The sequence below is a fragment of the Neopsephotus bourkii genome, unplaced genomic scaffold, assembly GCF_033783945.1.
Source record: "Neopsephotus bourkii isolate Nb327-2 ecotype Australia unplaced genomic scaffold, CSIRO-AGI_Nbou_v1 NB_846, whole genome shotgun sequence".
NCBI lineage: Eukaryota > Metazoa > Chordata > Aves > Psittaciformes > Psittacidae > Neopsephotus > Neopsephotus bourkii.
Genome location: NW_026901342.1, coordinates 3041072 through 3177961, shown reverse-complemented (window position 1 = coordinate 3177961; position 136890 = coordinate 3041072). Strand labels below are relative to the sequence as shown.

The window sequence follows — 136890 nt, the reverse complement described above, 5'->3', positions numbered from 1 at the left end:
CTTGCAATGTACAAAAGCTAGAGAGGCACTTCTCCTTTTAGGCTGTTTTTCCACTCTCCTCAGGAAAGCTGTGTTCTCTAAGAAGTTGGCTCTGGAGTACGTATGACTCAAGTATTGTTAGATTATTGTTGCCTGTTCTAAAAATGACTCATGGAAACAAACAAAATGAGCTGAGCGCTGAGGGAGACCCAGCTGGCAAACACAACCCCTTTTTTCTTTTCTTTCCCCCCTCCCTCCAAATGAGGCATTTTTAAGAATGAATTTTTAATGCTGATGCTGAGATTGTTTCAGCCCTCATAATGCAGCATAAGTGGTATTTGTACACAGGTATAAGCTATGTTACAGCAGGGCCCAATCTCAGCTGTGTATTTTGAGGACAACTTTTAGAGCTTTTAAGGATAGTTTCCCACCTGCCATCTCTAGCAGCACAGTGGCTAATGCTGCTAGGGATTCTACAGGGAAAATCTGTCTCAGATTCCTGCCTTTATTGAGGGAGACCTGACCCTTAATTTCCACTTCTTGGTAATTGCTTTAATCAGGGTTAGTGGCTCAGTTCTCCTGATGAGGTTATTTTTCCTGGATCTTACAAGGTGGAATATTCACCCAGCTGGGAAGAGGGCAGTGCTGTGGCCCCTGAACAGCAAAGGGAGGGGGAAACCTGAGTTCTGGTCTCTGCTCCAGTGAATACTTAGATAAAACATCATTAAAGCAGCAACTGGAAGGGACTGAAGCACACACTGAAGCCTGCTGAAGGTTTGCTCCATACAGAACAGCCCAGCTTCAGAGAAGGAAGCAAAGCCCTGCTCCAGGGCACCCAGAACCCACTGATGGAGCATTTACATCTTCAGTGAGAATCTGCAGCAGAACAAGAAAATACATGCACTGAAAGGAACATTTCACACTGGGCTAATGATTTGACCGCCATAACCAAGAGCATCCACAAGCTCAAATAGGCAGCATCTGTTAACTGAGAAAGCCTTAAAAAAACCCAAACAATCCTGCAGGTGGGAGCTGGAAGGCAGGTATGCTGCCTGGTTATAAATCATGGTGCTGCCTTTTAGATCAGCTTTGTAGGTACCTCTGTGTTGCAGTTCACGAGGACTGCAAGACTCCAAGACAAAACAGTATCTGTTGTGCCAGGTGCTTCCCCTCTTGACATTGAAATGGGAAGACAAACTGAACAATGCCAGTACCAAAACAAGGGGAGTCCCCAAGAAAGCGTCACATGTGAGAGAGATAGAGGTAGATAGGTAAATGCCCATTGCCAGGTCTCTAGCAGCAAAACATCTTAAGACACACCAGTATGCTGACAAGCCTAAGAGGCTCTGCGCTGGCCAAAAGTGTCTCCTACAGCAGCCATAGGGAAATGCAACAATGCCAAAGATAGAACGGCCATCTCCCCAGCTCAGTTTGGAGAAAAGCAGGAAAGCCAAATGTGTAAAAAACCTACCTCATTATTTTAATTTGCTGTTAACACTTCAGACACAGCAGAAACATTTCCATACTGACCGTGCCAAGCAATGGGGGTTTTCTGTGATATCCCATCATGTATCTTTTTGGAGCACACCAGGTTACCTGCAGCAGCTTTGTGCAGTTCTGCTGAGAGACTCTAGCCAGCGCAGTGAGGCCAATCAGCCAGCTGAGTGAAGTTTTAAGTACTCAAGGAAATAGAGTGAGCTGTAAGTGGAAAGCACGGGAAGGCAACTTGAAACAAAATGCACATCACCATCCAAGGCGGCTTTAAAATGCACTTGGAATGCGTGGAAAAGGGCTCCCTGGCTGCAGCCAGGAGCTTCAAATCAGGATTGAACCATCTCCCGAGGATACATTGTGCATTTGGAAGTGAGTTTTAGCTGCTGAATAAATAAATCAGGCTTTATGTTATGGCCCAGTAGTGGATATGGATCAATTTCACCAAACCTACAAATGCAGTTAACCACCTTGGCTTGAGTTGGAAGGACTGTGCTCCTCTGAGACTTGAGGAGCAGAAACAAACTGCCAGTTGCTCCCAGGTAACAGCATAGAATTTCAATAGTCAGGTTACCAGGAATACCTGGGGGCTGTGTCCGCTGTCATCACAAGACAGACTTGTGCTGGAGCCAGCACTAATCCTCCTGTGACTGACCCTGCAGACGAGACAAGATGTGGAACAAGAGCTCTGCAGATTCCTTGTATGCAGGAGACTTCAAAGAACATCTTGTAACATGTTACTACATAGATAGGCAGGTTTTGGTATTTATCCATTTTGCTATCTGGATTGTGAAAAAAAAAGGGAATATTAATTTTTCAGCAAAAAAGAATAGTGCATTTGAGAGTATGCTTTATATGTGCATGTGTATACATATATTCATGTATATGTAAGAGAGAATATCCAGGAACATGAAAGAAAATGGTGTGATGGAAAACTGCAGATATGTCCAAATAAAGACTGCCTCTTCTGTGATGTGTTGATGCTCTTTTTTTGCTTTCCAGTGAACACAGCAGCACTGTAAGCCAAAATTTTTGCTCTCCACCACCTTTAAAACTTCAGTTTCACAGTCAAGCTGGCTTCTGTCTAGCTTGCAAGTGTATTTTAAGTGTTTATTGAGTCTCAAGCACTGTTACTTAGGCTTTGTGGTACACACAAGTTCTGTCAACACAGTTCTTGCCCATTTTAGTTGCTCATTTGGTGCCCTGGTTCCCGACATATAGATTGTTTCAGTTGGAAGGGCCCTACAATGATGATCTAGTAAAACTTCCTGACGACCTCAGGGCTGACCACAAGTTAAAGCAAGCTGTTAAAGGGTGTTGTCCTGATGTCTCTTAAACACTGACAGGTTTGGACACGGACCACCTCTCCGTTTGATCCACCCTCTACATAAAGAAATGCTTCCCAGTGTCCAGTCTAAACCTTCCCTGGTGCAGCTTTGAACCATTCCTACATATCCTGTCACTGGGACAAGTGAGAGGCTTTATTAAAGAGGGAGGGATCAGCACCTCCTCTCCACTTCCCCTCCTCAAGAACCCGTTAGAGAACAGTGAGATCTCCCTCAGCCTCCTTTTCCCCAAGCTGGACAAGCCCAAAGTCCTCAGCCACTCCTCACAGGACATTCCCTCCAGCCCTTTCACCAGTTCTGTTGTCCTCCTCAGGACACATCTGGGACCTTCACATCCTTAAACTGTGGGGCCCAGCACTGCACACAGCAGTCGAGGTGAGGCCCCACCAGCACTGAGTGCGGTGGCAGTCACCTCTTCTGACTGGCTGGTGATGCTGTTGGTTCTGCTGTACCCCAGGGTGCAGTTTGCCCTCTAGGCTGCCAGGGCTCACTGCTGACTCCTATTGATCCTGCTGCCAACCAGCACCCCAAGGTCCCTTTCTGCAGGGCAGCTGCCCAGCCATTCCTCTCCCCATCTATACTTATACCCAGTGTAATTCTGTACCAGGCACAGAAACCAGCATTTGGATTTGTTAAATATCCCATTAATCACTGCCCAATGCTCCAATCTATCTAGATTTCTCTGCGAGACCTCCCGTCCCTCAAGAGAGTCAACTGTACCTCCTAGTTTGGTATCGTCACTGAACTTGCTAATGGTGCATTCAACTCCTGCATCCAGGTCACTGGTTAAAATAGTGACCAGAGCTGGCCCCAGGATTGAGCCCTGAGGAACACCACTGCTGCCTGCTCACCAGCCAGGTGTAGCCCCGTTCACCACAACCCTTTGAGTTCTGCCCCTCTGAACAGCTTGGACCATGTTGCTTATTCTGACCAGAACACGTACACATGAAGTACCATCAGAAGTGGGTAACAAGATTACAGAACAGCAACCTAGGAAACAGAAGGAAAAGACAGCAGGGGAAGACTGAAGCAGAAGAAATTACTAGGAAGGAAGCACCATGTATCCCAGGTCTCAGTGCTAGGGTTGAGACTGGTAACCACTCAGTTGTTAAAGCTGAATTCAGATTAATTCAGTCTAAATGTGAATGTTTAGCCAAAACTACCTATCTGGCATGCTTCCTTACAAGCCAAAGGCTTCTTGTAGCACTCCCAAGGCAGTGGCTTACCATCGCTTGTAATTCTCTCAATGCACAGTTAATTGTGCCCTGTTCAAACACTATACACAAAAGCCATTAATGCAAGCCCTCAGTCTCATGTAGTTCAACATCTGTTCTCCCACTGAGCCCAGCTGCTGTCACAGCCATTTGGCAACCACTTCAGCCGTGAAGAAAAACACCACACAGGGTTACAGCGCTGGAGTCTTCGCGCTGTTCCTTGCTCAATCCCCCTGTGAGGGGTCTTGGGCATCTCTGGTGCGGGGCAGAAACATCAATGTGCTTCTGATTGACTTCTGTAAGGTGAGGGGAGAGGAGGAAAAGCAATGAGTACAACACATTGCACAGAAGCAGCCCCCTGCCAGAAGACCTCGACAAGCTCTTGCTCTGCCCAGCCATGAAACCTTCATAGGCTCTGAATTGTTCAGGTCCCTTCCCCTGTGTGGCACCCACGGCTTCTGCTGAGCAGCCAGCAACCCACTGCCCCACTCAGCACTGGCCTCAGGGCTTGGCTGGCAACTACAGGAAGTGTGAGTGCGCATATACCAAACCAAAATGGCTTCCCAAACACAAAGGCACGGGGCTGCACATGCGGCCCTCCTGGGGCCCTTGCTGTACTGACTGCATGGCACGACTGCAGAAATACCACCCTGCACACACAGAGCGCCTGTTCTTGGAAACACTGGTTCTGTCTTTGTGCATTTAAGACTGGTGCTCCACGGCAGAAAATCCATCCACCAAGAACGCCACTGGACTAAGACAGAAACAACACCCACAAAGAAACCTTTCTGCAACAGACCTGAACACTTGGCACACATAGGACACGCCACCCTTGTATTGTGTGCACCCACAGTTTCTCACTGCATGTGACAAGCAAGTATGGAGACCCAGGAGTGAAAGATGAAGTGGCAGTGAAGAGAGCACAGTGTGAGGAATGAAGTGCCCTGGGTGTGAAGAAAAGGGCACAGAACCACAGGGGAAACCAAACAAAATTCAGATGGTGAAACCCCAGCAGTAAGCTGTGCCTGGGTACAAAATGAGTGAGTGAATGGGTGCTGGGGGCAGCAACACAAGTCACTCAGGCAGATCTGTCACACCTCTCTCCAAACCAGGGTAGACTTACAAGGGCTTGAACTATGCAGTTGCAGTATTTTCCTCAAGGCAGCCTGTGCATTCCTGTCATGTATCTGTTACCCGATACTATATTAATAATGCATGTTTGCTTTTTGTCATAACCCAATATTGGTACTAGCATACAATGCAAGTTTGATGACAGCAATTATTTATCAGTTGTATAAATACTCTGAGAAAAGTAAACAGTATGAGAGAGCACAAATGTATCATAAAGAAAAACTTGAATTCCATGTGAAATCTGAGCACAATTTAAATAACCCTACATTTACTAAATTAGCAGTACAAGAATGGAATTCCCAAGTACAAAGAGAAGAAAAGTTGTAGTTTAAGTTTGTTTATTGTGATAACATTGTTCTGAACATCAATAAACATTGCACTGAAGTGTGGGTTACTGTACCCAAGATAGTCCAGTCTTAATGAAAAATCACTGTATTGGTATGATCACAGATTTGACAATTTTAAACACATGACTTTATTAGTGATTGGGTTGCTTAACAATCAGGTATTCCACATCTTCAACATAAAAATGAAACAAATGGTTCAAGAGTTTTCCCACTCTCAAACCAACATTTTAACTTTCATCTGGAAGTAATTAACACTGTAAAAAAATCCAAACCAATTCCGTTCTATTCAACAGATTTTAACTTTGGAAATGAAAACTTCTTCAGGCAAAAGTGACTCTTTAAAGGCATCTCAGTTTAACTCTGTATTTCTGATGTTGCATTATGAATGTGTCTTTACCATAAACAGACTCAGGAGTTTGCTTCAGAAGTTCCGTAACGGAGTTGACACAAGTGTTAAAACTTCTCCAGTTGAAAAAAAAAAACAACAACAACACAACAACCCCAAAAAGTTTTTGGAGGAGTATACTGGTGATGGGAAGCTAAGGATACACAAGCCAGGACTGCACATGCAATTGTATACTGTTGGGGGTGAGTGCACAACCTTTGAAGTACAGACATGCTTGGTGCAGTAAAAAAATCCCAACAAAATTCCCAGAAATGTGTACCACTTGAATTCCTGATCTTTAAATCATTATAGAAATGGGTAATGTCCAAGTCACTAACAAGTTTTGAATTGCAATGTTCTTTGTTTACTCCCAGATAGGTATCACTGACTCCGCCTCTGACAGGGTGCCAATGCTGAGAGGATCTGCATCTTCAACAACACAGTCTTAACAGGGGGGTGCATGGGCCCACAGACACATGCATGTAGAAGTTCCTCTTTCATAGAAAGAATGATTTTGCTTGTGCTAATTCTAAGTAAGTATCGCACAACTTGCTCTCAAACATTAGTTTCAGGCCATTTCTCTCAACTAAGGTAACAAAGGACAGGCTACTGCATAACTCCTATTTACTCCATATTAATATTGCAGCACAAGCCTACAGTTTGATAGCAATGAGATGTCTTTTATAGAGTCAGTAAAGTGCCCAGCAGTCCAAATTACACAGGTAAGCAGTGACAGGTACAGTGTCCCATATTCTGCCCCTAAACTGGGTTAACAAGCTATCTGAAAAGCTTCAAATACAAGCCAGACTTAGAAAAAGAAAACAAAACAGCCACTCTGCCCTACTCGTATCAGAAATACTCAAGAACACTTTTACATTTTATCAAAAAACAAATATCAAAACTGTAGCTGTTACAGAGCAAAAATATCAAAATCTTTAACTAAGCATTTTTTGGACATCCCTATAATGCAAAAGATCAGGTTAGCAGAATAAGGAGCTCTCTACAACCACACAACCCCCATATTCAGATCAGCTGAAATTATATGCATTTGGAGATACATCTGATACTATTTTTCCTCATACTCATTTACTCATTTTTTTCATTACATTCATTTAACTCAAATGAATATAACCCACTTTAAAATCCACAGCTCATCTTTATGACAATTTCAAAGGATGAATGGGACTGAAGAGAAAAAAGACCAAGTAATAGGAAAAAAAAAAAAAACAAACTAAGAAAGATATGGCCGAAGTTTGGCAACAATCTGTCCTGTTTGGAAACCCATCCCAGTTTCAATAAGCGCTCTTATTTTTCAAAAAGCCATGTAAAAACAGGGCCACTAAGAATAAGCTAAGCATGGTAAAGAAAATTTTGACATCCGCACAGGAGTGTTTCAGGAAAAGCAGCTTCACTCCCTTTATGTAAAATAGAATCTTCAGATAGAATATTTCATCTTGTAATTAAAATACTTTATTATGTTGGACTCTATTTAAAGTATTTAAGTGACTTAAAAGCTCAAATTCCATTGATATTCAAAGCACTTGGTGAGCATGAAAAATTCAGTTTCTAATGAAATCTATTGAATAAAAGGTAAGAAAAACAAGATGAATACATGGGAATGATGTTTGTAAGCTTCTGACAGTAAAAACCCCAACCAAACAAACAAAACAACCCAGTATGAGCAAAATATCCTTTGAGTTGAATCCTGTGAAATCCACTTAAGCACAGAGTAGACTGGTGACAGGACTAAGAGTTTGCTGAAAGAGTCATAGAAAGTCTTGTTCTCGCTGTACAAGAACAAGGATGCCTTTCAGTTCACTGACATGCATGGCACACCATGATGGATAGGTGTGTTTTTTTTTCCACTCTCATACTCCTGCTTTGAAAGAGGGGTTCTCTGTTGATTTTCTTGCCTCCACTCTTCAGTTAATGTTTTATAAGCACAAGAATACACCAGAGTTTTAAAACAGGGGGTTAAAAAAAAAAGTAATTTCATTTACATAGTGGTCTAAAAATGCTACTCCCAAGCAGTTCACCAGCTGTCTAGCTGGTGTTACATCAGAACTGTGCGTTAAGACTACTCAGCCTGATAAAGAAAATATTCCTGGGGGGAGTATGTGTGTGAAACACTCTAAGTGTACTCTTCTGCAAGTAGCGAAACCAAGAGAGCTCCTTTCCCTGCTCCCACTGGTTCTGTGTTGCGCGAGAGCTCACCCCAGAGCCTGGTGAAATTAAGGATGTTGCCACTGAAAGAGTATTTAATGCGAGGCCACAGTAACTCACATAAGGAATGACAGAAAAGACTGTGCCCAGAAAGCCCAGGAATGATGTATCAATGACTTTAGTCCTTAAGCCCTTTGAGCTAGCAGAATGATACATTCTCACCACAGACTTGTCTGAAGGAGGTTAAATGCACTAACTCAGCTTAAAAAGCAGAACTACTTTCGCCTTCAAGTACATTTTGAGAGAAATACTAGCTGCTTTTACAGCTGATAAACACTGGACTTGGAATGCAATTTGTTCACAGGCTCTGACGTGAACCTGAGGAATGACCAGCATGATGTTGATGAATAACCCAAAACGTAAAGGAAAAAAAATACCAACAAAACCAAACCAAAACCAAACCAAACCAAAACAACAACAAAAAAAAAGAAAACAAGACCAAAAAGGTTTTATTCTGCTCTGCAGTATTTAACCATTCTCATACCTGGAATCTCATTGAGCTGCATTTCCTTCCAGCCCCTGAAAACCTGCAATACAGGATTCTGGAAAGATCTGCAGTAGACAATTAAAAAATTAAATAGTTTTTTCAGTATTACAATTCCCTGAATATAATCTGTACATACTTTTACTGGCCTACACAGCAAACACACACGCGTGCATCATCTCTGTGTTGAAAAAGGAAATTAAAATGACAGCTCCCCAACTCTTACAGAAACGTTCAAGATTTTTCTTGATGGAACCCGAACGTGACAAAGTGCAGCCTGAAAACAATAAAAGCCATACAAATATCTGAAGACAACTTTCGTTTTAACAAGCTCATGGAATAGTTGAAACATTGCATATAAAGTAAATCGTAAGCAGAGTTAGTCTGAGTGTGAATTGTACAAGCACAGCCTTGTACATGTGACAAAAGGCATATTTACATTTAAAGAGGAATTTTATGTCTTCAGAGCCTGTCAGGCTAGTAATGCCTACACATTTTCTGTATTTTAGCTGAGAAAGAGCACACAATGGTCTTAGGTTCCGGCTCCTTTCAAAAATTGCCTAATTACCCACCTGAACACTAGACCATGTTTTTTATTAGTAGGTCTGACATTCTATTTGGCAGTTTCCATATGCTTTTTGGCTTCATTTTAGAAGATATACTATTAAGACTAATTAAAAAAAAAAAAAAGAATCTATGTTTACAACAAGGTCTGTATTGATGAAAATGCAAAGTCACAGTTTACCTCAGCTTTAGTCACCCTGAAGCACTTGGGTACCATGAACATCAATGACAGGCCAACTTCAAGTGCCTTAGAACAGGTATATAAAGAGAAGCAATAAAGAAACAAACAAACCTTAGGAAAAAAGAAAGACAGTAGCTTTGCATTTTCTTTGTTTTAAACCAACGGAGTTAAAGTGATTTCTTTAGTAAGACTTATGGTACCAGTATATCAATTAGCATCTTTGTTAAGAAAGTTCTTCACATTTAAACTGAAGTTGAGTAGCTGAATATGAAATTCCATCTCTAGGTGAGAACTGTTTTTCAGGCCAAGTCGTCCATGTTAAGGTCAGGAAGAGGCTCTCTCCAATAGCAAAAGGAGCTGAATTCTGGGCATGGAAATGCAGAACTCTGCTCTTTATTAAGCAGTGGGAACACATATTCCACAAGTTCACTTAGTCTGTAATACCTATATTAAGAAAGAAGAAAGACCATTATTTAACAGTCTAGTCACTGTTCAGCTGTTGCCAAAAAAGAGCTTAAGAAGTCTAGACCATAAAGCTATAGTCAAATATAGTCAAATAAGGCACCACTTCTGCCAGTTTACTGCTCTTGAAAAGTTTCAGTTAAGTATCCAAAGCTGCAAGATTTTCACGTCACATGTAACAGGAGATTGAATCATCATGGTGACAAATGCTCTCATTTCAAAATTCTTTAGCTGAAATAACAAAAGTGATCTTACGAAGATTTGTTTCCCTTAGTCCGTTCTTGGATCAGTTCACCCTTTGGATTCACAGTAAATATTCTGCAGTCTGGAACTCCCACTTGCATGTAGGCATATACATCCTGCAAAAAGCACGAACAAACGCACATGCTTCGGTATTCCCTTATTGAATGTGATGTAACAAACAAACAAAAAAAGCTGATCCTAAAAGCTTACAGTAAAACTATTCCCTTAACAAAATACCCCCTGAACAACAGCCAAAACCCCCAAACCAAACAAAAACACATCAAACATACACACACCAGAACAAAATATTCCTTCTGCACCAAAATGCTTGATTCCCATTCCCAAGCCTGGGACCACAAACATACACAAAACCTGTACCACACAATACCATTTCTTGCGACAACATTTTTCTTACAATACCCTCTCTCTCTAGCTTTAGCAATTACAATAGCATTGAGCTGCACAGAAAATACAGGAACTGTAGGACAGGAAAAAGGATTCAAGACTGAGGAGCACTGAATTAATCTCCTTAGGTTAGAAAGCTGTCAAAACTGTCAAAAAGAATGTGGAAAGGTATCATATATTTAATAAAATTTTAAGAGTACAAACACACCTTTGTAACCTTTCTCATACAAGCAGTTCTAGCAGCATCTAAGGTATCTGCATGTGGGCTTTCCTGATCAGACCCATAAAAGCACCAGTGTCCCATTTCCTTGTTAAAATTTAAATAGACACAAAAAGAAAAGCCCTTTTCTTTTGCTTCCCAAGTACTTCATGCATTTTAACCCTTCAATTAGAAAGGGGCAGACTTACATTGGGCCTGTTTCCAAAAGCAGCATAGAAAGGCTGTTTACTGGGAGCAAACAAATTCTTGATATCATTCAAACATTCGATTTTGAACTTTTCAGGCTTCTTTTCTATCACTTCCCTAAAACAAAATTTCAACAGTCAAATTCTAAATCATGATTTGATAGAGGATATCCTCCTTCCCCCACTTATCTGGTATTTATATTCCCATTACTTCCTGTTGCTAACATTGGTAGTTATACAGACATTGGTCAGTAGTTTTTAAAGAATGATACAAGAAACATAGAACATTCGCTGTTTTCCAACATCCATAGTAAAAAATAGGTAAATAGCCTGTGCTTAGGCTAAGTAAATGGGATGAAATTCCCGTCTGTGAACGAAGTCTGTGAACTGCTTTTGCTGTAGATGACTATCTGAATCAGAGGACCTAATCAAGTACACATAAGCTTGTTACAAGTGCTGTCTCTGACAACAGACTGCAGAAGCCTGTCAGTGGACCCAATGGAAGTTGCTGTCATTGCTAGCCATGAATCAGGTGTTGTTACTAAAAAAACAAAACAAAACACAAAAGCAAAGCCAAAGAGATCTTTCCACTATCAGCTCTTCCCATCAAGAACAGGTAGCCTATGGCTGGTTCAAAAGAGCAACCAAGCTGAACCACAGCTAAACTCCATATTGCTTTTTAACTAGTCATATATGAAGCACTCCCAATATCACAAGATCATTTAGCGTGACAGCCTATATTCCCCACCTTTTCTTCCCTCTATCCAGTGCAGTAGCACTGCATTACAATCTTTGTAGCTGTACTTGAAAAGACAAAATTTTACGTATAGAAACAGAAACTAACATTAATCAGTTATGGACTAGAGGAATGAAGAAAAGGCAAAGTGAGCTGCTGACATTGTGTGTTTCATAGCCAATTCTAACATGCCCACAGAAACAGTAGTATATACTAAAACTGAAATTCAGGCAAAATACATTGTTTAGAAATGATCGCTAGAGGGGCATCAAGTCTCCGCAGTCAATCTAGCATAGAGTGTTAAGTTTGGTTCCAGCTGTAATTGTTAGCATTCCGGATTTTTTTAATCTGTTTCTGAGGTTGGGAGGAATGGATGTATGAAATCCCACATACTTACCGATGAAAGGCAGAAAACAAACTGCTGGGGGACAACATTAGAGGGCCCCTGGGGAGAATTGTTCCTTTGTCATTCACCCAATGTAGGTATCCTCTGGTCATATCTGCCATCCCAATGGCACGGGCAGAACAGTACAGAAACTTGTAGCCATTTCTAGAAAAGAATTATCAATTAGTTAGTTAGGCTATTTGCAGAACTTGTAGCACAGAGTGAAGGATGGATAACAAAGTATTCATCAAGCCCCTTCATTTTTCCTGTAGACTTTGCCACTTCATTTGTTACACTGATTTGTACATAGTTACTGCACACACAAAAGGCTTGATTCAATTTGGCAAGTAATTCCAGCTCCTCTGTTATACACAAAGAAAAAAGTTCAGATATCTCCCAGGGACTGCACGGTGTCACAGACAAAATTTAGCCACAGAATGAAGGCCACAAGAACGAAGGTCAATAATAGATTCTAAACCCCAAATATTTTTGTGGAAAGAAACACTACTACACTTTTAAATGGATCACGAAGTGTTTAACAGTTGATCATCCTGTGATCCCCCTCAATAAGCAAGTATTATTTCTGGCATCACTATACTTTTGGAAAAAAGTTTGCTAAACAAAGGACCAAATCTGAAACGGGAAGAAATATGTAGGTTTACGTTACTGGACATAAATATTGTGAGGCTATATGCCTCTTCGATGAACATTACATTTATATAAGGATGGAGCTCGTAACACTTCTGAACCGAGCAAACACCTCACCACTGCTGCAAGAGGGAAGGTACATGGGCTGCTTCTGTAGGTTCTTGCACATCACAAGGTAAGCCCATTCCGTTGACTAACCCAGAAATGTAAGGAGAAATTAACATTTTGCTGAATTACTTTTCTATTGAATTGAATCAGCTTATGTCAGAAGCAGAGAGTGACAGAAAACAAACCAGGCTACCAACCTTCCCACTGTGGCAGTGGCAAGTTGTTAATTATGCTTATGTCAGAACAAGATCTGTCCTAAGGAGCATTCACTTGAATTTGGTAGCAAACGTGTTAAAACACAAAATATTTATGCGCTGGAAGGACATAGTTTAAGTTTGAATTTATACTGTATCATGTTTGTAATAGACTTTGTGATCAACTCAAGTTGGTGGAAACACACATACGCATGAGTGACTGAATTAATTGTTATTATTGTTCTCTTTTGTAGCCAAAATATTACAGTTTTTACAAACTAAAATGCATAATCAAACATTTGTGAAAGGAACTAGTAAAAGTTGCGGCTTCCATTCCTGTAAAAATATACATCTGGGGAAAGAACTTAGTTTTGATTGTGAATGACAGAAGTAGTTCACTTCCCAACATTCAGACCAACAAACTGTAATAAACTGCATAATTATTAACAACAATCCAATTACCTGCCCATTAATTCCTGAATTCCAGAAAACCCTGATTGTTTCATAGATTACATACTTACTCATTTATGGAATGATAGAGTTTTGCAATGCCCTGATGCGTCCAGTCCTTGCCAAGATGAGGGAGTATATGTCCTAAAGCATCAGACCTAAAAGTGAAATCAGATGGCTGATGCTAAGTATCTGAGTTTTGTTAAAGACAACTACTGATGAATATCATAATGAGTATTTACAGAAATACCTCTACAGAAAGTCCTAATGATTTTAAAAGAGAATTAGTAACTACTCCAGACAGAGCAACTAGGTGCAATACAGCACAAGTCGGTTCCCAAGTTAACCTAGAGCTGATAAATCCGGAGAAGTCTAACTGAAAGGGCAGCAGTCACATGGTAAACATTATCACCTTTTAAAAAACACTTTCTAGTCTGGTGTAAAAGCAAGTACAAATTCAAATCAAAGCAACAAGTTTGGGGTTGTTTTTTCCATTACTGTTAATAAACATTTAAGTCTTCTTAAGTGAAGTTTCTTTATTTTATTTTGAAGAGCAGAATACGATCAATAAAGCAAGATTTAAAAAAAAAAAACAACAAACAAACTGCCCCCCCGTAATAATAATAAAAGATACTTACTTGGTAATTGTTCCATCAATGTCTGATATGATGATTTTATCATTCCAGTTCCAGAGATATATTGTTCCTGCACAGCGGCAAGTCCCTTGATATTGGGTTGTAATACTAAATACAACATCATTAGGGCCATCTCTGAGTTTCAATTTTGCCTTTACAATAAAACAAAATAATTGAAAATGTAACTAACTTGCTCTCTCTATAAGATTTTTAGAATCATAAATGAGCTACAGAAAATGGCTAATATGCTATTCCTCATCTATTTTTATTAACTCATCAAAAAGTGAACCATGATTTAACGCTGACACAGTTTTGCTGACAAGGTCTGTTTTGTAGTCTGGACACATGTATTTGTCCATAGCTCCTATATCTGCTTACAGCAGCAGATATTTAAATCTCTGCTACTGTAATTCTTGGTATTACAGGTGACTTACAGGACTATCGAATGGAACTCCCAGTTTGCTATAGTATGCAACAGTATTTTCTACTTAGTGGATGCTTCCCTCAAAATTCTTCCCTGATAAAGATCATACATATAGACAGTAACAGAACTAACTTGTAAATTAAACTGCAATGAATAAACTGCATACCAATTTAAATGTACATTATTCGACTGTTTAGATCCCAGGATATCCAAATTGCAGAAACCAACAATGTCACCTTTTTTAAACATGTTTATACAGAAGTCTGATTATAGAACTTTGGATTAAAAAAAAAAAAAAAAAAAGAAGAATTTCTTACAAGCACAGATTCTTAAAAACCACAACAGAAAAAAAATATCAAAAATTCCCCACAGCTGCACACACGAGCACAGGAAAACACTTTAAATTTCTTTTCGAATTTTAAATTTATCCATTCCTTTCTGCTACTGCTAGAAAAGCAGGAGAAAGCCCAACTCTTACAATCAGAGTGGAATGTTGAAGCATTCTATGTACTATAAAGGCATGCTACTCACAATTTGGTCCGAAGACAGTCTAAGTGACTTCTTGTAAGATGTAATGCTCCCATGGGTTGGATGCTCTGCTGGGGAAGAATCTATTTTCAGGGATTCCTTCAACTCCTGTGATGCTTCATCACTAGAAGAATCATCTTCTGGAGGTCTAACACAACATCAAACAGAATAAATGTAAGCTACAGAAAATCCTTCTTTAATTGTGTAAGATTCCTTTTCAAGACTAATTTCTGTTTATGATGAGGATTTGCAGCTAGCCTAATAGCACAGATTAACAAAGTCCATGGTTTAGTGAATGCCCAGATAAAGCTAGCATATGCCAATAAGCAAGTGAGACTTGTAAGGCATGCTAGTATTGGTGGAGATCTAATGTCACTATTACTAGCTGGCTCCACACATGATGGGTTTAGTAAAGGCAAAGTGTCAAATGGCCACTAATACTGTGTGGATGAATTAGGTAAACTGCAGGTGAAAAGGGATACGGAATGAGTAACACTGTTTTTGTTCTTTAAAAAAGCTGCCACAGTTACTACATAGTTTAAACTGTGGGTGATAAGTTAGTGGAGTATCTCACCTTTTAAGGCTATTCACAGACTTATCTTTTCTGCTAATTAGAGATTTCAAGATTAAAAGCAGCATTTAATTTCTCTGACGCATTAAATCACAACCTATTTAAGTTTTTTTAAAAAAAAACATTCACTGGTATCTTCATAAAATCATGGGAGAATATACACAATAAATTACCTAGACTGGGACAATTTTGTGCAAAATACCGTTAGTTTTCCACCACAATCTTGAGCAACTTGTGCACTGTAATTAATACTATTTTATTGTTCCAATTATTTTATGTTACAAAAAGTTGCACATGGTTTATATTATTCACAAAGTGTTACGCTTTTACAAGAAAAAAAAAGACAAACAGCATGTCAGAAATAATACCACTGTATTTCAAGAGTAGTGGCTCATTGCTAAGGGTTACCATATATGTCTTTGTTGCTCTGTCAGTTATGTTACTATTTAAGAAGTAAACACAATAGGATTTGAGAAATAATTGTAGTGTATTTGTAGTTCCTACAATGTTTGCCGCCACATTATTTTGCTGAATTGTTTGCTAAACACATCTGGCTCCTCTTCAGTAGTTTAGAGGAAAATGTTTCTTCCCACAGTAAATTCCTAATGAATTCTTCCTTGAAAAAAGATTTAAAAAAAGTCACTATTCAGTCCACTAAATGAGTCTTCAGGCAGGAACACACCTGCTATTAACTTGCTCTTTTATAGTTGCTGGCAGCTCGTTTGCTCTTTGCACCTCAGTTTTCCCCTCTTTTGTCTCTGGTATCTAAAGCAACAGGATAATAAAAAGCATATTGACATTTTAAGTATTTTAAACTGATCCAAGTGAATTCACAGTTCACATTTAAGCAAATAGCTATCAGTATAGTACATAAATTTCATTAAGTCTTAGAATTGCTCATTCCTTATTTAACAAAAGGATGCTTATGAAGAAATGATCCATTATAGCCTTTTTTTTTTTTAATTTCAGGAAACAAAGCTCTGCATGCCAGAAGTTGAAATGTCTAGTTTAACACATTAAAGGAGCTGTCAACCTCCAAGCTTGTAAAATTCACTTGGGGGTGGGGAGGGGAGTAAATTTAAGGTTTAGAAAGCTTAAGTCTAAAATGGGGTGTCTCAGCATAACATTTATTATGCAGTACAGCACCTACAATTTATTTGCATGTACATTCCTAAAACATACTGCAGTGACTGAAGAGTAGCTCTAACAATTACTTATACCTTAGAAGAAAGAATTTGAAGTGTATTGTGCAACAGCTGAACACAAGAAATTCTGCTGAAGCAACTGGTAATCACAAATAAAGATGCGGCACTTAAGACTATACCGAAGCAGCTACAGCCACTGTAATACTGAGTAACTTTCAGCTGGCTATCACCAACACAGGGCTATATGAGCATCATTCTGAGGCACTTTTAACAAATCAGTCTTTTAAGTTAAGAAGAAAAAAAAAATTAAATCCAGATAGGTCTCAGTTACCTGTTTAGTCATGCTTTCTCTCTTGCGCCAGAACCACCACCTTCCAGACTTCTTTGGCATCTTTTCTTTGACCCAAGACTCAACAGTAGCCTAAAAAATCAGGCATGTTCTTCATTTGTATAGAAAAACAAACCAAAGAGATAATCATGTGTAACTACATATAGAGTCTTGAAAAAATTTTACCTGTATCTACTTACCTTAGGCAAGCTCTTCTGAAACACCTGCAAACTCAGGATCATTGGAGCAGCCAATGCCCAGTTATAATACCTGTTTTAAAACATGTTATTGGTAAGATATTACAAAACTACCCTTTTTCGATAAAAATATGCATTTATTGCCAACAACTAATATTAAAGCTCTCTGCAAGCAGAGTTGTTTTAAAATATACAACTCAATACCAGTAGCAGTTGCTGAAAAAAACCTGACTTCAGAGTTAAAGCTAAATTTAATGCAAATATTTAGTTTAGTCTGAGAAACAGATCCATCAAAACCAGAAACTGCAGTGGAAGCTGAGACTTCTACTCACTTTAATGGGTAGATTTTAAATGAGATCTTCTATGACCTAATTACATGACACAGAGAATTTACCTGTTATAAATCCTTATTACCAAATTAGGATTGTCTATGAGTCCAGGGTTTTCAGCAAATTCATGATAAGTAATAATATGTTCCATGAATTTTTCTGCAATAGAAGCAGATTTTAATTAAAAATTAGAATATTAAAATCCCAAGATGTCCAACTCGTTTGTATCTAGAAAATTCTTCCTGTCATTTCAGAGTCTTTGCTGACCTTGCAATATCACTCTCATACGTTAACATGGTCTTCCTGTCAAGAATCTTGTGACTGACTGCTTCCTTAGTTAAGAGGGAAAGGCCTCATAACACTTCAACAGTCATAGTAATAAGAATTACAAAATTAGAAGAGGCAGGATGATGAGGAGGTAGCAAATTAACTTTGAACTTTGGGTTCAAAATTAAACAGGGGAAGTTTAGGTTAAATATAACTTCTTTACTGTGAGGGTGGTGAGGCATTGGAATGGGTTGCCCAAGGAAGTTGTAAAGTCTCCATCCCTGGCAGTGATCAAGGCCAGGCTGGAGGGAGTCCTGGGTGACATGGTTTAGTGCGAGGTGTCCCTGCCCATGGCAGAGGGTTGGAACTAGATGATCTTAAGGTCCTTTCCAACCATAACTATTCTATGATTCTATATATAACTTATTCAACTCACAGCCTGGAAAGAAAGCCATGCTTGCTTTAAAAATTATTATGGCAGGTAGAGGGCCTACATGCTACACTAAAAGAGAAGGGGGAAGGATGTTGTCAGCTTTTCAGGTTTGTTTAATCACTGAATTCTAATAGCATTGTCATGACTACTGACTATGCAAATTTGTAGAAATTCATGATTTAGTTTAAGACTCCTACAAGGAAGACATACTTTTTTTCAAGGAAATCCAATACTACTACCACATTACCAAAAAAGCTGTTCTGAGCTTTTATTAATAAGCATGTAATTTTCACTTGATGCATTAGAGACTGGGTGACCCTAAAAATAGTAATACTAAAAATGTTGCATACGTGTTCATGAACACAATGCATACAACTTCAGCATTAAAATTAACCAGATCATTAAAAAGCATCAGCTGTAAAAAAACCTAAAGGTTAACAAATATTTAGGATAGAAAAATAATAGCGTACAACAGGCTTTTAAAATTGCTTTAAAAAAAAAAAAAGAGGAAAAATTATCAATTAACAAGAATATGAATTAAGAAATTATACAGGACTCAGGAAGTAACTGCACCCAGAAACAAGAACTGTTGGTCAGATATGCAGTATGCAGTGCAAAAAAGGAGCCAAAAAGCTTCTTGAGACATCAAGTGCTCTTGATTGAGGTTAAATTCTGCTACCTCCTCCTGGGAATTTTAGAAAATGAAAGATCATTCATTCCATTTCTGCAACATGAGCATAATACAAAGCCAAAGCTTTGCAAGGTTGAATTGAAGCACTGAATCACAGAATCCTAAGTGTTGGAAGGGACCTCCAAAGATCATCTAGTCCAACCCCCCTGCAAGAGCAGGGTAACCTACAGTACGTCACAAATGAACTTGTCCAGGCGGGCCTTGAATATCTCCAATGCAGGAGACTCCACAACCCCCCTGGGCAACCTGTTCCAGTGCTGTCCTTCTCACGGTAAAGAAGTTTTTCCTGATGTTCACATGGAACCTCCTATGCTCCAGTTTACACCCACTGCCCCTTGTCCTATCACTAGACATCACTGAAAAAAACCTAGCTCCATCATCCTGACACTCACCCTTTACATATTTGTAAACATTGATAAGGTCACCCCTCAGTCTCCTCTTCTCCAAGCTAAAGAGAGCCAGCTCCCTCAGCCTCTCCTCATAAAGGAGATGCTCCACTCCCTTAATCATCTTTGCGGCTCTGCGCTGGACTCTTTCAAGCAATTCCCTGTCCTTCTTGAACTGAGGGGCCCAGAACTGGGCACAATATTCCAGATGCGGCCTCACCAAGGCAGAATAGAGGGGGAGGAGAACCTCTCTTGACCTACTAACCACACCCTTTCTAATACACCCTAGGATGCCATTGGCTTTCTTGGCCACAAAGGCACATTGCTGCTCATGGTCATCCTCCTATCCACCAGGACCCCCAGGTCCCTTTCCCCTTCACTACTTTCCACCAGGTCAGTCCCCAATCTGTACTGGTACATGGGGTTGTTCTTCCCCATATGCAAGACTCTACACTTGCCCTTGTTGAATTTCATCAGGTTTCTCCCCGCCCAACTTTCCAGCCTGTCCAGGTCTTGCTGAATGGCAACACAGCCTTCTGGTGTGTCAGCCACTCCTGCCAATTTAGTATCATCAGCAAATTAATTGAAGCTAATTAATTTGTTGAGCTTTATTACTAGTTATGTTTTACTCTTTCACATACCTTTAGAAATCTCTCCATTTTCATTGAGACCTCCACAAAGTGAAAGTGTAACATCAGGCAAGTCCATAGCAGAGTCAGACATGCACTCTGTACCGCTGTCAGCAGCAGCACTTCCTACTGACTGGGGTGACTGCGAACCGGAAAGGGTATCTGACTCTGTCCACTGTCTGAAGCCTGGATCAGAATCACTAAAAAACAAACACAGAAGTCCACATTTTCCTTAAACATTTCACTTAAAAGCAGAGATTTTCAGTTACAGAATACAGTATAGGACTGCTCAAAAAAATAAAAAATAAAAAAATCTTGCTGCTGCATTCCTTTTGGGCGCTACACCATTTTGCAACATAAATTTAAAACCAACCAAACAAAAACCAGATACAAGCACACCTCCCCAAACCTTTATAATACTGGCAGAGTGACATTTTCCAGTTCTCCTAACATTCCCTTAAACTGGGAAATAATTATGTTTCTCTTGCCTGAAACAAAACTGAATTTAAATGACAAAAAGCTCCTTTACATTCTGTGCTCCTCAATCTTTACCAGAAAGCTACAGAATAAAAGGAAAAAGAACATTGCTTGATGTTTTAGAACACTCTGTTTCGAAGACGTACAACAGAAAAGACAAGTGGCCTTTTAAATTAAAAAAAAAAAAAAATCAGTCATCTAAGATTAGTTATTAGTTTAATCTCAAGTAATGCAGTAAGTGCTGAAAAACTTACAATTGTAGTTTTAATAAACCAATAGACACTCCTTCCTTATTAAGTTGCATTTACACAAAGGTCTGCCTTTGTAAAAAGTTACTTGTAAAAGTTATTCTTTTTAAGAGTATTTTAGCAGTATAAAATGCTTTGATTTTATTATAAAAACCCAAACAAAACAAGAGTGAATTTTGAGACTGAGTTGCCTTGCATGAACATTTTGTGGAATTTCTCATGTTGTGACATTTTTCATATTAAAAAAGTTAGAAGGGATGTACAGGGAATGCAAAAAATAAATTGATGTGTGCTTATCCAGAGCTATCAACGTAGCAAAAGAGAGTACTGCTGCAAATGAAATGTGCACTTTAAACTTACTCCCCCTCTATGCTTGCAGAACACACAAATTCCACAAAGATGAAAGCTCTCAGTAATGACTTCATACATGATCTTTAAATGTGTTTTTTGTCAAATCAGAAAGAAATTTTCACAATGAGAAATAAATACCTACCTAAATGATACCTAAATAACACCTAAATAACAGTAAATCACATTGTGCAACTGCAATATAACCCCAGAGCCATAGGACCTTAATTCAAAATTACCTTTTGGGAAAGTAGAGTGCTGCAACTTCAGGTTCCAAAGCCTTTAGGTCCTCCAAGTAAATATCGTCAGGCCCCTGATGATGACTTCGTTTGTGCACCCCTATTAATTTCAACAATTAAGATTACTCAGATGAAGCTACCATTACAGACACATTAAATACAATCATAATTGTGGATGATTCAGACTTACTTGTAGCATTTATAAATCCAAGAGTTTAATTATATTTTTAATCAGATAAGAGTTTAAATAGGAAAAATTGAAAAGGCACATTTGTATTTTTCCCACTATGGCCTTAAATTTAGTAGATCACACTGAAGGAAAGAATCAACAACTTTATTATATACCTTTCTTTTTTGAAGGAGAGTCAGTTTTTGCTGTTGGCTTTGTTTCTGGTAAAGGGTCCACCAACAGTCTGGAATGATGATCAGCATCTAATGGAAATGGGTCTTGTGGTTCTGTGATTGCAGAAGCAAGAGAATCTTTAACATCCATCTGCTTAAGCAGAGGATGAGTTCTTGGCTCAGGTTTCAGTACTGTACAGACAGAATCTTTCACATCATCATCATCTTCAACTTCATCAGAGCTGAGGATGACCCTAAAATGAGTCTTCTCTGATGGAGTAATGGTAGCGGTTCTGGGATGATCCAGTTTCTCTTTCTTGCTTATCTGAAAAACAAAACTCTAGTCAAATCCTCTCACATAGAATCAGAATAGTTAGGGCTGGAAAGGACCTTAAGATCATCAAGTTCCAACCCCCCTGCTATGGGCAGGGAGGGACACCTCCCACTAAACCATGCCACCCAAGGCTCTGTCCAACTTGGCCTTGAACACAGCCAGGGATGGAGCATTCACAATTCTGATCTAAACATTAAACTTGTACTCCTGGTACAAGTCCTGGTGACAAGAATTTAAACATGTTTTAGCAACATAAACCACGCCTCACCTAATTAGCAAAGTTCCCTGCAACAGAAGCTTCATACTAGGTTATTGACAAGTTAAGTAAAGAAACAGGCATAGGGGAAGTGCTGACTTGATCAAACCACAGCAAAAAAAAAAAAAAAAAAACGAAAAAAAAAGGAAAAAAAAAAAACTGAAAAAAAAGCATCAATTTAGACATACCACGGCTACTGTCACCAGCTGTTAGATAAAAATTTACTGTATCAAGGCAACAATTCCTCTGGAACAAACTGTAAAATAGCCTAAACCAAAGGACTTTAAATCTGTAAAGTTGCTTTCTGCTGTTTCTCACTAAAAATTCAAAACTGTCGGATTTTTACCCTAGGTTTTCTGGAATTTGCTGACCAGCTTTCAAACTCCACATATTCGACTATGTGCCAGCCACAGGGGGGTGCTACTTTCCTGCTTCAGCTGAATTATTCCAAACAGCGTCAGGGAATTCCCAAACCTCTCTTTGGACACAATTTTAGATATGCCCAAACTCAGTTCACAAAGAGAGAAACAACACATAAATTTACCTTGGTCGATTCTGGGAATCCTCCCCATGTCCATTCCATGTGAGATTCAGATCGGAGCAAGCTCTCAGCAGGTTTAACTTCTAGTTCTGAATCACTTTTCGGGCAGACTGGCTCAGAGAAAGGGCTAGCAAATCAACAAGAACAAGAAAAAAAAAAAAGCACTACAGTGTTTAAAATGCATTTGTTGTGCAGCTACTGTTGGTAGAGTTTTCTACAGCTTAACAGAGCCCCAATTATTCGGCAACATGGCAAGAAGCCCAGCAGGGTTTTCAGACAGTAAGAAAATAGGTTAAAACCAAAATCACATTAAACGACTTAGCTATCATCCTAAAACAGATTCCTCCACTACATATATGCAGTGTAGGTGTAGCTCTCCCCTCAGCCCATGTTCCATTTTCCAAACGAAACAGAATAAAATAAAAAAGTTTATCTAAAAGTAAGACAAAAATTAGCTCTAAGTTTCTTTCCTCTGTAAAAATACAGCATTTAAGCTTTGCATGCCAAAACTTGATTAATAAAAATCCTGTAAATTTAACGCACAAATGCATACAACACCACCAATTCCTGATGCAGGAAAAACATTAACAAGGTAACTCGGGAGAGGGAAGGGAGATTACTTGAAAATTTCCTTCAGATATATTAGGACTACGCAACCTTTTAAACTCTACCCTATTCTTCCTACAGTGGTGATTAGCCATAAAACAGAAACAGACGTCTGAAACTTACTTTTCCCAAGACTTCTTTTAAGCCAAAAGAACTCACTCTACAAAATGCTAGAAAGGTGTGATTTTGAAATCATTTTGCTCTTATGATCTTAGGGAGAAAAGGAAACACAAGAGGTTGGTTGTTTTGAAGTAGCATTTCAGGTTGAGACAGCTCTGAGTCTATCCTTTAACAGGGAAATTACACTGCATATTACAAAAATGCCACTCTTTTTACACTTTGACACTCATAGCATATTCTGGGTTGTTTAGGGTTTGCTTATTTTGTTTTGGTTTAAATGTCTATATAAATCTCAGTATTTAAATTAAATTGTAGGGACTAGAACTGGACACAGCACTCCACATGTGGTTTAACCAACACTGAGTAGAGTGGGACGATCACATCTCCATCTCTGCTACTAACAGTCCTGCAGATGCAGTGCAGGATCCCATCTGCTTTTGTTGCTGCAGCAGCACTCTGCTGACTCATATTCAGTAACCCCTGCAGATACCTAATTTATGGATTATTTTTTTTTTTATTTCTCTTCAAAATTCCTACAGGAATTAGCTAATACAGTACCATATCTGAAACTTCCTGGAGGCTTGAAGAGACAGGGCTTTTGCAGTATCCTACGAGACTAAACTGATCACAATTCAGACATTAAGAATCCCTCCTATTATTGAGGGACACCAAAACTTCAAAGATAGCAAGAGATTTAAGCATTTCTACAGTGGTGATTCATCATCTCACTGTCAACTTCCAGCATTCATCACCCATGGAAACAAAAAGGAAGTGATTTAGAGATTTATCCTCCTCAGTTTTCTTTTAACAATTTCCTACAGACATTACTTTTTCTGTACTGTTAGAAGGGCTTAAAGAAACACACTGATGAAAATACATGTATTTATTTTTCAGACAGAATACGAACTCCTTTTCCCTACGTGCCAAATAATTTATTCTGCCTATATCACAAGTCAACTGGAAGCCATGCAGAAATATTAACCTGTTTCTAAGCCTAATTCTTAATATTCAGCAGTACCTGCAAAAGTTTGAATACAAAACCTGCCTGTTCCACTTCCCGCAAAGCATTATCATTCTCAAGGAGAAGTCTTCAGTCAAAAGGTCCATACTTGTGATAATGACCTAGTCATGCTAACACTGCTTGTTAAAACAGGAAGAACACTGATGTTATCAGGTATCAAATAACTGATAGTTATGCTTTTGACTTGGGTAGGACAAACAGAAGTGTTCTCATTGAAAAGACTTAGTCTATTTTCTTTCCCGTAGCTCCCTGCAAGGGTTCTGAAGAGCAAGACAACCAACCTCAACTACAAGTCAGTTAGCTTTTCCAGATCTCCAAAAAAGAGGTTATTAGAAACTCCCATTTCTCTTTCCCTGCATAATGGCTACATTGCACAATCTTTCTTTGGTAGCTTAGGAGAAATAATTTCATATAAAACTTCTCCTAGATGGCTCATATAAGAGACAATCCCACACCCAACCACCCTCCCTGAAGAGGGAAAGGAAAACTGCCAAGTTCTCTGTGGTACTGCAATCTGTACCATATAGTTCTTGCTAAAACAAACAAACAAAACCCCCACAAATCTCTAACTATAAAGAGCAGAGGTATCTCGCATGATGCGCAAGTTGTTAGGACAGACTATCCCCTAAATATGTAAACAAGAAGAGAGACATGAATCATATCTCCCAGATAACAGCCTGCTAGACTGTAGTAGCTAGAGTTTTATAAACTAAAAAGGAGTATCAGCCTCTAAGGTACAGTTATCTAGGTGATATAATCCATACAACATCATGTCAATCCCCAGGGTCAAGCACTGTTGACTGCTTTTCAGTCACAAACCACAAACCTTTGGGGAACATTTGAAGACTACATCTCATCAAGTACAATTGAGGATGTGGTTGTTAACCCAAAAACATACTCAAGAACAATAATGGGATTTCCTGTCCAACTGCTTCTGCTCATTAACAAGTTATGCACTGGGGCAATTAGCAGGCACCAAGCATGGTATGGTACATTCAGACTCTACTGAGAACAATGTCTCAGAAACACTCAAAGCAGAGAGAATATATGCTCTTTAAAAAGTATTTTCTGAAGCTTCATCTCTTCTATTCTGCACTACCATCTACTGATACAAGAGGACAGGTACCTGTGCACTGAGTAGCTAACTGCAGCAATGGCTATCACACAAGGCTGAGCAGTAACCCTCACTGGCACTGTGAATGAATCTGCTACGAGGCAGATTCCTCAGTCAAACTGAAATGCAGTAAAACTAAACACTCACTAAAGAGTTAAGATGAATCAAGATAATGCTCATCATGTTATGTGCTGTACGTATGTTCTTCCCTTTGCCCAAGGTTAAGGAAAAGTACAAAATTTATCTCAAGTACTACTGCATATGGACAGGATGCTTCCTTATGCAAATAGAGATTGATGTTAACGTGGTGAAATCCAAAGGGTAAGCCTTAAAAAAATCTAGAAACTGACAAGAGGAATATAATAAAATGAACACCAGAAACTAAAGAGCTTGAATGTATAACAAGAAATGCTATAGTCACTGTAACTGAAAACTGACTGGTGAGCTGTATTATGTCATTTGTAGAAATCCACAATCAACTAATCTGATTTATCAGAACAGTACAGAACTCCAGTAAGTAGCAAATCCCCTGTTCTGAAGTGGAATATGATTCAAGTTAGCACCTAGCTTTACCTCAAGTAATCTGCATTACTTCACCTGGCAAAAATCTTACATACTCAACACTTCTCCTTTATGGCACACCAAGTGTTGCTTATGCTAGGGTGAAGGGTGAATCATAGGGAACACAGTAATTTTTCATACACTTCTCAACCTAAGGAAATCTTATTAACTCTATTTTCTTTCTTTAATAATGAATTTTAACATGAACAGCTTTTGTTACCTTTTCTTCATTTGAGTGAAAAAACAAAAGGCAAATATTTTTTAATACATACAGTAGAGCAAAAGTTCCCAAAGTTCAGAGTAAATATCAGATGCTGAACTTGACATCACAAGAGTTAGGCATATTTGATAGTTTTACAGATCGGGGTGGAATTACATACAAGGCACACTGTTTTTTTTTATAATTATTCACCATTACACCATGATGACATTACAAAGTGACTTACTTCTCCCGAGGGGACCAGTCTCCATCAGATAAGGGGTAATGATCCTTCGAGTGGTAAATCAAAGATTCTTTTTGTTCTTCACCCTTTGGTGATGAATTTGAGGACCCTCTGTGAAGATACACAAGATATTAAGTCAGCTGTAAGAAATCTGCATTACTAATTCAGTTAAAAAAGTTACTTGCATGTTATTAAAAATCCGAGAGAAAAAAAAAGTATAGCTTCAAGAATTGTTTGCAACACATCTTTATATAACATGTTTATAGAAACTATTATTAATACTTGAATTGCTGCAACTTCAAAAAACTATTACTCTTGACACACAGTAATTTAGTATCAAAGAAGTCAAAATAGCATAAATGATATTACACTATATAGGAAGCTAATATTACTAAAAGCCAAAGAGGAACATACAGATTTACACATAACTTTTCTAGTGCCTCTTTTGAGGTACTAGCCTCAGAATTTACACAAGAATTTACAAATTAACATGAACTACAGGTATCTAGAAGCACTGCACTTTTCTGAACAGTGGGGTTTATTTTGCACTGGGAAGTCTACTCAATATCTGTAACAGAAGAAAACCCAAAACCAAACCAATGAACAGCAAAACCCACTGAGCAGGCATGCACTCTATTTTACAAAGAAGTCCCTTTTGAATATTACCATCATAAGTACACTTCAGATCTTTTTACAGCTTTCTGGATCTAATTCAGTAAATGGCTATTCTCAGGATACAACTTGTTTTGAGGTTAGATCAAGGGCATCATACATATACAGTGGATAGAATACAAGGAAGATAAGCCTGGAATTTGAGTATAAAATGCAATACACGTTATTTTAAGCCATTCAGAAGGAAAAAAGTATTTTGCATTAACAACAGTTGCACTGGACTTGTTTTGGAATGATAACACTAATTTCTCTCATGGATGGAGAAAAGGTTTTAACATTATCTATTGTTGTGGCTTAACCCCAGCTGGCAACTAAGTACTATGCAGCTGCTCACTCACTTCGCCCTCCTCAGGCCTCTCTCAGTGGGATGGGGAGCAGAACTGAAAAAAGGTAAAACTCAGAGGTTAAGAACAGTTTAATAATTGAAATAAAAGTAAACTACTACAATCATAGAATCAACTAGGTTGGAAAAGAACTCTAAGATCATCAAGTCCAACCTTTTCCCCAGGACTGCCAAGACCACCACTAAACAATGTCACTAAGGGACTCATCTACACATTGTTTGACTACCAGGGAGTGATTCCACCACTTCCCTGGGCAGCCACTTCCAAAGCCTAAGCACCCTCTCTCTGTGAAGAAATTTTTCCTAATATCCAATCTCAACCTCCCCTGGCACAGCTTGAGGCTGTAACCTGTTGTCCTATGGCTTGTTACCTGGGAAAAGAGACCAGCCAGCTCCTCTCTCTAACCTCCTTTCAGGTAGCTGTAGAGTGATAAGGTCCCCCCTGAGTCTTCTCTTCTCCAGACTAAACAAACTCAGTTCTCTCAGACATTCCTCATCAGACTTATTCTCCAGAACATTCACCAGCTTTGTTGTCCTCTGGACCCACTCTAGCACCTCAGTACCTCTCTTGTAGTTAGGAGCCCAGAATTGAACACAGGATTCAAGGTGCGGCCTCACCAGTGCCGAGTACAGGGGGATGATCACTGCCCTGGCCCTGCTGGCCATACTATTACTGATACAGGCTGATGGCCTTCTTGGCCACTTGGGCACACTCTTGGCTTATGTTCAGCCACCGTCCATCAGCACCCCCACATCCTTTTCTGCCAAGCAGCTTTCCAGCCACTCTTTCCCAGACAAATAATAATGGGAAAAAGAGAGAGAGGAATAAATCCCCAAAAAGACAAACGATGCACAGTACTATTGCTCACCGACTGCTGACCAATACCGGCACCTTGGAGCCAACTTCCCCCAATTTATATATACTGCGCATGATGTTCTATGGTATAGAAATACCCTTTGGCCAGTTCAGGTCAGCTGTCCTGGCTGTGCTCCCTCATGGCTTCTTGTGCCCCTCCTTACTGGGCAGAGCATGGAAATCTGAAAAGTCCTTGACTAAGTACTGCTTAGTAACAACTAACATACTGGTGTGTTGTCAACATTATTCTTACAATATATGCAAAATACAGCACTGTACCAACTACTAGGAAGAAAACTGACTACGTAAACATTTAGAATTTGCATGCTTACTCAGTACAGCCCAGTAGACCCCAAGCAGTTAAAGGAGCACCTCATCTGCACAAATCTTTCATTTGCAAGACACTTTAGACTGTATTAAATACTGAACTCTAAAAATGTCTTAATAGCTTCTTTGTCAGTAGTAGTATTCTTATGAAATTTGGGGATGACATCTTGACTTGTGATGTGAGCTGCAGAGACTGCATGTCCTTTGTATCTGTAAACCAAGCTATGACAAAAATACTTCATACTATGTTTGTCTGTACGCAGTGCTATCTCCAAAAGAAAGCAGTATTAGTGAACAATTAAATAAACACATAAAAAAATTTTACAGAGAGATTCTCAATACTACCACTACAGGGAAAAGCAAGATGACACACAGGTAGTACTGAAGAGATTTTGTTCACATGTGAACTAAATGAGCTCACATGAAGCATCAAAACCAGCAAATTTCATCCATAAGTGAATGAATCTGAAGGTTAAAAAATCCAAATGCAGTCAAAGAATATTGACAATAAGAACAGAAAATCAGTATGCATCAACTTACAACTTCGAGTCCCATTATCAATTCTATTTGGCAACATTTATAAACAGCACTATCACTTCTCATGTTTACCCATTTTATACATGGTCTAAATAAGTATGTAAAATTTTAGAGACAGATCACTACTTTAACAGTCTTAGCACTGGAGAAATAATACCCTCAGTTTCTGAGTTGTACACTCTGCAATCTCAGCAGTCCTGGTAAGTCAAGCACCACTAACATGCCTAAATCATAGCTAGGAACTACAAAGGACATGTTTTTTAAAAAGCTGAATAGACGCTTAGAAAGGGATTTTCCGAAGAAACAGGAAACAGCTTGTTTTCTACTTTATGAGAACAGAACTAATAAGACATTTTATGCTGGTACCTGTAGATGAATTTTTGACCTTCCACTAGAACATCAGCATCGATTTACCAGACACCCTTTGAAATCTGAAGCTACATCTAGTAACGTCACACTTCCATATTCTCTTTTTTCTTTTTCAGAGTCATACATTTACAGCTAAGAGAAAACCTAAACCCAAACAAACCTGCTATTATCACCTTACATCCCCCCAGGATGCAAAAATAAACCTTTGGAAAAAAGTGTACTCCTATTGCAAGGAGTCTTATTTCTTGCCTTGGTACCCAATGTTTTGGCTGTATACGGACTCCACCAACAGATAGATAGCCACAAACGTACTGTCCCTGGGCTTCCATCACTACAATGTGTTTTTTTAACTTCTTGCTATTGACAAAAAAAAAAACAACATTCTTTTACAAAAAGGGTCTTCCTTTCAAATCACAACACTCTTCTCTGACTGAGAATGCATTTCTACTGCTGTTTCTGTATATATATATATACATGCAAAAAAAAAAACACGTGGGTTACAAAAAGCCTTTTCAATCTTTAATTCTAAAGGGCACAAAATATAAAACCAGAGTAACCCTTACGGAAACACCATGTCTGTTCAGCTATGACTAAACATTTGACATTTCAATCAAACCTACAATTTTTATTCATCTCTAGTCAAATTAAGATAATTGCTAGAACAGTAGTTTGCATTCTAAACACTGGATGAAAACAGCCATTATTAGGGTGACACTCCTGAATTCTTCATGCATTTGTAATAATTTATTAAAGAATAAACAATTCATGGGTTATATTTTCTTTCTTCCTGTACTTGATGGTTATTTTTATTTCTGACATTTCACTATGACAAGCTATTGTTAATACTCTTAACACTGAAGGCTGAACAAAGACCATGCTTTTCTTAAACAGAAAAAAGGAAAAATCTCAAACTAAGCAAAATTCCCAGTCCCAGACTTACACAGAGCAGTGAATATCTAAGTGACAATTCGTTGACATTAAAATGACAATAAAAAAATAAGGCAAATGAACTAAAAAGCCATAAGACATATGAAAAAACACTTTAAAATCCAAATTTTCTCTGTTGTGTTTTACTGGTCACAGATGTGGTAACACTCTGATTCAATGTTTTTGTTGCACTAATGTATTTGGTACTTATTAAATTTAAGAATTCCTTGAAAACCCATACTGAAGGAGAGAAAACACTTCTCTACCAGAATGGGGTTAACTGGATTTCATATCCGTAACAAAATGACAAAACTTGAAGGATTCTGAAAGATATGGAAGATAATAATCTGGAGTTTTGTTTGTTTGAGCCCATTGAAACATGCATTACTCGCATAGAGGAAAAGTACAAGTCACATTCTAAATGTTCAGTGGTAACAGAAAGCAGTCAGCAAGTATCTGATAGTTTACCTTATGGGTTGAACACTTTTTTCATCATCAGAGCTTATTTCCATTTCAAAAATCTCTTCTGTCCCAGCAGAAGATATCTGATCTTCCTTCCTGCTATCCTGTTTGTATTTCTTTCTTCTTCTTTTTTTCTTTTTCACAGAACCTGGGGTGAATACTATCTCTGTTTCCACAGAGTGTGGGATTTCAGAGTTTGCACATGTCCTCTCATTTTCCCCTGATTTCAAATGATTGTCAGTGTCTTTAAAAAACTGGTCTTCAGTGGGTATTGGAGACGTTGCCAAATACGCAGGAACTTTTTCCTAAAGAAATAAAGAAAATAAGTTTTGTTTGTGGTTTTTAATTTTTTTTGTTTGTTTTGTGCATACCAGACAGTTGTCAGCTACATATTAATTCTTGCATCTATATTTAGACACCAAACCACACAACAAGCCCAGTGGTATGAAGCTGATATCCAGAAAGGAACCAAGTTCACTAGATGAATTACAAAAAAAATCAGAAAAATATTAGTATTCTTACAGTTTCAGACATAAACAATTGATTTTATTAGCAAAAAAAATACCCAGTCAGTGGAATGTTTCTGAAATTATCTGCTCTTGAGCACACCAGTCCTATCCATGCTCAGTAAAGGTGTTAATAAAAATAGGCTAATTAAATCCACTGCTATTTAATTTGAAACAGATTCATAGAAAGGTATAGGTTGAGAGGGACATCTGAAGCATATCTGGTCCAGTCTTTAGCTGAAAGTACGGCCACAGATTAGGTTATTCAGGGCGTCAAGCCAAAGGTTGAGTATTTCTAGTACAGGAGAGTCCACCACTTCCCTAGGCAACCTATTCCTGTCTTGTCCTTACAGTGAAGGATTTTTCTTACATGTAGCTGGAATTCCCCACTTTTGTCCCTTATCACCAGGCAATCTTGTGAGAGAGTGCCTGTCTGCCCTGTAACTACCTTGTAGGCATTGCAAGACTGGTTAGATCTTCCCTAGGCTGAAGACAGCCAAGTTCATCAGCTTTTCTTCCTGTATCAACTTCTCCAACACTCTGATAATCTTCATGGCTCGCCACTGAACTCCCTCCAATTTTCCGTGTCTTTCCTGAACTGGGGAGACCAGATCTTGTTAGATCAGAGCTGTGTTCCAGGTTTGGCCCAACATATTCCAGGGTGAGTGGAACAATCCCATATCCCTCCATCTGCTGGTTGTACCCCTGATAATGCAGCCTAGGACACATTTGCCTCATTGTTGCCACAGTGACAGCCTTCACAGCAGAGATGCATTTCATCCAGTCAAACCCCAACCTGTACTGCTGTGTGGGATTCCTCCAAATCAGATGCAAGACTTCACATGTATCTTGGTTAAACCTTGCATGAATCTTGTTAGTCTAGTCTTCCAGCCTGCCAAGTTGGCCCTATGCAATGGCCCTTTCTGACCTGTCTAACTCTTCTCCTAGTTCAATGTTACCCACAAAATTGGTGAAGGTGCAGTTAGCCTTGTCATCCATGTCAGACACTATCTACGTAAAGCATCTTTCAAAAATAAAAACTCGACTATAACTTACCTTAAAATCAACAAATAACCTTCAGTTATCTGAAGGGCCAATTCAAATGAAGGAAAAGCTTTACCACTGGACTGCCCACTGTTTATTTACATCAAAACAAGAAACTAAGATACTGACACCTAACTGAAAGAAACACACGGAGAAGAGACAAAGTGGAACAAAAGTAGAAGAGAATGGAATTTACATAGCGAGGAAAAAGAAAAAAGTTTATGGAGCTCGATTTCACAGTAAGAATAGAACTGATTACAAGATGCCTGTTATTTTACAGGACTGTTTTGCAGATTATTCAGGAACTACACAGTGATCAGAAACAGCCAAAGCACTGACCCTACTTTTAATGCGTTCAAAATCTTAACTGCTTTTATTTAATATTAAATTAAATTTTTCCACTGAGTTGAGTTACACACAAGTTTTTTTCCAACTGGTGGTAGAGAGAAGTGGAGAAAGGAGAGCAAAATACAGCCTTATGCAGCACCAATGACACAGAGAGATTTTGCACTGTGAAAAACCTCCAAATAAAATGATAGCACATAAAGTTAGTATTATACACAATTAGTGACAAATAAGCCAGAATAACAAGAGAAAATCTAAAAATGTCACAGAAAAGTTAAAAGAAAGCTTGCAAAAAAAAAAAAAAAAAGATGCCTGAAAGTACATTGTAATAGTCCCAATTTGCATGAATTGGGGCATGTGGTGTTCTGAATGTTGGCAAGATGTGAAAACCGCAAAGACTGACCACTTGAAAGCACTTTTCTGAAGCAGTTAGGAACTAGTGACAGCTTTAACATTTATACCTTAAGCAGAGCTTCAAGAGGTGACCATGAGGACACACAGATCAGTACCAGAAATACTGAGGGAAAAAAAAATGTCTAGAAGCACCAAATACAACTCAGTCCTCTACTTTGTAGCTAACTAGTTTTGGCATGAACTACAAGATCTCCAGATAACATTATACACTCTTGTTACGAATTAAAATACACTAAGCAAGTGCAATAGTTCCTTTAAAACATCACACTGGGGACAAAGGTGTTTATCACTCTTCTTTCTGAAAGTCTTAAGACTCAATGGCTGACACTGCTTTCAGTTTTGATTTTAATCATGATGTATGCTAAAACAGAACCCAATCTTCCTTTCTCTTAAATGTTATGAATCCTTATCCTAAGTTATCATTTAGAGTCTTAATGCTTATTTTCACCTTCCACCTTAAATTATATTTAACTCCTTTCAACGTGAGCTTCCACCAATCCTTCACAGTAAACAAGTAGCACCCTCAACTAAAAAGTGGATCGAGTTCATTTTCTTGAAGGACTCCGATTCCTAGTAACAACAGGAAGCTGGCACTTCATCTTTTACTTCACTGAGACAAAGTTTTTTCTTCTTTCCTCTAACTGACTGTTTTCATTAAACTGTTTGTAACTCTGTATTTAGTATTTCTTTCCTTCTGTCTTGCTGAACTATGTCAATAGATAAAAAAGTTGTTAAAACCAAAGCTCAGAACCAACAAATATTGTGATTTCATAGGTCCCATACCCTTAAGAAATCAGAGTGAAAATGAACTGTTATTTCTGTTTTTCAGGGGCCTCCAGCTGCAATAGGTTCTTGGGAATTTAATTGCTGTACTATAATACAAGAAGAATTTTCAAATTGAAGAAGGTATTGAAGAAGATTTCATATATAAAATTTTTGGAAACTGTGCTAAAAATAAGACAAATTAAAAATATGCCAAAATAGACAACTTTTATTAGTACAGCAATCAGTAGCACAAGCTATAAGAACCTAAGGCAAATACTATTATAAGGCACTGCAATCTGTACAATCGCAGTCAATGAGAACAAATTTACTACAAAGTAAAAAATAAAATTCAACAGATCTTTCAAAAAAAGCTCTTAAAAAAATAAAAATAGTTACTTTGTTACCATTGGTAGCAGAATTGTACAAGGCACCAAGCATCTTGCAGCATATGAAAGTGATGTTAAGAGTCAGTCACAGAAAATCTAGTTTTCATAAAAGTTACAATATTAGCAACACTATATTAATAATTAATACATTCCTCTGTTCATATTGCATTGTAGCCATCATGAAGCACAAAGCACTTACATTTTCTTCCTCAGTTTCTTGTACAAAGAAAGCTTCTCCATTGTCACCCAGTTTCATATGAAGATCAACAGCATCACCATTAATTTCTATGTCAATCTGTGGAAGAAGACAATTTAATGCAAATAATTCATCATAAGGGAAAGCACTGACCTTATGGCCCACTTATCTCAGAATAAACTTTTTCCACTGTATAATCATGCCTCTTTCTCCTTCCTCTGATTTTTGAAAGAAGTCTGTTATCATAATTGTCTTTATTTTCTTAATCTGCAAAATACATCATGCCCCTAAGCAGACAGCTTAACTCCTGTAAGAAAAAATAAATCTGAAGACTGAATCCTGTTCAACTAATCTGGAGAGCTAAAACACAAATAATAATCATTCATCTAGTCTTTATTTCTGGGAAGAATGACTGAGACTGTTCGTGTTCACATACTTAAAGCTCAACCTGAACTGAGGCCTGGTATGAATATGAATACTGAATACCAAAAGTTTAAGATGAGAAACCAGAATTCTGCTGGAGGCAGGGTTTGTTTCGAGGGGAGAGATTTGCCACAATTATTTCTGCAACTCAGTTAACCCAGTTATCTTCCTGCTGGTAAATTTAGGGGGATACACCATAGGACCACAACCCTTCAGCAACCATACCTTTTTCACCAGAGGAAGAAGGTTTTTATTCTCATGAAGAAGTACTTAAACTGTTATCAGCATGCTCATTAAGAAAAACACTAGCAAGTGGGAAGTCAAAATTAAAAAAAACAAAACAAACCCAAAACTGCTGCTAGCCTGTGTTATTATGACAAACTTAAAAGTTTAGCGCATGTAGCTCTCAGTATGGACCGTAAACAAAAGCAGGCTCTGACATAACCACTCTTTTAGTTGCACTTTAGTCTCCTTTTACAACCGAGATATAAAGATGGGGGTAGTTTCCTGAAGTGTCCTGTCACTTCTGTGAAAAGCCACATATAATCCTGAGGATTTATTACCTGTTTAAATCAATCCATCTTTGGGTAGCACACCCACAGGCAATACTGTCATGTACAGTACTCCCTACTGACAGTAACATAAAGTCGCCTCCCCACAATAGGTCCGTTTTTCTGTCATATTTACAATCCAATCCAACTCACTCCCTAAGCATGATTACTAAAGCCTATGGAAAGGGGATGGCGGGACAACCTGGTCAGGTAGTGCTCCAGTCTCAGACTGACTGGACAGGGATATGTACCAGGTTCGCTTTCAAACATGCCCACACAGGAATGCTTGTGGATATTAATAGCTGCATTTTCTACTGCATATCAGCCTTGAGCAGAGCTGGAAAGGAGCAATGTTTATGATAGGTCACCAACCCTTAAGATATGCTCTAGTTGTCCTCCAGACATTCCAAAGAGTTGCTTGCAACATCAGGGATCAGTTAATTGGCACTAAGCATTTCTTTCCCAACATACTTAAATAAATAGCAATGTAAACATTTTAAGACAGTGAAGTCTCTATGTTTGTACTATGCTTTTTGCATAGCTCAAGAGTTGTCAAAGCTTTTCTTTCACAGTATTTTTTTTGCAGAGTCCTTAGATTACCACAGGAAGTTCTGTTTTATATTCCAAAACTATCACTATATACATCATGTATGAGAAACTGCTCTGTACTAAATTAGCCTGCTAACTGGGTATGGGGGGGCTGGGGAAAGAAGGAAAGGGGGGGCGGAAATAAAGGAATGCATTGGTATCCAAAACTTTGGCTTGGCTCGCTTTCTGAACTTACCACTTTTTCTTTAGAACGCAGTACACCAAGCTTCCCAAATCGGACATGAAAAGGAGAACACTGGAATGTACCATCCTGTTGCCGGACCACAATGACATCAATGCATCCTGAAAGGGTGGCCTGATTAATACCTTTGTACAGCTCCTTCACAGTAACCAGCACTTGTCCTGCAAGTTGTCCTACGTAGTTCATAGTCTGAGACTAAGAGAGAAGAAGGGGACAAAAAAGTAAATAAACTTAATAAAAGCTTTTAAAATCAATTTTATGTCAAGTTTACACACTCATGCAACACATTATTTTAAGCGTAAAGAATTCTCTTACCCACCACCCACTTTCTATAGGTTTCTCAAAGTTTCAATCAAGAGAAAACAAATCTTTTTACAGTTTTTTTTTGTGGTTGTTCATACTCCAGACATCAGAAAATTGAAAAATAACATGTAGTCTAGGTGAAGTGATCTTACTAGATGGGAGGAAGGAGCTGAGAACAGAATACAAGGAAAGGAAGATGTATGCAGGAAGAAGATTATGCTATAGTCAAACAAAAACCCCCACAGAATCGCTTATCAAACATTCTGCCTACTCCATTAAAAATACTTAATTGAACAAATGAATTTTGAATGACTGCAAATCTTTCAGACTAAGAATACAACATGAAATATGACTGCCAATAACCAATGAAGTCCAAAGATTTCTCAGAACATCTAAGCTTTAATAGAAAGAGGGGAGGAAACTGTTCTAATGGAAACCTAAGTGCAATCCCTTCTCATTCTGCTGTCTCCTGCCTCCCATCCAAAAGACTGCTACAAGCTCATTTCAAATATATCCACGCAATTACTTGCCTCTGTAGCTAAGGGTATTATTTGGAAGATCAAAGAGCCACTTCAAAAAAGCAACACATAACAGGGCTCAAACTGTAGAAATTCTAGTTGGGGATAATATTCCTAAAAGTAAAAAAAAAAAAAAAAAAAAAGTGCAGTGAGTTTCTTTGTCTATTTCCTAATCTAATTTTATTAGCCCCTGAACAAGGTTTAGAGTTCTTAATACCTCTAAACAAAACAATATTGCACTACAAGAGCTTTTCCTCCTGACACTGCTTTCATTATCTAGATCATTAATTACTTCTGTTCTGAGACTTCAGAGCCTTCTTTACTGTAACACAGGGTATACTGCATTCATTCAAAAGGAAGCTACTTTTGTAGCATCTAACAGTACCAATATAGTTTTAAGCATGCAGGAGATTCAAAACTGCTTCCACAGACTTAAGAGCAGCTATGGAAGTTATTTTTCTTCATCTCAGGCTTCTGAGGCCTAACTTACAGTACCTAATCATATTTAGATTTTTTGAAAGAAAAAAGAAAAAATAATCCTTTCTCTTTAGAAGACTCAAAAAAGAAGATGGGAGTTTTCCAATAGAGATGTAAAACTGTTTGGAAATTACCCACAGAATTACTATGTTAGGTAACATGGTAGAGAATTTTCTTCTGCGGCTTTTGTACAACATGGCTGATGAAGACAGAACAGCCTGTCACTGAGTGACTAGTAAGATTAGCAGAATGGAGTCCCTAACAATGTTAGTGATTAATAAAATTCAGTTTCATCTCTAGTAGTTTCATGGATAACTATAAAATTGATTGCTTGCTAATAAAATAATAGCACACCCTTGAGTGAATAAGATACATAGCTGGGTGAATAAGGGGAAGTCTCACTTCAACCTTTCCTCACCTGACCCTCTTAATGAGCTGATTTTAGCTCCCTGGCAAAAGTCTACCTATTTGTTATTGTTATTTCGGTGGGTTAGTAACTTAGATTAGCTCAGAGAAGAACATGACAAACATCAGTCACGAGGCACATGGCAGCACCAGAAAGCTAGGGAAAAAAAAGGCTGGAGTAGGGAACCAAGCATCTTTCCTTTTGACAAGTGAGGCATTCGCTGCATCTCATGGAACTGTAACCCAAGACAGAAAGCTAGTAACGTCTCTGCTGTACTGTTTAAGCAATTAGTCTTCTCCTGCAGTGACAATCATCTTTAGTTCCAATCCTAAGACAAATTCTCTAACACAGGCATTATCATTCATGGCTATACCTTGGCTGCTTCCAAGAGGAGTCTATGGTATTGGCTTACTAAGAAAAGTTGATTTCACGTCACCAAGGAGACTGAATTGGTTAAAAAGAAATGCTTTCATAATCAGTAATACAGTCCTTAATAGAGTGTCTATTCATAGATTTCATTTTAGGACTTGAGAAGTGGACATTAGCAAGGAATTCAATTAAAATAAGAATTTAATTAAAAATCAGAATTTTACAACTGCTAATTGAGTTCATCTGATGAATAATCTACTTTTCCCTCACATACATACTAACAGACCCTATCTTGGGCACAGACAAATCACAAAAAAACCTTACAAGACTGAAACATTCACCTATTTTTCATATATTCTTGCTTTTGTGTAGCAAAAGTTCTCTTACAGATCTCAGTTACATTTCTGTAGCTCACCAGACGGCCACAAAACATACATAAACAGAATAACCTCTTTTGTGTGAAAAAGTTATGAATGATTGAACCTACTATTAAAAACACTGTCTATAAGGAAAGTAGCTTTTTATGACCCAAGTCTTAATACAAACACTGTTTTGTATATTGTAAGCAAACAAAATTGTAGATCAGAAAGTAGTGTACATTATTGCTTATCAGGTTGTAGTTCAACTTTTAACATAAGGGTTCAGTTTGAAAGATAAACATGTTATTTAAGAAGGGTCAAACTGTGGTAAGCAAATGATCTAATAGAAATGAAGTGTCACTACATACCTGAAAAACATGAGATGTTGAATTTATCTCAAATGTCAATAGAATTGCAGCTAGGAGATTTTAAAATGGGGGAGAGAGGAACTGCTCTAAGTTTTATTGTACACTGTTGGAAAACTTCTGGTGAGCAATAGTGAACCTGATTATAAAGCTATAGAGAGGACAGAGTAAAATGTTATTGTGTTAATTCTCACAAATACAACAGACATAGCCTGATCACAGAATAACCAGTAAGACCAAATATTTCCTCAATAACACTATTTCATGCTTAGTAAGCATTCATTAAATAACACTGTCCTGAAAGCAGAGAAAAAGAGCAGTATGCCCTTACAACCTACTAGAAGAACCTAAAAGGCATGCCAATTTCCAGTTCTGAAACTCAAGTGATGGACAAGACAAGTTAAGAAAGGACAATGCATCAATATTTCACAATACCATTTAGCTTTAGGTTTACTTTAGGTTTTATTTATTTTGCTATCCAAAGTATATATATTACTTGAAGCAGTCAAATTCCAGAACTCTGCTAAAGCTAATATAGCTCACTACTATTCTTCTAGGATAGCAAATTAAGAGCCTATCAATACCTAATATACTAGCTAGTTTGCAAAAATTCTTATAGCTGAATATGTTAATACTGCCAAGGTAATTGGAATGGGGGGAAGAATCTCTCTGTCCTATATCACAAAAAAAAGATTTTTTTCTGGCAAGAAGCCATTACACTGCAGAAGTCAGAAACTGAAACTGCCTCTTTTCTTTCCTTTTGAGAGAGAGCATAAAAGTAAATACAAAATAAGAAAATAAAATATCTACGGCAGAAGTTTAAGAACTAAACATAAAATAATGTGCCTTTATCTATAAAATACTCAAATCAGTTAAACAAAATTTAAGCCTGCATATGCTGGTTGACTTCCTCATGTTACAGCAATGACTAATAGAATGGCCCTCAGAAATAACAATCAAATAGTAATATAACTCAGATTAAGCATCTAACATGTTCTACATGATAGCCAAATTTTCAAAGCTTATCACCAGGAAATGTTTACGTTAACATAACCTGAGCAGGACGTTTTGTCAACAGGACTTATATCTATGTACTATTAACAAACATGTTATTTTGGCTGCTACAAACCCAACACATTTTCTTGAATGATTTTTTATGTTATTCAGTAATATCCATATGCAAGATATAACCAAAGTCTGTCCACAAATTTGTGTTTTCTGTGCATTTAGAGTACTGCTTTAGTAACAGTAAGCTACAGTTTTTGTTCTTAAAACTAACACCTTTTGTACAGGTGGACCCCTATGAACACGAACATTATAAATACCCAATACAACAACAGAAAAACAGTGCAGGTTACTCAAAGACAAGCTGTCAGATTGCTCTGAAGGCACACACCTTCAGATAGCACGAATTTTAACTATCACTGCAAGAAAAAGTTATTTAAAGGTAGATCTTAGCTTGTAAGAGGGTAGATGTTCATCCCATTTATTTTGACATACATTTAGAAGATTAAAAGATAGTCTAATACCACATGATGTAAACAGTAAATACATTGCATTTATTTCAAGGGATTACATGGAATAAAAAAAAGCATGCATAGCAATGGTTTCCCTCAATTTATCTCATCTTGCCTATATTTGCATTTATATATGTATTTACGAGTGGGGAGCTTTCCTTAACCAGTGAAAATCTTTAGCAAGCATTTTACTAGTCTATATTTCATACCCTAAAAAGGTGGAGGAGTGGAATAACTATGTGAAACAGGACAACTATACCATCAGGTCTACTTGGCAAAAACAGGAAAAAAAACCTTTGCTCCTAAGTAAAGATTTTAATTTGGGTTTAGGATTGCTCCTGGTACTGCACAGAGCACTTAGAGAACAAAAACGGGAAACAAAGTAAGTCTTTTGAATGCCTAATTAAAGTCTTGCACACGCTATTTGATATAGACTGTCAATTTTTACGCATTTTAACTATGCGATAGCGAATTATATAACCGTACTTAACAATAAATCTGTCAAACTCACCAAGATTCCAGAAGGAACTCTTTCATGGGCAGCAACAACTCTTCTACTAAAGTCATCTTCAAAAACATCCTTTTCTGAGAAATGCATCTCAGAAGAAGGGAAACTAACTTTCCACAGTACAGATAAATACAAATCTTACAGCCATAACAAAACGCTGTACCAGTATTTCTTCTCTTTCCATTGAAGCAGAAGAATTATGTAAATCTTCTAGTCTCAGAGAAAAGTGTTTGGTATATTTTCCCATGCAGTATTAAGATTAAAAAGGAAGCACTTCTTTAAGAAAGCTCACACAGAAACTCCCTCACCAATAGGCTTTGCTTGAAATGTCACAGCCCCCTTGCACTCTTGGAGATAAGCAATAATACGGCCACACTTGCCATATGTTTGCACTGATAGGTAATGATCTTGTTTTACACCAAGTCACGTGACTTTAGCTAGAGCTCCCATGGAAAGAAACAGGGATTTAGTTAATGATTCTTAAGCAAAGTCTACATTAGCTCACTTGGAGACTTTTTGCCCACTGTTGCAACTCTAGCACCTGTAGCAGCATTCAAAGTCCTAGTTCAGCCTGCAGCACCCCTAATTGAAGAATGCTTGCTGGCACTCCATGTGCCTGCTCCCTCCTCTAATCGCTTCACTGGGCTAGCTATTCACACTTTATGGGACAAATTTGATGACGTTTCAGGGTCTAGTATTTATGGGCTATTTTTCCCCCTTTCTGAAATTGCATTACAACAGTAAAGAGAAAACTGACCTGGTGCCAAGCTTACATTAAACCACACAAAACTATTTTTTCCTGAGTTTTCCTGCTTTCTTTAAACTGAATTGATAAAGCAGTAGAATTCGGATGTGTGGACAACCCATACATGCTTATTGTGTACCTAGCTCCATGACTGAGAACAAGAATCAATTTTCAATCTGAGGAATTCTGGTATGTCGTTACTTTTCAAAATAGTATTGTGAATAGCTGCAATAACTGAGGGAGTGCAGGAGTGTAAGGAAACAAGTCTACCCTGAATGTGAAAAAAGACCATTAATATTCCCTCAATGTAGACACATTCTCATTACCTTAAACCCAAGCATCTCCTCCCCACCCTTAAGGTGTTACTTTATGTCTGGTACAGAAGATGCTGGAGGAATGCTGCTTGAATTCCAACCTAAAAAATAATTTAGGATCCTACTACTACATTTATACTATTCTCCTCTAAGTTTTGTACATTTATGTATTAGGCTCTGATGCAAAGACGAGGAAACACATTACTGGCTGCAGCCAAATGTAGGTTTCCAAAATAACTAAAGAACTACACTCAAGACCAAAACTAAACCAGTCTTGAGGACACACTCCTAAATTGAGTGTTGGGACTGCTACACCTGCAAGTAAGGCTGCACAAGCTGCTACCACCTCTGGGTCCTTTTCTATACAATGAATGTTCAATGTAGCTCTTCACAAGAAAAATTACTGGCTTTGTAAGCAGACATGACAGGTATTTTCAAAGAGTATTAAGAATTAATAGACATACTCTCTGCTTGTTCATCATTACTTTATCATGAGTGTTCCGTTAATATATGGTAAAAACCACACAGGTATGAGCAGAATGGAAGCCAGCTTTGCAAGACAGTGCTTCTTTTTGAACACTTTTTACTTAGCTTTATATTCACTGGTTTGTGTGTTGGGTTTTTTGTGTACAATGTTTTATATATTCTATTTTAGTATTTCAGATTGATATTATTTTCTTCAAAGCTTCTTAAAGCATTTCAGAAGACAGACTTTCTATAATACAGATAAAACTGCAGTCACTGCAGTAAGGTAAAATTAAGCCAGGTAATAAGCTTTGCACATTTACTAAGCCTCCTTGTCTTTTATTTCTCAAAATTAGTAAAGTAAATAAAACATAATTCCATCTGAATAAGTTTCAGTTCTACATAATTTGCTTACAATTTACACAAGAAAATTAGCTTTAGTTTTGAAAAGCAAGTGGCCGAATATGGAAATATTAGAAGCAATGTTTTTCATGCAACCTTAATCAGGTCTTTGGTGTGAGTAAATTTTAGTGTGGTTTAGCCTTAGAAAGCACATACGAGTTTTTTCACTAGCTTCATGCAAGTTAACACTGCTAAGAAAGATCAGTCAGCATCCTAGGTTCTTTTTTTCTCTCTGCTCTTTGCGGATCTACACATCTTATAGCATTGCTCAGTCAAAATCCCTGGTGAGAAGTATGATACCATTTTAAGTGCTACTTCTCTATAGTAACCTTCATAATGTATTTGATTGCAATCATTCAGTTTTACAGCATCCCAGAGATACAGTATTCCTTTTTTCAGCCATGCAATGGAAAACTCAGGCTAGGGGATTAGAATGAATAAGACAAACCCTTCTCTAATTAACATATATCATAGATTCAGCAAGTATGGGGCAACATTTGTTCATGTCCCCTATGTTTCCTTCACCCCAGCCTGCCCCAAATGATTTTACTCATCAGCTATGACTTAAGCACCACAGTTCTCAGTCTCCCACCCCAGCCTAACATTAGAAAAGGTCTCTTCTCCCCAGGCCTCAACTCCTGATTCCTAAATTCCATCACAGTTTCATGCACTTTTTTTACACTTTTCCTATTGGGTGCAAACAAAGCGGAAAAATTACTAATTCTCCTATAGAAATTATGAAAATCAGACTAGGACTGAAAACACCTTCCTGTGCCCAAGTTCTCTATCCTAGCCCTGGTCTGAAGCATCTGCTTACAGAAACTGGAAATGAAGCTCTGCTGGTTCCAGCTTGTGGTAAAATACAGTCAATACAGCACCTGTTACTTCTAACTGCAAAAGTCCATCCATTCTCAATATAGACTTTTAAACCTGATCCAAAGGCTAGTAACTTTGCCAAAATAGAATAAATTCAGACATAAATGATGGAAGCCATACTGAATTAAAATCATTTGGGCCTCAGATCCCTTCTGAAAGGAGCACAAGAATTCTCCTATGAGAAAATAGCTAGAGCTTTTCCTCTAATAGAGTGGAAACATACCACCAAGCTTTGCTTCCAACAAAAAAAAAACAAAACAGTTAATATACTTGCTAAAATTTTCCATATAAAGGCTGAAGGTAGCTTGGATGAAACTGGAATGAAAATTTCCATTTCAGTAAAGTTCTGTGCAACTAAAAATCAAGTTCTGCTCAAAAATGCTGAAAAAGACTAAAAGGCAGTTACCTGCTTTTACCTGCAACTCCAGGCTGTCAAAACCCTAAAAACAATTAAAAAACTCTATCACAAGTACAAGAATCCAAGGAGTTAATAGATGCTAGAGTACACCAGTGATACAAAAACAGTTCATTGCCCACTAAACTTATGGTGCAAAAAGTATAAAATCAGATGTCTAGTTCTCCACCTACAATGCAAGATGGTGTATTCAATGCTTTCAAGATCTCCTATCAGATGGGAGTCAGAAGCCCTTCAAATTAGGATATTTTTTCAGGGCAGCTCAAGTAGGTTTTTTAATCTCCAAGGGTGGGGGTAGAAGAGATAGCAAGACAAGACATTCGCAGTTTATTTGGACTTGGCCCTTTTGTAATGGGTCAACAGTTACATGGTTTCCGATGACTCATCTGATTCTGGTATTATGGCATCTTTCCTTCTATTAATCTAAGCTTTTCTTTTTTTTTTTTAATACATGTATTTTTAAGTCATCTTTTTTTTTTTTTCTGATTGCAATGGAACTTCAGCAAGAACAAAGAATACTTTAAGAGTCCATAAAGTGAATTTTACTGTTAAAATGACCAGTTCGATCAAAAAGTTTGGTTACATGCACGCAAAATTCCATGTGTATTAAGACCTTAACTTCTTTCAAGGCACTTAAACGAAGTAACTGGCTAATCCAAAAGCCCAGCACTTTGGAATCTGCATGGGCATATCCCACACAAGTGCCTGACACACTTCACATATCTATTTCCAGGCAGACAGACTTTTCTACTGCCACACAACATCCTTGGTTGAATTTATTTCTAGACACATACCACAGAAACCACAGCTTCTGAATAGACATTCCATCTATCTCATTTTTACACAAGATAAGAGAAAGTAGATGAAGTTTTTCCTGTATGTTTCTAGAAAGCACTAAGCATTTCCCTAATAAGCAATTCCTTTTCTTTCTATTTTCTCCATTTAAAAAGTTTTATTCCAGGCACTGATCTGCCCCAGGTGTATTTATATTTTCTGATAACTATCCACGATTTAGAAGTCAAAGAAAAGGAACACAGTAATGTATTTAACCATGAAATGCATCTTGGATCTCCTACTGGTGTATAATTTGGTTATTTTTAGAATGTAGACATGAATATAAGAATATATGATCTGAAACTAGTTCGTATCTTCAGGTTGACAAGAACAGAAATATAGTTATTCTGAGAAATAGATACATGGAATATCCCCTAAGTTCTAAATATAGTGTATATCAAGAAGAAACCTTCTGTTACTTTGTAGACTGTCCTTACTGTCGAACTGATAAACATATACCAAGGTAGAAGAACATCCGTAAATTTAACTTGCGTATAAGACTTGGCCTTTTTATTAGAAAATTGGGTACAAGTGCCAGTCTTACAGAATTCCCACACAAAGGTATTTATAGCATGAGATGCTGGGAAAGGGAAAATTAGATATAGCTGAGCAAAGCAGCATATGCTTACTCATTCACCAAACACAAATCTACCTGCATTATTGAGTTTTAATGAACATGGAGAACACATCTGTCTGAAGGATCTATTTGTTCAACCCCAGCACACCATAGCACATCTGTACTACCTATATGTGACATGACAAACCTGTAAAGTAGCCCCGCAAATTTCTTGTTTGTGTTAATATGCACACTTTTGCTTTGTGGAATGAGCAGCTCTAAGTCACCATCACGTAATTTCTACTTGTTTTAATCGCTGTATTTCAGTTCACGTCACAAACTAAATGTTATTGTCAGCCACGCAACAGACAGCTACTTTGATTTCTAATGGAATCTCAGGTACAGTTCATTATTAGAAGCACTTCTTTGAAAGAATCTTGCAAAGAATCCTTTAAATATTTCCTTTAAAGGGCCCTTCATAACCATCAAACCAGAAGTAGTACATTTCCTGAGGAGACAGTTGTTCAGTCTAAAAAAAGGCAAGTAAACCTAAAGCCATGGCCTAAGACTGGCTTAGCATGTGCTGCCTTCAGCCATGCAGACCAACACAAAAACATCACCTGGCACACTGGAGGCTTTTACATTATTACTCTGCATATTTATGTTTTTGATACAGAACTTAAGCACTTTGGATAAAGAAATGGACCAGTTCCTACACTAAAAGTCCTGTCTTTTCACTCAGTACAGAAAGCAGAATGAGGAAGTGTTCCCTAATTTGGGGGAAAAGAGTGACTCAGGACAAATTCTGGTGGTTAATATCAAATTACAGGACTGCAAAGCTGAAAGAAACTGGTAACAATTAAATCCTTAACTGGGAAGGGGAAGCTAGCATCCTTTACTTGGAAATGCCCTTGAAATAGAGACAAGAAAAAAAATTCTATAAAAAAAAAAAAAATCCCCCAAGAATGTGCTTAAGCTCTGTCCTCAGAGTCTGGCTTGACTTGTCATGACAGTTTCATATTAAATCAGCCTGCCTGCACAAACTGAAATGTAAACACTACTGTTACTACATAACAGAGTCTGTAGTAAGATTGAGATAGCAGCTATGCAGAATAAAATGCTCATTTTTAAGCGAAACATTCTTTGCAAAAGCAGCAATATTTTTATTGCACTTGAAGTGGATAATTTTATTTACAATTAAAAAATTAAAATCTCTGCTTACCTATATAACAGTGAGGTATCTACAGAGCTGACATTTTTGGGTTACTGTAGAACCTTAAAATGCAACTTCAGTAAGATCAAAGGTTCATAAAGAAAATACTCGCATCAGCACTGCCAGATGGAAAAATCATTGGGATACAGTATGCTACTATGTTATGTTCTCAGTATTTGTGCAGTATGGGATGAAGACATCTAATGCATATACCTTAGACTTGAATTTGATCACAAACATATCACTCACTGTTTTGTATGAGCCTGAAAGTTTTTTCACTGTGGATATATGTAACATGCAGCACTGAATCTCATACCCGAAGGTGTCCTTTCATACCATTTCAGCCATGTACATACAACTTACTTGCAATTCATTAAATAAACAATGATGAATAAGTACTTTATACACAAGGCAAAGCTATTAAAAAAAAAAAAAAGTAGCTTTCTATTTCAGCACAGATACTCTATGATTACACACAAACTTTGAAGAACTGGGTTTTCCTGTATTTTGTGACCTTGCACTTAAGATGCAAGACTGAGAAAGGAAAAAGCTGTGAGTATCAGCCAAGTGAACAGTTACTTCCAGGAAGAGAGAAACAAATGTGCCTGATTTAACATCTAGCTTTGACAGAAGCTCCCAGTGTGGCTGTGAACAAAATTCTTTCAGCTTTACCTGATCTAGATTGCAAGTTCTCTGGGGCAGAGACCAAGGCATGAAACATGCTGTGCAAAAAACAGCTATTCTGGACCTCCAGATATATAAGGAGTTTATAGTCAAGTGAGTTTGTATTTCCCCATAACTGATCAAGACTTTACATGCTGGAAGTAGGGAGAAAAGGACAAAAAGTTCTCTGAACTGTGGAACTGGCACATTTCACACATACGTCTTCCGAGTTATAATAATGAAGAACTAAACTTAGTTTTGTAATGAGGCAAAATATTACATACGGTTCATATACCACCTCTTTTACAGGCCATTAAAAATCCCCAAAATTTTTATATGCTTAACTGAAGTTATGCTATAAGCTTAAAAGTAAACACTGTAATTGCTTATGAAAGCATTGCAACACTATCTAGTTATTCCTACTGTAAATAACAGTATCAGATAATAAAGCATATAACTCAAAGTTCCTGAATCCTGAGTTCATTGAGAATTTTTTTAACTTTAGCTCGTCAGTTTAATATTCTACCATATAATAGCAATATGTTTTTAGAAAGCACCTCACAGTCATTCTCTTACTCTATTCAAATAAAGAGATTTTCCTTGTTTTCTGTAAGGGATGAAGTTGTTTACATTTCTGTATGTTCTGGGATGCAAAGAAACTAGAGTTAGGAGAGAAGGCACAACTCATGGTCCTGGCTGGAGCTAGTGGCCTAGCATGGTTAGGTACCTACTGAGTGACAAGCCTGCAGTAATACAAAGAAAGCAATCTGTGACTTGCAGTTTTTCATTGTGACTAATGAATATCTGTATATCCTTACAATGTGCATAATGCTACACATTTTCCTTTTTTCAATATTTTGCAAACGTTGAGAACTCAGTATCCAAAATTGTCCTGAGAAATGCTATTATAAAGTATAAAACCTCCAAACCAACCAACCAAAGAAAACCAACAACCAAACAACTGAGTTCTGTAGGATCATCTCTGTATCCTGTATGTGGATCATCTGCAGTCATCATCTCTGACAATATCCTAAATAATACCACATACTAACAAATGTACTGTTTATAGCCATATACTATGTAGTATAGCTATGCAGTATAGCCATATACTGCAAATATACTATGGCTAACAAATTCTTGTGGCCACAATGGAATTTTGCTTGGGGTAAGAAAAAAAAAAACCTCCTCAAACGATGTGCACATACAAAACCCAGGCATATTTATCACATTTTGTTGAATGGAAATGCAGACGTTTAAACGGCATATTGTCTTCATCTATTAAAAAACCCTGATGTCTTCTACATGTACTCCGTAACCACTGGGTAACGAGAGGAACCATGCAGCTCACACAAATTCAGACGTGCACTTGAGAAAAACTCGAATACACACACAAAAAACGCCCAGCGTATTTCCACTGATGAGCACTTCATACTCCACGCACCAGCGAGGATAAACAGAAAAAACAAAGGCGGATTGCCCCGCAGGTACGCAAGTTAGCAGCCCGAGTTCAAGCAATGTATATCCGCAGACGGAAGGCGCTAGCCCGGGCAGCAGGGCACGTATCGCGATTTTTAACATTTGAGAGTCGCACCGCCAGGCAGAGCCAGTAAAACAGACGTTTCAAAACGGTACACCGCCCTCCTGTCACCGCAAGGCTGGCAGGCAGCGCCGGCGGCCACCCCGCGCTGCCCAGGCACAGCCCGCACGGGCACAGGCACACCGCAGACCCCCACTCCCGGTCTAGCCCGCGCACCCAGCAGTCAGGGGACGGGAGGGGATGGCTCTCCTTCCCCCTTCCTCACCCCATCCCGCACACTGGATCCCAGGGCAGCGGCTGGTAGCGCAAGCACTGGCGCCGGGCAGGCCAGCCGGCTCCGCTTCCGAGCGACGGTCAAGGCGGCCGTGGGGGGCTCAACGGTGCCTGCTCAGAGCCCTCTCCGGAGAGCGGAGCGAGGCCGGGCCAGGCTCTCCGCCACCCACCTTCCCCTGCAGCCGTACGGCGTGGCCGAGAGTGTGACCCCCCTACCCAGCCCGCTTCTCCCTCACACAGCCAGACACCGTGCGCTCCCCCTCCCCAGCCGAATTGACTGCCCCTTCTCGCTTACCTTGAGCGGGGCCCGGCGTCAGCCGAGCACGGGTGGGCGGACAGACGGACGGACGGCGGGGGGAAGAGAACAGCCCGGGACCAGACGTGGGGATGGCGGGCACAGGAGAGCCGCGCTGGGCGGCTGGATGCGAACTGCGCCAAGCGGCGGCCGTTGGTGCACCGCCTGCACGTCCGCGAGAGCGCGCGCCGCCGCCGGCGGGTTGCGGCGGGGAAGGGGGGGGAGGTTGGCGCGCCGCCGCGGCGGTGGCAAGCGCGCGCCACCTCAGCGGCGCGGTCCCGCCTCGCCCCGGGCGCCACGTGACCTTCGGGGAGACGCAGGACGCGAGCGGCCTGCAGTGCGTGCGCTGGGAGGGCGGCGGTGGAAGGGGGCGCGGTCCCGGCTTGTCTCCCCGCAGGGGCCGCGCAAGGGCGCACGTAGCCGCTGCCGTACCCTGTGCCTGCCCCGCGTAACTCGCGCCGGGTGGGGCAGGAGGCGGCCGCGGTCGTTTTAACCGGAGAAGGGGGACGGAAGAGCGGAGACAGTAGTGATCGCGGCCTTACTGAGGCAGCCATCCACAGCCGCGTGCGGGTGGCCTAGTTCGCTCCCTCCATTCCCCCCCCCCCCCCCTTCTTCGCCTTCCCCTGCGATTCCCCTGTTCGGCCTTCTTGGGTGTCGCAAGCTCGATTCGGTCATGGAGCCGCACATCTTGGGTACCTACCGCGAGCACCAGCCCGTTCCGCCAGACGCGGGGTGAGGCGGCCCACGGTGGAGTGCACTCTGCAGCTATTTATAGCCGCAGTCTGAGCTGTGTCTCGGAATTAATACCTCGTGACGAGGATGTTTAAGAAGCAGCAGCGTTCTTGCCGGTTTATACATCTGTCACTGTTCAACATCCTGTTGAAAGTTATCGGAGTACCTTGAGGGGACTGGAAAACTCTGGGTTTTATTATTTTTATATTTTTTATTAAACCGTAGCGTTGCAAAATCAGAATGTGTCCAGCAGCCGGGTGTGCATTTCAATTAAGCAGCTTCCTTGCCCATTGGTTCTGTGATTCATGCCGGTGCTCACTGAAGCTAGCTTTATTATTTGCTTGAGTCACACTATTGCCCAGGGGCCCTGGATTATGTTGAGACATATGTACTGAAACAGGAGAATATTCTCACAAAAATCTTGCCGTATAAGAAAGGAGGCAGAGAAGTAGCATAATAGGAAATAGAGTTTAGGTTTCACAAAGGTGAATTGTTTGTCCCTATCCATGTTACTTCTTTATTTTACTGGACTTCTATCTGTCTACCAATTACTTTGTCATCTGTCAATCTGTTTACAAGAGTTTTGCTAAGAACTGGCTTTGCCCCAGTGGTTGTTAGAGCCATTTTGGGCTGTTGCATAGGTTTTATATAATTGTCACATAAGAAATTGGGCTAGTTAACAGCATATCCACTGCAATTGACAGAAAGATGTGCTAGCTGGCAGAGTGGCGTATAGACAAAGTGAATTATTATAGTCCATGTATCTATAAAAATATCCTTTATAATCTTTTGTATGAGCCCTACACAGAGATGAGATCTTTCTATTTGTCTGTACCTCCTGGGACAAAGCTGCGTAAAATATTATGGTCGGTTACTTTGCTTATTTGCAAATAACATAAATCCCTTTCAGCACAGAACTAAAAGAAATCTATCCCTGCATAGCTTGCAGGCTAGCTTTTTAAAGGAAGCTGTTTGTGGAAGAAGACACAAGCTCAGGATTACATGGGTAAGGTGACTATTTTATATATATGCAAAGAGAAAGAAAGGTCAGATTTCGCACCTGCCCATTTTGATAATGTTGTGTCAGAAATTCAGTCAATTTTGGAACACTTTCCAGGCCTTGGGATATAAAGAATAATGAAGCAATTTTCTACCCTTCAGCACAATGATGTTTCAGCTGCAGTAGTTTTCTGAAGAGGCCTCTCGTTTGAATATAATGTAATAATAATTACATAGCCACATTAGCATAATGTCTGTTGCAAGCACACAGTCTGTGCTTCAGCAAATAGATCATTTCCCTTCCTTAGTTGTCACCTAAGTTGCTCAGTTTGGAGGGCAACCACATCAGTGGTTCCTTTAACACTGTATTTGTATTCTTGTGATCTCTTTGCTGGTTGTGACAGCAAGTGATTTTTTTTTAATTGAGGGGTTTCTCCTTTCCAGCATTAGACAGCCCTGTTCACAGGAAGATAAGAGGTAGGGGCTCAATCTATTGTATGTCCTCAAATATCATTTTTAAGATAGATCATATTATAAAATTAAGCCTAATCCAAAAGCAGGCTAGCTTCTTAGAGGGCAGAAAAATCTCTACTTGTAAAGGGGTAGCAAATTGGTAAGTCTTACTTGTCTCTTTCATATGGAATGGGTGTTTCTGATTGAAGAGCATTTATTTAAAAATACAATGTTTTCACTTTAGGTAACCTTTTCCGTTCCATAATTATCTCCAGACAATCAGAAGGCTACAGCAGTAGACAGCCCTCGGTGTTCTCCTTTTGTGTTCTCTGCTCTTTTGCACTTACACATAGATTATGATCAAGCTGTAGAAAAGGCTTGCATTTTCCACAGCTGCATCGAGTGAGATTTGTTTCCACTCTGATTGCGTGGAGTTACACACTGTGTAGTGGTGTAGATAGGATCTCTCTACATCTAGGCATGATTTGCAGTCCTTGTTGAACCATAACTCACTGGTAGTGAAACCAGGGCCTCCAGGCCAGAGGAAACCTGACACCTCATTTACATTCATTTTGCTTTTTCACCACAAATGTCACAGTTATTTTCCCCATCAGGGACGGGAAGGTGTGATGAGAGCGAGTGCTTACTTTTGGTTGGTTTTTTTCTGATGGGGAAATAATTTGAAAGCATAAATCATACATAAATCAGTGACTCTCTGGCTGCTCAACTGCCAGATCATGTCTAGCAGCAATGTGTGAGAGAGGGAGCCTGTGTAGGGTTAGGCAAGAAATGATGAGGGGTCTCCATCAGGATACAGAGTGCCAGGGGTAAATCACAGGTCTGGAAGGATACGAGGTGCTAGGTATGGCTTTGGTGAAGTCTCAGAAGTCTGGTTCTGTAGAGAGTAGAAAGCTGTAAGCATAGGGATGTAGCGACCCCCAGCTTGCATTGGTCCCTGAGAGCTCAATGTGTTGCTGACATTTGTAGATGAAAGAAAAAATGGCCTATTGCTTAGTTGTTACAACAATTATATATATATATGTATTAAAACAAAATAAAGTCTTTGGCCACATAAGGAAAAAAAAGCTGACATCATCGATGAGACATTGTTGATGTCTCATTGCCTGTTTGTATGCATACAACACCCAGAAACCATTGTTTGTAGCAGTCATTTATCCCATGCTCACCATCACCCCTACTCATATTACAGCAGCCAGGATATCCTTAAACATTTATTTTTTATTGTTGTTTAGACTCTTACATCCTACTCCTAGTAAACCTGAGAGACTCTTTATCTCTGCATCTTAGTCATGACTAGTATATATCCTCTCGGGAGTGTTTCAGTAGCTTCTCAGAGTTCAAAATGACATGATGATAGGATGTAACAAATTAGTTTAGTTTGCATTTAACAGTTGGGAAAAATTAGGAATGTTAAAATGTTAATAGCCAGATCCAGGGCTGTAAGGAACTGTAACCCCAGGCCACCTAAATATTTAAGCACACCAATAGTCCTTTAGTTGATGAACTTGTTTGTAGCTTTAGGATATTTGGATCAAGTGTCATGTGAGCAATATATCTCCATTCGTGGTCAATCATTAGCAAGTGTTTCACAAACCATTTTGTGATAATAGATACAATAGGGTTGCAGGCCTCCTGCTATGAGGTTCCTTATTCTTGCCAAAATCACACCCTAATTAAGAAGGGTTTATTCTGTGCCTGTTAGACTGAGTGATGAAACGGTGAACTGGAAATGACTGTATCAAATTGAATGGATGGTATAAGAGCAAAGTGGGGAAAGAGGGAAGGAAAGGTGTTGCATTTGAAAATGTGCAGAAGGAGAAAGATTACAGGAAAGACATTTTGTGTAATGAAATGGGAAATGAGAGAAGGGGAGAAATCAGCAGAAGATTGCAGCCAAATCTGGTGCCTTCCTTCCTCTCCTTGCCAGCAGTCTTATCCCCCCACCATCTCTCTCACAGTACCTTCATCTCCCAAAGCCCTTGTGGAAAGAAACAGTTTTCTGTACTCTTTACAGCTTTTGTGTCTCTTTTGCCTGGCCAACATTTTGCTTCAGTTCTTAAAACTTTAGCAAGACAAAACACTTGTGTGGAAAGATTTGGTTTGGATGTCTGTCTAGTCAGTGGAAGTGCAGCTTATGTGGAATATCATTCACGTTTTGACCTTACTGGTCAAGGATACAGAGCACTACGCCAGTTCAGGGATGATCTCATATACAACTAATCACATCAACGATTATGGCTTTAGGTATCTCCAAATTCTGTTTTGTCACTCTCAGATCACAGACAGATCTTCCTCAGAACTGGGTCAGAAATCCAGGACTAATTCTCAGAAAAACTCAAGGACACCTGGAATCACAATGACTTTATTACAGTGGAAGGCAAAGTAAAACCCTCTTTTTCACATCTTCTTTCATCTTCAGAAATCGCCCTTTGTAATTTTGGAAAGTGATTAGATAATTTAGCTTAATGCTACACTTTCTCACACTCAGTTGTTATAACAGAAGAATATGAATTTATAATAGAGTTGAATATAGAATTGAATTTGAATTTGAATATAGAGAGTAATGCATGCTGGAGTGGAATATGTAGGCAAGAAAGAAGATATTGTCCAGAAGGGGCACTTCAGATAAACATTGGAATCAGTGTCTGGTTTTAAATGTAGTTAGATGAGTCTGTTTGATAGGCAATTCTGTTGCTTCAGAAATAATTTGCATTCTATCATCATGTAATGGAACAGAGACTGGAACAAATTTTCATAGTCATCATGGAGAATAGAGCATAAATTATATATACAGAATGCAAGAAAAATTACTCAACCATGGAAATGTATTTAGACTTATATACTCTACAATTCTGTTAATGTTAATTTTGAACATTTTGGTATACATTTGTGAGCAACTACAGCTTAAATAATAAAAAAAAAAGCTTTTTTAAATTCTTTGAAATGTTTATTTGTGTATATCTCATTTACCATGCATCACAACACTGTGCTTCTGGAGAGCAAATCATTTCCAGTAAAACAATACTGATGTGACTGCATTTCCAGCTTTTTGAGGAACCATCCTCAAAACAAAACTTAAGAAACAAAACAAACAGAAAAACCCCAAACCTCCACCCTAGTACATTTCAGGTGTTTTTTGTTTTGGTTTGTTTTGTTTTTTGTGGTTTTGTGTTTTTAAGTATATCCAGTAGGCTTTAAGTGAATATCAGGAAAATACTGGCTTGTTGGGTTTTTTCAGTAAAAAGCTAAGACCCAATTCTGCTACAGTGACACAAAAGAGAGATCTGCCATTGGCTTCACAGTGAGCAAAATGGGCTTTGTAATCTGAGATTTGAGACATTTTTAGAACATTTGTGTGAGATCCAGCTTGTTTTCTATTAAAGCTAATGAAAAGACCCCTGTGGCATTTTGCAGGAATTGGATCAGGCTCTCAGTGGTACAGCCTGTTCTATATATATAACTTACATGATGCCGTTGGTGTCAGTGGGAGATGGGCTCCCAACCCGAATGAGCTGTAGGAAGTGGTGGATTTTTACAGAGGTAAGGCAAGTTGAAATAATTGCCATGGCAAAGAGGAGTTTAGAGTTTTGTGAAACAGCTGCAGCTTTGTAATGTTTTGAAAGGCCAGACTGTAACTCTGCAGAGTGATGTAATCTCACATCTTTATAGAAATCTACCTTTTCTGTAAGAGTTGCGTGAGAACTTACATGTGTTGTGGTTCTCATTTTAAAAGTCTCCTAGCGTGGAAATGCTCCTTACTGCGGTGCTGTATGGGACCTACACTCACATAATTCACTTCTGGGCTACTCCAGTCTCCTACTAATTTAAACTATAATACATAGATGTAGAACAAGATGCAATGTAGAATTGAATCAAGCTCTGTGTGTCAGTACTTAAGTTTAGCAGGATGGTCTTAGCTGTAGTTCAGCCTGTATTTTAAGGTTTCTCCCACCACTTGTTTTTGTGTAGCAGGCACTTTTTGATTTGCATAGTGTGATTGCTGCAGCAAAAAGTGTGGAAAGAAACAAGCATGTGGGGCAGCTGATACTTTATGGGTTAATACTGTATCCACAGTACCTCACCAAGGCCATGAGGGAACTAACGGAGAGGACTGAAAAGCAGTCATATAAGCCTGGATGATATGAAATGCCCAGATGTCATCCTGATCCACCTGATGGAGCAGGTTTGCTTGAAAGAAACTTGGATCGAAAGAAACTTGGATCAAAAAAAAAACCCTACTTATGACACCCCCTGCATCTATGGGAGATGTTTTTGTTTCTGGGAATCTTCCTCTGTGGCCAAACTAGTCATGGTGAAAAGTACAGCCCACGTGACAGGAAGAGGACTGTTTCGTTGAGAAAGTAAGCAGGGTCTATCTCAAGCTGTGGTGGCCTACAAATATCAGTTAACAGAGCCCCATAATTTATATCACCATTCTTTTACAGAGTAGTAAATAGGCCAGTTCTGGACAGGATTTGCTCTATTAAACTCTGCTTATCATGCATATTTTTTAGTAAGTAAAATCACCTTGTCAGTACATGGATCATTGTTTAGATACTTAGAAATTCCTGGAGTGCAACTAATGTGGTACTGAGACATAAGTACCCATCTACTATGCATTGAAAGTTGTGAAGCATTACAAATGTTACAAAAAACACTAATAAACTTTTGTATTAAGATATTATGGCTACCCATGAATCTCAGCTTCAACTTGTCATCCTGATCACATGATCCCATTTGTCCTTTATTCAAGAATGGGGGGGTTTACTCAAGGCTGGCTTTTCCAGTGGTTTCTTTCCCTGCTTATCTAAGCTTTCTGTGGGCTGAGGAACCTTCTCCACTACTGCTGCCTTTCCACCAGTCTTCTTTGCTGCTCGCTGGTTACTTTTTGTATCCTTTTCTTTTTCCACAGGGCAGATTTCATTTGTATCAGGTGTCTCTTTTGTTGCAGTAGTTTCTTCTACAAGTAATAAAATTTCCCTCCATTTACTATGTTCAGCAATACAGAGATATGTCAGGTAAGTTTTGCTTTCACATTGGTTATGACCTTATTGTATTCTTTTCCTCTTCCCATACCCATATAGAGAGATTCAATATCACAAATGACATTACTACTTTTTACAAAGCCAAAAGCAAGCCCAAGTCTTTATGGCCTCTAATGTCTTTTTAAAGGCATGTAAAGAATTGTTTCTCACATAACTCACCTAAATTACAGGACTGCTCAGAAATGTCTAGGTTACCCATGCCATTAAGGAAGGAGGGGAAAGAAATGTATTTAAATATTTGTTCTTCCCTTAAGAGCAGAAAGGGGAGGGGAATAGAGTATAAAATGTTCTGTCAGCAATGATATAACATGTATACACAGAAAAAATACTTAGGCAAAAATATATAAAACAGATGTTCTGAGAATGTTGGAATTTAAGCCTTATTTGGAGCTAAAATGCTCTACATGAGGGACTGGTAATTGTGCAGAATAAATCAATGTCCAAGTAGCAATTATATAGTAAAAGTCTAAAGGAGCAGTACAATTCTGTAATGTACAAGAATGCTGAAACACCAGAGAGCTTTTCATTTTCTACCCTTTCTCTAAACTGGACAAAAGAAATGGTCACCCATAATTCCAACTTTACCATTCAATATGGACATAAAACAAAGAGAATAATTGATTAATCTCAAATAGTAGTTCTAGAATCAGGATTTTCTAAAGCACTTTGGCATTTAGGGCCTCTTAATTAGCAAGGCCCTTTTGCATTTTGGGTTGGTTTGTTAACTGTCAAACATCTACCTGAAATACGTCTCCCTTTGGAAAATAACACAATCTGTGTATATATAAATGCTTAGGAAGTCTTTCCTCTGCATCCAGGAACTTGAAAGTATTTATTATGGCTTAAAAAACTTGTATCAGCCAGGTGAGCCAAGATAAGAACTCACAGCCCACTAGAAAGGTGATTTAAAAGTGTTGATTTAAATGTCTTTCACTGAGGTTTACCTTTGCTTTTATTGTTGACTAAGAGCAGACATACTGTAAATTTGAGTGTTTGGGATCTGAGAAATATTGATTGGCACAGACTATTAACTGCATGTTTACGAGTTTGTTCCTTGGAGTAGAGGACCATAAAGATGAAAGTGTTCTTACCTTTCTTTTCCCCTTCCTTCCGTTTGCTTCCTGTTGTCATTTTTTTCTTTTTAGATACAGTTACATTACTTTGATCGTGTCCTTGGACTGTGTCAGTCTGTCCTGACACAGAAATCACAATCACCTGAAGCAAAGCAAGAACAAAAAGGGCGCAAGCAAGAAATGTGGGAGCATCACAAATTCAGTTTGAAACCACCACAACAGAATCCCTGACAGGAGTATGTTTAGAAGCAGCTATTACTCTCTAACTTTCAGAGATCTGAAACATGTACCTTCCAAAGCAAAGAGAAGTAGAACCCAGGCTGTTATCTGAGAAATATCCCACTTGTAGTCCCTCACAATTCTCCCAAAAAGAGGGGTGCAGGAGAACAGATTTTTGAAGATAAAGCAGTAGTAACAAACTGCTGCCAAAATGCTATCATTATTAAAAAAATGCTAATACTAAATAATAAACATAAGTTATCAGGTAATGCAAAGAGCAAGTCATATTCTTGTTTGCACCATGGAGGATGGAAGAGGTGTGATACTTGGTTTTAAGGTGTATGTTATCCTGGCACCAAGATGGAGGGACCTGCTTATCATCCTTTAATTGGCTTCATGTCATACTAAGCAAAATTATCAGTTAATTTTACATTAGTTCTTTAAACTCAGAAGAATCTTGCTCTATCTCAGGTTGCAGATATTCTCATGATTGTATCTTGAAATTTTAAAATTAGGCTGTTTGATATGCAGCTGTTGTAACTAGTCAACTTTTTTAATAACAGGTATGGATTCATTAATGTACGTAATTACACACTTGAACCTTAGAATTGCAATAGTGTCATCGAGCTTGATACTTGAGTTTTAACTATTTTAGGAGACAAGTGAAATGCTGAAAACACTTTAGTTTTACATATTTTCATGTTAAAAATCCCTGTGATGTGAAATCTATCCTGGAAGTTTATGCCAAATAAACTTAACATCCTCCTTAAACCAGTGGAACTGTTTGTGCATGAAGTTAAGCACATGCTAACATGTTTTGGTTAAGTTATAAATTGTAAACCTGATCTAAATCTGGATTTTTACTTTTTTTTTTAATTATTAAGGTCATAAAATAGTCCTTTATAGAAACTGATTTAAAAAAATATTTTAAAATTGCAAAAATCGCCACTTTCACCATTGATAACTATTTTTAATCATTACTCGAGAATTCCCTCGTGCTTCCACTTTGTCTTTTACGTTAGCTGACACTGAACTTCACATTGCAAGGGTTTAAAATGAAGAGAGAAAGTATGTGGAAGGTCACACACAGATCATGCTTATACTGAAGCCATACACATTAGTTCTTTAGATTTTGATGTGAAGAGTTGTGCTGTTCTAAGACTAATAATTACGAGAATTATTAATATGGGACATTTTAAATTAGCAATTGGACTGATGACTGCTTCTGATCATACATATATATGTATTCTGTAACGTGTATATTGCACATATGTCTAGCAGAATGGACATACGTGTACATTCTGTTGTTCCTCCTCAGCTGTTAATAATCAGTGGCATTGTGTGTTCACAGATCTGGACGTATGTATTTTTTTGTCTGAAGCATTTTTATCTGAAAAAAACCCCACTTCTTTTATTACACTCCAGTGAAGATTCTTTTTGTAGCTTTAAAACATCTTGACAAAATGTGTTATTTCTGATCTCCAGTGTTAAGTTTGGATTATCTTAACTGAGGTCGCAGTCTAACAAAATACTTACCTAGCACCCTTCAATAAAAATTCATGAGCATGAAGTGAATGAACTGAATGAATGAACTGGATCGGGTGAGACTATTGCTGTGTCTAAAGATGCAAAAATCCCTTGCTGAGACATTACATAGTGAAAGTCTAGACAGAGAGGTGTGAAGAGCTGCCATTGTGGGTTTTGTCGTGAGCAGTGAAGTGAAGATTAGCAGTGATCTACAGGGAAGCTAGAGCTAATTACAGTGGTGAAAGCATAAAGACACTAAAATATTGTGCAGAACTACCAGAACCGTGACTAGTAAAACAAGACACAGTGAAACAAGCTTGTGATGGAAGGAAAGAAGTGAATTCAGTTTATTTGTGAACACAGAGGAGAGTTCATACATTTTTGCAGACACACACACACATTAATATTCTGGCCTCCTAAGTATAATTTTTATTTATGTTACAGTACTTTTACCCCAAATGGGCAGATTAAACAATATTTATGGATGTAAATGACACCCATACTAAGGCCTCTGTAAATTAACACAGCAATACAAAGGGGCCTTCATGTAGACAAAAACCAGCACTAGGTTCTCCATGATTTAATTCTCTAATGCATTCCATCTATGCTACTTTACCAATGTTAACAAATCTAAACTTCTGCTCAAAAATGCCTCAATCATTTTTTATCTTTCCATCTACCTCATCAGTTGCCTCCATTAAAACTATTCTTCACCCTTTCCATTTTTGTTGTAGGGTCAAATGCTTCAGTAAGAGGGTCAAATGGTAGACCTGTGTGTACAGCCAGCATGCATTTGGCCTGACTGAAGATGCCACAGTTAGGTTCAGTGAAGTTAGCAGTAAGAAAATATTAAGGTAAGGCCCTGTTTTTCCTGGCACAATTAAGCATGTTAGAAACAAAAGTGAAGTGAATGGAATAATTGAAGCCTGCCTGCCAAAGCAGAAAGCCATTTACACACACAGATTATGACACCCTATCATCCAAAATCTCCCCCAGACTTCTGTTTTCTAGTCTTAAATTCATGCTTTTGTTTTCTTTTCTTCTTTCTCTTCCTCAGACCGTCTCTCTTCCTCAGGTATGTACACACTTACTGTGACGTCGCTGATCTCTGTGCCATACTTGTTCTTCACCACAATGGAGTATTTCCCAGAGTCGAGTGTAGACACACTGGAGATGGTAAAGCTGACGTTTTTTCCAGCTTCAAATTTCAGGACGCAATTAGCATCTGATACAAATGATTTTTCGTTCTTCAGCCATGACACCTCTGGGGTAGGATCTCCCCAGACAGTGCAAGAAAGATTAAGTGCCTATAGAAGAAGTACAAAATGATTGTAAGTCAGTCAAATATCTGCTGTGATTTTTGATACCTGACTCTCCAAATGTTCCAACTCCCCACTTAGCTTTCTGCTCTTAGTAAACAGATGCATATTATCATCAGTAATCAATAATTTTTGTCAGTCTTCTGTATCATAAACGAAAGTGGGGAACTCAGTTAATTCATAAACTCCATTAAAACCTTTAAATATTTCATGGGCCTTCTTCTTTGCTGTCATAATCATCATCAGAGCTTTTTCCATGCATACTGCTTAATGTAAAATTAGATGTTGTCAGCATTTTGCATGTTAGAGCTGAAATAAGAATCTGAGGAACCATCGTGAACCATCATTCAACTTAACATAAATGTATTTCATGTTATGCTCACTATGTGTTTACCCCAGAAGTGAAGAAAGTGTGCCTGCCTTTTTAAATAACTAAGAACAAAGTGTTCCTGGACTATATTGTTTAATTTAGAAACTTCTTAAGCTGTGCCCTGACAGCTCTTCCAACAGACTTGAATTGTTTTATGCAGTCCTGTAAAACTGTTCTTAATGGAAATCAATACAGGCTTTACCCTTTCTTTGGTGTTCACGTAAGTATTTCCCTTTAATGTTCCAAAGGACTGGATTCAGTCCCATCAGACTGAAGGAAGTATCTTCATTTTGTTGGCCCTTATAGGCTGTCATCATAATATCTACTACGAGAAATCTATTGAACAGACTACCTGCCCTTCACCTCTCTGCCTCTTATCTGATAGTGTGATGGAGGAAGATGGGACAGAAGAGAGACATCTAGGAGGCTGCTGAAACTAGCAGATAGAAAAAATGAATACCTCTGTAAAAAGAAAGATTTTTGTACCTCTGAGAACAAAATAAAAATCAAATAAATCCTGCATGTTTTTCCTCCATCAATAACACGTAATTCTTGGTAACAAAGAAAAGGCAGAGTCCAAGTGAAAGGTGGTTACGGCAGGGTGGAAATGGCCTCTATCTGATTTCCTGCAGCACCTACAGATGGTGACCATGTGAGGCTGTTGACTGCCTCCTCTCAAACCCCTCTGATGTGAATGTGAATGTGGTTTGGATTGCCGTATCAGTTCATCTTTTTGAAAAACAAGGGGAAAATGAGGTTATACATTTCCTCCTCTTCCTTATCACTGGATACAAACATGACCTCAGCTTCAGCCAGGCATTGCATATTGGCCCCTTCAGGTGCTTAGTATGTTTTTATTGTCTTCTGCTTCTCTAGCAGGCAAAAGATTACCACTGAGTGGCCCCAGCTGCCACTCCAAGGTGCTAATGAGCTGATGTCCATTTCCAGACAACATTGTTGGTGGCGTCATTCAAGCCTTGGGTGTTTGAAGTGGTGTCAGTACTCCTTAATTCAAAGAGATTCAAGCAGCAGTGGTGACTATTCTTCTAAATTATCCCTTAAAATAGCTGCATTTTGCTTAACTTTGCACCAGTAGCTCCTGTTTGACATCAGTGCTCCTCTTGATGTTCCCGGCTCTTACTATTTATTTACCATCTACTAATGTGCAGAGATGTATCTTATCATTCACTATGTAGATGGTGAAGTCTTTGGTTTTCTGGAAGGTAAACCTATAATTATGGAACCTTAGCCAAGAAGTGATTGCCCACTGTGTCTGCTCCTATCTGTTTCAGATTTTCTCATCTTTGGGCAGGATATTGTCTTTGCTCATGTATATCTTTATTACTCATATTACTCATATATTACTGATTATAATGCTGCATTCAACCTGATATCCCTATCCTCTAAAAAAGTGTGCCCTGTACTTCCTGAGGGAAGAGGCACCTCTCCTCTTCAAGATAATCCCCTTTTTCCGGTACTTGTCTGGCTCTAACGGTCGTCTGGGGTAGGGGGTGGGAAAAATTGCTGGAAACCTGTCAAGTCGCTGTGGTTAGTGATGAAATCTTTGAGGAAGTCTGATGTACCTGAAAAATGCTGGGTGAGAAAACCCCATGTCTTTGAGATAGGTCTTAGTGTTTCAGAGCTCCACACAGGAGTTCCCACAGCAAGTCCGGACCTGGGTTGCTGAGGCATGTGCCCTTGGAGAAACCAGCAACTGCAACTCTTTGTGCCCCCCACTACCTTTTCTGCCTTTCACTGCAGATTATCATGAGTAATACAGAGGGAAGGCAGAGGGAAGTGTATCATTGTATTTCATGTATCGCCATTCCTCTTGAATATTAGCACAAACTCACATGGGCCGTTTGTGCTAAGATATGTGCTGATTTTGGCTGGAATAGAGTTAGATTTTCTTCACAGTAGCTGGTATGGGGTTATGTTTTGGAGTCATGCTGCAAACAATATTGATAATACAGAGATGTTTTTATTGTTGCTGAGCAGCACTTACACAGAGTCAAGGCCTTTTCTGCTCCTGACACCACCCCACCAGCGAGCAGACTGGGGGCACAAGAAGCTGGGAGGGGGACACAGCCAGGACACCTGACCCCAACTGACCACAGGATATCCCATATCATATGGCCTCATGCTCAGCATATAGAGCTCAGAGAAGAAGAAAGAATGGGGGTGGTGTTTGGAGTGCTGTCATTTGTCTTCCCAAGTAACCATTATGTGTGATGCAGCCCTGCTCTCCTGGAGATGACTGAACACCTGCCTGACCATGGGAAGTGGTGAATGAATTCCTTGTTTTGCTTTACTTGTATGTGCAGCTTTTGCTCTACCTGTTAAACTGTGTGTATCTCAACCCATGAGTTTTCTCACTTTTACTCTGTTGATCTGTCTCCCAACCCACAGGAGGAGGGGAGTAAGTAAGTGGCTGTGTGGGGCTTAGTTGCCAGCTAAGGTTAAACCATGACAGATTCCAGTGAGTGAATTGAAGCAGCTCAATCAGGGGAGCCTGCTCCCTTCTTCCAGCCTACCTGAGAATGCACTTACCGCTGGCAGTAAAGTAGAATGGGGAGTTTGTGGACAGAAGGGTATAAGATATTGCCTGTAGGTCTAAAAGTGCCTGTCAGAATCCTTAGCCTTGCCTTTTAAAAACAAAACCCCTTTACTCACAGGCCTTCATAAAAAGAGCCACTTTGGTTAATTTGGCTGGCTGTACACAAAACTTATGGTAGTATTCTCTATCAGGTCAAATTCCTAATATGAGCTGACACTTAGCCTTTTCCAAATATACCACACTGCTGAAGAGCATTTATGTCTATCAGTGGAAGCTTCTTAGGCCATCTGGAACACTGTTTGATTAACACTGGGTAAACACTGGTTCGTTCGTTCTCACACGTATCCTTCGACTCACATGCAGAAAGATAATAAATAGCATCACAGTCACAGTGTTAAGTTTGAGATATGCATATGCTTGGAAGTTCAATCTAGGGATACCAGTCTTTTCATACAACTCTGTAATTATGGCTGCACTCGTACTCAGAATCAGAGCTTGCAACTGACAGTCCACTGCTACCTCATTTCTTCCTTTTTCAAAATCCTTGATGACTGTGCAATTTGCATGCATTACACAACAGAGAACTGCATTCCCCTCTATCCAGCATATTTGCAAGCAATAGAAGATGAGCCAACACCAGCCAAAACAACACTGTTTTCCCTGATCATTCTCTGTCCTACTCTGATTATCAAAATGATTATCTACTCAATCCAGAAACATAAGGTCAAGGATATTTGTCTTGAGTTCTCAGAGTTTTTCAGTTTTTTTGTTCAAACATTACAAATGTTCTTGCTGTGAAGGACAATGTATGCCTGGGTAACATTCCACAGTTAAGTTTTTACAAACTCTCTTTTTATAAACAGTTCACATTTTGCTTTTGTGACCCCATACTCAACTTCATATCAACTCTCTTTTGGCAGAAAGCTTAAAACTGATAATAACTACCCAAATTTATCCCCTGCCAAAGCAATATAAGAGTCTCATCTCCAAGTGTGAGCACAATTAGCGCTCCAAGCATGAGCACTATTAGATGAGAATCTGCAAGTTCATTCTGTTTCTTTGTGTCTTCTACCTGCAGCTATAATACTCATGAGTCCTTCTTACTTCTACAGCATTTCCCAAACTGCTAAATCCCTTAATAAAAGGTTTAATCAAATGTTATTTCATTTTGTAATACCAACATACTTAATTTTCCCAGAACTGCTGCAGCCTACTGCCTGTTGGCCATGATACATCTCACATTGTTAAGTGATTCAGGCCAAACTTCTAGATTCTTAACACTGCTCAACTTGTAATCAAATACTTTTAACCAAGATGACTTGTTGCCAGACAAAGCCAGAAACATCAGGAACCTGCCTTACTGTAGTTGTCATGTTACAGGTTTTCAATGACATTCATGTGCCCTATTTTAATGTTCACACATACTGTAAAGAGGAACTGGCTAGTGGTAGAGGGAAGTGAAGAGCCAGCACTTCTTGGTCTCACTACTATTAAGTAGCAGCTTGGAGAATCAGTGTGCTGGGAAAAGGTTGTGAGATTGAGAACTGACTTTCTGGGTCATCTGTTCTGTGCTCAAGCACCAATGTAGCTATGTTCCTCTGGGAGTGCCTCACAATAATCTTTCAGCTAAACTCTGTTAATATAACCAAGTGTAACACCAGTGACTTCTTTTGATTTCCTTCTCATTTACCCTCATGAAATAGAGGAAACTCTCTCCTTTTGTCTGGGCAAGAGAGTTGATTTATTACTAATAGTTGGTTTACTATTTTTACACAGTTTAAAAGCCAGCCTTGAGAGGTGTAATTATCTTGCCACATTGCAAGAAAGTTGACTGCAAAAGACACAGGATAACTAGCTATCTGGTAGGAAAAGGAATTAAGCTTCCCTGGTGCCCTGTTATAAAAGAAAACCTAACTGTGAAACCTGTGCATGAATTTTTAAAGAGCTGGTTATATAAGGAGTTTTAGTCTCAACTCACATTGTCTTCTCACTTTTATCTAATGCTTAAGAAAAGACACTGCCCTGAATACATAAACCCATCTGTGCAAGGCTGTTGAATTATGTACAGAAGGCCGGTGATGAATAATGTAGCAGATTTTAAAGAAAAAAAAAAGTTAATATTTTCCCATTATTGAAAGGCATTCAAGCCTGTTGTGTAAAGCTTCAGTTAATTTACTGTACCTTGCCCTCCTGAATGGTGACAACATCAGGCAAACCTCCGACGACCCTTGCGCGATCTGGAAATAAACGTAATTTTCTTTAGTGTCTCAAAATCAGCTATGTTCCAGATTCTGTTTCCCTCTATTTTTTTCCTTTTATCTTATTTATGTGCATCTTGTCTCTAATGTGCCTACTAGCAGATAACTATTCAGCATTCTTAGCACACACCATTTGGACTTAAGAAAAAGTTGAAATCACAGCAAAAGATGTGTTAATAGCTGGTGTCAGTCACTTTACAAAGGGGGACTAAAGAACATGTGTCATGCAGAATTTGCTATCAATTCAATGTTACTTCTGATTGCACAAAAGACATCTGAATTTTTGAGATCTGGTAATCTAAATTTTTTGAGTCATAAACTAAAAATGTCGTTTCCAAAAGGAAATGAATGAGACTTAATGGAGTGGTTCAGATGAGGTTTTAAATCTAAATGCAAAGACAGACTTCAGTCTTGGTGACAACAGTGAAATTCCACCACTTTGTCCATATCTGTGTGTAAATGAGGTTGATATCTGCCCTAGTTTTAAGCTCAGAGTCCCATACGAATCTTACACAAATACAAATAAGCTGATCATATGCAGGCTTTGGCGCACTTATTCTGGAATATGGATTTTGTTCATTATATGCCTTGGTGGAGCCTGACAGAGGAAGGAAATGACTATACAGAATGTTCCTTTCTAATGTATTCTGTAAAAGATGTGCTCTGGAGCACAGAGATAGCCACCTTATGAGATGAGAAATGGGACTGTGTTATGTCACTTAACATGCCAACCCCTTATAAATGGTCCAGGGTTAGAAAGGAAATGTCCAGGGCAGGGCTATTACTGATCCCTTTGCACTGTCTCAGCTGGGACATGTAGGGATCACTGTATATAGCCAAGCCCTGCTCTATGTGGAGGATATATCCAGGATGAATTAGCTCAGATCTCTCTACACATTTTTCTCCAATAACTTTTCAAAGTCCAGTTTTTATACATGTTTGAAGATCACCTGCAGTGGGAGAATTCTCTGATGTCTTAGATTTTTTTCTATGTATTTTTCTGTAAATAGGGAGAATATTGAGCTTAATTCAAGTTGATTTCTGATTATTTACTCCTTAAGTAATTAATACCTACATTTGTTTTAATAGCTATATTGGAATTGACACACAGGGAGAAGTATGAGGAGATTCAGGGATCTGTGTTTAGGCATCTGTGTTATGCAAAAGCTACTGCTGTTTTCTTACCCATTTCTGTCCCTTGACATTTTAGATAGTTCAAAACTAGCCAAGTTATTTCCTTCACCTTTGTAAACAAAGTGACTTTTATGCAGAGGACATGTATGAGAGATATCAGCAACAAAGCTAATTTTTAGAGCAAGTTAACTGGTAAAAAGAACAGGAGCTTAGATGGGAAAAATCAACATAACCTATAATTATAATGTGATGAGCTACGATTTGCACCAATATTAAATGACTAAAAGGTTGCTCTCCTTGTTTCTCCTTGGTATAAGGTCAATCTCATTTTAGGATGAGCACACGCACATATGCATGTATACATGCCCTCTCTTTCCCAACACACATCCTTCCTGGAGAGGAAGAAAATCTTCATAAACAGTTTATGGCAAACATTGTCAAAGAAGGTGCACTTACTTTTCTCTGCAATTAAGGCTTGCCTAGAGTTGACAGAAACAAAAAGGAAAGTTCAATTTCAGTTAAAGTTTACTTAGAGTGATTTAAAAATAGCTTTTCTTTTAACTGCCTTTAATCTGTTAAGGGAAATCTCTCTCATCATTTGGCAATACTGCTTTTTTTTGGGTTTTTTTTCATTACCTGTTACATAACAGTTACAGCAAAGAAATCACATGCAAAACTCCTACAGGCTTCTGTAGGACTAATATTTGTTTCATAGGATATAGTTAGCTCCAGCACAAACCAAACAAATACCGTTACTATTTTATGGCTACCATTACCATATTTAGATGGCATAATACTTACTTCAGTGACTGGAACTCAGCAAAGGCATCATCAAATGCTTTGTAAAGAGAAAAGTTGAGTTTAAAGGTAGATTCAGAGATAAATCATCACCAGTTTCAATTAAAAATGTAGAAAAAAAATTAAAATGTGACATCATTAAAGATATATTATGGATGGATGCATATGAATTGTATAAGCCTTAAAATGCTATTCAACTAATAAAGGCTATCTTGTATAAGGCAGCTATTATATATACATATGAATGCATAAACACTTTCTTTTTCTTCTAAAAGTCAAGCTTTAAGACAAAGAAATAGCAGGAGAGAAATAGGCTGAAGTAATTTCACAAAAGAGAGAAAGAAACCCACAATTCACCTAAATAATAGCTTATAGCAGTGGTCTCCCAAACTTTTTTGATTGTACACCCATATCTAACACTTTTTTGAGTATGCATCCCCAATATATGTATATTGATCTATAAATTATGTAGATGTACTACCGAAGTTCTCATATTTTCTTCCTGCACCCCAGAAGATCATCTTGCACTTACCCCACTTCAGAGAACACTGGCTTAATGAATACAAGCTACCTCTTTTTCCCATCTGCTCTGAAGTGTCACACTGATGGCCATCAAACAGCAAACTGTTGTTTCCTTTGTTAATTCAGGCTAAGCTACCATCATTGGAGAGGTCAGCCTCTCCCACTTGAAAGGGAGCAAGTTGTCTCTTTTCTCAGAAAGTGGAGATAGAGTACAGAAGAAGCAACATGGGGAAGATTATAAGGTTATTGCCCTTACACAGAGCTTGCAGACCCTAAGTGAAGCTTTAGGGCTGGGAATGACTGGGAATGGAAACTCAGCAGTTTGGAAGGAGTTAATCTATTCCTTAGGATCTGAGATGTCTCTCAGAGTAAAAGCTTCCAACAATCAATCCAAATAATTTTAGTTGTTCCTCTAAGAGTCCTTCATCAAGATGATGAAAGGTCTTGACATCTCTGAATTATAAGGAGCCTCATTATATCCATCAAAGAAATAACAGTAGCAAAGTAACAGAACAAACTTGTTCTTCAATTCCTCCTCCAAATATTACTTGGAAGGGAGAGATACAGAAGGCATTCAGTGCTACAACTTGTACTTAAAGCTGCCAATCAATGCCAGTAAGAGAAGGGATTTTGTAAGATAGCTCAGAAGCTGGGCTGACATCTGAGTAGGCAAACTGTAACTGGGTATTTGGAACAGGAAAAAGCCCTTCATAATTTATGATCTGAGAACACAGGTTGGGGAAAGCAAATTGCACTGTCCCCACAAACACTGCCAGGCTCTAGGTGTGCACACAGACCCTACAACCCAAAGGGTAACAGGTCTGTAGCAAGATCCTGCTGTAGATGCTCCTACCCTACCACAGCTTAATGCCCACATACAGATGATGTTAGCAGGTGGAATGGCCTACCTTGTCCAGAAAGATCCACCGTCTTTCTGTGTACTGTTTCACCGTCAAAGAGCTCCATTGTGTATTTGCCTTTATCCTGTGGAGTTGGCTCACTGATCTGCAACCAGATCTGCTCCCCGGTGACACCAGTCTTCACTCGGTCTGTAAACTTAATCTGGGTATCACTGAAAAATACAGAACAATGTTACCCTTTTGTTTTACTGGAGTATAAAAGGCGTTTGCTCATGTTGAGTCACTGAGTACATCTGCAGATTTCCAAGCTGCTATAGTATGCCACCATATTCTGAAACTTCTGAATTGAAATTCTTGCTAAAGCTGTGGGCCAAATGGACGTAATTGATATGGCAGTCCTTCCCTGTTCAAGGTCTAGCTTTCCTCAAAGCCTGCAGAATGGTTATGCATCTTACTCTATGACCTGAGCTGTAAAAGAGTTATACAGCTTTAAAAGCCATTTCTCTGAAGGGTAATTCATACACCCTCAAACATTCAAGTTCTCTTTTTTAGCATAGGTTTATTTCTGTTTAGGCAAAACAAAACTCTATAGGGCTGTACCTACAAAAAAACACACTTCTGTCAAAAATGGTGTTTGTCCAGTTGGAATGTTTTCTGACGGTCTGCTAGGCTTTGGCATTTACAGTTAAACTTACTTTGACCTACATGCATCTTCTTCTACAAAATGTATCAATTTCTCAGCTTCCTAGCAGTTAATGAATTAATTTCTCAGCAGTTAATTGCCCTGGAGGAAGCAAAAGAAGTTTGTCAAATAAGCCACTTATTTTCTTTTGATCTTTAAATTCATAATTTCAAGAATACTGGAAGCACAAAGAACTTTTTTTGCTAGATTAATTTGATGTGCTTCAAGATGAAATTAGTTTCTGAAAATTAAATAGAGAAGTCAGATAGAGAAAGAAGAATACATTTAAGAGAGAGGGGAAAAACACAGAATATTTTATATTCATTTATAGTTTTGAAACACTTAGGACTCCTGATGATACTAGGCCCAAATGGGTGCCAAGAATCAGGAAAACCTCAAACTGCTTTCATTTCTCTGACAGGGTTGCTGGTTAGCATCAGTGTAAATAATTATAGACAGCCTGCAACAGCAGATTCTGGCTATGCTGGGCCTCATTTTATTGAGAGATCAGTAATTCACATTCCATCCTAAAGACTAACTACTACCATGTCCTCAGGAAGTGAAACAGCAAGAATAGTAATAATATATTTGAAGCAATCTAAGCTGTTTACTTCTTTGGGTTTTCCAGTGCACATTGTTTGTGCTGGCTGAGAATTCAAATCTGTCTCCTGGATCCGGATATGCAACTCCCATTAATTTTATGGAGAGCTGGGCATTCAAATTCTTCTTTAAAATCTCAGTTCTGTCTGTCTTGGTTAGGTCCATAGTGCTCACAGGAGGGGCTGTCTGGATTTTACTGCCCCAGGCACACAGTGGAACTTGCTTTGCCTCCTAAATGTGAACCCATGCATTAAGAGGATGTGCCCACTTGTCCCAGTTCCTGTGAATTGTGGCTTCTAGACAAGCAGACCTCCAAGCTAGGTATCTCTGAAAGTATGGTGCTGGCCTTTTAAAGCTCATCAGTCTCTCAGGTTACGTTTGCATCATTCCTTAAAACTGATTCAGGAAAAGACTTAGCTCCCATCCCTGAGGTGGGAAGTGCTGTGAAGCAACACAGCCCTGAGAGCATCCCAATGCATGGGACTATCTGTCTCGTGGGGAAAACAACAGGAGGCCCATTTACCACTAGTGCCTGACTCTTGTACTGGTTTCACGTGGATGTAATTCATTGAAACTAACTCATATGAGAGAAGGACTCATGAAAAAGGTCTCCTTCATATATCCATTTTTTCCCCCTGAGTCTACCAAAACAAAATAGCACTGACTTTTGCCAAGTTTTGTGTACTTACTTGTGCACCCAGCCTACTCTCAGATCATCCACATAATGAGTAACATAGGAGTACAGCCTGATACCCTCAGCTGTGCTCTGGATTTTCAGGTCTGTTGCAGATAAAGCTGAAAGAAGAGCACATGGTTTTATGCAGCCATGCAACCACTCATTGTGTGTCACAATGAGTCATTCATTGGAAAAGAGAATTAAGTGCTTACCAATCCTTCTGCATACTTCATTCATCAGATCTGCAAAAGCTGTGGAAATAAAACCCAGAGACTAAGACTCTGTGTCTGCAACTCAAGCACAGTCAATAAAAGGACAAGTACAGGCTCTGAAATATTCTCCCCCAGTAGATTTGAAAAAAAAATCAAAAGCATATTAAAAATCTGTGTGATGCAAAAATACAGCCTGTTATTCCATAATTTCCAGACTTCATTTAACTGCAGCCTCGATGATTACTGCTGCAGCTGAACAAAACTGTACTATTCTATTTTTTTTTGGTAAATGACACTGTTCAGTTGGAATGCCAACCCATCTATGTACATTCTAATGGGCAGGGTTTGTTTCCACTTGCTGAGAAATCTAAGTGAAATTTTAAAAACATAGTAATCACAATGAGTGGAAAGGCCCCTAAATAAATGAACGGCAAAACATAATAAAAAAGTGAAATAATCTTAAATTTCCTGGTTCTATAGCTTCTTTTTATACTTGTAGACTTACATTACTGATGGCCCCCTGAGGAAGCCTGTTATCACTGTACAGAATCCAGATACAATAAGCTGTATTAAAACATTCTTTGAACTGAAAAATCTCATTTTTTCTAATGGGATGATTTTGTACACAGAAGGAGCAAAGCCACAGGAGGGTGACACATGCAGTTGCCTGTATTACCCTGAACCCACTTGTAGGCAAGCAGTCAGGCTGTCAGCTGGTGTGACTGGTAGCATAAAGAAAGTGGCTCTGACCTGTGTCCTTTAGCTTTAGCTGGCTGGAGTCCTTTCCTCTGTCATCCTTCAGTATGACTTCGTAAGTGCCAGCATCTTTCCTAGAAAACTGCAATATTATAACAATAAAACCAGTTTTCAGAACAGCTACTGTAGAAAAATTTAGAATTCAGAACCCAGCTGATGTCTCATCCCTGTCCCCAGGGAGGTGTCTGATGCCTAGGGCTGCCTAGTGCCCTCAGCTGCCCTGCTCCTGGCTGGGGTGGTGGGATAGGCTTTGGTTGGGGGTCCTGGCCTACAGCCACAGGGAAGCCCCCAGCCCCAGGGTGCCCTGACTCTTCCCCTCTTCCACAGCCAAAGAACCAAGAGTGAAGAGATGAAGAGGTGAATGCAGTTCATTCCCCAGGAGTCTGCAGCAAGGCTGGATATGGACCAGACCTCTCTGGTGACTCCAAGAGGGTGGCCCTCTGAAAGCCTGAGAGACAAGTGCTTTCCAAATGCCGTTTGAAACATAAATATGGCCTCATTCTGCTGTTAAACTGACATGCAGAGGAAGTGACAAGCTTATTATCTCCTCTGTCATCATTTCCTGAAAATCCGAGCGAGCAGTTATAGACATTTGCTTTAACTAAAACACAGACGTCTTGTTTTTCCATTTTTAAAACCCACTTCCTTTTTTGATTGTTTTGCTAAAATACCAGATTAGATCATATCATACATCTGAATTCATAACACTAAATTCAGCTGAGGGCTAACAAGGACAGTCACTCACCTCTGATATCAGCAGAGTACACACTCCATCCTTAAAATCATGTTCTTCATCTACCATTATCTCTCTGTCATCTTTGTACCATAGGATGTGTGTTTCCTTCTTAATGTTAGCCACCTAAGATGGGTGAAAACTACATTGTAATTATTCTTTTTGAATAGGGGAACTTAGTGTTGCATGGGTTAGCCTCTTCAAGTCTCTCAGAACAGCAAGCTTTACAACTTGATAGCAATGAGTTATTGCAGGCCTCCATTTTAAAATGAGGGCTGCAAAAGGAAAAAAACAGCAGGGATGAAAAGAGAAAGAAAAGGACTGCTAACAGCTTCAAGGAGCCCAGGGAACCAGTGGATCCTGCCCAGGGGATTTATACACACATAAAGCAGCCAAAAAAGAGAAATTCCCAGGGTTTACAAAGACTTGTCGTTCTTATTCAGATGCCTTTTCCTGGGTGAGTGGCTGACAGGCTTGAAGAAAAAAGTGCAAGCTATTTTTCAAGGTGTTTTGTTACACACAGTGAGCAGTCACCCCAGTGTGATTAGTCCTCAGAGGCTCTGTACCATTGGGCATATTGGTATAAAAGCAAAGGGCGTGTCCCTTCCCACCTTCACCATCTAAGTAGCGTTTGGTCAAAGTGCTTTGAACATTGTACTCAATGTTTTCTTTGTCCCTTACCTTACATTTCAACATCACGTTACAGTCATCAGTAACTTCCCATCCCAGTTTATCCACAAAATGAGGACCTGTTTAAGATTACAGATGTATTTTTAAAGGTCACATCAATAGTATTCATGATACAAACCCAAAGACAAATGTGTTTTTCTTGACAAGAATATTGTTATCTTTTAATGTAGTTTTATTTTTCCTATTTCTCCTTAATCAACCATATAACAGAACAAACACCATCTACTTCAAATTAACATGTAAATATACACAAACTCTTAACAGACTAACGCATATGACATTCATACAAATATCCATATTATCACCTTGTTTCCTGTGCCACTCTTTTCTCTGGAAATCTGCTTCATCCTGCAGCTTTTTGAATACTAGGAATTAAAATAGTAAGAAATACAATGTTAACCATCATGTGCCATTTGTATGGTACTGAACACAGCTGCAACTCTGTTCTTTGGAGGTCAGTAAGGATCCTGCCATAGGGTCAAGTTTTCACTGGACATTTTACAGTGTCAGGAGCTGATTGCAGCTAACTCAACTTCCCTAGCTGCTTGCAGACATCAGGAGTTTAATGTGGCATGTCTGATGAAGCATAATCCTCCATCTTACAGCTACTTTATGCTCTTGGTAGGAAGGCAAATGAACACCAGCAAAGTTAGCAAGCTGCTCAAGCTCTAAACGTGCACCCTACTTGTTCGCAACTGAATGGGCTTCTTACAGGGGAAATTTTCATTCCACCCATAGAAAAGCAAACCCTGACAGTCTGCAATATTTACATTTTTATAACAATTCCCCTTCTTCCCAGCACTTTAAAAATTTAAGTAAGTTCACACATATGCCCTGTCCTATATGAGGCAGGCAAGTACTGTGACATGAAAAAACACTGGAACATCTATTGTATTGAAAACAGTGGAAAGCAATGATGACAGCTGAGGTAATCTCAGTATTATTTTTCCAGCCTACTGTGCAATATAGATTAGCTCACCATCACCAATGAGGACAAGGCTGGATTGATTGGTTGCTTTTCCATCCTGCAGTTGGAAAGTGTAAGTCCCTTCATCCTTGTCCTCAAGTTTATCCATAATCATTTCAACAAGGCCAGTCTTCTGGTCCACTTTCATTTTATATTTCTTCAGGAATGGAAAGTAAGGAAGCAATCAATGGGTATCAGAGTCAGCAAATATTTGTCAAATGTTATATGGTGTCTTCAGTTGAAATTCTATTTTCTTTTTACAGATTTCCACTATCTCTCGTACAACCAAATAAATATGTTAAAGGTGAAGCCTGTTTACTGATGCTATACAAGCATGTGACATGCCTGTTGTACAGTGATTACTGTGCTCTTTTTCATTGGAAAGACTTAGATTTGAACCTCTTCAGAATAACACTTTCTTTAAGGATGATTGTATTTTCATAAGGTTTTGTGTAGAATGCTCCATCTCTGCCTTCTACCTGGTATCAGTGTTGCAACAAATACCTGCCATGTCATGTCTTTGGGAGTAACAAGTCCTGCTGCTGGAAACAACGACTTGGGAATCCTTGCTTGGTGTAATAAACTCCTCCAGACATCAGAGAGAGTGACAACCAACCACAAGGGTATTCTAGAGCTATAGATGAAGGGTAGAATGAATCTGGTCTAGGGCAGTGACTCCTTGCAGACCAGTAACTGCTTACCTGCACCTCCTATGGGTCTCACTAGTTAAGAGAATGCGTGGTACTCACAAAAATGATAAGAAATCATTTAACTCCACTTTGTGAACTGCATCTAGAAGAACTCAGTTGGAGCTCAGAACTATGGACAAAATCTTTCTAATGATGCTCTAAATGAGAGCATCATAGCTCTCCTATTTCTTGTGAAAACGCATTAGTGTGGAACACTAAGTTGGAAGTATATTGGAGACAGACATTAATACTCATTGGTATTTATAAAAATGCAAACACATATAAGCAATGAAAAGACTTACCTCTCCATTGAAAATCTCCTTATCATTAAATATAAAGTTGGCCTTTGCATTGCCAGACAGTTTTTCAGCTTGCAACCAGAATCTCACTTCCCCTTTTTCCAAGATTTCCACTGCCAACTCAGAGGCAAGTGGGACAGCTAGAAAAAAGAAACAAAAGAATGAAGCATAAACTTTGCCTGTGCCCAACAACTGTTTTCTTCTTTAAACAGAAAGCCACTTTTTCCTTTCATACTGATTACTGCATGCAAGGTAACCAGCTTATGATAGCTTTTCATATAGACAGAATGCCTTTCCACCCACATAGACACAGGATGACAGACAAGTTTTAATCTTTTGATTCAATCAGGTCTGTACAGACTGGAAGTGTTCAGGATTTGAGTTATGCTCCATTTTAATACAAGGCTATTTCAAAACTAAACTGCAAGCATCTCTGCAGCATGATGTGCATCTGTATGGTGCAGATACGTGTTTAATGAGTTGCCCAACAGTATTACTCTAGAACAGTGAACTGACTCAGCAGAAAAAGAAAAGCACAAAAAGAAACCCAAGCATGAAGACAGATCAGAAAGTCAGGTGCTGAGCTCCAGATTGGGAGATTTCTGTAAGCACTCTGATCCTTTGCTGAGTGCAAATTCCATCTCCAGAATTTACAAAGTATTATAACACCCCCTTGGTCTCCCCAGTACATTTTGTTTAGCTGTGAATAATGGGAATCCCCCACATGTAGACCAACTCCTTGTGTTAGCAGGAAAAACAAAATAATGTGAAGAGTACTATACCATATGTAATATTAGTATTTCTTATTCTTTTTTATTTTTCCTTGTTCTAATTAGTAGAAGTCCTCAGCTTGCTCTCACTTTAACTGCTTGTTAAGATACCTTAATCAGCAACATGAAGCATAAGCATTTAGACTCTGATACTGGGGCATATTGTTCATTTAATCAGCTTCCATCAGCTGTCTTAGTTGATTCTCAGATTCTCAACAAAAATCATACTCTGGGGAGTACATATGCTGTAAGTGAACTCTCCCCCAGTCTCTGTTTTCACAGCAGTGTAAAGTCTGCATTGCTAGGGTGTAACATGGAACAGCTGAGGGCAGTGTACAAACACATTGCAAAATGCTTGATGATACAGTCTGGTGATAGCATAAAGACACACCTCCTTCTAGACAAATCCCAGGGCAGGGTTGTTTCTTTAGCTCTGTGTATGCAAAGGCCCAGCTACAGCAGGAGAAGACTGGGACAGATGTACCATCTTTCTACTTGCACCATTCTAAACAACTGGGGTGTCTTCTGGAGCAGAGGTGCCATCCCACCCCACTGCCAAACAAAGTTGAGGGTAAGGGTCCCCCATATCTTCCTTGCATGATCATCCCTTTGCCACATGTACACCATCGCACACCAGCATGTGTGCTTTTGGTGCCTGAGTGGCACAGGACCTGTCTCTGGCGAAAATAAGGCTTCTGGGAGGTGAGGTGACAGTCAGAGAAAATAAAAGAAAAGAGAATAATGAAAATGACATGGGCTTAACCAGAGAGAGGAAAGCCTGGAGCCTGGAGGGACAGAATTACCATGAGGGAGCAAGGCAAAGAACAAGCCCACAGGTGTGTGCCCCAGCACTGCAAATGATCTGTGTGAAGCTTCCTCACCCAGCGCATCACTTTGCTTGTAAGAAACAGAAGGAATCTCAGGTCTTGCATAATTTGTCATAACAAAACAACTGAAATGCTACAGGAGCCAGTGGAAGCAAGAGAGGGAGGATGTGAATAGGCATCAGGCTGCACTGCCTTTGTCTCGCTGTCAGCTCTACGGCAAGATTAAACCCACACTTGATTTGCATGTAATTAACTATGAATGTCAGTCTAACATGGGAGAAAGGAAGGTATCACAGAAGCTGTTAAAGGCTGAAAGGTTGCAAAAGGATTCTTTTTGGAGAATAGGCTGATCACTTCTCATGAAGTGAGACAAAGGATGAATCTGTGTTACAGTCCTCCATGAACAAAGTCTTATTTTAAAATATTTCTATAAGCACCAAATGACAGTTTCTTCAGGCATTTCCTAACCATCTTGCTTACAAAGTTTTACATCCTGTTTGTATAGCATCACAAACTACTGTGAGCACTTGATAGAGAGTCTTCGGGCAGTTACTAAATTGTATAGTTGGAACAGTTTGTTTTTACCTAGAACCAATAGACTATCACACCCATACGTAGCTGTGTTCTGTGAGGCTGCATTGTTCAAGCAACCCATTTTCCTGCAGAGTTACTGGCTGCAGGTGTTTCTAAGCAGAAGTTTCAATTAATGCAGTTCAGAAGTTCAAACAAAGCAGCAGGCAAGAGCTCATCTTGAATCAGAAATGCCTAGCAACTAATTCTTTTTTAAGAGTTTTGGGTAATCCTCAAATAGATTATCTGGAGATAGAACTAAGGTTTCGTGTTGATCCACAGGAGGTTCTTACTATTTTTCTAGCCTCATAGGCATGACCAAATGAATCTCAACCTCTTTTTTTTAGTGTCAACAGGGCCTGGAGTGACCAAAGCAAGTCAGACAGTTTTCTCCTTAAGGGTACATTCTGCAGTGATCTCCTTTTCTGCCTGTGCCTCCTGAAAGCTTATGCACAACTAGAAGTGTACTGTTAGCTAATACAATGCAAAAAAAGAAGGCACCATCTGTGTCCTGAGGAGCTTATTTTGTGACATTTGTTATATATAGTTATATTAGTTATATTAGTGCAATAGCACTCAGAAGGGTCAGGGCAAGTAAGGACATGTGACAGCAGCGAGGTTTTGTGATGACTAACTTCCAGCGTGAAGACATAATTAGGAGGAAAGAACTAGGAGGAGCAGGAGTAAACAAGGGGATGCTTAGACTGTCATTAAGATGTCAAAAGGTGATGCAGTATGTTGACAGGAGTAGAGCTGGTATGAAAAAGACACGAAAGGAAATGAGAAAGAGATGTAGGCAAAAAGACAGGCCATTTCTTCAGCCAAGTTTTGACTGGACTGAGGCACGATATGGGCTGAGTTGGCAGAAGTGTCAACAGTGTATGCACGAAGCTGAAGATGTTAAAATATAGACAAGAATTTTAGTGACTGGAATGAAAAAAAAAAAAAGAGAATATTGTGGGAAAAGATGAAACCAGGTTTAGGTCTCATCTCATTGTGTGTAATAGAATTCATTACACAATCCATTATTTTTTTTTCACCAATTATTCACATTGCAGTGAAAATAACCAAATTGTGCTAGTAATAGCACAGGATATCACAAAGGTATGGGAGGTCTGTGGAGTTGACAAAAATACCATCCCAAGCTGCAGGAATGATGTTTGTATTGTCAAGTGTTAAGGAAAGAGGGAGGAAATGAATTTTCGACAGGAAAGTTCTCTCTCTATATATATCGATCATTACAGCTGACTTTTCTACAGTTGCATTAACCTTGAATTTGGAGCAAAGAGAATTTTTCAACTTCTGGTTTTCAAAACAGGTTAGGTATGCTGAGTGAGTATAAAAGGCTGTTCTGTAGAAGAAACAAAGCCAATGGAATACTTATTTTGCAGCTGCTATATAGACTTATTACATGCCTAGACCAATAGCCTGCAACAGGTTGAGAAGAACATCAGCAATATACAAATGTACTGGGAAAAAAAGAAAAAAAAAAGAGAAAAAAATAAAGGAAAATAGATTTTAAAAGCAAAACTACTTTCACTTGAAATTACTGTAATGACTTCCCCACCTGATGGTGACAGGAGCTTTGTGATACCCCACTGCATGCAAAGCTCTCCCTTATGGACATATTTGATTCACTTACTTGGGAATTTGCGTTCATGGCTCAAAGCAAGCAGACGTTTCATTTCTGCAAAAGACAGAAAAGAAGTAATATAAGGTGTGCACGCCTCATGCATCTGAGATGCACAGAAGCAGGGAAAAACAGATGTAAAGGCAAAACAGGCATGCTTAATAGACATTGTGTCTACCTTCCTCATCAATTGTGTAGCTTGATGAAACTCCATCAGTGTCTGTAACAACACAAGAGTAAATTCCCAAATCATCTTCTCCAAGATCCTTAAAGGTAGCTTTTGACCTTTAAGAAAACAAACATTTTGATAAAGAGATGAGATCAGTCTGAACAAAACCCCTTCTTTATGTATGTAACACCAGATAAAAATAGTCTTGTATTAGCTTTTGCTCTGACTGAACAGGAAAACTTGGGGCTCTGGCCATTATAAACTGGATTAGGTCCTATCATATGTGGTACAAATGAAGGTGGCACAACTCTAACATAGTGACAAAACCACTGGAGATAGCTAGTTTAAACTAGCTCAAGCATGCTTAACAACCTTAAGGGTCTCTCCCAACTTCAGATATTCTATGGACTCTATGTTGTCAAGTCTTTGATGAGTGTGGAAGGATGCTGTAAGCACAGGCTGATTCAGTTTTCATATGCAATACCATGAGTGTGGTGAGTGAGCCACAGGGTTTTTTCTTATGATTTCTGTAACTAGAAGAGTGCATGGGCACTTCATAGGGTGAACCTGTGCATTTGCCATTTCTTCCTTTCTGTTGAAAGCAGAAAGAAACAGAGTAGGCTTCTAAAACATTATAGAAGTTTACAAATCAGGACATGTAATACCATCAGAAGAGACTCCTGCCTAATCCAGCACCTCCAAAGATTGCAACAGTGTTACATGGCAAAAGCATTTTGCAAGCAGCCAGATAATTTTATCCTTTGAGGATTATTAAAATATAACAATATGTATTATTAAAATAACAACAGTAGAAATAATAATTTGCCTTGATTGAGAAGTTATTAGATGAAAGAGCACAGATTTTCTCTCCCTATTCTGAAACATAACTAAATTGCCTAAGCAGGAAGTCTGACTTGTTTTGTGCAAGCTGCAATTTCCAAATGGCCTGCATATGGACTTGCTGGAGAACAGCATATTCATGAAGTAGCCTTTCAGTAACTCTGACTGAGGTCATACATCCAAAAGGATGGATTTCTGTCTAGATCTCTCAAACACCAGGCTATTGCTGTCCCCAGGGGTTCTTACTTTCCGCCTTTGGTATCAATGTTCAGTCGGGCGTCATCCTCAATCGGTTCATAATTCTTGGACCAAACAAACTTAGAGTTAGGAGACATCTGATCACACTCAAAGTTCAAGGAAATGGCTCCATTGTCATCAACAACAACTTCTACTTCCTTGGTTCCTGAAAGAGCAGAACAAGGCAATTCCAGATAGAGAAACCAGCAGACAAGTTTATATAGATACCATTTATAGGGTGGATTAAGCAGATCCCTGCTATTTTCTTAGTTGGCACATAAATTGCTTCAAACTTTGGCATTCTCAGTCTTGGATTCTCAAGAACAGTTTTTATTCTAATCCACAGATTAAACAGCATTGTAAATCAACTGATTTATTTGAGCAAACCTAAGCACACATGACAGTCATGATATTTGTTCTGTAAAAAACTGAAGGGAAAAAAAGAAAAGGAAGCCTCTAAATCCACTAAATGTTTGAAATATTAAATAGCAATATTTTCCATGGTAAAGGGTAGTCATAGCTTTCATTATGCCACATAAATTCCTTTTTCCCTAAGAATATAAGAGCTCTAAAGGGAATACTGTGTGCAACTGGGTATTCAAAGAGGTTCAGGAGGCAGAAGAGGAAACAGTTGAGTTGCCGCAGCAGTGAACACTTGTGCAATAGAGGCACATTTTCAGTAGCACTGGCTTCACTCCGGGAGGTTGGTTTAATTGCAGTGCTTGGCATCCGGCCCTGCCACCGTTTGCAGCATTAATCCTGAGCCCACAAAGCAGTGAATATTTGCAATTAGCTACTTAAGTTGCCCACCCTGTTTTGCCAGTACCTGAAGTCCTTGAGCTGGATAAAGTGACCCAGTTTGTCTTTTAAAAGGCTCTGGGGATGAATCCCAGATCAGAAACCTGAAGGCACCTTTATCGTGCCCCCTTGCACACCAGTGAAGCTGAGGGAATTTTGTCTGGGATTCGGGCAGCTGGGCAAGCTCATCATCTGTGGTGTTAACTTTCATTTCAACAACTTGTCAGAATGTCAGTGAGGGCTTGTGCACTGAGAGCTGCTGGAGAACATCCAGACTCCTTTTCTGAACAGCTCTGAGCTGGGTCTCCCATCTGAATAAGACACTCATGTTATATTACTTAGCCTAAGACAGTTCTGGGCTGCCTAGAATGCTAATGACACACTTCCTCCACAAAGTATTGTACCTTAAAAACAAAATCCTTATTCCTGACATTAAGATTAAATGCTTTATTTTTATCATAGTTCTTAATGAGCCTCAAGCATACAAGCAGATTTCTGTGTTTCATCATCCTAATACCATACAATGTCCTCTCCAGCACTGTGAGTAGCTCCTGTAATGACAATTTCTGTACATGCAGCTTTCTTAGTATTTATAATTTGCCATAACCATTTAATGGAAAATGAGATTAATATTCCCATTTTGTTACTGTTACTTACCAGCCCTCACAGTAAGAAAGCACATTAAGTACCAATATATGATAAATGAAATCTAAGGTACACAAATATTTTTCCAGGCAGCAGCATATTCACTATTTTTCTATAATTTAATTTTTTATATGCATATTCATCTCTTGACTGCAGATCATTAGCACAGAAATCTTCTGATGGCAGATTATGCAATGTGCAAAGAATTACAGCCAGAAGGTTCATTTGAAGGACAGGATCTATTATATTTGTTTTAGAGTATTCTCGTTTTTATAACAATGCATTGCATTTATTTCTAGAAATGTTTACAGGTGTTTACTTGTAATATTTATATACATTTATATATGTAGTATTTATATAAGTAAAAAAAACTTTTTAAATTACTGACCAGAATTCTCCACCCATCCTACAAAGTAGAGCCAAAGAGGCCCCTGTACTAGCAGCAGTCTTAATTTCCCTCCTCTAGATAGCTCAGAGGTTTCAACATATCATTCAGAGCTTCTCTTAAAGTCATTGTGAGAAATAAAATACTTAGATGTCATATAAAAATCTCCATTTTCCTGAGTGTTATACTGCATTGAAAGGAAAGAGATAACATGAAGATAAAGCAGAAAGCTTCAAAACACTAGTTAATGGTACCATTTTGAATGCAGCTAGTCAGAAAAGTTGAATGGGACAGGGTTTCGCTAATTTCTGAGGTTCAAGCCCTTCTCAAGTGACTGATGCAGGAGCAGAAGCTAATTTTGCTTTGCACCAAGATGCACAAGGATTAAGGGCAGCAATGGGGAACAGCTGCAGTCTGCTTTTGGGTTTACTCTATTTCCTGTGAGGTCCACACACTCCAAAGTACTTTTGTCTAAAGACAAATTTACAGCCCAAAAGTAGCCTGGATTGGTGGGGTATGTTTTTTAACTAAATTTTGGGAGATAAGTATAAAAATTAAATGCGGTTTTCAAACAAGAGAAAGTGGATGCAAAGTATCACATAATTATATTTACACATTTCACTGCATACAGACAATTGGTACGATTTGCATTAAAGCAAATATTTTCATTTGGATATCTTTACTTACATTCTCTGATTAGAAATCTCAATTGTTTTGACATTTTACGTATTTGCCAAAACCAAAATTCCAGCAGGAATTGTCTGGAGACACCTGACAATATTTTGTCTCTATCCAAAATGGTGATAAAGGCAGCATTCATTGGGCAACAACAAAACACTTGTGGTAATTTGAAAAATAAAACTGTATGATTGGTCTTGAGATTTGGGTGTTTTGAGTGGGAAAGGCAGAAGCCTCACCAAGAGGCTGCTTTCCAAAATAGTTTTTTTAATATGTCTTTTGTCCTTTCTTAGTGTGTTGTAGGAGATTACTTTTGTGGATGCTGTATCTGCAGATACAGAGCCAATCTTCAAGGGTGACTCCAGCAAACCATTGCACTTGAATTCCTACTGAAAGGGGTCTCCAAAGTGACTTCATTATGTTTTAAAGCCTTTATTTCAAAGGCCAAGGGAAAAAAGGTGATTTCTTGTACCCTTTTCTCAGGCACATTACTAGGTTAAAGAAAGGAAAATAATAAAGCATAAACAACAGGTTTACTATAGGATAGGCAAAATCTGCATATGTCCTATTTTGTGGTTGAGCTGATCCTAGTGGGTCTTCTACTTATGCAAATGATATACGCAAATCTTACAATTTAATTATGTTTTTTTATATTCCTGAAGCTGTATTTATGGTAAGAAAATCTGTTCTGACATGAAAGTGTACCAGACAAGAAAGTAAGATATGACCTACAACATTTCCTACTTAGAAAAACAGTTTGACTTGACAGAGGTGGGACTGCTCACATGCAGGCTGTATGTAAACACAAACAGGAACCTGTTTAAACATGATGAAAAAGAGGAAGTATTTCTAACAAACCTGGTCGTGTTTCAGCTACAACCGGACTTGTGACATCTGATGGTTTCCCAACACCAGCCTGGTTCGTTGCCCGCACACGAAACACATAGCTCACACCTTGTTTTAGGCCACCTATCTGGAGGAGCAAATATACATGCACCATGTGTTACAAAACACTGATTTTAATTTCATGCTTACTACAGATCAGTCTGAATACTTGACAATTATATTTCCTTTCCTTTTTTGCTTTGCTTCTTTTACAGTTGACAAATATTTCAAATATTTCTTCCTTTTTTGTTGGTTTTTTTTTTTTTTCAGTTCCAGAATGACATGACTAATCTGTATGGCTTGCTCCTTCCGTGTATGCATAGCTAATATTTAGACAGCATCATTACTAAAGGAGGCCTACAAGAAATCTAGAGGGCATGTAGTGATAGGACAAGGAAGAATGGCTTTAAACTGAAAGAAGGAAGGTTTAGATTAGGCATTAGGAAGAAATTCTTTACTGTGAGGGTGGTGAGGCACTGGCACAGGTTGCCCAGAGAAGTTGTGGCTGCCCCGTCCATGGCAGTGTTCAAGGCCAGGTTGAATGGGGTTTTCAGCAACCTGGTCTAGTGGAAGGTGTCCCTGCCCATGGCAGGAGGCTTGGAACTATGTGATATTTAAGGTCCTTTCCAACTCTAGCCATCCTACGATTCTATGATTTCTTTGCAAAAGGAGCATTGTTACTGAATAGGATGTTTGTAACATATTTACATCGACCTCTGAAACATCACAGTCTTTTACTGTGGGTAAATTCTGTCCTTTAAAAATGAAATTATCAGAGTAATAAACGCCAGCTGTACTTATTTGGAAACAGGAGAGCAATAATTGTACAGATTTAATTGTAGTGACTTGAGGAATCATACAGCACTTGTTAATACTCCTTTAAAACATCTGAAAGTATCACAGTTTAAAGTGAGCTGTCTTTCAAATATTCTGAAAAGCATATCACTAGCAAACCTACTTCAGGTGTATCTCTAGAACTGAAACACTGCTGACCCTTTATTTAGAACTCATTCCACAAAATTTTGAGACATAATAGTGCACAAAGATTGTGTTTAACTTGCTGTGAAACATGAGCAGATGGTACTTTGTATCCTCAAGAACCACCTGCCACATTATCATAACATCTAGTTTCATGCTATCTGCTTTTGTGTAGTGATATCTATCTTGCCCTTTGAGCCAGAAAATGCTAAGGATGCCTCCTGTGTTACAGAATGGTATTTGGATTTAGCAGTGCTTTCTTTTATTTTTAGGTTTGTCATACCAGCTTATCTTCTGAGTTACCGTCTTGTCTGACTATACAGACATTACATTGTGTGTATCCTCAATACAACATAGCCTACTATTTCATTAAATGGAACCATGTTCAGAACATGATGCTACTGAAGGCTGACTTCATCAAGGTTATACTGCTATACCAGTATTTGAATATTAAGCTGTTTACCTTCAAGTATTTATTTTGAAGTGGCTTCTCATTGACACTCTTCCAGTGATCCTCCTTTGCTTCAGTTTCCTTCATATCAACATAATAACCAACTATGGGACTACGGCCTGTATAAACTGGTTCCTTCCACAGTAAAACCAAAGAGCCCTGTCTAACTTCTGAGCATGTGACATCATGAGGTGGCCCTGAAAGGTAAAAATTAGAGTTGTGGTATCAAATCCCAAAGTGGTTAATGCATAAAACTTCAGAATCCAAACTAGACAACATGCTGTACACCCAGAGCTGGCATAACATCGGCAGCTCCTCAGTGTCATATCTAGACCTGATATAAATACAACCTATGTCTATTTAAAAGACTAGCCCAAAAACCAATCCAGTTTGCTGAGATTGGTATCTTGATCAAATATTCATGAACAAACAAAACTGACAAATAATCTCCTAACTCAGGGAAATAAGTTAATTATTAAGCTAATGTGCTGCTTCAAGGACTGCTCTAAAGTCCACTGAAGTCAATAGAGGTTGTTTTCATTCATTTCAACAAGTGTTAACAAGCCAACAATCTGTCCTTGATGTGATACATTTAGACAAGGGTTACAGGACCTCATTCTTCTCTGCCTTGCATCTTAGACAGATATTTATGTCTACCATTTAAAATAGGAAGCAAAGTGGCAGACACAGTACAGAAGCCAAGCAGGAAAGATAATGAAAGTACAAGCTGTTGTAAAATGCTGATTACATAGGGGTTGTTTAATATGCCATTGTAAATGTACTAAATCAAAGTGATGGAGACTCAAGCTTGGGTATGAACTTCAGTGCCTTTTGACTCCTCTGGAAACTGAAGGGGTTGAGAACTTTGATGGATAATTGATTACAGAGCACCCCTGGGCAGTGAGTAACCTCCACCTCCCACTCAGCATCCTACCAGGTACAGCAATGGTCCATTCTTCACATTTGAAGGGCTGGCTGGGTTGGGAAGGCGTCCCAACTCCTGCCAGGTTAGCAGCAGCTACCTGGAACTGGTACACCATGTTTTCCTTCAGGTTTTGAATCTGCATAATTAGTAAGATGGTACTTATTAACTTTGGATTAAGGCTTTATTGAACACATAAACATGTGTTGTGTGCACGAAGAGATAAAAGCATTATTTACATCATAATAAGGCAATAACTATCTTGGCTTTTCCTCTGATCAGTGGCGGAGCATACGTGAGTGGTCTTAGCACACCAAACTTTAAACCACTTTTCCCATTAATAGACACTTGGGTAGTCAGGAAGGGAGCAGTCTATTGCATAACAGTCATATTAATCTGTCTCATGATACCAGCAAGTTCACTTAAGGCAAGACTTGTCCTCACAGTAGGGTGAAACTCAATCCTGGCACTGGTTTTCATTTGTAAAGCAGCGCAAAAAGGTTGTAGCTAGCACTATCTCTAAATTAGGTCAAGAACTGATCACAAAGTGCAGCTGGTACACAGCTGGTTCCAGCACCAGTAAGAACTGGGACAGGTCCACCAAACCCAGTAGGAATGCAGTTTGTTGAGGGCATGACAAAAAATTGGTCATGCCTACAACAGTGAATTCACAGATGAGAGCTGGTGCCAGACTAACAGATCAGTGTACAAACAGTTTTGCAGAGAAGTTTAATAGAACTGAATAAATGTATCGTCATGGGTATAAAACCCTCTGAACAGCAATCTGTACACTGAACCATAACTTATCAAAATCTGTCTTTGAGATCTGTTTTGGAAATACTGTCTGCACCCACATCAAGTACAGAAGTTAACCACTTACCCGGTATGCCCTCTCACTAATGGCCTTAATGTTGGCCTCCATCCATTTCCCAGGAACTCCATCAATCACTTCACGATAGTTCACGTAGTAGCCGGTAACTTCAGTTCCACCAGTGACTTTAGGTTGTTTCCATCCTAATACCATTGAGTCACGAACACTCTCAAGTACCATGATGTCATAAGGTGGAGATGGAGCAGCTGTTTCAATGTAAATAAATGTAAGTAGGAAGCAATATTTCAATAATCAGACTAGCACTCAATTAGCTCACCCAGGTGGCTCCCATCCTGCATTTCTAATTAGAACAATATTTATGTGGTCAAAGGAAGTTTCTGGAGTTGGAATAAGAAATGCAGGATAAAAGCTTCCATAAACCAAATGAAGAATTCCAAACTGCATAGGAATTAGTTTTCAGGATGATTTGTTTTTTAAGAAGCAAGCTGATACATAGTGAAAGAATGTGTTGCAATTGCAGCTCTGATGTAAGTGATCAGGACTTGCATTAAAACTGTGGAAAATGAGGAACTAAACCTAACATTACAGGAAAAGGAAAAAAAAATGGAGATGCAATGATTTGTTTTCTTTTGCTGAAAGCAAACCCCTTTTAACACCTACAACATTCATTTTAGTTCAGGTTTTTTGGTTTGTTGTTTTTTTTTAATAGGCCCACATTCTTCCGTTCTGAGCATGGACTTTATCTGTTCATTCTTTTTTATTTTTATTTTTTTAATTTCACATACTGTGCAAATTTTATCATTGCACCCATCACATGATCTTACCTTAATAGAAGAAGGCGTGATCATAGGCACTGTAGACTGACCAGAAATGGAATATGTCTGTTATTGGAGCTGACATAAAAAAATACGTGGCATAATCTTCTTTTCTATTTATGTTTTTTAAACAATAAAGATAACATTATCTTCATCTCAACCCATTTTCTTATAAAGTCTTTTCTGTACCTAGTGGGGAAACACTTGCCCACACCCTATATATCATGCACCAGTGAAGAGCCCTACTTGTAGTCCAGAAGTCCTACTTTTGGTGGAAATCCTACATCTTACATGTTTGCTTTTGGTTTAAATGTTTTATATCAATGCCAGCTAGTCCCAGGTGCCTCTGCTTTGTTTTCTGTTCAACACTTTGCACAAGCCTCACTTCAGAGGCCTGGGGAGGAATTCAGTTCACTAGCCAGGTACCAGGACTTAAATGAAATTCAAGCCCCACATTTCTTGGGCACAATGGGTGTGTGGGTGTTGAAAACATAAAGCATGATTTTGTGCATGTGCCTTTAACTTGAGAGGTTTTTCTCACTACATATTGCTGTCAGTCAAAGATACAACACAACATTCATTGTTAGCACTGTGTCTCAGAGGATAAGCTGTAGCTTAGGCATAAATCCACAAATCTTATATTCTAACACAATACAGATTTTCATGCTTACCATCATAATCAAGTTTTGTTTCCTTCACATTTCCATAACACAGAGATGAGATAACAAAGTCTCCTAAAAAATCACTGAAGTGATTTAGAAATAATACCGTATCTTGGATACATTAATATGTAGTCAAGCAAGCTATTAAAGTAGTAAATGGATTTATATGTTTCTCTTTCAGTAGGCACTAAGTCTGTAGTGGTTTCCAATACCATTACATGCATAATGATCTTAATGGAGAGTTGAGCATGCACTTAATGGGTCCGATGGAAGATGAATCACTGGAGAGCATGTTCACTTGTGACGCTGATGAGCAGAACTTACAACCATCTGAAGTGGATGTACCCAAGAAGTGAAATCTATTTATTTTATTAACTCTCACCGTTATCTTTCTTCTTTGGCACTTCTTCCAGTGTCAAAAGATCCCCAGGTCGAGACTTACTTGCCTGCTTAGGAGCAACTTTTCGTAGTGAAGATGTGACAGTGTCCTTAACCATTTCTCTCATGTTATTGTCTCCTTTACTTGACAGTTTGTCAGAGCTACTGGGTAGTGTGTCTCTATTAAACTTAGCATTGCATTTTAGCAAAGCATCTGTGTCAAAGATAGGCTGGGAGGACTCATGCATGCCTTCCCAGATGGTAGTGCGGTCTGTTAGTCCACCAGCTTTACCACTCAGTTCAGGACACACACCATGAAGCAATCCTCCCCCTATAATTTCCAGAAAACAGCAAAGACATTTTGAATTAGAATACATTTTTTTCTCTTCATTTAGTCAACAGAATGAAGAAATGCGTACAGTGAACAATACAGCCAAAGTATGACAAATCACAGGTTTTGCACACAAAATGTTAATCTTGAAATCACAAAAATTTGAAATGCATAGAATACCTCTCAACCTGCTCACAAGTAATGCTCTTTTAATAACATACTTTTCAGAGAGAAGAAATATGGAAAGTTAATAGTAGTCCTTATTTGCTATGATTACTTCAGTATTAGATCTTCTGAGTCATATTTCTGATCCCTTCAAAATGATCTCACAAAATTGCCCTAAGCCACATCTCTCTGCTCTAAGGTTGTGAGGTATGCAGTTTCAACACAAATGAGAGTGAGGATGTTGCAGACGTACAGTTTATTCTAGCCAATGATACCATTAATCTTTACGGATTAGTTCAGGAAGTGGCAAACAGAAAAAAATCATCAGCAAAGGGGGAACACACAGGATTATAGAAGCTTTACAAAAGACATATTACACTGATTATTAGGTTTAGGTATGGAGACAAATTTCTTAGGAACTGACTGTTATATAGGATGGTGTGCGTTAGAGATGATATATACCACATTATGGAATCAGAATGACATTCCATTTTCCAGGATACCTATGCAGTGAACTTGGCAGTGCTCTCTTACAGTGGTTCACAAGAAACACTTGGAGAAGAGTGGATGGTGAGGGTGAAGAGTCTAAAAGAGTGCAGTGACTGTGAAAATATGGCTGTGAGACCATAGGATCTATGGATAAATTATTATTTGTGGACAGCATTGTGAAACAAAACAATTAGTTACAAATAGTTGCTGAAAACCTCTTAATTAAAACCCAAAATATTTGCCATTAAAAAGAGCAATGGAAAATAGCTTACCAATGGCTGCTTCCACTTGTATAGGCTCTGAATCCTGTGAAAATTCACTGAGCCCTGCTGCATTAACAGCTCTGACTCTGAAAATGTACTTCTCACCATTGACAAGCCCATGGCAAATGAATCTAAAACAAATCAGTGAAAGAATACTTAGGAAGTATTATGAAGAAAATAGAAATCTTAAGTGGGAAAATAAAGCATTTCTTCCATAAAATTTACTTTCATTTCTGAAAATTGAGGATAAACCATCACCTCAGTGACTTAAATGAAGCCCAGAAAATGTAGAATGTATTTAAGCACCTCATTCATTCACAAATATGATGTCTAAAACTGTATCTCTCCAGATAAACCAACACTCTTTCCTTCTTAAGACTATTCAAGTTTTTATGTTACCAGTGGTCTACCTTACTTCTGCTAGTATATACAGTCCATATTTCCTAATGGAAAATACAAAAAGCTGCAGAGATAGCATCTATATTTCCTTGTGAAATATTGTAATGATGTAAGTAAGAGACACCTGTAGCACAAGTTCCCATGTTTCACTTTCAATAATGGATGACAAATTGCAGTGTTCAAAAACATAACAGGGTATAGTACAAGAGCTAAAAAGTGCCCATTTTTTTTTTATTTTTGCTTTGATATGTGACATGATAATTTACTGAGTTACCTAATGATTACATAAAAAAACCTCATAAATTTTGTCAAGTGTCCACTCTGAGAACACAATATTTCCCAAGTCAGGAATAATTTATATTGGAAAAACTGTGTTTTGAAAATGTCAATGTTTTATTTAAAACAAAACTTATTTTAGAAGAGTTATTTGAAGTGTATTTTATTTCATGCTTTTTCTCTATTCTACTTCATAATGTCAAGCCTTGCACTGCCAGTGCTGGGATCATGCAATGATGTTTGAAGCAAATATAGTGGGGAAAATAAAATGTATTTCAAAGTTAACAATTTATTTTAGGAAAAAACTGAACCTGAATTCATATTTTCAGAGCAGTATTTTTCCTACTCATTCTGCCAGGTATTTCAAAATTACTTGCTTTCACCAAGATGCGTGCAGAAAACAAATTTCAAAAGACCAAACTATGCTGCGTAATGCAAACTATGAGCCACAGCTAATGCTCTGAGATTGATTCAATCAGGAAAACCAAGAGTTAACAGACAGCCTGTGCCAGGTTGCATCCTACATTACATCACATTGACTGCAAATGCAGATAGGAACCTAAGCAGTGTAGCTGCATCAGAATATGTAGTATCTCAGAACACTATTTTTATGGTGAATAAAGTTTATGTTTTATATTTTAAATATGCAAACAGCATGAATCTTCACCAACACTTGATATAACCACAATATAAATCATATAAATATATATGAAAGTATATAAATTGGCACATGCAACTTTAGCAATATAAATGCTCAAAAGAATGCTTAAAGGAGATTGTTGTGTTTGTGTTCAAGCAAGTGGGGGTTTAGGTATTTTTGATATGCAAAGCATTTACAATGCCTTTTTAAAAACAAAGTTGGTCCAAGAGTATTTAGAAGCGCCATACTTCTTGTAATAAGGGTTGTCATGGATGGCAATTACAGATAAGCCAAATCAATCATAATAAGTAGAAGCTGCTTCTGCACTGACATCAATCCACTTGAAATCAAGTTCTGCAAGTATTCCTTTAGACTTTGAAGATTACATCCTTATTCAAACAAAACCAAATCTGATTTAGTTTGCAAAGTTTTAAGTATTGATTATTTTTCTGACTAGAGGCTGAGCTTCATGTCAGTAAGAAATGTGAGTTTATATCAAATATTGAAGAGTGTTCATTAATATCTTGATAACTGCCAAGTGAAAAAGTAGTTAGAAAGTAATGTTGTTAGTGTGATATAGTCCACATGTCCTCCTGACATTCTAGATATACAGTCCAGAAATGTTTACAGCTGTCTTCCAAAACATAAGACTTTGGTTCCAAACATTATGCAGCTCAGTTTTCCACACTTGTAATTTCAGCCATTCCTCGCTGTACTGTTTTTCATCAGACTGATAGGCTGCACAATAGCAAACAGCTACAATAGCCATTTGCTATTGAGAACAGCAAAGAGAAGTGAAGAGCTTCTCTTTCCTTCACTAGCAATGTCCACATTTCCCCTGACCCTTGACTGTTTCTGACATAAGGTTGATGATAAATTCCTTTTGGACCAGGCTCACAGTTTGAAGTACACTTTTATAACTTCTTATGAACTTCACCAGCAAGAGTGATTCTAGCCTGCTGGCTACCACACTGTGATTAACTTTACTACTACTAGTAATGGCTGGAAAGCATATAAATCCAGTAAATAAAAAATTGGCGACCATAATTTCCATGCTTGAAAATCCATTACCTTGTGCCTTTCACTGGATTGTTATTGCATGGTTCCCAATGACCAGATCCAACTACACTTGACTCAATGTAGTACCCAACCAGCTCCTTGGCATCTGGGGGCTCAGCCCAAGTGACAACAACTGAGGTATCTGTATTCCTAATTGGCATAATACGTCCAGGAGCTTTGGGAACATCTGTGAGAGAGAAACAGAGAAAAATTTGTAACCAGCCAGTCAAAATCTACAAATAAAATCAGGATGACATTTCTATTCTTGATGACATTCATTCTATAGAATGAATATTCTTGGCATAATATTAATTCTATATTCTTATATTAGCATGACTAATACAGATTTAACCCCCAAAAAACTCCTCTGATTTAAATTAAGTAATCTGACAGGTTAAGTAACAACAGGACAGGATCAATAGGTTCAAGCTTTTGGTGGTGAGGTTCCTTGCTATATTGCCTGTAATTCAGTGCATTTCCATCAAATTAGATTTAGTTTATTCCCTTGTGCTGAACATCTACACCAGAAATGTGATTTTGAGCTTTCTAAATGGGAAAATGTGTAAAGTACACATTGAAGATTTGTGCAGCCCACAGAATAACTCAGAAACCAATGCCCATGTTAAATAGCAAAATGCATCCAAAGTGTTTTTTGAAAAGAGTTGTTTGACTTTTCTTAATGAATGTAGCTCACATGCATCAAAGTGTTCTGAAAACTCAGCCAGTATGAAGTAAACAATCTGCATTGCTGTTTGGAAACCAATTGCTAATATAGATGTAGCTACTGATGCTTTACCGTGGTGAGTATCTTGGCTTTTCTTCCAGTGGAAATAGTCTCTGCATTCGTGTTAGTATTAAATTCCCCACTTTTGTTTAATTTGGCAAACAAGGAAGATTATACTCTGCTGATGTCTGGGATTATTTTCAATGAAAACTCTAAGTAAAATAAAACATTTTTGTACCTCCTTGAGTTTTCATTTTCTTTCACTATTTGAAGCCTTTGCAGATCTTGGCATTGCTATTCACAGCTTAATTCCCTTCGTTTGCACATGTCATTAGACTACATGTTAAAGGTTCAACAACCCAAACCAAAATTATTTTAGCTAAAGGGAATAAATCACTGACTGCATTTCATACTTGAATTATTTACTGGGCAGCTATCTGTCTTCAGACAAAACAATTACATCATAAACTGAAAAGAAAATTTAATACATATGACCACACACTTACCGAGTTTGTCATCCACAACAGTGGCTTCAGTTGCTTCTGAAGGTTCACCGATTCCAGCTGAATTGCAACAGCGAACTCGGAAGCAGTAGGATTTGCCTTCAGCCAAATCAAAAACTGCAAAACGAGGGGACTTCACAGGGATCTCGGTGTTCACCCTTTGCCAGTCCTCTGTGCCAGCAACGCACTGCAGTCAAACCCAGAAGCCATGTTTGTAATAGAGGTCCCTAAAAGCTGAGTGCCTAACCCAATAAGACTTTCTACCTGGACCACCAAATGCATGTCTGCTATGGAGAAGTCATGCTCCTTTTTGGGGCCTTTCCACAGAATGAACATCTTTCAAAGCTTATGAATCTGCCAGATGTCCACCTACTCCAGAAAACATACAAAAAAGCTTACTGGGTTTTATATATCAAAGCTAAACTTCTCTTCACTGCCAGTAAGTGATGTTATTATTAACTGCATCAAGTTCTGGACCACTTTCAAAATAAGTTCTGCAGACTTTCAACATCATCCAAAGAACAGAAGTCTAACATTACCACATTGCTTCTAGATGCTCTTGTATCATGCCTAATGATCACTTATACCATTAATATTAGTGACTAATTTTTGCCTGATTTACATTAACAGAAATTTCAAGTAATGGTTCTGGTTTCTGAGGGATTTCAAATTCTCAGCAGAACATGATCAGACTATGTGACATTATTACTCAGTACTCAGCATGCAAGAGGTTATTAAAAAGCTTTCTTTCATGGAAACTCAAAATGCATATATTCATGCTCTCTAAGTCTGTTGCTAAGTGAAACTCACTTATTTAGACCAGATTTTGTGAGAGAGATGAAAAACACATAATGGGAATATATTTATGTCTCCTTTCATGACACCTCTAGAACGATAAGGAAAAGCATGGATAAAAAAGTTTGTGAACCATGAGATACAAGTAAAAAGGGTGATGGCATGAAGAGTTTTCTAGGCTAAGCCATGCAAAAATGACTCAGAAAAGCAGGACACTGAAATTAAAACTGATTCTGTTCTGGAAAATAAATTTTGTCATCTTTTTCGAGTTGGTGATGCAAATGGAAAGGTGATGTAGAGGATAAACATGAAAAGACAGCTGGAGGAGGAAGTGCTGATGCCAGGAATATCTTGCAGAATTCCTCTGTCCAAACAATCTGTCCCACCAGACAAGCTTTCCTTTACACACTTTTTTTTATATAAGTATTTTTAAAAAATAGAAATATCATATATATATAAATATGTGACTTCTCTCTGTGCTTTTTTCATTACAGAAGGAGTTTGCCAGCCTGTCTACTCCAGGGTAGGTCAGTGACACAATTCACAAAAGGATATTAGAGTGTGTGACGCATTCTGCATCTACTTTCCTATTTCCCATCTTTCTTTTATTCCTATTAGTCTACAGTAACAGTTATCTTGATGTAGATAACTCTCCTGACCCTAGTTTGGAACTCTCAGGTGGAAAGGAAAGTTAACTGAAAGTCCAGAAGAGATGACAAAACAAACATGTAAAAGTTTACTATATCGTGATTCTGATTTTGTCCAGTTTTACCTTTTCCACAAAGTACATGATACCCTCATGGCCACGCTGTCCAGGAGGTTTCCAGCTAAGCACAACATAGTTCTTGGTGGCTTCAATAACTTGGAGGTCTGTAGGTGGACCAGGAACAACACCCTCTGAAGAGCAAGGGAGAAGAATACGAGAGGGAATTGAGATTTAAATCCTTCACATTTGTGTCAGAATTAGTGCCTTAACTAAAATTTAGGAGTACTAATATACCTTGGCACCTGATTTTTATTTTTTTTTAAACAGAAGAGTTAAGAGTCTTCTAAATATTGGTTTTAAATGAACTCTTTTAATTCTAAGGATGTTTATTCTTTAAGTCCTTAATAATGAAACCTCACCTCTACAACCAAATTGTGTTATTCAAGGTCAGTTGACTCTCGGAACTAACTTTGGGTGCATGCCAAAGTCAACTGAACTCACTGGGAGTTTTCCTAATTACTCAGCCAGTTTCACATTAGACTTTTGTAGGCAAAAGGTCTGTGTTTACCTGCAGGTTCTTCCTCAGTGACAATAATCTGTCCAGTCCAGGGAGCAGAAGGGTGACCTGAAAGAAATGTTAGAGGTATCACGGAAATGAGAGATTTAAGGAAGTTTTGAAATAATGAGGAAAATTACTCTTTTGTGGTTCAACATTTATGAGATTCATGCGAGCTTTATTTTTTGTTACTGCTGTGAACGTTGCTCATGTAGCAAGCTAGTTACCCAAGCTTGAATATTGAGAGCAGATCATCAATCAATATAGCTAGAAAGTTTAATCCACTGAAACATCTTACTAAAATGTCACTGAAGTCACCTAGGTGACAGAGGTATTTGGCTCACTCAACTCATTGTTTTCAGAGAATTAACTTCAACTTTATCTTCCATACTCTATTCATTTGGATTAACAGCTCACTCATTAAAGGAAGAGCCAAAATCCTGCAGGCTGCTCTTTGTCTCTTTTTAACCACTTTCCCTCACATTACCAGCTTTCAAATCATGGGTTACAGTCACAAACAGAAACTCAGTCTGACTCAGCATATCCACTAGATACGATTTGGGTTGCACTCTCAGTGCCTCTGTGTTATCATATTATTGCAGTTACACATTCAGCTATCACTCCGGTCAATGCACTTTCAGAGATAATTTTTGCAAATGCTGTTCTCCACCTCCATGTGCTTCGCCCTACATTGGCTGATCCATTTTGGAGATGCGAGCAGAGGGGGAGTTGGTGGGGATTAAAAAGGATCATGGGGGATGAAAGGAGGACATGTAATGGAAATAGGTCACCAAGAGCAGACTTCATCACCTGAGACAGCTTCCATGCTCCCCTTTGAGAAGAAGCCTCCCCCAGACTTCAGGTTTCACATGTCTATCTGAGCACAATGCTTCCTACCAGTGCCAAACCTACTTCCTCTGGCCTTTTGTTTTTATTTTGAATTTGATCATCTGACTGCAGTCTGTAGCTTGCAGTGCTATGATACATTAAGACATACAAGCTGAGACCATGGGAGCTCTGTAGCTTTGCATACAAGACCCCTTCACATCGACAATTTTAAACAGTAAAACTTCAGAAATGAGTAGAAATAACTGGATTTTAGGTATATGATTTAGTCTGTGGGTAGAGAGGTGGATTTGGAAACAAAATGTCTGGGACATTACGAGGCAATGGTAGAAATATCTTTCACATATAAAATTTAACATACAGAGCTCAGGGTCTGCTGGGCTACCCTGGTATTTTGCTGATGTTATGGCAAAACTTTGATATTCACATGAGCACAGAATCAACCACCCTTGTCTGTGGCTCAGAGAGAGACTATTCACAGGATCTGTTCAGCTATTTTGTTGGCTGAACAGAAGTGAGTGTCTTTAGGCAATTAGTTCTCCTGTGTCTTTTCTCCCCTTCCTGCAAGTTCAGAGCATGGCACTGTAGCCAGCCATAGCCATTTCAGCAGGTAGAGCACTTTGTACGAAGAGCACTGAGATGATTCCTTCTTGGCAAAGCCCCCTCCAACGAGGGTTTTGTTTTTGCATTGCTCCCTCTAGTGGGATTTCGGAGGCTTATGAATAGATTGTCATACTGTTTGGTTGGGTTTTTTTCTAATGAGTTGTGACGTCTCAGGCAATCTGCAAAAAGCACATCTTACTTCTAAGCCTGGCTCTGTCAGAAGGATCCAGAGCAGCCACAGGCTCTGATACCCGGGATGGTAGGCTGACTCCAGCTTTGTTCACAGCTCGGACTCGGAAGATGTAGGAACGGCCTTCAATCAGACCAGTGACAGGAAAACGAGCAAACTTCACAGGACTCTCATTGCACTGGGTCCAGTGAGTGGTGCCAACCTCACACCTGAAAAATACCAACAGCAAGAGCAGTGCTGGGAAGGGAGAAACACAAACTTGGGGCACCCACCCCCCTTTACAGTTTCACCATCTGTTCATATTCATTGGCTGGTGTGTACCAGCTTCCTCACAGCATTACACACTGATGACATCAAAGCAGATGCACCAAGGGGTCAAGGATGAAGAACCATCTGGGCATGCACTAAATCCCTTGAGGGCTCAGGAAATACATATATCTTTTGCAGTTGCCAGGTGACTAGTTCATGTATCATACACAGTGCTCCACTGTACATCCCATAAAATGATGGGCTTCCTGGGGCATGGAGACCTCCCTTGTCAGTTCTGTGACCAACTCAGCACACAGACAGTTATGAATGAGGTTAAAGTAAGCCACTCAGCTGGACCCTGTTTCAAAGACCACTGGGGCTGCCAAGGGAGCCTGCAATGCCGTGGCTGCAGCCACTGCAATGACAAGACCTGGTGGGATGATACTGGTCCCACTGCTGCAAAGCCTCACACCTGGCAGGAGTCTGGTTTGTGGCAGAAGGAAGAGATAACGAGAAGCAGGGAAGGACCACAGTGACTTCTGCTATGGGAGCCAGTGGCAGATTGTGGAGATGGGATCCCGTTATCCAGCAACATGGTCAACAGGAACATGAACTAGCAGTTTGGGAAAGACTTTTTATTGCTGATGAAATATCTGCCAAAGTGAATATTACAGTCACTACCCAGATATCTTGGCACACACAAGCATCCCTTCTGTGGGAATTGTTACTGCCTTGCTCCAGACAGTTTTAGGTTCTGGTTTCTGCTTGGGGCAAAGGATGCCCAAGCTTCACCTCTAGCATTAGCACAGACTGGTCCTGCCTCCTTGAGCAACATGCTCACCCTACAAGCAGTTAGGGGCTACCCTGGCTGAATATTTGGGTGCCTAAATACTTTCAGTGGGATCAAATACTGGACAGCAGTAAGACAACTTTGAATTTAGAAGCAAATATAGAATAAAGGAGGCAAACATAAAAGAAAATGAAAATAACAAATGACAGATTATCTTATCTCATGCTTTTCAATGTGCCTTTAGGTTTTTGAGTTAGAATGAGCAGCAATACAAATTCTCCAGTCTGGCATGCTCACTGACCTGTCAATGAAATATCCAAGGATGGGGTTTCCTCCATCAACAGCCGGCTGCTTCCAGGAGACAATGACATAATCTTTGTTGGCATCTAAGCACTGCACATCCAGTGGTGCACCCGGGGCTCCAGGGATTTCAGCATCAGCGTCTATGAGGATGGAGGCATACATTTCTAAACTGAACCACAGTTCTTTAACAATTATTAATGTTTAAGGACTGAAATCTGTTCCTAATGAGCCAAAAAAAGAAGTTTCATTACTGGCTTCAAAAAGTATTGGATTTTATATTGGCAATCTTTTTCTAGGTTTTGGTTCTCTCTTTGCCACATTTACAAATGCTTAATAAGTTACAACATACTGTAAATGTAATTCACTTACTCATTTTAAATAAAATTAGTAACATGCATTCTGGTTAGATAGCTGCCAGAGACACAGCTGAACTAAAAACTTGGCAGACTATACATTTACCTGCTCTTCTCCTTACAAGAAGAGGCTGTTATATTGCCTGGTGCTATCAACCAGGCAATAGCTCAATTAAAAGTATTCACACATTGGATATAAAACACTGAATAAAATGTCTCCAAACATAGTCCTTCCTTGTTTGTTTTTGGTTAGTTAAGAGCTCCAATGGTATCAAAACCTTTTGAAGTTCAATTATATTACACATACAAACATATCACTGTGGAATATAAACTTCATGAGGATAAGCATAATGTTCCTTTCAAGTGTTTATCACAAAGACGGGACTGCTGGTGTCCAAGGGCCTTGACTCCAGCATCAGCTTCCGGACATATCTAAAGCTTTAAAAACCAGAGCACAGTGCTGGTCACTGGGGAATCTGACTGTTTACACAGTTGACTTGTGAGATGGGGTCATTTTCATGTAGAGAAAAATAACCTTTGCAGAAAGACTGTAGAAGAGAATTCCAAAGAGAGGTTGTTTCTCTGCAAAATAACATCAATTTGTACAATTACATGCACTTTTCAAATCTTGTTGTGAGCTACTTCGAAAGAAGACCTGACATAGACATGAAAGATGTCTAAAGAAAGCAATATTTTGCTAGTAAATACTATTCATGTATCACATCTAGTTCCCAGACTTCTTTAAAACGTTTGATGTTTCAAGGCATTACAGGATTTTGTATTTCAATATACAATAATCCCTATTTTTCATGCTTCTGTGTTTCAGGAAAAGAAAAAGCCTTACAAGAGAATCTAACATGCTTCATTAAGTAAAGCAGTAGTCTTCAGAAAAACAAAAAAAAGAACCCATATTTGACACTGTCTTCTCTTATAGGTAGATCAACATCACATGGATTTTTTGAAGCTGTACCAAGGTTACTGAGTTCAGGTTCTAATTACAGCTAAATTGATGTGGTTTATTTTATTTTATTTTAATGATAATGTATAAAAAAAATTAATGCAGTTAACAAAATAAGAACCTTAAGAATAACAACAACATGTGTTCAGTGATCTCCATAGGAAAGCTTTTACTGCCCATATATTCCACTTAACAGAATGTGAGACACCACCGTTTTGTTTCCAAGACAGAGTAGGAAATAGCTGGGACAACCAGCATTTCAGATCAGCCTCTGGGGGGCTAGGATTTCATCCCTGATGGCTTGCTGACAAATGCTGACCTGTAGCCATGGCAGAAGAGGCACACACACTCCCTAAGCCTGTCTAAAGACCTAATGTTATGTGCTGGATTAGTGCATCGCTTACTTCCATCAATTCACAGGGGTTTCAATGCGTGACACAGACAACCACTTGTGCTTAAATACCACAACTAGCCATTTATAGCAAATTTGTTTACAATATAAGAGGAGCGGTGAGGGATATACTAGCCAGCTGAGACTGTGGGGACCATTTAAGTAGGAATGTAGAATTAATCTAATTAGAATTTGGCAAGCACACTGCTTGGCTAGTAAAATACTCTGGTGAAAGTGGAAGTGGATTTGCAGTCAGGTCATATCTGCATTGCTAGAAGATGTAACAGGAACAAGGGTGATCATTTATCTGTATGGCAGCACAATTTAAAACAAAGCAAGAAAGACAAATCCTATTTCTTGTCACAGATGCTCACTTCCATACTTTCTTCAGTGATGAAAGCACCTGCTTCAGCCATATTTTCTGAGCAGGCCATTATCTCACACAGCTCTGCTGGACTCGGGAGCACAATACCGTTGTGGGCATGATCTCAGAGCCAAGAATTTTGAGACCCATTTGAATTAGCATTACACACTTCAGCTGCTTTTAGCAGCTGAGACAGATACAGAACCAGCATGCAACCTGATAGCCATGGCTCCTTCTAAAGAAATATTTCTCTAATAGAAATTCAAAGAAGTTTTTCATTTACAAGCAAAGAGTTTTTCATATTTACATGAAAAAGCAGTTTTTTATGTTTACAAGCAAACAACACTCTGAGAAATTACATTTTAATTCCACACTTTGCTGCTTTTCTTTAGAGAATCGCAGAATGGTTAAGATTGGCAGATAACTCCAGGGATTGTTAGTTCAAACCTTGGATCAAAGCAGGGCCAGCTAGAGTTTGTGCCCCAGGACTCTATTGAATCATGTTTTGCATATCTCCAAGGATGGAGAATCCACAGCCTGGCTGGGTAACACGTTTTAGTGTTACCCACCCTTTGAGTAAAAAATATGTTTTCTTATGGTTAAATGGGATTTCCTGTATTTTAATTTGTGCCCATTGCCTCTTGTCCTGGCACTGAAAAGAGCTTATTCACTCCCCTCATCAGGCATTTATACACATGGATAAACTCACCCTAAGCCTTCTCCAAACAGCCCCACATCTCTCAGCTCTTCCTCATATGAGAGATGCTCCAAGCCCTTAATCACCTTCACAGCCCTTCACTGGACTCACTCCAGTGAGTCCATGTCTCTTGTACTTGTGAGCCTAAGACTGGATCCAGAAGTCCAGATGAGTCTCACCAGTGCTGAGTAGAGGGAAAGGACCACCTCCTCAACCTGCTGGCAATGTTCTTCCTAATGCAGTCCAGGATACTGCTGTCCTTTGCAACAAGGGCACATGTTCTCCTTGGTGTCCACCAGGACCCTCAGGTCTTTTCTGAAAAGTGTCTCTCCAGCCAGCCAGCCCCCAGCCTATCATGGTGCATAAAGTCATTCTTCCCCAGGTGCAGAACTTTGTTTCCCTTCCACCATATTTTTCCCCGCATTCTGTGTTAGAGAGAACCCCTTAAATGGTGCATAAAATCTTTATCAAAACAGTGCAGTTTAGCTAGCAGTGAGATGGTTACAGAAATACATTTTTAAGTTATGATGTAGATTTTTCCTTTTAATGAAAAAACCTTTTTTTTCCCCAGAAATAACAATTAGAAGTTATATTTCTAGAAGCTATTAATGGAAAATAATAGTTCTCTTTTTATTAGGGAAAAAAAGCACCTCAAACGTCTGATACTGATTTTGCCATCATGTTTTCTTCATTTCTGTAGTGAATTCTCTTCACAAGACAGTACTTACCTCTAACAAAGACATAAGCACTGTACTCTTCATAGTAGTCTCCCATCACCACTCGTAGAGTGTAAAGACCTTCATCTTCCTTGTTTGCATGATTCAGTGTTAACGCAGCTCGCTCCCCACTCCAGTGCATCTGGACCCATTTGGATGGTGTAATCAGAACACCTAGAAATTAGGGAATTTAATGATGAGAACTAGCTGGATCTACTGAGGAATACATTTGGAATACAGGGAATATATTGGAATAGATTGGAAATGCACAGAGACCATTCTTATTATGCGACTTCCTGTCCTCAAATATAAACATAAAGTACAGCTAATTCTGTGCTCATGCCAATTTTGTCTTCAAAGTATAACTTCAGAAAGCAACAGCTTTTTTATCAGCTGTTGCACAACACATTTATGCAACTACTTAAGAAACGTTTTGGCATATAAATAATTAGTAAAAGCTATGTGGGCTATGCAGATGGGACACACAGATGTTGGAGTTGATCAAAATGCTTCTAATTTCAAAAAAAATTTAAGACAGAAAAAATCCCTAGAAGACATTTTCAGGGTGCTTCATTGGTTTTCTAACTGTGGTTGCACTTTGAATTGAAAAACAGAAAATAGTTGGAAAATCTGAGACAGTGATGACCAAATCATAACATTCACTTATGCTGAAGCGAGTAAAGGTTTATATGAAAGGAGTATATATTTCTTCTTGTCAAACATTCTCACCATTTCTGTACCACTGAATTTCTGGTTTGAAGCGCTTGATATCAGGATTGATGACAACCGTGCAGCCCAGACTTATTGTCTCTCCTTCTCTCCCAAAGGATACATCAAACTTGTCAACAAAGCTGATTTCAAACCTGGAAGCATAGCCATGAGGGGTAACGCCAACTGTATAATGAAAAAAAAATCCATCTGTTTACTTTTTCCTTCCTTTTGTGACAAGAGTAGGAAGCAAAAGTACCCAATGATTATGAATATAAGCTCAGCTAAAGTTTAGGGTAAAAATAGCAAAAATACATATTAAGTCATCATCTTCACAGGTAATTGCCATGTTAAATAATCTAAACCCTTACTACCAAAGAGAATCAACTATTTCTTTATTCATGCAACCCTAGTTTTTACAGCTAGTTCATTTTATAACGGAGAGGCTCCTTTAGAATTTCATTTCAGTGGCCACAATTTCAGATGCAGTGTTCTATCATTTTCTCATAAGGTTTGATTAATAATTCAAAAATACTTCTATTTATGATTAATGATTTAGGGTTTTAATATAAAATGAGCTCTCTGTTCTCCCAGATATTCAGGTAGCTTGTTTCTGTACTTGTTCCTGAATTTATCTTTCCTGATGTTGTGTAACCCAAGTTGTGCAGTATTCTGGACAGAAAATACTAGTGCATTATATCTGTACTGCACATATATGGCACAGGGGCCTCCATGTTTATTTTGAAGCAGCTCAGCTGATAAAACCTAGGGACACATTTTCCTTTTCCACAACTGCCCTACAGTGGTAGCTCTCAGTGTTCCTGTGACCAATGGGTATATGCAGATCATTATCTCCCTTTCCCATAAACATTTTCCCCTACAGGTGAGGCTAACACCATCTGAAATTGTAGAATTCAGCACCTTTGTAAATCAGACCTGCTTCTGTTTTAAATAATATTCTACTTAGTCATTTGACATGATGTTGCAACTGTAAATGGATGTGTCAAACAAACATATATTGCAACTTACGTCCCAGAGGCATGGAAAAAGTTCCAGAATGCAAATGACTTGCATCAATTTCTCCTTTGTACCCTAGACAGAAAATGAACAACTCTAGTCACTATTAACATGAGGTAAAGGCTCTCTGAGCCCCAAACCCAAAAGTGGCAATGTACATAAAAAACAAACAAACAAACAAAAAAAGGAAATATTTTGTAAACCTACTCTTTACCACGAGGGAAGCAAAAGCTGAAATTTCTCCTTTAACATTCATAGCAGAGGCCCGATACTGAGCAATGTCATCAAAATCACATCTAAAAAGATAGAAATTATTAGGCAGGGCACCAGCTTACTCCTTGGCATAGCCTCTCATATGTTTTAGATTAAGGAAACCCTCAGAAATCTGGGTAAAATATATAAAGAAGTAAAAGCCTGGGAGACAGACACACTGGACACTGGATTGATTGTAGCTACTAATGGCTACATTCTTTCGATGTTAAGAAAGCAGTGTTTGAAATAAATGTCTCTCTTCAGATACCACTTACAGGCTTGAAATTCAGACTACAGCAGAAATAGGAAAAAATGTCTAATAATATTTATCCAAGTTATCTCTCAATTATCTCTAATGTACTGTATTCTATGGAGAGATGCTTAATGTGAAAGTTGTAGAAATGGTAGATATCAATATATTTTCAATGGGCACCTACCCGTATCTAAATTGTCAAACCTAGATTGTTCCTGATTGTCAAATTAAGTGATTAGGTCTCATGTTTTCTAGATTTTAATGCAAAGTGACTGAAAGGAAAATCCCATTTGGAGGATGAGTACTGTTAAAAATCTCTCTTGTATGTAAGTGAGGACATCTCAGTTCTGTTCCTCATTTCCGTATGAATCAGGAATTTCGGATATTTCAGAAACAGTTAACTCGTGTATTTTTACTCTGAACTAGATTTTTCTCATGCTTAACTGTACTCATGCAGCAGACAAATGGAAAAAGTAATCACAATGCCCATGTTTCTGACTCAGCCATAAGCAGAATAATAGTACAGATAAATTCACTTAGGTAAATTCCATATCCTCTACTGAGGAAAACTAGATCTGCTTCAACATTTAGTAGACAACATTCACCTCAGCTGTACAAACTTGATATCGCTTACATCCCAAGAGGTTTGTTCGCATTTTGCAGGTCTTAATCTATGACAACATTTCAGATTAAGCTCTGTTAAATTATTTAGTATTCTCTTACGTGCTAATCTCCAGTGAGTGCAGCCCATATCGGCTTTCAATGATATACTTGCCAGGATGAGCCTGTACATTGATGGGCACGTTGTTTTTGTACCTTTGGAAAAGCAAAAAAACCAGTCACAAATGGAAGCGAATAATTTTATGCTTTAAAAGGTCAAGTGATTGATGTTTGAAATAAAACATCAGTTTCTGCATGTTTTCCTAGGTAAACTGCAGTCTAATTTCCTGGGAAGACATTACATATCTTTAGAAGCTTGATCTCTCTCACTTTTTCTTTAACCCCTTTGACAGGAGAAAATAGTATTGAATGGGATGAGAATCAGTTTATATTACCATGAGCTTCATGCTGCTATTTGTAAAGAAATGGACGAGTCACATGAGCAACATCTCTAGAGTTTTGACAGTTTTAAACAATTAAAATTCTGCAGCATCCTTCCCTACTAGGTATCGTACACATTTTGTTTAGTTTCCATATTTGACCTACTTTTAAAACCTGTGTATTCACAAAAATGTCAAGTAGAAGGTTTTGGGGTTTTTTATTTTTTGCTTGCATGGCTAAGCTGATAGAAGGCCCAGCAGGGTTAGAATGACAGAGAAAAATCATCTTGCTGGTAAAGTGCATTGCAGTGAGGGATCTGGCAAAAGTTATGCTGCCAAAAGCTTCTCTGCCTTTACAAGTATATGCTATAAGTGTTTTCTGGTACAGGTATATCTTAGGAAGGGAAAGTTTATGATAAGTAATCTGAAAGAATGAACCAGTACTGATCCAGTAGCGAGCTGGTACTGCTGATTTCAGAATTTATATAAACAGCTTGAGACTCACAGAGGAAGAGTCCACGTAAATTCTTCCCGACCAACTGTTGCATAAAAAGTCACTCATTTTGGACAATACATGGTGTAACCAAGTAGATGTTCAAGTGAATCCAGTCTTAAGTATTACTAATGCGGAACAAAATGGCAATAGGGGTCTAATAATATTACACACAGAACTGTACTCAGTACATTTAGGATTGATTTGAGATCTATAAAGAAAGAATGTTTCCTAAGATAGTGTCCTCTAACACAGCTTTCCCTGTTCTCCATAAGTTACATATAGAAGGGAAGCAGAAATGTAAATGATGACAGATAAGAGTATCTTCATTTCTTAATCTCATATAGCTTAAATAAGCCTTTCTCTTCACAAGTTGTAATAGATATCCAGTCAAAGAAAGAGCTTTGCTGGTTCATTTCTGATTTTAAATTTTTAATCTCTCATGATTTTCAGTCAGGAAAGGGAACTGATCTGGTGTCAGTGGCTTGATCATTTCACCAAACAAGTCAATAATAAGCAATTTTATTTTTACCAATAATACTATTAGTTTTATATATTTCAAGATGAAACTGTATCTGCAGTAAATCTGAAAATTACCTTTCAGCACTTTCAGTGTTGTGGAATAAGGACTATTTCCCTGGCTACAAATATTTGGACACAATAATACACTGGGGTTTTTCCAAGTGAGTGAGGATCATAAACCCAATGCTTTTCATCCTGATCTTCCTCTCAGCAAGTTGTCTATGAAAAGGGACTCAGTGCAGGGCAATACTCTCTATTCTGGACTTCAAACAGCTGCAGAGATGCTTCACCTTATTATGGATCTCCTACTGCATTATCGTGACTCACAGCAAAGAATAATACAGGGGTCCAGTAAGAGTAATCCATTCACCACCATTCTTCTTTTGGGGATCCCCACCTCATTTGTGCCATGGTGTTCCCTAGACTGATCTGCCTGGGAACATCTTAATATTCCATGTAATGTGTCTAATAGTATAGAAAACAGAATAATGTTCTTAACATTTTCAGGGAATGTGAAAACCTGTGACAGAGGACTTGATTCCATAATATCTTTAACTTTTCTCCAAAGGGCTGGGCGACCCTTGAATCCTGCTGGCAGCAAAGGCATTTAGTAGCATGTGGTGCTGTGCAGAAACAAGCTTTAACTCAGTCATGCCAGCAGTGAGAAGACTTTCACTTCTTTTGTCTTCATTATCAGGTTAGTAAAAAAATAATTGATTCAAATTTCACTTATTCATATTCATCTATTGAAAGAATAGGGCTCATGTGCTTGCAGGATCACTTGTTATTTCTGGAAACACAAATTCCAGAACAGCCAAGTCATTAGCTAATGTTAGACTGCAGCCTCCCACTGTCATTATGCACTTATAGTTTATGCTTTCTGCTCCTGGTTTCAAATGTCTTGGGCTTTCCGTATGCTTTTTCCAAGGGAATCAGAACAGCTGCGTTGGACAGCAAGATTTTCTTCAAAGAGAGTTCATGAGGCTTTATAATTTTTCAGGCACAGCATAAAAAGGTCTTCATTGCTTATACAAAGAATGACTGTTTGGAATACACAAATGACATTTCAGTATAAATGCTGAAGAAAGCTGACAGATCCAGGTCAGCACTGTTCTGTATCTCAGAGCAAACACACCTGCTGAAATGGCTGTGAACTCTTTTTCCATTAGTAGCCTGTGGCAAACTGAAATCCCTTTGGAATTCAGATGTATGGCAGAATGATGCATTAATTTCTACCATCCACATTTAGCACTTAGATGAAAGGCTGGTTCACAGTGAGAGCAAAGGCGAACAGCTGAAGGCTTGGTTTATCCGTGTCAGGTTTGTGGGATAAGGTGAATCTCAACCAAAGTGAAAATGGCCCAGCTCTCGTGTTCTTGGTTAGGATTCAGGTTACAGAGCTGGATTACACCCAAGAACATAGCTGACCATTCCTTAAGTCCAGCTGAGACCAGACCCAGAGGGTTTGTCTGGAATCCTCTCTAGGAGGAATGTCAAAACAGGACACTTGCAATGCTTACATGATGGGGAAAATGCGTGCACAAAGTCTGGCTTTTGGTTGTCACAGTCTAAGAAGAGAGATCAAGTGACTTCATAGGCATCAGCTTTGGCCTATTAATGTGCTTCTTAGTAGCACTTTTTATCAAGCCTGAGATTAGAAGTAAATAAATACAAAGTCCTTTAATCAATTAAAGTAGTAAATTGCAGAATATGAGTATCACTTGACATCATGATATTGTAGATGTTTTCTGTTGTCTCCACAAATAGAATCTCCATAGGACTTACTCCTAATTAATGCTTAATGATGAACGCAAGCTTATTCTTTGTCGATTCTATAAACACAAACATACATTTTATATACACATTCTAAAAGAATCTCCTAAATTAAATAATGAGCATAAAATCTCATTTTATGTTTGAAAAGAAGTTCTTACCTATTATCTTAATTACTGGCTGGTATCTGTATAGCATGAAGCTGACAAGAAAGATCAGCTCAATAGAAGTGAAACAGTGAAGCTTCAAGTACTATTAATCAACTTTAATTCAATTCCAGTCAGGGTAAACATTAATGCAAGAGTCAAATTAGACATTCAGCTATGACTAAGAACATACCTTGGAGTTCTGACAGTAAAGGTTTTGTCCGAAGACCATTTAAGTGAATAGAAAGCTTCCAACAGACTCCAAAGCTTTCAGTGGTCTTGGATCTATCTGCAGTCTTTGACTTCAAATAATTATGATGTGTCTGCTATGAACATCCTGCACAATGGGATCTCAGTTTCATGGAGATTCAGTACAGTATCTGCTCGGCAGCCAAACAGCTCGTTCATAACCAAAGCATGCTTTAATGCTTCAGGGACATTAATGGCATTCATAGACTAAAAAGTATTTGGAAACATTATTTTGAGGATAATGCTGATGACAAATCACACTGTGCTGCTTTTCCTTCATCAGCAGACAGAAATAATATATTGGATGTCTCTATGAAAAAAAATAATCTATGTATTTCTATCATTGTTATGCAACAGAGGCCTCTGTACCTGATTTTTTTAGGTGGATTTGTATCTTTCCAGACAAAATACCACATTCACTGAGACAACTTCAGATACTGGCTATGTGGTGACTTTCAGTGCTACAGACAGATACAAACTTACCATGTAACACGGGGTTCTGGCCAGCCAGCAACAGAACAATGAAATTTAACATTTTGCTTTTCCCAGATAGTGTGGGAACGAGGCTCGATAACGAACTCAGGAGCATGTAAAAGACTATCTTGATTCAACTTTTTGTGGAATGCCTGAGTCTCTTCTAGCTGGAAAAGAAACATTTGATTATAAAGTCCAGCAGTTATAAGTCCAAATTATTAATATGAATGTATTAACAAAGTTTTAACCTTCCAGAAGTTCTACTTCCAAAATAGGTAAATGTGATTTACTGGCTTTCTTTCCCTTAAACTACCCTAAGTGAAATAATTTTCCATGTTTAATTATTTTTTGTAATACAGAGTGAAAATTAAAACAGGTCTGAAACTCAGACGTCTTCTGCAATGCAAGAATGCGTATGACTAGACCATGTCTGTCAGAACTGCTCTCAAACCTTTCCTGCTGGTGAGTACTTTCCTCCTCCCAGGAGTAAATGTTTCAACTGCTTGGCTACCCACACAGCTGGAAAAAAAATCAAATATGTTATAAATCTTGTTTTCTGCAAACTAAACTCTATCTTCTACCCTGACTTTCACATTTATGGAGAATTACAGATCCCTAAATTACATTTATTAGAAAAGACAGCTTCCATAATCATCTCAGTCTTTTATAAACTGTGCAAATCCAATTTTCCTTGCAATTGTTGCTTCTTAGCTCTGGAAAGGTTCTGCTTGTCCTCAACATTCATAAAATGCTGACCACTCATTATCAGAGGCCTAACAGTCTCCAACACGATTAAGTAATTGCCGCTTATGTTTTCATGGCAATACTTTTGCTAACACACTCCAGAATGCTGTTTGTATTTATACAGTGACTAACTTTACATTGGCTAATATTAAATCTGTGACCTGTTACAAGTCCCAAATCCTCAGGTACTACTTAGCCAGGCATTCCTTGTTTACTTGTTCTTTTTCCTTCTGTGTGTAGTAATTTCCACTGGTTGTTATCACATGTCACCTTCACTGTTTCTCAATTCTTGAGATGATTTTGAATTTTCGCCTTGTCCTTTAAAGTGTTTACACCCTTTTAAACCTCATGTCATGAGGATATTTTGTAAGCATATTGCCAATTCTTGTGCTCAAAATATTAATACACTTGCTAAATTAAATATATTTGTGCTTGATATATTCTGCCAGTCTGGTCATAACGTATTTGTAAGTACACACTGAGTATACTTCTTTAAGAAGTTGCAGAATAATATCAAAGCTACCCACAATTAGAGCTTCAGTTCCAGATGTCTTTGGCAATTCCCTCCTTAATTTACCCCCTGTGATTAAGACTCTGGGATAAGCACTATGTTCCTAGTAACAAGCCTAGTAACAAGCACAAGTTCCTGTAACAAGATTGTTCCTAGGCCATAAATATCTAGAAATTACCCCATCACCTTCTTATTGGTAAGGCATGTGTACTGGCACCTTTGTTCTCTGTCCAGCAACTACCCATTGTCCAGGTGAAAGATGCTGTGCCATTTAACTAGGTGTTGGCACGACCAAAGAGCATTCCCCAGCCTCATTCTCCCTCCCTTTCTCCCAGCACAGCAGAAGTGTTCCTGGTGACTGTATCAAGCACAGTGCCTCTTTTCTTACCCATCTGACACCAAGATAGCAAGACTTTAGGCCATTAAAAAGATTTCCATTGAAAACACCAGTTTTTACTACCATTACTGTGATTGCCCATGGTGTAAATCAGGACCCTGCTGTGCTAGGCACTTCACAAACACCAAACAAAAAAGACCCATGCTGATTACAGCTCAGGTGTTCATTTCTGTTCTTTTTACCGTTTTCTTCAAGGCCACACGTTCCGCAGACTCCCGGATCGCTACTTTCCTTGATTTCTTTTCATGATGCTCCTCTTCAGAAGTTGATTTGGCCACCTTGCTGACACTAACTCCTTCACCTGTGGCAAAAAGATTCCTCTTGGCAACATATGCAGCACTTTCTTTAATTCTTTCTTCTTCTGTGTCTGTGATCCCACTGATACTCAGTTCTCTGGAAGAATTTTAAAAAGCAGAATCCCATTGGAAAATGCTGAGAATGTTCCATTTATACTCCCTATTAAATTAGTCAACTAAAGTGGACACTTTTTCATAATATGTTCCTGCTATAGCAGTTTCAGATGTATTCAAATCAGAAACAGAGGGACCGTTCAAAGCCATCCAGAGGGACCTCGACATGCTTGAAAGGTGGGCCAAAACAAACCTCATGAATTTCAACCAAGCTAAGTGCAAGGTCCTACACCTGGGTCAGAGCAATCCCAGGCACAGCTACAGGTTGGACAGAGAAGAGGTTCAGAGCAGCTCTGCAGAGAAGGACTTGGGGGTGCTGGCTGATGAGAAAATGAACATGAGCCGGCTTCAGTTTGCGCTCGCAGCCCAGAAAGCCAACTGTATCCTGGGCTGCATCAAAAGGAGCGTGACCAGCAGGTCGAAGGAGGTGCCCCTCTACTCTGCTCTTGTGAGACCTCACCTGTAGTATTGTGTGCAGTTCTGGTGTCCTCAGCATAAAAAGGACATGGAACTGTTGGAACAAGTCCAGAGGAAGGCCACGGGGATGATTAGGGGACTGGAGCATCTCCTGTACGAAGATAGGCTGAGAAAGTTGGGTCTGTTCAGCTTGGAGAAAAGTCTTCCAGTATCTGAAGGGGGCCTATAAGGATGCTGGGGATGGACTCTTCATTAGGGACTGTAGTGATAGGACAAGGGGTAATGGGTTTAAACTTAAACAGGGGAAGTTCAGGTTACATATAAGGAAGAAATTCTTTATTGTGAGGGTGGTGAGGCACTGGAACAGGTTTCTCAAATAACTGGTAAATGCTCCATCCCTGGCAGTGTTCAATGCCAGGCTGAACAGAGCCTTGGGCAACATGGTTTAGTGAGTGGCAGGGGGATTGGAACTAGATGACTTTAAGGTCCTTTCCAACACTAACCATTCTATGATTCTATCGCAGGCTACTGTAGAACGACTCAGTAGTTCACTGTTTAAAGTCATGTCCATTTTCGGTGGCTGTCTGTGTAACCATGCCACACACATTTTCAGTTTAACTATTATCTTGCTGTGGTTTTATATCTCCATCAGTCTAAAGATTAGTGTAAAATGTAACTACAATAGGGATGCTGGGGAGGGCCTCTTCATTAGGGACTGTAGTGATAGGACAAGGGGTAATGGGTTAAAACTTAAACAGGGGAAGTTTAGACTGGATATAAGGAGGAAATTCTTTCCTGTTAGGGTGGTGAGGCACTGGAACAGGTTGCCCAAGGAGGTTGTGAATGCTCCATCAACTGGCAGTGTTCAAGGCCAGGTTGGACGAGGCCTTGGGTGATATGGTTCAGTGCAAGGTGTCCCTGCCCATGGCAGGGGGGTTGGAACTTGATGATCTTAAGGTCCTTTCCAACCCTAACTATTCTATGATTCTATGATTAAATCTTAAGCTATTGACTTACAGCTGTAGTATTCATAACAAGACGACATAAGGGGCAGCAGGTAATTGTAGCTGTATAACAATGTTCTCATCTCTGATTTATACAAAAAACCACATTACTGTATATCACAAAAAGTTCTCTTTATTCATAGACAATTCAATCCTGTTTGTAGGGTGACTGTTCTTCCAAATGTTTTTGAGAGGATTTCTTGAAGCATCCTCCTCAGGCTTTTTACAGAGATGAGATGAAAAAACAGTTACTCTCAATGGATCCAATCTTGTTTCCATACATACATGTGGAAGTACCATTGCAGCTGTATTGTTTTGGCACTGCCAGAACATAAAAGCTGTTATAGTAGTGCATATGCCAATGACAGTTTCTTGACTTAAGGAGGAGAATTAACATCTTTCTGCTGAGTTTAGTTACTTTAGGGTAACATTAGATGGCACACAGAAAAGAAGTTCTATTTTAGTTCTTGTTAAGTGCCATCTTGCAAGTACTGTAGAGACAGCAGTCTCCGTTTATTTCCAGAATGTGCTCAAGCACAGCCTTGCTATTTTATCATAAAATGCTTACTACTGCTACAAAGTGAAAAGATTCGGATGAATGCTTTTTTTTTTCTGTTTTCTTTAAGATTGCTAATATTATGTATCTGATATCACAAGTCAACACTCAAGAAAATTTGGATTCAAGTCAATATTTACTGCCCAGCCCGCTATCTTTGGGCTAAAATTCAGTTCAGTGAGATGCAAGACATCCAAGCAGTAGAATGTGCTGTAAACTTAATTATGTGTAAAAGTTGCTCAGAAGACTAAAAAACTTATTTAACAGCACAGAGCTTTGAACTCCCTCATGTGTTCAAATTTTGCCTTGAACTTTCTGTGTTTCTGGCTTCTTTAACAAGATGATCATTAAAAGCATCAGTGGGATGACTGAATCCCTTCACTTACATGTGACAGCTCTCCCCACAAATATATCTGAAGCTGCAGATATGTGGCAGAGATTCTAAAGATGATTTCAAAACCCACTTTAATTAATATGAATGTAGCTATCTACATTCAGTTTAAATAAGTCAGTGGAATTTTCTTTCAAAGGCAAGCTGACATTATTTCCTCCTTAATCACAGTAGTTAAAATCTCAGCAGTTTCACAGGAAAGACCCACTCCTCAAGGCATAAAGCATCTTCTGGGGGCTCATGAATACCCTCAGACTAATATAGGACTCAATATAGTCATCTGCAGTAGTGGTCCCCAGATGCTTTTCATCAACAGTGTTATATATTTGGATTAGCTAACCATTTCTTCCTCCCGTAATCTTCCCAGATCAAAGAGAAACATGTTCCCTGAAAAGATGAATGAATCAGAAAAAGCACACAGTACCAGTTAAGAAATGATTCTGCAGTCCGCTCTCAGGGGTTTCAGTAAAAAAACTTTTTCAAAGAGAAACAATAGGATTAAATCCCATAAGGCACACACCAAACATTATTTAAAGGATATCTCCCATCTGCAGTCCTTTGGCATAGGCTTGTTAGTGGCTGCAAATAGTTCCATGAGACACATCCAGTATCTTTAGCATCTGTAGCATTAAATCAAGCTCTGGATGTTTTGTTATCTAGAATGCTCGCTGTCTGTCCAAATTTTATCTTGCTAGAATTAGGCTAGGTATTCAAGAAGAATGGTTGTGAATGGAATAATGTGAGCAAGGGACCTTTCTATAGCAGAACCTGATGGCTCTGAAATAAAACAACGGAAACAGTGACATGGTGCTGAAGGTCATCCAGCAGCACAGGCAACAGTTCCAATGAATCCATGGGAGCTGACCTTTATAAATAACTATTCCCTGTAAAAGCTATCTGCCCATAGGAAACAACACATCAATTTCACAGAGGAATCTGGGAATGACATATAACATGCACGTGGTTCAATGGGCTTCAGCTGTTATCTTTCAAACAAAAATAAATATCTGACAGGAATGTGGCATGCAACTTTTGCAGTCTTGGCATGCAGTTGTGAATGTGATGCCAGCAGAAAAAAGCCTAAAACAGACACACCAACCATTTCCTGCCATGTTTAGCTGCACACCCTAACAATCATCATCTGCTCTTTTAATACTTTTTTACTAATTAAAAAAAAATAAAAATTAGTGTGCTACAAAAGCACACACAATTTCCTGAGTTACCATGTGCAAAAAGTAAGATCGATACCAAAAACAGTAAGAAGAAGCACAAAATCATAGAAGCATAGAATAGTTAGGGTTGGAAAGGACCTTAAGATCATCTAGTTCCAACCCCCCTGCCATGGGCAGGGACACCTCGCACTAAACCATCTCACCCGAGGCTCTGTCCAACCTGGCCTTGAACACCGCCACGGATGGAGCATTCACAGCTTCCTTGGCCAACCCATTTCAATGCCTCACCACCCTCACAGTAAAGAACCTCCTCCTTATATCAAATCAAAACTTCCCCTGTTTAAGTTTTAACCTGTTACCCCTTGTCCTGTCACTACAGTCCCTAAAGTGACAGTCCCTATAGTAACAATGATGCAAGAATCTGACAGGATCTTTTAATGCAGAAAGCCAAAATAATTGCACAGACACAAATAAATGATGATACACACTATCCCCAGCCATCAGTCGTGACTTTCAACTATTGACCAACACTATGTTACTTTTGTAGACTCAAGACACAATAAAAAGGGATGAGATTTGTGCCTGAGGAAGACACACAGATGCAAAGGTAGTGAGAAGCCTTGAAAATATGTCACTGTAAGTTTTGTCTGAGACATATTTATATATTTCTATCACAGAAGATATAGCTGAAACTCCAAAGCAATGGTTTAAAGAGGCAACAATATGTGCTTCTAAATGTGGTTTGTATCAAACAGCAATGAATCTGACACAGAAACATACAAGGGGTGAGAAAAAAATTGCTCCAGATAGTGAAGGGAAATAATAAAAACTGAAACTGCAAAAGTATCACAAACACTCAAAAGGCCAGCGCAGTAATGTCTCCCACTGACAAGGTGGAACCCATTTTCGTATGTAAGCGCAAGTTTGGACACAATGAAGAAGTGATACTGGGTGTTGATTAAGCACTAGATGGAAAAGCACTGGCTTCGAGAAACAGCTTGGAAACTTCCATGAAAATGCTGCATGGCAGAAGAAAGACAAGTTGAAAGAAAAGTCTGTTCAACTGCAAGTGAGCCAGAAATTTTTCTCCTGACCTCCAATCAGGAACCAATTTTCCACCCCACAACCTGGTATATATAAATCTGAACAAGTGACTATGCTTGAGCTGCCAGAGACTTTTAATAAAATCAATATGCCATACCCCAAAAAGGGCAGGGGAGCCTCCTTGCTCATGTTGGTTCTGGCTTCCACATAAAGTTCACATTCAGCTTCATTGAGGACACTGCTGAAGTAAGATCTATTACATCAGTAGTAATCATGCAATAAATACCAACATGTGAGATCAGTATGAATCATTACAATGGATTTAAGGAAGTATTTGGCTTCATTCCAGATTTTCCCTGTGCCAGGATAAAACTTTAACACAGCATTTCATTATTTCTATGTTTAATGCTTGATAAGAGGCACTGAATTACAGAACTGCCTCAAAACCAAAAGAATAAACTAAATAATGTGTACAACATGCTTGCCTCGTTTCCAGTAAACAGGGTTATAATTATATCTTAATTTCATAGAAAACACCCTGGCATTGTGTACAAAACAAAGTCCAGACACCTAGGTTCATTTGTCCTGACTCTGGATGATCATTGTCTCATTTTCTGCCAATCAGCTGACTTCTTTGTCTTGTTATCACTCGTGTGAAGTGCAATCACCTTGAGATCCATGGGTGTGAGAAAAGATTAATAGATGTTATTTTATAATTTGTTAATAAAATGTCAGAAAGACAATACCAAACAAAAGGAAAATGAACATACCGTCCTGTGAATATGGGCACTGAGTAGTCTACGGCTTCGTTCTCTTTGCCCTCAGACACAAAATTTTGTTTTGCTCTCTTTGCTTTGGGACTCATCCTATAGGATTGATCTTCAATCATTAAATTGGAATTTTTCAATCTGAAATAAAAATAATATTGTTAAGAAAAAAAAAGCTGAGTAATTACTGAGTAATTACTGAGTAATTCTGAAGATTGTACCTGAACTCATAATCGCTACTTTTCCAAATTTACAGTCCTGAAATTATCTAGTCCCCAAACAAAATGTTGGTGTGCAAATGTAATCAAAGTAATAAAGCACATAAGTCTCTCTACAGAAATTGCTGCGCAGTGTATTGCTCAGTAACCAGCATCGCCATTCCCACTGCTCTCCCGTACCACCCCAATACACTGGAAGTGTGGAGCTAAGTGAAGAAACACCATTCCACATAGCACAGATAAATGGAGAATGAGTGGGGAGAAAGAAGAGCAAGGCTTCTCCTCCCCAGCAGCTGAAGAGGGATTCTGAACAGCGTGAAGCATATTTGAGGTAGCCATTTTGGGTTCATTTTTAACATGGTTCAAATTGTGTTAGCAAAGCTCCAAATAACTCTGTCCTCCTTTCCTAATGCAGCACATCTCTAACTCTCAGATCCATGGAATAGCCTAATTAGCTGTCAGCTTTATATTAACTTCCAAAGTGTCTATTCGTCTGTCTCAACATCACCAAGGGAAATCATATGTGCGTCTGCTTCTCGTCTGGGGGTCTGTCTACACAACATAAGCTTACCCCTTATGTGCACAGGTAAGGGGACAGAATTAAGGCATGTGGCTTCTTTGCACAGCTCATTAGCCCATATATGCCTAACCTGCTTCCCATAGCTTACACTGGTGTCTCTATATAGCATGCTGTACACATATAATCTGAACTCATGCTAATACTGGGTTCCTGAGAATGTTACACATGCATAATGTAAGATTACAGATACATGCTTGGGCTAATGTTTTCCCTTGGCTGCAACCCTGTGAAAGTACCAAGCTCCAGAGTTGCCACCAACACACATCATACCAGGAGGAGTGCTTAATTTCTGAAATATGTGTTAATAATCTACCATGTGAGACTGTGTGTACGAAATCACATGGATCCGGTTTCATTCTCTGATCTTTCCTTCCTTCGTTTCTTTGTGCCTGTCCCTTTGCTCTGACCAAATCATCTCCCTACCCAGTGCCTGATAAATCAGTCTCTTGCTCTCTAGCTCTCTTAATGGCTTTCTTACTATCATCTCCTTCTCCATCTAGTTTCTTGCCTGAACTTCATATCTCCTCCCACATCTGCTTTCCAGCCCTCATCTCTTTACCCTGCAATTCCCAGCACTGTAAGTGAGATTCCCTTCCTTTCTGCTTAGTCCACTTCTCATCAGACTTGACTGTATCTGGCTTGCCTGGCATAGCAGTGAGGCAGCCCTCACCCCTGTGCTCCCAGGTGCCCACTTTACACGCACAGCACCCTTGTCAAGAAATATCCAGTATAGGGGCTAAAAGCAGCCCTGCACTCATTCTCCTTTATAACTCCTCCCCCTGTATTCTGGTTCCCATGCAAACAGAAGCACAGCCAGAGAGGAGCTGTTGCACACACCCAGGACTGGGGCTAAAGGTTTACCACATCAGGTACCACTAGATCAGCCAAGGCATACACCAAGTCTACAAGTGAGTGATGCTGCTTCCTCCAGGGTCTGATGCCAGATGCTGCCCTGGGCAGCCAGGGAGAGAGTCAGAGGGAGGTAGATCCAACTTTAGGGCCAGAAATACAAGCAGAAGACATCTGGGAACAGTCCAAGCAGATTAAAATAAAAATGAAGAGACAACTTGGAAAAGGGTATGCAGTGGACCCACTCTTGGGCTGGACAACGATGTGGTACAGTAACTATGGCCAACAACAAATGCATTGGGAGAGCTTGTCAAATAGGTGGTAATAAATATCAAAGGCAAAGTATTTTCATTATTTTTCATACTTGAACTATAGTCTGTAAGAAGCTGCAGCTCTTTACTGAGCAAGTGACTTTTATTCCTGTCCTATTTTAAAATGGGACAAACTTGGAATTTTGACTCTGACTGCAAACAGATTTCCTAGGGACACTAGGCTGAGCTGTTTAGGAGGCCACTTGATTCCTGGTTATTTCAAGATTGAAAAGGATCTTCATTTGCAGATCAGTTTAAATGTCAAAAAGTTTCTGTTTTCATAAAAGTAGATGAAATGTGGTGAAAATTTCAGCTCAGGCATTTTCAGCACTGTTAAATGCAGACCAGATCTTTGTTCCTAAAGAATTTGGCTGTTCTGTCAATTTAGTTTTCAGTTAAGGTCCAGATTACACACTTATGTAGGGAATTAACTGGGAGTGCATATAGTAGTTACTATTACTCTCTGCTAGACCGCTAGAACTTTTGATGGTGCCTTTTCTGTGTGTTTGGGGTTTTTTTCTCCTATTTTTCACTTATAACTCTCTAAAATTATTTGAAAAGGAAAGGATAAATTGCCATAGGTTCTGTCTGTTTGGTGGTAGGTTTTTTTTAACCAAACACTTCAAGTGTTTGAAGTCGAATATCTCATTTTCATTTTTTTTCTGCCCACCACAGCTGGCTTTATGAAAATATCCCCCAAAGCTTTCAGATTAATGCCAGAGATCTCCATCACAATGAAGTCTGAGAAACAGGGACCTAAGAAACTTGACCTGGACCAAGCAAGGCTCCAGTGAGAAGTGTTTCACTAAATAATGCCAATTGTGCTTTTAGGCCTGTTTCCTTTTCCTGGTCAAGGGCAGGTAAAAAGAAAGTTCATGTAGAGAAATACCTTCCTTGATAAATCCTTTTGGTTTCAAGGAAAGACTTAAGGACATCCTGAGCTAGAGGTTGTATCCAGACTGTAGCACATGAATATAGAACTTTCTTTTGAACATGTTTTAATCTGCCACTTTATAACCTCTTCTGTGCTTACATGCTGCTCTGTGTGAAAATTTGTTTCTTTTTCTCTCTGCACATCTTTCACTATTTTATACTTTAATGTTACATACCCACATTTCTGCACTTCCCAAAGTAAGAGCCCCTTCTCCCAGCGGAAGGCATTCCACATCTCCTGTTACCCTTCTTGCTGATATCTGACCCTTTTCTGGTTTCAGACTGTACTTTCTGAGATGATACGATCAGAACTGCACTGAGTATTGCAGCTATGAGCATACCTTAGATTAACACACTGACAAAATACACTTTCTGGTTTATTTTCACTTTCTCTCACAGCTGCTCCTAAATACCTAATTGCTTCATTGCCACATCAGAGAATCCAGCTGGTGTTTTCAGACAGGTATCCAGTCACTCACAAATCCTTTTTAGAATTGCACTGCATAAACCAAGAGCTGAGATGAATAAATTCAAAGCATCAGAAAATGTTTCTCCTTTCCAAACCTTCCTACCATGTGCTTTCATTCAGGCAGAGGTATATGGAGGCTAGTAGAAATGCACATTCAAATGGAGCTCTTTCCATAGGAAAACAAACCAATCACTATTTTTGTCATGAGGTTTATTTCCCTGTTTTCCTTTTTTGTTATTACTATTTCTTCCTCTGCAACACAAAAACCAAACTCCATAGCCATTATTTACGTAGCCCAAAGGGGGACTCTGCTTTCTTGAACCAGATTTTAAAATCTTGCCCTTTATTTTAAAATGTTCCAACCTTTTACCTGATATGTGGAACGGAATCTCCCTGCAGGAGAAGGAGCAGGGTATCGGTGCTCTCTAGTTTCACAGGGAGGAACAGTACCATGACCTTTTAACAGCTTTTAGCCTCATTTGATATGCCTAGCTTGTGTATGTGTGTGTTTTTCCAGGTCAGATACTATCAGTACTGCCTTATTAAGGTTGGTGGCCCAAGCCTACTGTCCTCATTTCTTAATGGTTTTCAGCTTGTTAAAATATCAACACCAGCATTTTCCTACTTTCTCAGTCACTGAACTGGGAGTTGGCTGACTGTAAATTCTAAAGACACAGGCATTGTCCTGTAGAGATATAAAAAACAGATAGATGCTATTAGCTTTTCCCTCTAGGCCAATAGAAGAGATAAAGACAACAAGACTGCATAGGGCCTCTAAAAATCCCAAGCAGAGGTTTTTGTTTTGATGCTGTGTTCTCAGATAGAAATATACTTCAATATATTGGCACTGCCCTTGTTTCTGTGCCTGAAGGGGCAGGTTTCCCCACCCTGCACAGAGTCCTCACTCAGTGAACGTAGAAATATGGACTATAACAGCCTATTAGGTATTCCACCCCTGGATGAAAAGGCACCCACCTCTAGAAAATCATGTATCTTGTCCTTAGGATGCTTTTGTTACATATCTCTCTCACTTTATTCTGACAACAGAAAAGGATGCATTTTGGTATGCACAATGGTTGTATCAGCTGTAACTGTCAGAGGAGCTCCATTAGCCAAGAGGCATTTTCCAGGATCTGCTTCTAGCATCTGTTTCTTTCCTAACATTCTATGTTTGAATTTGCTCACAGAAAGAGAAGACAATGGATTGGAAAGAGAAGACAGTTACAGGAAAGAAAAACACAGGATTTTCAGAAGAAAGCTCTTTAAAGCCAGGCTCTAAAGACGGGAGGCGCTCTCCGGTGACTATATTAATTTTAAGTTGCTGACAGATTTGTTACAGGCTTAGGCAATATTGCTGGCAATAATCATGCTGTTCCCTAACACAGCTTCCACAACAAATTTTTTAAAAGGGGAATTGTTTCCACATAGCAGGTCTCATTAAAATGATTTCCATTCTTGGCTGTGACGTTTGGAAGCCACCTTCTTAACCCTCACCTATAATAAATCAAAGGATGAGCAGTGCCAAGATCATAGTCTTTTCATGCTTCTTAAAGTGTATTATTTACTCAGCCCTGCCCTGATCCTGATTACAATATTGCTCAGAAAAGCATTCACTCTTACTGTCTGGCAACGTAGTTAATTGCAATTTAGTAAGGCACGTCTCCTCTGTTTGCTTGGTTCACCTGAATTATGCCATGTGTTCCTTGCTATTTTGACCTGCAAAATATATGCAAATGCCTGAGCCACATTAATAACTTCTATTTTCTCTCTAAGCATGTCTCTCATTTGGTGGCAGATAAACTGTCTGTGACAAAATGAAATTATCTGATGCTGCTGTCTAGGGAAAAATCTCATGATAAAACAGTGAAAGTCTTAGCAGAGGCAATTGAATGGAGCTTCTGAAAGAGGGTTTAATCCAGCGCTCCTGTTTGACAGACCTGTAGTGCTATAAGCAGCTTCAACAGACCTGCCTCAAGACTTCTCAGAAGCATGCAGAGGTTGGAGCAGTGCTGTGGGAAAAAACTTTTCCCACAGGAGAGCAGCCCCTGAGAATGGAACATGGAAGAGGATGAGTGGCCATGACAACAGATTGTGGGAGAGAGCTGCCACCCCTCGTCTCTACAGACCCTGCCTGCATATGGCTAGAGATGGCTCCACAAGCTGGTAGGGAAGCTACGTGTGAAGTGGTAACCATTACAAGGTGACACTCGCTTTCTTTTAGGAGACCAGGGTTTTGCAGCTCTGGCAAACTGTAACCAGCAAAGCTCAAGCTTCTGTACTTGCTCTTGGTTTCGTCAGTTGTTGTTTCTTTCCTTTTACTTCTTCAAGCTCTTATGGTGTGAAGACTTGAAATGTGAGGAAGGGACAGCCCATTTGCAAATGGAGACTCTTCTATCCTCATGAAAAAGCAAGCTGCAGCTCCTTCAAGCTATCTGTGTCCATGCTCTAGGCATGTTTTGTGCTCAAGCAAGGCTTTGACATCAGAGAATTGGGTTCAGGTTATGGTCTTGCAGGTTATCTAGTCCCTAGTCCTTCTCCACTGCTTTCCCATGATGTATTCCTCATATAGCACCATCTGCACCTTAACACCATTGCTTTATGAACACTCTCTTCTGTATGGTAGCTACATAAAAGGATGAGACTTAAATTTTGCAAGTGTAATGAAGTTTAGCAAAAGCTACTTCAGATAAAAATAACAAGTGACTGGAGTATTTAAATAGTATATTTTCCTGTTGGGCTTAATGGGGCTTATCCACAAAAGTACATCCATTATACATAAAAGTATATCTGATATTAAAATCCAGTGATATGCGATAATCAATTGTTAGACAAAGAATTTTAGCTGGATTTGGATTCATATGTCCATTCAGGTTTCAAGCAACCACCACTCTTGTAGGACATTTAGACACAGCATTTCAATTCAAGACCCTTTCTACTTTATGAAAATCGAAAGAGTTTGGAGACTCATTTTCCCTTTTTTGTGGGAGGCTTTTTTTTTTTTTTCTACACCATTCCTTTGATATGGATGAAAACAGAAAGTCTGATTTGCCCAATTTATTTTAGTGATATTCTTTATCTCTACATTATCCCTCAAAATGTTTTGGGCTATCTGGGGAACACAGTACAAATTCAGAAAGAATTACTTCAAATTTGCACTATATTTAACTGCATAGTCACATCATTTGTCCTAATTTACCTCTTGCAAATTGCAGCAAAATGGGCTCCAAGAACCAAATAAATACCAACACAGAGGCCATATTAAACACAAAATTAGCTTAAATATTGAGATTATCATTCAGAATTGTATTCTCTCATATATTAGGTTTTGTGCAAGAGAGATTTGAATTATGTGGCCTGAATCTCCTGAGTCCTAATCTTACAGAGCAGCACTGATTTTCTCAAACATCCAATACAAGGACAGGACCACAGAAAAAAAGAAGATAGAGCTGATATATTCTTATCTCTGATTACCATCATAATTTACCGATCTGTTGGCAACTCGTGTATGACAGAGAAGCTTAGAAGTACCACAAAATATACTATTTTAAAACAAAAGCTATTATCTCAAACAAAACTTCAGGAAACGTGGAAATGTTTTAAGTTCTTTCCCAATTAAGCAACTTGATTTCCTTTAATATTAATTTGCTGATGATAGAGCTCTTGGTGAGAATATACAGATTTCAGAAGAAACTCATCTGACAAGCCAGAGTTACTGAAGTATATAACTGCAGCTTGGAAGCAGGCTTTTTTTGCAATAGTTTTTTTCAACTTCAAGTAATGTTCCCATTTCTTGTGGGAACATTTTCTATGAGAAGGAGAAGGCTTTGGGTTAGGGTCATGAAGGCACAGCTGCATTTGCAGAAATCTGGGATATCTTCCCCTATCCAACTTGCTTCGGAAACAACCCTCAGTGCCAGCATCTCCTCTTCACTTCCCCTCATCAGCAAATTATAAATTAGCTTCTCACTGCTACACTCAGCTGTTAAGTATATGAACAAGTGAAATTGTTTAAACAACAAAGACTGGGTATTACTCAGCCCAAGACCGTCAAATAGTCAAGTTATTCATCTGGGCTGTAACAGTTTGAGGTTCAAACTCACGAACAGCCCATGGCAAATGGAGACTTGACCCTGAACTGAAAAACAAGCGAGGGCTGTAATCACAATGTATTGTTTACTCCAGTACAGTTTGGTTTTCCCTCAGTGGTTTTGTCCAAAAGTCCCATAATTCATAGAAAGTACCATCATCCATAATTCTTGGAGAATATTCAGTTTTCAAAATTAAAATTTTCTAATGGACAACTCTTGATCAGTTCTGCAAATAATACTCTAAATCTTATATTAACAGCGAGCAGGTGTTTTGGGTTATAATTCGTTGAATATTTCTTCTATTGCTAACAGCTGTTCTAATCTTACTTTAATACACCCCTAATTTCTGTAAATCTCTGAGATACATACAAACAATGTGAGGCTATGATATCTAAAATATTCTGCGAATGTAATATTTGAACAACTTCTTTATCTTAATTAAACAAAAAACATGGCAGCTAAGCATAGCTGCTCTTCTAATGCAAGATGAACACTTTGTGGTATACTTATTTTGGAAATAGTATGCCTCAACCAATATGCAGTATGAAAATTTTGGTTTCTTGAATCACTCAGCATAGAAGTGAAATCATTAGGACAAAGAAGGATTGTTGAATGATATACAGACATGTCAGCTCAAACTTGCATAACCAGCCCCAAGTCAGAATCATAGAACCATAGAATAGTTAGGGTTGGAAAGGACCTTAAGGTCAATTAGTTCCAACCCCCCTGCCTTGGGCAGGGACACCTCACACTAAACCATGTCACTCAAGGCTCTGTCCAACCTGGCCTTGAACACTGCCAGGGATGGAGCATTTACCAGTTCTTTGAGAAACCTGTTCCAGTGCCTCATCACCTTCACAATAAAGAATTTCTTCCTTACATGTAACCTGAACTTCCCCTGTTTAAAGTCAAACCCATTACCTCTTGTCCTATCACTATAGTCCCTAATGAAGAGTCCCTCCCCAGCATCCCTATAGGTCCCCTTCAGATACTGGAAGGCTGCTATGTGGTCTCCACGCAGCCTTCTCTTCTCCAGGCTGAACAGCACCAGCTTTCTCAGCCTATCTTCATACGCGAAGTGCTCCAGTCCCCTGATCATCCTCATGGCCCTCCTCTGGACTTGTTCCAACAGTTCCATGTCCTTTTTATGCTGAGGACACCAGAACTGCACCCAATACTCCAAGTGAGGTCTCATGAGAGCAGAGGGGCAAGATCACCTCCTTCGACCTGCTGGTCATGCTCCTTTTGATGCAGCCCAGGATACGGTTGGCCTTCTGGGCTGCGAGTGCCCACTGAAGCTGGCTCATGTTCATTTTCTCATCAACCACCACCCCCAAGTCCTTCTCTTCAGGGCTGCTCTGAATCTCTTCTCTGCCCAGCCTGTAGCTGTGCCTGGGATTGCTCCGACCCAGGTGTAGGACCTTGCACTTGGCATGGTTAAACTTCATGAGGTTGGCATCAGCCCACTTCACAAACATGTCAAGGTCCCTCTGGATGGCATTCCTTCCCTCCAGCGTATCAACCGAACCACACAGCTTGGTGTCATTAGCAAACTTGTTGAGGGTGCACTCAATCCCACTGTCCATGTCAGCGACGAAGATGCTGAACAAGACTGGTCCCAACACCAATCCCTGAGGGACACCACTCGTTAGTGGTCTCCAGCCAGACATGGAGCCTTTGACCACAACTCTTTGCATGCAGCCATCCAGCCAGTTCTTTATCCATCGAATGGTCCACCTATCAAACTGATGTCTCTCCAATTTAGAGACAAGGATGTCGTATGGAACAGTGTCGAGCACTTTGCACAATGTAGATGACATCAACTGCTCTAACCTTGTCCATCAGTTCTGTAGCCCCATCATAGAAGGCCACCAAATTGGTCAGGCAGGATTTCCCCTTGTAATAAGAGTAATAATTTCTCTTATTACTCCAGTCTGGCCAGATAAGAGACAGCCTCAACCCAAAAGCTGTCTCAACATTGGATCTTAAATTCAGCTATGTTAATATGGCTAAACAACTTGAAAGGAAAGGTGGCTCATGCCTAAGGAGTCTGGAGCATGAATATGTCATCACTCAGCCACATCAGCATTGCCAGGGCTATTCTTATGCCAGTCCAACTGTTGGACATGAATTAGTACAACAAACTAAGGTGACCGCAGTCCTTCCTGCTGCCAAAGCCAAAGGAAGACACCAAGCTTGGAAAATACATTAACGCCAAGTTAGAGAAACAATTTCTGTGGATGAGGGGGAGAGTTTTGACATTGATTTAAATGAGAGGTGGCTGGATGTTTTTGTTTCAGAATATAATGGATTTACTTACCCGAGACTGTAGGATTCAGATCCCAGCCTGTAGGCTGCAGCCAGTTTGTTGATGGATTCAGATCCATGGCTGTAGGCAGCTGAGCTCTTGCTGAGGGATTCAGAGTCAAGACTGTAGGCAGCAGATCTTTTACTTCGTGCAGCAGAGTGATCATAGGCTGTAGATCCATAGCTGTAGGCTGCTGACTCCTGGTCATAGGCTGAAGAGCCATGACTATATGCTGCTGAGGACTCAAGGCTGAAGTCTGCTGCAGATGCATGGCGATAGGCTGCAGAGCCCCTCGTGTAAGCTGTAGACCCTTGAGCATAGACAGCAGATTTGCTCTTTGTTTCCTTTTGGTACTGGCTTACAGTGGACTGCAGTGCTTTATGGCGATATGCACGGTCATAGTGCTCATGGTGTCTTTGGTAGAAAGGTAAAGACATCATGGGTGTCTTCTAATTATTTTTTTTTTCTGTGTATTTATGAATGTAAATAAACAGGACAGTGTCTGAAAAAGAACAGATGGGACAAGGGCTATTTTCAAAGAAAATTCTGAGTTAGCATATAAATAATACACAACTTCACACAAACTAACACAGAACATAAATTTCAAAAATCAAATGCAGTGAATTAAGGCTTATCTTTTTATGACGTGCTTTAGACTTTAAGACCGGTTTGTATTTCAGTTTCAGGACACTCATATGTCATTCATCATCACCAGAAAACCTTGCACTATTTTGTCTGTTCATTTTTAGTTGGTCTTGTAACTGCAGACTATTCAAGTTTTCTGTGCTCAACTTCTCCACTCATTACTGTGAACTAATGAAATTTCATGTGTTCAGCTTCTTCAGAGATAGTGTAAATATTTTTGTTAAATTACAAAAGAGAGAACAAAGTAATAAATTATTTAAAAAGGCATGAGCAATTCCAACAAGGTTATATTAGCTGAAATAAAAATATATGAATATATCATTCATTTGGTAATCAAATTTTCATATTGAATTTAATATTCCATTTAATATTTTTATACTGAACTAAAAACATTTTTCTGCAAACATGCATTACATTAATTATTCTGTATGTGATACCAGAGATCCATTTAAAATGGCTTATCATACTTACACAGCTTGATCAGGGATGCAGTCTGTATGCAATGAGTAAAATAACACCATGTTCTTTAGTCCAAATGACCTTTTTTTTTAACCTAGAATGTCATGTTCAATATTGTCAAGAAACTTCTTCCAGACCATAGCTCCATCTAAGTTTTACACTGCACAGTGATCAGTAGATTGTCTTGCAGTTGCTTGTAGTAGGAAATATGATCAAGTGAGAGGTGGTTTCCCTCTGAAAATGGGAGGAGGGTTGAATGCAGAAAGGGTTTCCCTTACTTTATTTTTGCTTATTTTTAAGCTGGCAGTTCAATCTTTATTTTGTTGCTGGTTTATTTTGCTGTTGCTAAAACTGACTTTTTCTCCTTTAATGTGCAAGCTCGCCTTTACAAATCCCTATGACAAGCTTTATCACTTGTGGGATTAAACTTACAACATGTCCCTGAAAAGATACATGGTTATGAATAGAAATGAGTTACAGTGTGTAAATGTTCAGAAGAATTTATAAAAGATACAAAAACAATAGTGAGAGGTGTTTGCTATTGTTTCATGGATTTGGGGTTTTTAAATATCAATCACAACAATAGGAAACTTGTTCTGCTTCTGGTTTTGTTCATATTAATGAGCAATGATGTGATATTTTGCTGGAGTGTAATCATGCTTTCATGAAAATCAAGATTTTTTTTCCTGGTCTTTAAGCTTCCTGGGTTTCATTCCTTGGCTTTTTACCTTAGCCTTGGCCATATTGACTACCATCAGTGGTCCACCTTGGCCTCCAATCGGGAGACTTGGAGGCACACCATACATAATGCCGCTGACTCCTTTGAGTGCTCATGAAGAACTAGTCTCGAGGAGAAAAGACAACACAGGAAGAATCGTGTCCCACCTGTTCCACCCAAGGAGACCTTCTGCTGTGCTTTTTGTAGCCGGATTTGCCTATCCCACATTGGCCTTCTTAGTCATCAGTGTGCTTGTAGTAAGCGTGGGTAAAAGCCCTTCCCAAATCTTCGTTCGCGAAGTCAAGCCATGATGGTGATGGTTCTGACAGCAAGTCAACAAATGGCAAACTATTCTCTTTGGTAAGTCCTCAGAGGTATTCACCCTGACTAAGGCAAATTATGAAAAAAAAACCAAAACAAAACAGTGTTTCAACTTTCTTATATTTCAGAGCTCTCTCAAGGGAACTGCTCTTTGTGTGATGGAACAGATCACTTGTTTGCAGAAAGTCAGCAAGTAAGAAAGTAATTCAGAAGTTTTTAAGTACATAAAGGAAATATCTGATATCCTGATCACAGTGAAACTATGACTTCAAGAAGACCAGTTTATGCATTTACTTTTATCTGAGGAAGGGGGAGGAATGAGAAAGGGTATTAGCCCATTGCTCTCCATGGCAAAACCCAGTGTTCCTTTTTAACTCCCTCATTTCTCCTGCTGGCTATTTTTTCATGTGAGTCTAAAGAATCCAATTATTTTGTCTAGCTTCCATGTTTCTAATGCCTATCAATTATTTGTATTATTATTCATTTCACTTTGTTAGCTTCCAGTAGTGTGTAGTTCCTCTTAATTTCCCTAGTTTCATATTATTTTGTCTCCATTTTTCTTCATTGCTTTTCTCCCACAGAGATAGCTAGGTTTAGGGTTTGCAAGACATTGTGATCTCTGCTAGGCAAAGTTAAGGAGTACAGATAAGTATTGTCTTGTACACTGAAAGCAAAACAACATGAGAACATCTTGTTTTTCTTTTATAGAATAGTACAGTTGTTTCCCTTCATCTTCACCAGCTTCATTTGCAGTGCTGTCTGGCTTCATCATGGATACAGCAGCCACAACGCTCACAGCAATTAAGTCTTGTTGCTCAGGGATTCCCATAACCCTTCAGGCTTCAAAGTAAGGAAGACAACCCACAAGTATAAAGCTCTACCTGTGTTGCCCATTAAGGAGAAGTTAAATTTCATTTACATCTTATCAAAGCAAAAGAACAAGCACAGAACTTAAAGTCAGAATATTTTAAATGTACAAAGGAAACCTTATTCTTAGAAACAAGGTCTGGACTTCACTGTCCTCAGGAGTAAAAGGAGTAATCTATAACAGAATCAAAAACTAAGGCAGTAAGGCAGAACTGAGCATAAAGTCAGCTCTCCAGGTTTAACTCAAACGACAACACTGACTCACAGAAGAGTTTCCTCACAGAGAGGAAACTCCTTTTATAGGTATTTTATCACACACTGAGTTATGTTTTTTATTTCCTCTGAAACATCAAGCATTGCTCACAGGGCAGGATCAGTTAGGTGCACTAATCTGATCAGATATAGTAGTCTGATGCTATTGGAGTTGAAAAGAAAGTCTAAACCTTCTAAGAATTTTGGTTTTATTTGGAGCACTGCAATTATCAGATTGACTCCAACCTCTTAAATTTTATGAAACCTGTGCTATCTGCATGCATTTAGTCTGTGTCTACTAATCAGCCCCCTTTTAGTATGAGATCTGTGTAGCATTTCATAACTACAGAATTTGACCTAAAATGTTAGTGGCCAGAGTTAGATGAACATGTACTTTTTGGAGCTAAATGTTAGTAGCTGTTGAACTGAATTCTAAAAATTACTGCTGAGCAGACAGTTCTGTACTTGTTCATAGGTCATACCTACACATTAAAGGAAGCGATTTCATTTGCATTACCTCCTGCACCATTTACCAGTCTCTTTGTAATTCTCTAAAGATCTACTCCATCAATCAGTGAAAACAGTGAAATAGATAAAACCCAGGAACTCTTGTAAACAGGGAAAAAAATACAACATTTCCTTCATCTCAGTCAATAGCTTTACAAATCACAGGAAAACCTATGCAACTAGAAAGTATTTAGGTTATTTACACATTCTCTAAGCCCAAAGAAGGTTATTCAACAAATTCCTCCTGTATCTCAGTAACACATGCTTCATTTGAGAGTACTGTGACAATATGCGAGGATAGTTGAATGGATAAGGAGTGAACGCTTACACTAATTTGCTTTGTTTCACAGCTGAACCTTTGGATGTCTTCAGTTCGTGTCCACAAGTCCTTCAAATAACTGCTGAGCTCAGAAGAACAAAAGGAGCTACTATGAACTTAGCATTACAGATTCAGATTAAAGAAAGCTGAAACATAAAGTCTTCTGTCATAAAGGAACACTTACCAGGGCCCAAATGAAGAGCAGCAAATGGAATAGGTCTCAAGTGAACGAACAGCAGAAAAATACAATGACAAGGAAGCCAGCAAAGAAAGAGGTAGCCAGGACGAGGGGTAAGGACTGGGCATAAGATCCAGAACAAAAATAATGCCTGCAGTCAGTGGAATGTCAGAGCCCCACTCCAGACCTTTTATGGCCAGGGGTGTGATAAATATAGCATCGAAGAGGGAGAGAGACAGACACCGATACCCTGTGCTATCTCTGTGCACAGACACGATGACAGCAGCTTCACGCTGGCAGTTGTCTCTTTTAAGTATCTTCACTAAATTCTGTATGAAACCAGCATTCCGATTCAAAATTGTTTCTAGGATTTTTTTTATACCGAGGAGAGAAAAGAAAAATTGTGTCATGAACCAGAAATTAGGAAAGACCAGTCCCAGTATTGACCTTTGCCATGGTACAAGAATATAAATATTTTATGGGTTTCTTTCTATTTTTTTAATGCCAAGCCATGGTGCATGTAGTTTAGGTATTTCAACTTAATGGCAGCCAATATAGAGAAGTTATAGTTAACAGTATACAGTAGATATAGTTAACAGCAAAACTCTATAAAGCCATACAATGTGTGTTACAATTCAGTAAAAATGTGCTTTCTTTGTTCCATTGACATAGTGTTACTTTTTTTATCATCTTAAGATAAAATACTAAATTAAGAACACGACCTCATAAGGCATTTAAGTAGACATAAATAATGCAGCTCAAAGACCCAACTTTTTGTTTCTAAATTAATCAATATAACCTCTAGGGATAACTAAATGAGCTTGTCTTCTTTAATTTTGGTCACAGCATTTTCGCACAGAAATGTACAATCAGTGTGGCTGAATATTACATCAGAACAATTTCCATCATCTGAAGTCTAGTATGTGAAACGCACCTTAACTTCACTGTAAATAGATTTTGCTAAGCACTGTACATTTAACTTCCAATACAAGTGATTAGTTAATTTTATTTTACACATTTGCATTGACAGAAATATTAACCCTGTCATTTCTGCTATAGCCACTTTTCACCATACCCACCATATGACACAACTGAGAACTTTCCAGATCCTCCTTCTCTGCTGAGACCTTCTTCTTTATGTATGGAACCACAAGCTGAAGGTCTGGGTAAAACCAGCAGGTCCCAGTCTTTTCTGTGGTTCATCAGTACCCTCTTCTTCACCTCACCGCCTTGACTACACCTGAAACCTCTTTGTTCTTCCCACTGTCTACTTATTCCCTGGGGAGCCATTACCACCCCACCCTCCCCAGCCAGATAGATACTACACCATGGAGTAAGTTCACATGCCTCAGCTACATTAACCATATGGGCTTTCAGTCTTTGCTTCCAAGCACAGAAAGTATGGCCAACAAAAAGCTGTACAGTCATAGAAACTATACCATGGCTCAAGAAAATAGCCAAACCTGAAACAGGCAGAATGAAAAATGGGAACCCTCATATAACCTTTTATTCCCCCCCAGAAAAAGTCTCTGCAATGGCAGTGCCACTGAGCTATAGAATCTGGGCATTAATACACATTATTAATTAGAGAAGGTAGGGGCCTCAGTGGGGAGATTCCTGTATTCTATTATAGACTCCTGATCTACTCCTTCACAACAAGTCATTTGCATTGACATCTTAAAAGTCTTAATGACATCCAAATTGCATTTTAAAAATGCAGAGAGATGTAGACAAATTAAAACAATTAAAAATTTGCTTCTCTGCTCTCACTGCAATACAATTTGCATAGGCCACAGGTGGGATATTAAAATCTAAACAACATTTTCAGTGTTTTTGGGTTATAACAATGGCACTACCAAGGCCAATACAGTTTTAAAATTCTGTGCTGCCCTTGTTTATTCTGTAAAAGAAATGGAGATAGAGTGTGACATCAACATATTTTGGGTTCTTTCATCATTTCACTTAAATTTACATACTTTTATCTGGCTTTAAATGAGATCATTTTCACAGCAGATTTTAAATCACTCAACTCTTATTTGAATATCAAAGTACATATTTCAAACCACTTGGATCTCTGTAAGTTTCAGAATCCCTGCAGTACTGTGCATCCACATGTAGTTAGTCACATCGGTCCTGGGAGAGAGACTGTTTGGAAATGTTAGTTCTGTCTTCTGCTAATTAGAATTACACAGTGCCAGAGACCAGTTTGCCTTTCTGAATGGGAAAGCTGGAAGATTAATTTAGAACCTTACATAATGGGGGGGGGCCCCCCCCAAGCTTTTTAGACTGCCCATTGAAGTTTTAAGAACTACAGCATCCTCTAGCAGTGGGTATTAGTCAAATTCCACAGCATCCAAGTCAATCTCTTTCACTAGAGTGGAATCCTAAATAAAACTAGCAAAGCATTTTTTGAGGAACAGAGTTTTTGATTATGTGTGTTGTCTTCTGGAATTTATTTCAAACTTGAGTCAAATTTTCTGAATGGATTCCCATTTTTTAAAAAAATATCCCTTTGGGAAGATGTGCTATTCTCTATTATACCCTAACTAGCTGTCTTCATAACCCACTGAACACATGGAAGATCTGTGTTCCCTTACCTTCATCCATGAGAAGGTCTTAATCTCCAGATGGATTCAATCTTTGTTTCTGTTTATTATCTGTGTTACTCTCAGTACACGTATTTCACATGGAGTCAGGAGGGATTAGGAGCAGCCTACTCCAGCTTGAGAGTCTGGCCACACACCTGGAAGAACAAGTACAAGACCACTTTCTCCTTGATATGGATAGAAATCCCATTCAGGGTTTCTTGATCAGAGAGATTCTCCTCACTGATGTGGAGGCTAGGCTGGATAAAAATCAGGACATTGCCATTTCCTGCATTGCCAGTCTCTGATTCTAGCCCTCCTGTTGCTGCTTTACATTAAAATGAAGATTAAATAAGAAAGGTATTTCTCAGATTTTATTTTAGCATACAAAAGCAGGGGCAAATATGTATGAAATTAACCAACACTGGTGGGTGCAAGTTTTTCATTAGGAGTGTTGAATGTTACTGCTTGTTTTCCATCAGAAGATGCTTGTCCACTATTTTCCCAGTAATAACGGCACTCAGGCTCTGTAAGGTATTAGTTAAAATATAAAGCATTACTGCTAACACTATAAGAAGGAAATAGTACAGAAAAACTTACATTCCCTTATATGCTGGGAAACCCAAGCAGTGTAGCATCAAGCAGCACTCCAGCCCATGCAGCACACCATACAGACCCCATCAGGAGGAGAAGATTCCCTGCTGAAGCCATTTAAGCTATTACAGCAGTTTCTTACATAAAACCAACTCTATTTATAATTTCTGCTGTCAAACAGAAGGGATGTTCACAGAGACCTTCTGCTTGCAGGGCTGGACACATGCAAAGCTACACAGGTGGTGTAAGTGATGTGAGTGTGATGGTACCAAGTAGGAGCAGCCTGCAAGCTTCTCTGTGCAATTACCTGGCAAGGCTAAACTTGCAAGCCAGCTAAACTGGGCAGCATACTGGAAGTGTGAAAACAGTGTAAAATCTAAAGCTCAGGGTGGGTGATGGAGCCCAGGGTAACCACAGCAGACAAGGAAACCAGATGGAGGTCTGGTGGTTTGTGTTGCTGTGGCACCAGGAAGGAACATGAAGTAAGGTGGAAGCCATGTGGTCTCATTCTTCCTCTTGATAACTGAAAACACACAAATGTTATCTGTGTCATCACTCATGTTGCAAAATCATGCAAGAAATGGTTACCAGCAACTGCTCCCAAGTACAGCTGCTCTATACAACACAACAGCAAGCACAGGAGGTTTGACCGCAGCCCCACCCACAGTGCTTTGTGCAATAATAGTTAATGAGGTATAAAAGTACCCTGATTTTGTACCTAGCTGGGGAATGATAATTCAACACCAAATCATAGGGACAGAGAGGTTTGTCCTCCTTGCCTTCCCTAGAAGAGATGCCTTTTATTAAGACTGGCTGTACGGAGTGTTTTGACCCAGGAAATTGAGCTTCTGATTGCAATCATATTGTTAAGTGCTGTACAGCTATTCTGCAGTTGATGCATTTATTGTCAGCAATCCAAAAGAACTGCATATTTTGCATATGAATAAACTAATATTCTTGAACCTGACTGGCTCTTTTGAATGTAACAGGGCTTATAGTTGATAAAATATAGATTCAGGCATCCCATGTTGGGCTTATAAGTTCTCGTTTTTGCAACACAGCCTTGAAGGCCATCCCATACCTGCAGCTCAGCACATCACTGCACAGGACTGGGCGTGCTCAGGTTAACTACTGTGTTGATCACTGACTCCTCTATGTACAGATGTCTGTAGTCAGGAGGACTGCACAGTTCCACCTCCTGTCTCAGCTTCCTCACTACCAGTGCACACACAGAAGAGACCAGTCTATGCTGCTTCCTTCTGCCTGCCAACACACATTGATGGGAAATATTTTTTCATAAATTTTAGAAATACTTGCCTTACCATTATTAGTAACATTTATTCCACAGTGTCTCTCTGGAACTGGAAGTGTCCCATAACAAGCTCACTGCTGGCACCATTTATTTTCCTTCATAACACTTTAAAAGTTTCTTTTCATTTAAAACCTCACCCTGAGAGCCTATAGCAGACTTGTAGAGCTATTCCACAGAAAATCCTTAGCATTTCTTTAAATGCCTTTGGTGCTTACATGGTTTTACAATCCATAGTATCTCCTGTCATTTTAAATTATATCTCAAAACAGATTGTTACATGTTGTCTCATATTGTATCTGTCAATCTTTCCTAAACACCACAGGTCCTTCAAAACCTTTATTTCAGTAACAATGGATAGTTTCTGCTACTTTTATTCCAATAACATTGGATAGTTTCTGTTACCCTCACTGTATTTAGTTTTGCATCTTGGAAAGGCTGGATAAGATGCCTTGACACACGACTGCTGAAGGACCAGAGAGTCCCTCCAACCACAGATAACCCACTGGCAGAAAACTTGACTATGGTATAATATTTGAGCTCTTGCCATTTAGTTAAGCAGCTTTTAGAAGCAGATAATACACTTCAAAATATGAGTGAAGTAATTTGGCCAGGATATTGGTGCCTGATTCCTGGGGCTGGGGCTGCCCCACTGCTGTCTGCCCTGCTCCTGGCTGGGGTGACGGGACTGGCCCTGGCTGCCAGGACCTGCCCTGATGTACTCCATGGACAGCCCCTCTGTTCCCCCATGGGTGCCTAGACACTTAAACAGAGACTCTGTAATGATTGTCTTCTCCTTTCCTTATCAAATGTCTTTTTAACCGTACTATTTCATCACAATTTTAAAAATCCTGTTATCATCTTGCTGAGATTTAAGCCACTGTTGCAATAACAGGAAGCAATTGCCTTGGGTGTTACAATAATCATTAACACAATCATTCAGGCATAGCTAACACAGATTTACCACCCAGTATGGAATAACAGCTTTCATTTTACTCATCCTCACGTTGATTGATGAAATACTTATGAATCAATCAAATGTTTCCATTCAATAAAAGGCTAGTAGCAATGACTTACTAGAAAAAAATAAAAAT

The 136890-nt window shown here is 38.9% G+C and overlaps 2 protein-coding genes across 4 annotated transcripts; both read right to left on the bottom strand.

Moving 5' to 3' along the window:
- Positions 1-5482: 5482 nt before the first annotated feature.
- LPIN2 (lipin 2) lies at positions 5483-50095 on the bottom strand. Of its 3 annotated transcripts, none has more exons than XM_061356391.1 (20): positions 49918-50095; positions 36502-36702; positions 34747-34842; positions 31094-31392; positions 26598-26705; positions 22733-22856; positions 21602-21923; positions 21257-21356; positions 19957-20144; positions 17604-17697; positions 17213-17282; positions 17016-17105; positions 16222-16304; positions 14972-15116; positions 14020-14168; positions 13453-13539; positions 11994-12146; positions 10864-10978; positions 10063-10166; positions 5483-9789 (listed from the first exon to the last, which is right to left on the bottom strand). In XM_061356391.1, exons 2-20 carry the CDS (start codon positions 36691-36693, stop codon positions 9645-9647), a joined length of 2664 nt encoding a protein of 887 aa, XP_061212375.1. In that variant the 5' UTR covers positions 36694-36702; positions 49918-50095; the 3' UTR covers positions 5483-9644. The 3 variants fall into 3 exon arrangements, with proteins under 3 accessions (XP_061212375.1, XP_061212374.1, XP_061212376.1); XM_061356390.1 differs by lacking the exon at positions 49918-50095 and adding an exon at positions 41333-41926; XM_061356392.1 differs by lacking the exons at positions 10864-10978; positions 49918-50095 and adding an exon at positions 41333-41928 and having other exon boundaries at positions 9649-9789.
- A 6380-nt stretch (positions 50096-56475) lies between these two features.
- Positions 56476-131501, bottom strand: MYOM1 (myomesin 1). The gene is made up of 40 exons (XM_061356393.1): positions 131315-131501; positions 127055-127544; positions 117290-117427; positions 111708-111918; positions 109883-110040; positions 105900-105992; positions 104879-104967; positions 104684-104746; positions 103676-103840; positions 102959-103120; positions 99466-99607; positions 98135-98334; positions 96499-96555; positions 95997-96121; positions 94433-94616; positions 93215-93389; positions 90838-90959; positions 89585-89911; positions 87774-87970; positions 86906-87032; positions 85984-86168; positions 84516-84630; positions 81161-81317; positions 80084-80190; positions 79918-79962; positions 76112-76248; positions 75133-75277; positions 74459-74518; positions 74145-74212; positions 73476-73589; positions 72725-72812; positions 71975-72013; positions 71776-71881; positions 69853-70016; positions 68426-68462; positions 68081-68103; positions 66414-66469; positions 61078-61293; positions 58259-58382; positions 56476-57082 (listed from the first exon to the last, which is right to left on the bottom strand). Exons 2-40 carry the CDS (start codon positions 127480-127482, stop codon positions 56871-56873), a joined length of 5361 nt encoding a protein of 1786 aa, XP_061212377.1. The 5' UTR covers positions 127483-127544; positions 131315-131501; the 3' UTR covers positions 56476-56870.
- Positions 131502-136890: the final 5389 nt, after the last annotated feature.

What these genes read in the sequence shown, in the direction of transcription:
- LPIN2 (XM_061356390.1), bottom strand. Translation starts at nt 41,419, where the DNA reads ATGCATTTCTCAGAAAAGGATGTTTTTGAAGATGACTTTAGTAGAAGA. An exon ending in GATTCCCAGAATCGACCAAG is followed by an intron (nt 21,924 to 22,732) that starts GTAAATTTATGT and finishes TTTGTTTTTCAG; the next exon opens with ATAAGCAAGAAAGAGAAACT. An exon ending in CTTTTGGAAACAGGCCCAAT is followed by an intron (nt 10,167 to 10,863) that starts GTAAGTCTGCCC and finishes TGCTTTTTGCAG; the next exon opens with GATGTATATGCCTACATGCA.
- MYOM1 (XM_061356393.1), bottom strand. Translation starts at nt 127,482, where the DNA reads ATGATGTCTTTACCTTTCTACCAAAGACACCATGAGCACTATGACCGT. An exon ending in GTGCCCATATTCACAGGACG is followed by an intron (nt 111,919 to 117,289) that starts GTATGTTCATTT and finishes AAATTCTTCCAG; the next exon opens with AGAACTGAGTATCAGTGGGA. An exon ending in GTGTGGCCTTGAAGAAAACG is followed by an intron (nt 110,041 to 111,707) that starts GTAAAAAGAACA and finishes TTTCTTTTCCAG; the next exon opens with CTAGAAGAGACTCAGGCATT.